This window comes from Camellia sinensis, chromosome 14 (assembly GCF_055761805.1).
Source record: "Camellia sinensis isolate YWXY chromosome 14, ASM5576180v1, whole genome shotgun sequence".
NCBI lineage: Eukaryota > Viridiplantae > Streptophyta > Magnoliopsida > Ericales > Theaceae > Camellia > Camellia sinensis.
In genome coordinates, this window is record NC_138974.1 from 130,709,481 (window position 1) to 130,846,873 (window position 137,393).

A 137,393-nucleotide genomic window follows, 5' to 3' on the forward strand; every position below is an offset into this window, starting at 1 on the left:
TGACCAACTCTCTCATTTCTTCAATACATCCCTCAAGTCCACCATCATCCATTATACCATCCTCCATTTCAACACTAACAAATATGAAGGGAAAAAAATTAAACAAAACAAGAATTTGAGCAAAAAAGTTATAAATTAATTTCAAATGTTAAGTAATTAAACAATTCAACGAAATCAAATAAATCAATTAATAATGTAAATTAATTAAAGGATAGTGAAGAGGAATAAAAAGATGTGTAATTTGTATAGTAGCATCGGAAATCCAGTACAATAGCATTGGAAATTTATTGTGTCCATAATATACAATTGCAAAATAATATTAGGATTAGTATATTATATAATATAGGGAACCCTTTGGCAGGCACACTTAAAATGTGAACCATATGCCCTCTTATTATATAATTTTTTGGTATATGTTTCGTATTTCTGTCACAAATCTTATGCCATTTTTTTTTTTGGTTATGATAATTTATGATTAAAAAATTAAATTTGTATTTTGTAGTAAGGTTATACATTTTTTTTATTGAAACTTTTTTTAGACCATAAAATTCATAACATTGCTACAAAAACACATAACATTGTTATAAAAATGTGTAATATTACCACAAAAATACGTAACATTGCTACCAAAAAAAATATTTATGAATTATAAATTATCGTAACTCATAAAAAAAATTATATAATATTTATACAAAAATACATAACATGTATACAAAAATTACATAATAAATAGTTTTTCTTATAATATACAATTGTGTTTCTCAATCCATTCACAGAAAACAAACCAAACCATTATACTTGTTGAACCCACTAATACACTATACAAAATAAAATACGAAACATATATACATACATACATATATATATATATATGGAGGGAGAGATATACATACCAGTTTGTTGAACAATAATTGTCCGTAAATCCGAGAGAAGGACGGTCAAGCAAAGACAAAGAACACCATTCAATCCGTTTGAGAGAAGACAAAAATGTATAAATAAAAAATAATAAAAAAATAGCTAGTTTTTTTTACTCCATGTAAAGCAGGGACCTTTTGCTTGAGGGGTAGGGAAGATGGCGACAGGTAGATAGATTATTTTGTTATAATAAAATAAGAATTAATGTAACTCTTATAAACAAAAAAACAAAAAAGAAAAATGGTACCGTTTCATAGCATGGCAGGCACGGCAGCAAGGAATGATGGACTGTAGTGACCCCTTGTTTGCTGCCGTGCCTGCCATTCTATGAAACGGTACCATTTTTCTTTTTTCTTTTTTGGTTCAAAATTTAGTAGCAATTTAAAAGCTTGCATTTATGACTACGAGAATGAGCATGAATTAATTGAAGCTTAGAATTCTTTGATTGATAAATACAACTTGCAAGAGAATGAGTGGATGAAAAGAACTTGGAGAAAAAAATAGCAATTGGCGCACATGTATATGAAGTGGCTATTTACTGGAGGAATGCGAAGCACACAACTTAGTGAAAGTCTAAATGGAACATTAAGGGGATATTTGAAAAGGTGATCATAACATTGTTCAATTCTTTATTCACTTCAATCGGATTGTTGTAGATAAACGGTATAAGGAAGTTTCTGCAATATATGATTCTAGACAAAAGTTGCCTAGAATGTGGTATAAAGATCGAGTTTCTAACAAGAACAAAAAAATGTGTCTAGTTTCTAACGAGAGCATGTATCCCATCTCAAAAATCTTAGTTATTTGGTACGTGACGCGATAACAATATCCTTACCTTCCTAATGTTGACCTTCATAATGAAGCATATACTTTTGATAATTTATATGTGGATGGGGCCATTTTATGTTCCTATAGTGAGGAGAAATTTGATGGAGGTGAAGGTTCCAACGATGATTTTTAAAGGCCAACAAATGGACATGGATGATTAACCCCTTCACCAAAAGTGATCAATGACCATTTTTTGTATAGACATGATATAATTTGGATGGCTTCTTTATGGATGATGCAATGTGGATGTAAATTTGATTTTGGTAATCCATGTATGTGTAGGTTATTGATGTGTATGGTTGTAAATTTGATTATGGATGCCAATCTATTCAGCACAAAATGCATCCATATTGCAAGAGTACAGAGCAATTGATTGCACAACTGATTGTGTACCATTGCCAACCAAGTTTAAACAATACAAATTTGCTCCAATTGATTGTGAGATTGTAACATATCTAGTGCCAAATAGATTCACTATGAATCGATTGTAAACAATATTCAAGCAAATTATACAAGGAAGCCGAACTTTGGAATTTTTTTTTTTTTTTGGGTCATGGCCATGGGCTCGAATTGGATTGGCCAATCGATTGGTATTTCCACTTTCTTGCAAGAATTGATTGACTAATGAGTCCCCAATCAATTTTCAAATTGATTGGAAAATGCACTACCTTGATAGAAATCAATTGGCCAATCCATCGGCCATAATCCAAATAAAAACTAAAAGCCAAAATCTTAAGTGTTTAGTCAGTCCATGGGCTTACAAATTAGAAATGATTATAATAACAAGGTCTGAAGTTAACAAGCTGTATCATTCACAATCTCCTCATAAATTACTATTCAATAAATGAAACATCAAGCACAATATATCATATTTCAAACATCAAGCAACTTACCTTCATTGACAATTTTCAAAAATTTGGTAGGAAAAAAAGGCAATTTACTACAATATTCCAAACAATAAACAACCTGCTGTGGTCATATTTACCAAAACACCAACCATAAAATTTTTTGTACACACGAAACATATCATACTAAACTCCCGAAAGTAAGAAAAAAGTGTTCATAAACAAATTGGGACAACCACAAAACCCATTAACATATTCAACTATAAAAACAATGAAAAGGCCAAGGTCAAGGCTCCTTAAAAAATTCATCTCCGTCTTCAACATCTTCTGTTCCCGACTCTTCTTTATCTCCCTCATCATCATCATCTTCATGTCTTCCCAACTCTTCTTCGTGTTCCTCATCCTTACCTTGTCCTCCATCCTCATGAGGAGTATCTACATTTTTTTTTGTCAATTCATTCAATGTCACTTACACAGATTTTAGTTCCTCGTGCATCTAGACCTACCTTTTGTCCATACAAGCTTAGGTGTTTTTCCAACCGCTTCACCACATCAAGGACCCTACCAATCCGAATGGCTATACCTGCTAAAGAGGACAAAATAAAAGTCTGGGTTAGTGCAAATTCAAAATTGAATGCATGTTGATTTTTTTTTTTTAAAAAAAAAAAATTGCGACGGTGGGTTTTCTGCAATTGGTATTTGTAATCTTCGCTACTGTAGGTTCAATGTAAATTCATAGTCATCCAGAGATGGTACAAATTTGAACAGTGGTAAACACAACCACCCCACACCCTACAACATCAAAGAATAAAACAAGCAAACCCTCACAAATCTTAGACGGTGCCCAAACCTCTGCCACTCTCACAGTACCTGAAAGCTAGTTTTTTCTAGCTTCAAAGCCAAATAGGAAGTTTTGACTAATCAATCTATAATTTTTTTTTAAATAAGGGAAAGAAAGAAATTTAAACATAAATAATTAATAAGACAACACCTCCACCTTCCAAAATAAAAGAAGACTTCACCTAATCCAAATCAATGCTACAAAGAAGCCTCAATTACCACAAAGAAGACTCATGGATTTGCACATCACAATCAAGAGTTTACAGCAAATAACAACCACCAGTTGCTCAAATATCAAACGACATATCCAACAAAAATATATGACAAAGATGTTATGCATTTTCTCCTTACAAATTGGATGTGCTACACATTTACATATTTTCTCATTTTTGACATCTACTCTCAACTTTTTTACTAACTGTTAGGCAAGGCTATATCCTTTATATATTGTAGAAGCAATGGGTGATGCTTACGTATATGAATATTGGAAGGTCTAGATCCCATTGTCACGTAAAATAAAATAAGAAGCAAGATGCAATTAAGAGGAACAAAGAACAATTTTAACATTCCATTGATCAATCCAATTAAAGGGAAAAAAACATAGACTAGTTTCAATAGTTAAACAATTAATTAAACCAAAGAATTATTACATTTCATTAAAGCCCTTGTGAACAGGCTAACTGAGAAGTTACTCAGGTCAGTCCAACAACCTATTGTTCTTAATCAAATCTTCTATAATGCAATGCTATATTCTTGATAACGAAAAATGATAAAGCAAGATGCTTCACAATGTTCTAGAACTTGGAACCCCTTTTACAACATTTTCTAAAGTAAGACCAAACCTTTCAGTTCAAGCATATAAAAATAAAAATAAAAACAAACAAACAAACTAAGAGGATGGTAGCCTTGCAAAATATGGAGTTCAAACCACTAACGTGTTAGTTCAAGCAATGACAATGCAACCACAAGGACCAAATCCAAACAGTTTTTTTGGAGAGTAGCATTTTTCAATTTTACTATGATTGACACCAATATGAACATTATCATGTCCTCCCTGTATCACAATAATCAATGACAATGCAACCAATGCAGCTTCCTACAAATGACAACTAACAACTACGGACATTTACAAATTTTATATGAATGAAACTACATATAAAATTGTTACCAGTTTAGCAAAAACCCTACAAGTAAAATTATGGTTCCTAGATACTACATTAATTAATTAATGTTAACCCTATCGACAAAAATAGTATAAAATTCTTACCAATTTTGGCAAAAACCCTATAGTGCTTGACCAAAAACTAATTCGTAGTTTCACTAACCCTTGTTCAAAATTCTGATAATCCAGAGAACTAGAGTGCGTAACCAAAAACTTCTCTTTTTTTTTTTTGGCATGTTAAGTGTGCAATTGCACAATATTTAATTGTTTTCGCTTTAATCCATTAAGCACCCTCATAAACCAATCTTGGCACCATCTAACATAATACAAAGGGAATAGCAAAACCTATAAGAAGACTCAAAGGGAGGGAAGAACTCCAAAAAAATTGCCATGTTTTCCTGCTAAGTCTACCATTTTTAAAACACGTACCACAAGTGCACAAGTCTATTTCCAAAAATACATCTCTTTATGCTTTCATAAAATTAAGATAATCAAGTACTCTAAAACCTCCAACATTCTACCTTCTGCTAAATTTGAATTTTGATGCAAAAGGCGAGTCCCAACCTTAACTGAAAGTTGTGATCTAAATGAATCAATTCCCAAAACCTTGACTTTGAAATAGACACGAATCTATCATTCAAGAACCACTACTTCCTTAGAAAATTTATTTGTAATAGACATCCCTTGTTCACGCCTCTTCATTTTATTGGAAACCCATCAAACCCATTTCATAAAAATCCATCTATATAGTTGGACAAAGAAATTCATAGAATCATTTAATAGAAAGAGACCCATTTCATTTCAGAGAAATCCATTTCAAAACCATTTGACAAGAGTCATCATGCCTATTATTCGAAGAGTGCTCCAAGTGAAAGGCCATGCTAGTACCTTTAATAAAAAAAAAAAGGCCACTATACACAAATGCACTACAAAACAAAAAGACAAAACACATCTTCACATACATGTGCCTATCTGCGAATTCTTCAAATTTGGTTTTCGCATGAGTCACATAATTGGTGTTTTGTTTTGGTTTAAAACTGGCAAGTGGCTGCTAATTTAAGGTTATGTTCATAGTATATGTCACAATTCAAGAATGCTACTTAGAATCTCACTTTCGTTTTATAAGAACCGTCTAAGTACGCAATGCAGGTTTCTTTCATAATGTTGATCATCAAAATCTACTTACTATTTGTTGCTTATATTTTCTTGAGAATATGTTGCACTCAAATCAAACATTGCAGAAGCAGCTCAAAAAAAAAATTATTTAGAGTCACAATTTCCATATATTAATTATCCAAAATAGATCCCTAAGCCAACTCCACTTTTTTCAACCCACCAATAGTTATTGGCCTCCTTCAAGCCTATCGAGCACTTCAAATGCTTTATTCGATTTTTTGTCATGAAGCCCATATTTCAAGTTCTTTCATTGGAAACCCATTGAAACAACAAGGGCCAACTTTCCTACGATAAAAATGAACTTTGTTGGCTAGTCAAGATTTCCACTCTTTTAACACCAATCAATTGGTATATAACCCACCCCATGACTAATACAACAAAATATAACTACATTATTATCTTTTAAGAAAGTCACATTTAACACATTACAAAACAAATTTGAAATCAAGAAAAAAAATCACAAACCTCAATCGACATAATTATTATAGAAAAAAACCTCATGGTGAATGTTTTTATCTTTACCTTAGTTCATATCCTCATGGCTTCAATTTTTGTCCATTTGTTCGTGTGTGCACATGTGTGCATTGAAGTTCAATATCTTCTCAAGAGAAGAAAAAAAATGTAGCTATTTCATTGTGCATAAAAAATTAGAAGAAAAGGAAAAATTAAGCTGTAGTTTATATACTTCTTGTTCAAAAAGATTGAAGCAAAAATATGGTTCCGAAATACAACAAATGTATACATGCCAAAATATGAACATATTCACAAATTATTTCATTACAAGAAAGCAATCAAAACTTCTTTATCGCTCTAAAAGTTGACTCGAAATTGATAGGCAGAGGAAACCAAATAATCTCATCAATGAAAATTACAAATAAAGAGCTATTAATAAGTGGTGTTGATTTTCCTAACTATAATTGTATATTTGGAGCATCCATGTGACAATTGTGGAAAAGGGAGAAAAAAAAAAGTCCAAGAAAGAAAGGAGCAAAGGATATCATTATTACAAAATATAATTTCTAGACAAATCTAAATCTCACTGGTTTTAAATAGAAATTATGGAGAACTTCATGTTTTCCTTGAGTAGTTAAGTAGACATTAACAGGTTTAATTAATAATAGTCCAATAGTAGAGTGAGTAGCCACATAAACATCTTCTCTAATATCAGAAAATTGCTTAATTCCCAAGTAAATAGTTAAATATATATATATATATATATATATGTTGTGTTAGATTGCAGAGAAAATATGAGAAAAACACAGAAGTTCAAGTTTAGAATATGAAAAATTTAACAAAAAAACAAAAAAATAAAAATAAATAAAATCTGCACAAGTAAGCATATTGCAACTCAGCAAACGAAAGTATGGAAACTTGGATCACTTCTTTTCTTCGTATTAGGTTTTCCAAGCAGCCAAAATGAAGGGTTAGTGAAAATTATAATAAATAGGTGATATGGGCTTCATCCCGACAAACAATGAACTTTAAAGGAGCAAAAATCAGCAACTAAAGTTCACATAATGCAATGAGAGAAAGCATATGAGCGAAAGAATATGCAGATTTATATATTAACACAAGCATAACCGGAATAAGGCCTCACAAAATGGACCAAAATATATACTAGATTTTAGAAAATACAGAGAGAGAGAGAGAGAGAGAGAGAGAGAGAGAGAGAGAGAGAGAGAGCGGTGACCTAGGGCTTCGACAGGCAAAGTCCAAGGGATTTTGCACCAAGAACGAATGCAGCAAAATCCTCCAGCCACAGATGTAATCACCTTCGCATTCCATCGTGGATTCAACAAAACAATTGAAAATATAAGAATGTCTTGTTTATTTAAATGAAATCAAATCAGATCATCAAAATATATTCAGATAGACAGAAAGATATAAGAAATTAGAACGCACCAAGAACACCAGCAAATCAGAGACTCTCTTCGATCATACGAATCTGAGCGGACTGATGTTCTTGAAACTGAAAGCTACGAGCCTGCTATTAATGGCTGCGGTGGTTCCTGAGCAGCTCCTTCGCCACTGGAGTGAGAGCAACAGAGGGAAAGCCAACGGAGGGAGAGCAACTGAGTGAGAAACAAAAGAGTGAGGCTAAGAGTAAAGGGGAGAGCTAAAGGTTAACCGGTTAACCCGGTTGCCTATTTTCCACCATTATTAAGATCAAATTTAAGTAATCTAATGGTTTAGAATTAAGGTGCATATTGCACACCCAAACACTACCCAAAAATCATTCACGACACTTGTGATTTGTGAAATGAATGCAAAAATCATTAATTACACAAACTAAAGACAAATTTAGAATCAAAATTGTTGCCCTAAAAAGGAGCCAAATTAAAAGAAATTGAAAGTCATCCAGTAGCTATCAACTGTTGCCAATATCGATACTAGAAACAAAAACGAAAAATTAAAATTAAAATAAAGTCTTACTTCAAAGAGAAAAAATATTAATGTTCGGTATTTTGAAATCACGTTCAGTGTCTTGATTAGTCAAGTATCACCACTCGCCACCATGCACATAGTTCAACTATCCTATTTTTCACATGGTTTCCTCATAGTTTGACTACTTGTTCTAAAATACTTCACAAAAAATTAGCACAAATGTTTTCCTTTAATAACTGAACAATATTTAAAAAAATAAGCACACATATAAGAAAAATGGGACAACAAAAGAATCAGCAATTTCAATAAGGATTTTTATTTTTTAAAAAATAAGATAGCAACAGACCCAAAAAAAAAGAACTGCAATTTATAGTATTTGTAAATATAAAAAGACAATTAGAGATTAATTTTGGTTTTGACAATATGGGATTCCAACACTTTGCAAAAAGTTTTTCATTATGCACATTTTTCTTTAGTTCAAATATTCCACATATTTATTTTTCATATAAGCAACTTCCAATCTACACAACGTACAACAATAACGACTTGAGTGACATTTTTTTTTTTGATAAATAAACAAACTTTACTAAGAAAGCATCAAGACGATGCAACTAATACATAAGGGAAACCAACACCCCACACTGGGCGCAAAACTAACTAATCAAATCTTCCACAAAATCAACAAAAGTCAAAACATCATGATCCACCAAACCCTTTACCCCACTATACAAAACCAAAAGTAACCTACTTTCTAACCAAAGAGCCGAATGACTCAAATCTTGAAAAACCCGCCTATTGCACTCCAACCAGATCAACCAAAACAAACAATGAGAAGCAAGTACCCAAGCCTTCCGACGCCTCTTGCCCATCCTAGCCCCACCCCAACTTTGTAGAACACCCAACATAGACCCCGGCTACACCCAAACCAAACCAAATAAAGCAACAATCAAATTCCAAAGCCGAAACACAACCAAGCAATGGATAAACAAATGATCAACGGTTTCCGCATCCCTGCAACACATAAAACACCAATTAACCAACACATGTCGTCGCTGAATTAAGTTATCAATATTCAAAATGTGACCCAAAACAGCTATCTAAACAAAGAAAGCAACCTTGGACGGTGATCCCACCGCCCAAATGTTCTTCCAAGGGAACACCCTAACTCCTCCGCCTTCAAGCATCCCATAAAATGACGACACTGAAAAAATCCCTTTAGCCCTCGGACCCTCCCATAATAAAGTATCCTCTCCATCCCCTCCAAACTGCAACTCATACAAAAAACCCAACAAACCCACCAATTGGTCCAACTCTCAATCTTGCACATTACGACGTAGATGAAGATTCCACGTGTATGATTGCCCTCGCTGCACCCGAACCAAAGCAACCAACTCCTCCACATTAGCGGCAATAACAAAAATCAGTGGAAACATAGCCGCCAAAGACAACTCGCCACCAAGGTTGTTAAAATCAGGATCCTACGTTGGATCGTTGGAGGTGTTTATAGGATCGGATCGTAGAATCGGATCGAGGATCGTAAGATCCTACCGAAAAAGACAAATTACATAATAATTTAATTTAAATAAATATTTCTTATAAAGTATACACAAAATGAACCTATATTTTATTAAAAAGAAGTAAAGATATTGTGAAAAATATAATACTCCATGTAAAATGTACATATAATATTATGCAATAGAAAACTCGATGGTAAAAGTTATGTATTTTATCAAAAAAGAAGGTGAAGAAGAAGAAGAATTCTATAACAAAATACTTTACAATGTACAATAATGCATAAAAAGTGAAGAAAAAATATTTAACAAAATTGGATATGAAAATAGATTAAGAACTCAAAAGAGTAGCTTAGTCGAATGATAAGGTTTGTCGTTAACATCCCTGGTGGAGCGGATTCGAGTCACAAAAATAATTTCTCCAGAAATTAGGATAAAGTTACAATCATCTTACCCTTATTAGACTCCACTAAAGCTAAGTTTGTTTTTCCGACTATTTAATTTTTTTAAATTACTGCAATATTTGAATGTTTGTTTCCTAATTTGTTTTTCTTAGTCTATTTGATTCAATACTACTTAATTTTTATTATTTATTTTGACAACATAAATTGATATTTAGACAACAAATATAAAATTTACAACAAAATATGTCATACAATACAAATCAAGGCTTGTGAATTGGATCGGATAGGATCGGATTCGGATCGGGATTCCACGATCCTATAAGATCCCACTACCAGGATCAAAAGATCCTACCTATAAGGAGTTTTTTACACGATCCGGATCGATTGCACTCAAATGGATCGTAAGATCCGGATCGGGATTCTGATAACCATGCTCGCCACACCACCTATCTTCCCAGAATCGAACCCGATCCCCTACCGCCACTTTAAATCGAACCCTATCCCAAAAGGTCTTCCTACCCAACCAAATCCCCTTCCACAAACTACAACCATGTGATTGACTGACCCGATTTGAACACCACCCCCCTCTAACCATCCCATACTGGATAGGACACTATTGATCAAAGTGAGCCGCCCACCTTTGGACAAGTACTGACGCTTCCATTTTTAACCTATAAGAATAATAGATTGAACAAAGAGGGGGAGAATCACCACTAAACAACCAAGGATTTCAAGCCATACCTCTTCAATGAGAACTCTTTCAAACAAATAAGCTACTGGAGAAGAGAGAGATCTTCAAGAAGCCTTCGAAAGCAAGAGACGAGAGTGAGAGATGATAAAGAGCAAGAGCATGGATTGCGAAATCAGAGAAAGAGAGTAACCATAAATTAGTAGCAAGGGTGAGAAAATTTTAGGGTTATTATAGTCAAACCTCTTCAATCCTTTTTTTGGGTGAATACCTCTTCAAATCATTGCATAGCCTGCGACTTCGATCTTCATTCGTGGAATGACTGGAAAAGAGAGGGGAGTCCTGTTTCGCCAAACCAGAGAGAGAGAAACGTGACTGATGAAGTAGAGAGAATGGCTGGGAAAGTTTCAACTGGTTTCGCAGGTAAATGGTATAAACTATATAAAATATTGAAGGGTTTAGATTAATTCTATCAAATCCAATAGCTGAAAATTAACTTGCATATGGAATGCAAGTTTCAAGCCTTGCACAATACAACAACTCCCCTCTTGCAAACTCTTTGTCAAAGCCAGTAGAGACAAACTCATTTTATGTGTAAATAACAATGAGAGACATCCTTGCTTTGTATATTTTACGAACTTAAAATATCTCAACCTCAAAGACAATACAAGACAAAAATTTAGTAACATGGAAGGCTTTTACATTTTTTTTTCATGCGACCCTGCAATTGAACTCTTCAACCATAACCATAGGAAAGATCCATTAATTATCGTGGATCAGAGTCATTCATTCACTAGTTCAAAAAAAAAAAAAATCATTCATTCACAATTTAATTTGGTAAATTACAATAAACCTCACAAATTTGGCATAATTACACTAGATTCCCTTCTAGTAAGACTAAAGCCTCTAGAAGTAATGCATATATATATTGATCTTCTACAAAAAGTTATATTATACAATCTTGAAATGGAATTGGAATTGGAATTGTCTAAGGACAGATCAAAAAAATTCAATTTGAGTAATAGTTCATAAAATATGTTTTTTAACTTTCAATTTCAATTAGGCTGCTTGTTTCCAAGGTAATTCTTTTAGTGAATAAACATAATTACCTAAGTCAACTTTCCTCATTGAATCTTAGGAGCTCTTTTTTTTCTGTTTTTTTCTTCTTCCTATTAATAGTCATTTGACTTGGCAAAAGGCAAGATTACTTTGGCAATAAGAGAGAAGTCTCGAATCAGAAACCCACCTAACCTTGTACTTACCCGCCTTGCCAGTATGTGTGCACACGTGCAAGGTAGAATAACCATAGAACACTTGAACAAAAACAAAACCATAATAGACTATCTGTTTGCAAAATCATAAAAATAAGCATCAACCAAAACATTGGAAACATAACGATGAAGTTGAGGTTTGAATTTCTAGAAAATAAACTTGAAACACAAAATTTAGGAACGGTTCCAAAAAAAGACAAAGATGGTGAAATTAGAAAAATCAATGCTAGTTTAAGAAAAAAAACATATCATTCTTGAAGTACATCAAAATATTCTATTAATTGCCGAAAATTTCCAAACGCTACAAGTTGATAAAAACACAAAACCACAAACACTTGCCATAAAATTCCACCAATAATTAGCACTTAAATAAAAAATCAAAACCAAAATCTCTCTATCTCATATGATCATCTATTTTATATAGAGTCAATGTTCTATATGTAATTATGTGGCCACTCCGTTCCTTGGGATGACACTTTGGAAAATTTAAAATCTACTCAAAATAGTAAAGGGTGCTGACTATTGTTATTCCCAATTTGGGTAGTGGTGTTTATGATGGGTTCAACAAGAGAAAGCAACAAAAATAATGGGGATGGTGTGTGTTTGTTTATGTTAGGGGTATTGTGACATTCTTATCTCTAGCATCAACATGGAGACATGGGGCAATGAAAAACTTAAAGCACCCACACAAATAATAAGGCAAAAATAAGCCTAGAAAGCCATCCGCTAAAAAATAAATAAATTAAATTTAGCTCGCATGGAACACTTTCATATGGCAAGCCATAATCAACAAGCTTCAATTGATATTGGAAGGTCTAGATCCCATTGTCACATAAAAGAAAATAAAGGAGGAAGAAAGAACAATTTTAACATGCCATTGATCAATCCAATTCAAGGAATTTAAGGAAAAAAGCATAGACCAGTTTCAACAGTTAAACAATTAATTAAACCAAAGAATTATTACATTTCATTAAAGCCCTTCTAAACAAGCTAATGGAGAAGTTACTTGAGTCAGTCCAACAGCCTATCGTTCTTAATCAAATCTTCTATAATGCTATGCTATATTCTTTATAACAAAAAATGATAAAGCAAGATGCCTTGCAATGTTGTAGAACCTGGAATCCCTCTTACAACATTTTTCTTCAATGGAGCAACACCAAACGTTTCAGTTCAAGCATATAAACAAAAAACAAACAAACAAAGAGGATGGTAGCCTTACAAAATATGGAGATCAAACCACACTGGTGTTAGTTCAAGCCATGACAATGCAGCCACAAGGACCAAATCCAAACAAATATTTTCAATTTTACTATGATTATCATGTCCTTCTGTATCACGGTAATTAATGACAATGCAACCAATGCAGCTTCTTACAAATGGCAACTAACAATTAAGGATATTACAAATTGCATATGAATGAAACTACTTATATTTCAAAACCCAAATTAAAAATGTAATGCCTAATAACCAGACACACTTGAAAATAGAGTGTAATTGCCACCCATGTGTTTCACATTTCAAAACAGTGTATAATTAGTGGCAACGCTAGAATTTTTTTATTTTATTTTTTTTCCAATGGGTATAAACTAGATCAAAGAACACACTTCATTCAAATAACACACATGCAAGACTACACTTTAAACCACATTATGACCACACCTTCAATCACATCATCAAGAAGTGTAAAATTTTCATTAAGTCTACATAGACAAAATTTAATAACATAAAATCATATAAAAATATGCACATCAAGACAATAAAGTATACCTGCGATATCCTCATTCACTTGATATCCTTAGTATTTTCACAAAAGTAATTTTTTTGTAATTTAATTCTAAATATATATTTTTTGATATGTTAATTCTAGTTATGTGATTTAATTTTATAGAATTTTACAGCATGTTTGGGACTCACAACGTGGTATAAAAGTCCCAAGCATGGCATAAAACCCAATAAATTCACACCTCAATAGAGTATGACTGACAATAATAGTACACTTTAGAGCATCTCCAATCCTTAACTATCATCATTTGCAAACAGAAAAAAGTATCACACCTAGTAATGCCCTATTATCAACTAAAAGAAAACAAATAAATTAGAACATTTGCCACTATCCTACTATCAATTAAAAGCAAATAAATAAATTAGTACACCCGCCAGTGCCATGCTATCAATTAAAAGCAAACAAATATCATTTTCCACATATGCTTTCACATTAACAAACCACATAAACAATACAAGAGATGAAACTTTTAAAACATTTGTTTGAACTATCAATAGCCATTACGTAAAGACTTAGACTAACGTACCAAAACCAACCCTTCCAGCAATTAAAATAAATAAATAAAAAGAGCCAATAGTTAGGGAGAATATTATATGCAACCCTTAAGGGGTAGCATATTGAAACGGATTCTTGTTTCTCATGGATTTTTCAAAACGTGAATGGATACAACTCTTGAGTCTAGCCATTAGTCTGGAAACTTACGTCGAAGTGGGGCACATAAGCTCTAAGTCTCAACCAATTTTTGTATGGATTATTATGTACAAGTCAAAACATTTAGTACCAAATAAGCAATCTTGACAAAGCTTACATTCTTTATCATTTTACTTGTTGGTTCAACCATTTAATAATTTATAGAAATACATAACACAAATATTCTCTTTTATTCTTTGTTTTTAAAAGTTTGATACATATTCCTTCATGATTCTCCCACTCCATACATATCATGTAATTATCAGGCCAAAACATTGGGAGTAGATCATCACCACCTTGCATAGTTTGGACTTGTATCTTTCAACAATAGTTAAGAGAGAGATGGTGCAGAGTAGAGATGGGGTGGGACTGGAGGAGTTTGGTGGGGTTCTGATGACTTGAGTTTGGGTTGATTAGGGTGTTAGGTTGGGTGGGGTTGGAAGGGGCTTGTGTAGAAGAGGTAGACGAGAGTAGCATGAGGAAGTGATGGAAATGGATGGGGAGGGGTTTCAAGTGGTGGAGGAGGGACAGGACAGGTGGGTGAGGGCTTGGTTGTGGCAGGCAAGGTGTTGGGGTTGGTCAAGGAGGGAGGAAATTGGTTGTATGGGACTCAGTGACCAGATTTCCAAAGCAAAAGGAAGGAAAAAGGAAGAAGAGAAGGATATTTTGGTAAATCAAATAGGCGATTGCCACCTCTTTATATTTACTTTTCACCTTCTCATTTTAGTTGTAATTATATTTTGGTAAATCAAATAGGCGATTGCCACCTCTTTATATTTACTTTTCACCTTCTCATTTTAGTTGTAATTATAAAAAAAATTCTTATTGATTTATTAATTGCAACCCTAACGTCCTTGGGATGTAGGTCCCCAAATTGAAATTACTAAATTACACTATCCTGATGATATTCGTCCCTCCTCTTAGGCATATGTATATAAACAATCCAACTAAAACCAATCATCTAAGATACTTGTCCCAAAAAATATAGCATTTATAAGATAAATTTTACAAGTATATAATATACATATATAAAGGAAATGCTACTATGCACATCTCTTGTCATAAGAACGTTACTCGAAAAACAAAGTACACTTCGTTAGGTCAAAATTAAGCAAGTGTAAAAAGCTGCATGTTTAGACAGAAAATCAAAAGTGACAAAATAGTGAAAAAAAACGTTCTCTGTTTTTTGCAAGAAACATTTATGTATTTTTGCAAGAAATTGAAAAGCAACTTACCATGTTGCTATGGATTGTACACAAAATTTAACAATCTTACATTTTCCAACATTATCATGATAAATTTATCATGCAAACAAACAAGGGAAGAAAAATTCAAAAATTTCCCTTTCTCACACTACCTACCCACTACTCAATTCTAAAGTTTCGCACTAATCTTTCATGGTTGCTAGGAAAGCCTCCATGCTTAGAGGGAAGATAATAATTCATGGATTCTCTTAGCACCAATATACTTTGGAAAAAGGATGCAGAAATTCATTTTATTAAGCATAAGCCTCACGTCGACTACTTTTTAGCTAAAATTTAAAATCATATACTTCAATTCTTTTTAGCTTTTCAAAGTTGTTTTGTTGGTTAGAGTCACTTTCTCGTTATCTTGTCAACTGCTCATGCTTAAAGAAGGATACAAATGAAGTTCAAGCACTATTTGATTAGCATTTTTGGAAGTATTTCTATTGTATGTGAACTACATTGGCTTTTCAATACACATATATATATATTTAAAAACCAATCAAACAAAAGATTTAATTCAGATGGCTATTTAATTCAACTAGAACAATAAGAACTACACATTACCAAAAACACTTGGAATAACTATTTGCCCTAACTTACAAATTGGGAGGTTCCAACCACAAGTTATAGCTGCTTCATGTGAATATCACTAAATATATTTTGGGATAAATCTTCGAAGAACATGTTAAATCAATCACAAGTTTTCAACAACATCTAAATGCAATGAAAATATAGTTCCAAAATACTTTTGTTTAAATTGCTAACAAACTAGGCATTTTTACAAACATCTTAAATGCAATCAAAATTCAAATAACATAATTTAGCCCTATAATTTTAATGCCAAAATAAGATGAAATATTTTGCAGCAAATCAAGAACAAGTCATGGAAGCAACAACATGGTTACAAAATACTACATTAATTAATGTAAAAATGGATTATTTCATTACAAATGTCAACCGAGATATATAAATAGCAAAATAGAATAACATCCTTACAAAGCCTTGCTTCATTCGTACAAATTTTGAATCAGTGTGAGCCCGGACAGACTGGAATACAAATTCAGAGAGAGAAAACAGAGCAAAAAATGGGGAAGAAGAGGGAGGGTTTCTGAAATAATCAGAGGGAGGCGTACCTTGTTGGTTGCACTTCAAAAAAACAAATCCTTTGTTTTCTTAGAAACCAAACAGAGGCTCACTGGGTTAGATTAGGGTTTTAAACAGAACAACCACTTCGACCATTCAGCCGAGCCAGAGAGAGAGAGAGGAATGAGTGCAGTAGAGAGAGGATAGCAGAGAGAGAGGGGGCGACTCAGAGAGACACGAAAGTGAAAGTATAGAGAGAATACACTCTGGTAGAAGAGAGAATAGAGATGGGTCAACCGGTTGCTCCGGTGTCTAATTTTTCAAAATTAAAGAATTCAATGGTCAGGAGCTACTTGCACACTGTGCCAGGACCCTTTCAATGTTTTACAAGTAGCTTTTATTTTGTTTTTGTATTTTTCAAATTTGTTAAATAAATAATTATTACGTACCCAATATTAAAAAAAGTTTGTTAAATAATTATTACGTACCCAATATTAAGAGAAGAAGATATATAGTCACATGATTCAATTTCTGCTTTAGAAAAAAAATCATATCATATAAAATAATAAAAATTTAAAGGAACAATATTTACAAAACAAAAAATGAAAATAAATTATAAGAGACGGTAAAAAGTAAATATCACTACTTAAATTAAAACATAAATTTTTTCTGTCAGAATATAATATTATTTTGTGAAAAATTAAACAAATCATATTAGTCACTGCGTAATTCTTATGAAAAAAAAGTTAAAAGGATCTATAAAATTAATTTAAAAAGTGACAAAAAAAAATTAGAATATACCATATAAATTAAATTTTAGTTTTCTCTGTTACACCTAGAATATTTATTTCTTGATCAATTTATTATGTTTTTGGGCCCTAACATTTTAAATGGTTGTTTTCGTTTTTTGATTTTTTGTTTATTACACTGATTCATATAATAAATATTATATGTATATATGAGATAATTATTATTGTTATTTTGTATCTATAACCATATATAAAAAGCGTGAAAACCTTATGGTGAATCTAACGCTTCATATGACTTCAGCCTCCGTTTGGGAAGGGAGTTGGCTTTTTGGCTTTTTTGGCTATATGAGCCTGGGGCTCAAAAGCTTGGTTTGGGAAGGACTTTTTGACTTTTTGACTTTTTGGTGAGGTGTCATCCTGTTAAATTACCAAACTACCCTTTTTGGCTTTTTTTTTTATTTTTTATTTTGGGTTTGGATTTCCCATATTTTGCTTTATTTATTTCTTCATTTTAATTTGGGGTTTGGATGTGGCGTTTTTTGCTTAATTGTTTTTTTTAATTTTTTTAATTTTGGGTTTCGATTTGCCGTATTTTGCTTTTCTTAATTTTTTTTTTTTGGGTTTGGATTTGGTGTATTTTTCGAACCATTTTTTTTTTATTTTGGAAGTGGATTTGGCGTTTTTTGCTTTCATTGTTTTTTTTTTTGTTTTAATTTTTCTATTTTGGGTTTCGATTTGGCGTATTTTGCTAAATTTTTTTTATTTTTTTAAATTTATGTTTTTGTCTTTGTTTTTTTCTTTTTACATGAATTAGTTCTTTTCCTTTATTTTTATTGGTATAGAAGCACTTGTTTTTGTTATTTATGTGTTTCATTTTTTTGTAAATTGCATGGCGAATGATGATTTATGTTTTCATGTTATTTTTTTTAAATGTTTTTGAATGAGGCGTATTTTTTTCATTTTTTTTTTAAAAATTTACGATTTTGTCATTTTCTTATTCACTCACATTTTTTATTTTACATTTTAAAAAAATGGATTAAGCATTTCCGATCTTGTGTATTTTGGTTTTTCAGAGTGCGGCACGTCACCAACTGGAAGGGGGTATATCCCCGTGTACACACATACATATTATACATGATAATATATTTCAATACAGTCTGTTCCACGTGTGTCATTAGTAATGTTACAACCCTACGGAAATTAGGTCGACTATTATATATTTCCTAACATCCCGTTATTACGCATGTAACATAATTTGTCGCGTATGTGAAGGCGCACCAATGCCATATGTGGGTCCTCATCCCCAACCATTAAACCATCCTCGTCATGTTCAACTTCTGGTATGACATTTACTATTGTCATAGCCTCTTCCTCGTCACAGATTGGGTGAACAGTTGTTGGGTTACCTGTGTTGCGCCGTATATAATTATGTAATGCCATTGACGCACCTACTAACTGAACTTGCACATTTGCAAAGTCATACCGAGGCATGTCTCGAATAAAACCCCATCGATTTTTCCAGGCACCGAAGGTGCGTTCCACCACACTGCGTAAGGACGAGTGCACTTTGTTAAATAACTCTCTTGGCGTGTTTGCCGTCCTATTCCGTGCAATACGTCGAAATTCTTGTTGGTGGTAACGGTGGCCTTTGAATGGTGCTAAGTACCCCGTCCGGTTTGGATAACCAGAATCGACAAGATAATATTTGCCTGCAGACATGACAACAATGTATGACACCTAAAATTTGTACAGAGAACCCCCTAAATCCACAAACATCGGCATGTGTTACCTTCGTCAGGATGTGGGAATGGGACATTGTCATTAGTTAGTATCTCGTTGAATATGCGACTATCATGCATACTTCCTTCCCATCCGCACGAAATGAATATGAAACACATGTCAAAATCGACTGCGGCCATGATATTTTGCGTGTGACAGTATTTCCTACCGAAATATGTTGCTGCATCTGGCCCCGTAACCCATGCACTTACATGTGTTCCGTCTATTGCGCCAATGCAGTCCTGTAAACAACCCAATTCTTTTGTTGCTTAAAAAAATATAGCGTGTTTTGTTTTTTCCATATGTCACGTCCAGTTAGTAATAAAAACAAAATAACAGACACTCTTCATGTATATGTGAAGAATGTATTTCGGTAGTACCTTGAACGGTAGGTATTTCCGTCTAGACCGCACATATGGATGTATACGATGCTGATTGTATGTGGGCCGGCAATGAACAACAGTGAACTGCTTCATGGAAGTTAATACGTTATGCATGTGCCGAGACACAGTCTCCCCCGAATGTTGGAACCGTTCTTGGATTTCCCGATTTTGCTTCCCTTTCAACACATGGATAAACATTGCAACGCTTTCTTCAACAGCTAAACCATGCGGACGTTGTGGGACTTGTAACCCAAAATCATTTACTAATGTTTCACACAGGGCGACAAAAACTTCCTTCGGCATGGACACGTTTTCCTCAAATCGGCCCATATGGCCAGCATATAGTTCGGATATCCATGCATTCCCGGTCAGTATAGAAGTGCGACATGGCGTTTTAGCCATGTGTTTTTGGTACCACTCTGTCGTATACTGGCATGCTTGTAGAAATGTGCAGTTGTGTTCTTGTTGCACCTGGACTGCCATTTGATTAAGCATTTCCATTATTCCGTCGTTGTCACTTCCATCCCAGGGATTCATTACGTCTTCGTTGATGCGAAACCTACAAGAGTGGCACTGTTTCAATCAGTTCGCTTCCCCTTCATCGAGTCAATTAATTTCAAAATTTGCAATACTAAAAATTCAATATGTTCACAACCCAATTTACAGACTGCCATCACAAATGTATTTTTTAACGCATGATGATATGAAAAATCGGAAAATTGTGAACCTGCTAAACTTTTGTGATACAGGGCGACCATGGTGGTGACAACCACAAAAGTTGAACAGAAGATATGAAACTAACATCGTACTTTGGAAAATATAAACATGCACAAAGCTAGCAAGGAAATCCGTTCTACCCAATTCTACAAAATATCCATACAGAAACTTTGAACCGAAGCATCCCATTCATGTCTCACAAAGCGTGCACACACAACCATCCTATTTCATAACAGCATCCCAGTCATGTCCCATTCATATCCATACCTAAAAGTTTTGGAAACCATACGTTGCAAGAAAAAACATAAACGAAGGAAACATAAAAAAAAATGCACACACAACCATCCTATTTTAATACAGTGCCAACAAAAAACATAAGTAAAAGTTTATAGAATGCAAGAGAAGGAAAGGCATATTCAACACTCGTAACAGCGCTACATCACATCCGGCGAGGCCCGAACAGATTTGCAAAAGGCGCCGACGTAGTGCATTGGAGCTGCTTCTGGGTAAGCCACCCTATGATAGAGTCATCATCAAGCTGGCACATCATCACCTCCCGTAAATCGGCGTTATCCATAAGTGATGTGGCGAAGTGGAATAAGGGCGTACCAACCAGCGATGTAACACCTGTCAGGCGATGCATGCACTCTGAAATAGTAAAAAGCGATTCGTTGCCTGTGACGTGCCTCACTGTAACCTGCTGATTCTTTGTACGCACCACATCTGTCAGAGTGTTCATGCTTTCCGCAATAACTGACGCTCCACTTGTTGCCTTCTTGGACTTTGAAACACTGCTTGATGGCGTCTTTCTCTTTTTCCCCTTTTCGATCGGAACATGCTCCAGTGAAGAATCTGAATCCACGTCCTGTACTCCAGCGGGTATCGGATCAGCAAATGGCTGGGCCCCCAAACTGTGCACTGAATTAGATGAGTCCTCAACAACTTCAGGAAGTTCCTCGCCCGGGGTCCAATGGTGCTTCCCAGTAGCTGATGCCCCCATGAAGACGGTCTCCATCAAGTCACGATGTTCCAAGGTTTTTTTCCTAAACTTGGCACACACCTTGTTTATCTGTTCAAATAGAGATATATGAAAGAGAATGATGTTACATTTCATATAATTAATAAAAATTTAACTACAAAACTTAAAAATGTACTGGTAAATGACACATATGAAATATAAGAGTACATGTACTTACCGATTCCATTTTGTCCCACCACTCCTCAGGTTCCTGAAACATACCGGTGTCACAGTCAAACCCTATCCCTGACACTCCTTTGCTTAAATCCATCAACTTTGTCCACGCTTGCCACTCTTTTTTCAAACGCATGTACTTATTCTTCAACTGTTTGAGTGCATGTTTTCTTCCTGTTTTTCTCTCAAATTTTCTTGCCAAGGACTTGTACCCTGCTTGGCTGAGGACTACGAATGGGCGATTGCCTTTAGTTATCTCATTCGCAATCAATTGCAGGAAAACTCGGGTTGAGGCACTGTCCCATGTGGCCTTGTGGCTTAAATGATTGTGTGTATCTTCAAGACTGCTTGACTTGTCAGTGACAACGCCTTTGCTTTTGGATTGGGTACACGAAGAAGTACGTAGGGAAGCCATTACTAATGTTCGGTTACAAAAGATTACCATCACACATACGGTTGTTATATACAAACTCATAAGCCATTACACATTAATAACACAGAAACAGAGAGATAGGATGCTAAATAACGCAGCAGTTAACCATTGCACATTAATTTTATACTACCACAGGTTCCATAGAAGTTAGTATTGCACATAGTTATGATAGTCATTAATACGTCTACCGTTTCGAAACTACCAACATAGTAACGTGTTCGTACATACTATTGTACATACTACCAATAAACAACCAACATAGTAACGTGTTTGTACATACTGAAACATTTTTTAACGTTGCTTACATACGGAACAACAAAACGACAACGACAATGCATAGCACATACACGATGGTCTTAAGGACAAGGAAGGATTGTTGAATGTCTATGACATCAGCCCGCAACTGCATGACAAATTCATCCCTGGGTGACGCATAGTCTTGGTTTTCTCGCCTGGGTTCATCGCACCAACCAATCCAACTGACACAGGGCTGATGAGTGCAAATTATGGAACTATTAGTTTCATGGGTTGTTAACGAAGGACAGTTATGACCTAAAAGAATGGGTCACTCACCAAAGGGCGGGGGCATGCAAAGTAGGGACGCCCTGGATTTTTGGTGGACCTGGAAATCTTAACAACACAAGGTCCATGTCCACAGGCACACATTCGTGGCCATGTACTGGAAGTTGCAGTAGATGTAAACGAAGCCATGCTACGATTTACAAACAATAGCGTAATTTTTTTTAAATGTACATGAATGAACAACGAAACGTACAAATCTGAACAAAATAAAACTTTTTGATTCCGATCATGGACACTTAATTATGATAAGGGTATTGTGCATCTCCAATCAGTAGTACATTGGTAGGAGTAGTTACCGACGTACATATGTTATTGTAATTATGCACATTATTATTACTAGAGTTGTAAAATATGTAATTGTAATTATTTTCAGTTGGTTGCCTCAAGTGTTTGACTATACTAAAAAAATATGTATAACATGCAAGATTGTACTTATTTTTAACATTGGAGATCAAAGTATACCACAATTGACATGCACATGGAAAAAGGGCATACTTGTTTGGTAAAAATATTTCGTACCCGGAACTCGTGATTTCATTTTTCCAATTATTACAATTTATGAACTCGTGATTTCATTTTTCCAATTATTACAATTTATGAACTGGTGATTTCATTTGTCCAATTATTACAAGTTATGAACTTGTGATTTCATTATTATTACAATTTATGAATGGGTATATTAATTTTTTTTTAATTTTAGTTAACAAATTAGATTTTTTTAATTTTTTAACAAATTAGATTTAATTTTTTGTTAACAAATCATATTAAATTTTTTTAATTTATTTAAATAGTGAGTTCAATATCTTTGATATAATTAGATTGACCTCCCATTAAGTAAGATTAAAATGATCAAAACTAATACAAAAATGGTGGGATAAATACTAATAGATAAATAAAAATATTTTTTCTAGCAAAATAATATGACACTATCATTTTTTCCAGTCATACAATTAATAAAAAAAAAAGGGCTAATTGATATAACAGCATAATTATGTAAAAAATACAGTAATACTATAAACCCAGACTTAACTATGCAGAAATTATCCAGAATTATCATCTAATAGTTCAGATTTATTCTATACATAGATATCACATTATACAAATTCAATCTCAATCACATAATCACCCTTCTGGGTGATTTCGGGATAAGTTTGGTCCGTAGATGTATTCTAAAAAATATAAGACCAATTATGTTAAAAGTGTGAAGAGGTTCAGTGTTGGGATTGGATTTCAGTCATGGTAGGCCATGTTGTTTTACAATGTGGTGGTCTGAATGGATCAAGAGTAGTAAAGAGGAAAACATATTAATAGCAAAATGAAATTAATTTGATAACCAATATAATTAATTTGATAATGGTCCGTTCAATAGCTATTTGTGGGCTATATGGAGAACTGTCTTTCAGAAGGAAGAAATGCCCTTAGAGCAGACTTTAGGATTGGCAGATGAGCTTCAAAGACAACAGATTAATAGCAAAATGAAATTAATTTGATAACCAATATAATTTAAAAAATGTAAATTAGAATGTGAGTCTTTATTCATGAAGAACAGAATCTGAAAATTCAAAAATGTAATTTGAAATAACCAATATTTCATTAAATAAATATTCTAAATTACAATGTCAGTCTATTCATGAAGAACAGAATCTGGAAAAAAAACTAATTTACGTACAGAAAAATGTTAATTAATAAAGAACAAATATTTATTTATACGAAATTTTTTTTGTTACTATTTATTTATCTGAAAATTCAAAAATGTAATTTTAAATAACCAATATAAGTAAATAAATATTCTAAATTACAATGTCAGTCTATTCATGAAGAACAGAATCTGGAAAAAAACTAATTTTCTTACAGAAAAATGTTAATTAATAAAGAACAAATATTTATTTATAGGAATTTTTTTTGTTACTATTTATTCATTAAATTTTGTTGTTAATATACAGAAAAATGTATAGTAATTTTAATTTTTTTGAGTTCGTTAATTAATTTTTGTACTTATCAGAAAAATATGAAATTGTAAGTATTTATTTACTTGGTGAAAATATAAACCAAATTTTATAATATGTATGAATGAAGAATAGATTTTGGGGAGAAAAAACGTAGAAAAAAATAAAATCAGTTCAGACAATCAATACAATGACATACCATCAATTGGAAGAGTTACCAGTTAATCAACATACCATCAGACCATCAGACCATAAAAAATTTTCTACAACGACATACGATCAATACAGGCCAAAATACACTGCGATCTGAAGTGGGGGAAGGAAAAACGTAGAAAAAAATAAAATCATTCCATTCATGAAGCATTGGGCATTAAGATCTACGAAATCAGTTCTGGTTTGGAAGAGTTACCAGTTAATCGGTGGTGTATCGAACAGGGTTCGGTCTTCTTCTCCGCCGCTAGAAGCCTATTCCGGTGCCGATCGGTCTAGCGAAGCCATATTTTGATGTCGTCGCCGGTGGTTGGGAGAGATCGCCTAGGTCGCTCCTTCCGTGCCCTAGATCCGTTGGCTTGTGTTGTGTGTACGTGTGGTGCTGCATATTCCCGAAATGAACAAAGGAAAGAGATGGAGGGTATTTTGGTGAATTTACCCGTATAAGAGTTCCTCTCCAACCCTAGTGTACCGTGTTTTGTCGCATGTGGCTAAATGAGCCTGTGTTGTCGTATGTGGCTCATATAGCCGATGAGCCCTTCCCAAACAGCTCATCAGTATCCTTAAAACTCTCTCTCAAATAACGTGGTTCACCTACCGCCTACAGCCATTGATGCAAATTTAAAGCCATATGGGCTTGCAATCTATCAGCCACGTGGTCTCACGAAAGACAACTGGCAGCATCGATGGTGTGCTACGTAAACGACTCATTCTTATCAGTCGAAGAATAAATATAGAGAACTGCATTTCCACCGCCATCCACTATACTCAAGGCCATCCACCATGTAGCAAACAAAATAATTGGTATGCTCGTCTTCTCTCTCTCGGTGTATTTTCCTGTCTTATGTCTTCTTGCAATACATGTTGGCGATGTTTATGCTCATTGTTTGTCTTCAACTGAGATGTTCATATCTGATTGGTATGTTTTTCGTGTTTGTTAATGTGTGGAGAACTTATGCGTACCAATTGTTTGATAATATGCCTCACTAAAATAACTCATAAATTCTCTTCATGGCAAAGCCTCTTCCTATGCATACTACCCGTTTGATAATATGCCTATGAAAATAGAAATAGAAAATATGCAATTTTTGTTCCCTTCCTGCAAACTATATATATATATTTCTTGTAGTTTTTGTTTTATTTTTCATTATCATTTATTGTTTTTGTAGGTTTATTTGTTTGCTGTTGTTGTTTTTTGGAGGCCTGCAGCTTATCAGTAAGGGGAGGTAAGAATATGATTGATTTTTTCAATATTATTTGCTCTTTTTGTTTTTGTTTTTTTTTTCTTTCTGCAATTGTTGTGGTATTTTGTTCCCTGCAAAAAAGTTCACATTGAGTTTTTCTTTTGATATTCTTTTTCTTCCAGGTTTTGTTTGTATTAATCCTTATGAATTTTAGTCTTTCATTATAGTACACAATTATCTCCATGTACCAATACCGATAGGAATTTATGTCATACAAGCTACATATAATTATTAGTTAGGGAGCATCGTCTGTTTTGACTTCCACACTACATACAAATTAGGAATATGAACATTGAAATGAGAATTTTGGTTGGCAGTTGAAAAGGTGCGATAACATATATTTATTAAAAACATTACTTGCAAGCTCAGGAGACCATTTCCTCTTTTGAAATTGTGTTTCTTTATTAGTATGAATAATGGATTATAATTCCACAAAAAAACTACCCCAATAATATAACACTATAAACTACACTTAGAAATTAATAAATATTTTGTGATCCCAACCCTATTTACCTTGGCCACCAAAGAAAGTTACTTTGGTTAAAACCTCTAAAGAGACATCTCATGGTTGTACCACCTGTTTCCACACCAATATAAAAGGCCATTATGAACTTTATTTGAATTGAATTTCTGCTTGTCTTCTAAGTCCTTAGGAATGTGTTTGCAGCAGAGCTTGAAGCAACCGTCAATGGACAATGCATGTCCATAACTAATATATTATTCTCTCGAATTTTTTAGAGCGCTGGCAACTTTTGCTCAAGTCAAATGCCATAACTTTTTCTGGATTTTTTCCCTTTAGCTGTAGATGTTCAAATTAAAGAAGTAACATATTTAGTCTAATGAAGAGCTCAAGAATCTCTCTCTATAGAGCATGTTAATTGATGAAATAGTTTGTTAATCTCTCTCTATAGAGCTCAAGAATGGAGGAAATAGTTTGTTAATTGATGCTTCTAAGGGTGATGATGCATTGAAGGCTTCAAAACACACAAAAAGGTCTGAGAACCAGAATGGAAATCAGCCGATTAGATCGAGACAACCAACAATTAATGGCCATAGGGTCAGGGATGCGGATGCCACAATTCCTGCCAGAAGAGATTCCTCCTGTCAGGCTGCCACTAATATTGTAAATGAGGCAAAGGATCTTTAACACTCGGCTGATCGCCTTAAGGTCGCTAGATTTTTTTCCCTCTTCAATTGTGGAATTGGTTGATTCATCTTCCTAACTCTTGGCCCTACTTGGGTATCTTTTGCAGAATTCTGGATTAAGTGCTGAAAGTACAGGTCTTCACTTCCAGGCAGCCCTTAAGTTTCTTCATGGAGCCTCTTTATTGGAATCTAGCAATGGCGAGAGTGCCAAGCAAGGCGAGATGATTCGGTCAATGCAAATGTGTAGTAGCACAGCAAAACTCTGTGAGTGAGTAATACTCAAAGCTCTATCAGCAACCTTTTTCTCGTTGGGATGTATGCTTTTTTTGTGATTTGTTTAAAGTGGTTTGTAGAATTGTCTCAGTGACTATCTGTCCAAGAAGCATATGTCCGTACTTGTGTGTTTGGAAATCTAGATATTTGAACTTGTGTTGAGGTTTTGTTTCTCCCTTTCCTATATCTTAAAGTGCGATTCTATATATTTCAACTAAGGTCAAAATGCATATTTCAACTAAGGTCAAAATGCTCAAAATGCCACTCCACCTGAACAGGCATTCCCTAAGCCTCATTCTGGGTTTCACAACTGTTTTCTATATTTTCTTCTCTAAGTATTTTATAGTTCCAACTTCCATTATACCCTCTCTTATAACCATGTGCATATATTGCTCAACCAATTCGGGGAAAGGAATTTTTCCTATATATTCGACGTGGTAATGGATCATTTCCCACTATTTGTAATGCATCACTCTTTACAGAACTGTATTTGAAACGAAGGGTGGAAAGTAACTTTTACTTGTATTTTTGATGGATGATTTCTTCTTTGTGCAATGTGAAAAGCTTATGCAATTTTCCTCTCGTTTGTCTTCTTGCTATTCATTCTTAAATTGATAGGTTTTGTGCTCATGAATATGAGAAATCCAAGGACGTTGCTGCTGCTGCTCTGGCCTACAAATGCATGGAGGTGGCATATGTGAGAGTAATTTATTACTCGCATACCAATGCAAGCAGACATCGGCATGACTTGCAGACAGCTTTGCAAATAGTTCCTCCTGGTAATTAGAATAAATTTTGATCAAAAAATCTATTCAATATGTCAGTATTTGGGCAGAGAAATATGGCATTGGATGAAACTTTTTTTTTTAATTCTTTATTCATCTCACATGAAAGTTTCACTACTTTTTGTTTGTCCAAATTCATCTCCTAAGAATTGGAACCCATGCCCTGTAGTTCATTTTTTTTTCCCCACCTATCATAATTGAACAAGAAGCTACTCTAAAATGTGGTAAGTGTAATTCATCATTTAGAATCTGACTTCTGTCCCTGCAATCATTTCTTAAATTTAAAAAGCATATAATATTTTTCACTTCAATTTCAAATTTGAAATCTAGAAATGGAATTCTCTACATGAATTTGGTGATGATATGACATTGCACTCTTTACAGGAGGAAAGGCCGATGAATACGTACTATAATTTCATTTGAAATCATAACTTCCATAAGAGAAACTGAAGTAACTGGAAATATCAGAGCAGGAAATTTATTGCGCTGGACAAAAATCTTTTGTGGTATCTTCTTTGTAGTACAAACATGTAGGTTATCGATCAACTGTAGATTCTCCTATTCACATTTTTCTTTCCTTCTGTTCCCTGCTTAGAATACTGAAGGTAACAATATCCAAATATCAAATATTTCCTCATGTACATTGTAATTTTATCCCAATTGTGGCCTCATTTTTCTTTTTATTTATTTGCTTATTTTTTTTGTGAAAGTTAGCGATTTTTATTTTTGTCATTCTATCATATATTAAAGATGGTGATTTGCTGGTGGTAGATGAGATGCTAGGCTTCCACCAGTTCTTTTAGTTGATGACCTGCTTCCCATTGTTGCTTTTATTAGGTGAATCTCCCTCTTCCTCTGCCTCCGACGTTGATAACTTAAACAACCCAACAACATTAGACAAGGTTCCCTTAACCAAGGGTGTTAGCCCTCCTCAAGTTGCTGCAAACCATGTTGTTGCTGCACGAAACCGCCCCAGTTTGGTGCGGCTGCTCAACTTTGTAAGTATACGTAGAAATTCAGTTTAACATATATATATATGCTTTTAGCTTCTTAAAAGGTGAATATCTGTTTAATATATCTATAATATAATATAAGAGACTCTTTCATTTACGTAAACGTGCCATGGCTTGCTTTTTGTTGTTTTTGCCCATTTTGACCCTTTGTTTTCATCAAATGCCAACCTTACTTAGGATTTCAATGGAATTTTAATAATATGTTTCATGTGCTTTTTTTAATTAGGCCTGATTTTTTCCAATTGTTTTTTTCTTTATTAGTTTACTGAAATTATCTTCTATTTGTTTTATGGAATAATAACGGTTGCTACATGCGATATATGTGCAAATCAAATAAGTAAAAATAAAATAAAATAAAATATTTATTATATATTGTGTATCAGTCAAGTGACAAATGTCTTTTTTAGCAAATTTAAGATTTAAGGGACTCCTCCCATTTATCTTTTTTTTTTTATTAGAAAAGGGGATTTTATTTTTTAGGGTCCCTAGTATTAAGATTTTATGGCATAAAGGACATTCAATATTTTCATAATATCTAAGGTCCTTCAACATCAGTCTAGAGAAATTTCAATCCCAAAGAAATTCTCTAGACTTCCCCGAGAAATTCTGGATCTCCCAAAGAATTTCTCTGGATTCAAACCAGAGAAAATTGAAATTCCTTTGAGTTCAAACTAGAGAAAATTTCTTTGTCATGTTGATCTTCTTTGGCCATCATATACTTGCATGTCCAAAGAAAATAATAAACTACAAATAAAAATCTAGAGAAAATTACAAACTTATAAGCATGTTAAACACAGAAAAAAATCACAGAAAGTTGCTAACTATTCCTCAAAAACACAGAGAAAATCATATTTGAACACAATTCCAATTAATTTCCCAATCCATACATCTAATCCAAAGAAAATTAAAAATCACAAATAAAAATTTAAACCACAAAGAAATTTGAATCACAGATAAAGTTATAGCTTTCACACACAAAGAGAACAAGAGAGAGAATATATTATTAAAGAGAGATGATAGAAATTTCAACTATCCAAAGAGAAATTTCAACTTCACAAAAAATTTCAACTACAGAGAAATTTGAACCACAGATAAATTTATAACTTTCACACACAGAGAACAAGAGAGAGAATAGATTATTAAAGACAAAGGAGAGAAATGTGGTTTAAAAGACTCTTCAATTTGTTTTTCACTTTTGAGTTAGCAAATTGTTTTACTTTGATTTTGGACTTCGGCTTGATCTACTCAAATTGAATCGGTGCCTCTTTGGATTTCGTCGTGATCTCGCCGGAAAAGTGTACGGTTCATCAGATTTTCAGATTTCGATCGTCTCGAGCATTCACAGAGTTTGAAATTCAAAGCAAAGAGTTGGTGCCTCCTTGGATTTCGTCGTGATCTCACTAAGAAAGTGCACTATTGATTAGATTCTTAGATTTCAATCGTCTCCGACATTCATAGGGCTTGAAATTTGAAGCAAAGATGGTGAATTCTATGGTCGAACGAGCCACTAGTGATATGCTCATCGATCCAGATTGGGCCATGAACATCGAGATGAGAGAGAAAGAGAGAGAGAGGGAGAGAGAGATGGAAATGGGAGAGAGAGTTGGCTGGGTTAGCCGTGAGGGCCCTTAGCTAATAAGAAAATATATATTGCATCTCTTCTACTACTCAAAGTTTGGTAGGGATCTTTCACTAATTTTCCCTTTAAAAAATGAGGGACACTTGGTATGAGGAGAATCAACCACAGGCTTGGACACCAAATTTAACCTTCACTTAATAATAGTATAGAAGATAGATAGAAAATTGACACTTGGTGTTTAATAACTTAATTCAATACTTAAAACTGAATGCATTAAGTGAAAATGAATTAAATCTGTTTGATAATCACAATGGGTATCATGTAAGAAATAGCTGTTAAAATATAGACTAAAAGTTAACAAAAATTTAAGTGATATGATATTTACTTAATTCTAATTGAATTTATAAATGCATTAAGTGAAAATAAATTAAATCCGTTAGATAATCACAATGGGCAGCACTTAAAAGTTTAAATAGCTCTTAAAATATGGACTAAAGTTAACAAAAATTTAAATGGTATGATATCTACTTAATTCTGATTGAATTTATAAATAATTGTGTACAGGCATACATGGTTAAAACATCACTGCCGCCGCCATCATTGCCACCACTTCTACCACCGCCACTGTCACTACCATCACCACTCTTACTGTCACTGCCACCACAACAACCTCCACCATTGTTATTATTGTATAAGTACTATCAGCATTTCACTACTACCACCACACCACCATCACAGTCACCATTGCATTACCATCATCTGTCAACCACTATTACAATTACCCTTCACCTCCACAACTATTGTCACCATTATTATAACCACCACCATCACTACACCATTGTCGCCATCTTTTTTACATCCACTACATTATCCATCCACCATCACTAGAACCACTATGTCTTTACCTTCATCACCATTGATATTAGGGGTGTCCGCGGTTCGGTTTGGGACGGTTTGCGGTTCGGTTTGGACCTGTCTGCATCTATGCGGTTTGGGAAAAAGTCAACCCGCAACCGCCTGCAATGCTGTTTGCGGTTTGTGCGGATAGGGTTCGCGGATGTGCGGGCGGTTGCGGGCGGTTTGCGGATTGAACTTTTTTTCAAAAATTATTTTTAAACCCTTTTTTTCCTCCCATTTTGTTTTACTATTACTTAGCTTCTTCAAAACCAAGAAGACATGTAAAAAATTCCATGAAACATTATCTGCATATGGTGGCAAATATCACCAACAAAAAAAAAAAAACAAACAAACTAGAGAACAAGCAAGCATGCTCAGAGTTCAAGACAAATTTCTGAAATGGTTCAAGGATTTGATATCCAGATTAGCAGTAACAACCATGTTTAAATTACAACTAAGAGAATTAACACAATAGCACACTAACGAATGATTCCTAGAGAATACTATTTTGTTGTTCAATTACAAGGACCAGTGCAGTTAAAGCTGAGAATACCCACAAGGCACTAAGAGCCTGTGTCACCAAAGTGCTCATCCAATCCAATTGATTCAATACACAGATTCAAAATTCAAAAATCAAAAATCAAAAATCAATGCAGATTCAATTCACAGATTAAATCAAATCCAATACACAGATTCAATACACAGATTCAAAAATCAAAAATCAATGCAGATTCAATTCACAGAATAAATCAAATCCAATACACAGATTCAATTCAAAGATCAAAAATTAAATCAAAAAATTCAATGCAGATTCAAAAATTAAATCCAATTTCAATTTCAATACACAGACAGATTTAAATCAAAAAATCTGTTGCTACAAAAAATAGATTGGTTCAATACACAGACACATACATTAAACAAAAAAATAGATCTTATATGTTGTAATACACAAAAAAAATCTGTTGCTTACAAAAAAACACATACAAAAAATCTGTTTCAATACACAGACACATACATTAAACAGATCTGTTGCTTACAAAAAAAAAATTAACAGATCTGATATGTTGCAAAATAAATCAAAGATCGGGTGAGAGAGAGAGAGAGAGAGAGAGAGAGAGAGAGGCTTACTTGTGAGTCGATCGGGGCGAGAGAGAGACAGACAGAGATAAGACTGATTTGATGAGATGAGAGAGTGAGGGAGACAGATTAGATCAGAGAGATAGGGTTCAAGATCTGATGGGATTAGATCATATCTGATATATATATATATATATATAAAACAAAAAAAAATCAACCATCGGGCCGAGAGAGAGAGAGACAGAGATTGAGAGAGAGAGAGAGAGTTCACTTGTGAGTAGATCGGCGGTGCAATGATCGGTGCGATGAGATGAACAACGAGAGAGTGAGAGAGTGATCGGTGCAGAGATGAACAACGAGAAACTGAGAGAGAGAGAGCAGACTGAGAGAGTGAGGGAGGGAGACGATTAGATTAGGGTTTTTTTTGTTTTGTTTGGTTTGGTGTATAGATGAGGTAAGTAAGTGAGATGATGATGGACATTGGACGGTTAGATTTGAAAGAAGAAAAAAAAATTAATTAATTAATTAATTAATTTAATGCGGGCGGGTTGGGCGGGTGCGATTCAAACCCGCAACCCGCCCGCAACTCGAAATTTATATAAAATCCAAACCACACCCTACCCTAATGTGTTTGCGAAACCGCCCACAAGCGTGCGGTTCGGTTCGGGTAGGGCGATTTGGGCGGGTCGGATCACCCCATGCCTAGCCCTAATTGATATTGTCGTCATTGTTGTTGCAATACAACTTAAAAATAATAAATTTTAAATTTAATCTTGTATATATTAAACAATATGTTTTAGTTCGACACTTAATTTTTTAATGAAACAACTTTTTAATTTAAAAAATTTAGCATTAAATTTTTATTACTTAATTTTCAGTATTTAGCTTTTAGTTTTCAGTTTTTAATTTTATCACACCACCTTACAATTTAAGAATTACAATTTACCTCACAATGACAAGTTATGTGTCAATTTTTATATTGTTAAAAATTCAACCATGTTAGAGTTTAAAAAAAATTATTTGACAACTACAAGAAGAAATTTAAAAAATAAAATGTTACATTCACATTAATTACCATATTATCATTAACACAATAGTAATTCACCAATAATAAAAAAAATAATCACATTTTTATTCAATCATAATCAAACATAATAAAAAAGTGTACACTTATTTCATCTAATTCTTTATTTTATCTATTTAGCACATGATATAACTTGTATTATATAATACCATTTCATTTGTTTTGACGAAAAATGTTTTCTGAAAAAAAAAATCCGAAAAACATTTCCTATAGAATTTTTTTTTCATAAAATGTTTTTCATAGAAAATATTTTTTTTTTATGTTTGGTCACGTTTTGTGAAATTAATGCACTAATGGTTGCATTAGTGGTGTAGGGTGGAGGTGTTGGGGGTGGTGCTAGAGGCGGTGGTGGTAATGGTGGTAATGAGGTAGAGATGGTAGTGGTAGTGGCTGTGGTGGTGGCAGCAACAGTGGTGCTGTGGTTGTGGCTGTGGTGGTGGCAGCAACAGTGGTGCTGTGGTTGTGGCTGTGGTGGTGGTGGTGGAGGTGATGGTAGTGGTTGTAATGTAGTGGTACTAAAACTTTAGTTCAGAAAATGTTTTCTGCCTTTTAAAAGTAGAACACATTTTCCGCCCAAATAGACTTGTTTTCCCATAGAAAATATTTTCCATTGACTTCTGTTTTCTGTTATACCAAACGGCAGAAAATGCGAAAAACATTTTCTGGAAAATGTTTTTCCACCCAAACAAACGGATCATTATAATTCAAAATTCCTATCATATATTTAATCTTTTATTTCATTTAGTTCTGTGAGAGAAATTTATTTATTTTTATTTTTTTGAGAATAATTTGAAATAATATTTGGTTCACTGAAAAAAGATTGAATGGAATGGAATGGTCATTCTTATTTTTCTATGAAATAATAATTATTTTATAATGGTAAATGATAATTTTATTTACAATGGATCTTCATAATTTTTTAGTTTACCAATTATGAGAATGAATATTTTGAAGAAATTATCATTTTATTCTACTGAACCAATGAAAACATTAGTAAATGACCCGAAATACATTGTATGGTTTTCAAACAGTAAAATTATTTTTTAGCTTTTGTTTTTCATGATTTTTGTATTTATTGTTTTTTTTTAATACACTTAATCCAGATGCAGCTAAATTTTTATTTTTTTTAAATGTGAAGAAATTTGAAGGGAAAAAAAAGGCTTACTAAAAATAAAAAGAAAAGAAAAGAAAAAATAAGCACATTTTCATATTTTTTGTTTTTTAGTGAAAATTTTCATATTTCTCATAAATATTAAAATTTTAATATTTATATTAGGGTAAATTATAATTTAACCCCCTGTGGTTTATTCCAAAAACACGGAACCTCCTTATAGTTTCATTTGTAACACTTAAACCCCTAGACTTTATACCATGTTATAATTTTTGACGGGACGTAACAGAAGTGCACACCGCCTGGTAAAAAAAAAAAAAGGAGAGAGAGAGAGAGAGATTGCAACCAGAGAGATTTCGGTTGCGTTTGGTAGAGTTTTGTAAATATGATTTGAGAGTATGACTTGTATTTTGAATTTATGAGTTGTGGAATTATGATTTGAGTGTAGAAAATTTGTTTGGTTATGGTTTTTGAATAGAGTGTTGAATTGAGTTTTGAATTGTATGTAGAATTGAATTTTGAAAGTTTGATGTGACATGTGAAATAAGAAAATTTGTTTGGTGATGAGTTTTCAAAATAGTTTTCAAAACTTAATTCAACCTATAATGATAATCAAACACACAACTCGATATCCGTATTTTTTATCAACAGTCATAACCAAACTATTTTTAAATACTCAAATGAAAAAATAATTTTTTTTAATTAATTGTTTTTAAGTAATTTTTTTGAATAAATTTTTTTTCAAATAACTTCTATGTCAATTATTTTATGTTAATTAATTTTTCTGACAATTCATTTTTTAGGCCTGTATAAACATTAAAAATATTTTTAAAATATTTAGAAAATTAAAATATTAAAAATATTTAGAAAATTAAAATATTAAAAATATTTAGAAAATTAAAATATTAAAAATATTTTGAAAAATAAAATATTAAAAATATTCCGAAAATTAAAATATTAAGAATATTAAAAATATTCCGAAAATCAAAATATTTACAATTAAAATATCAAAATATTAAAGTTAAAATATTAAAATATTTTTATGAAAATTAAAATATTAAAAATATTCCTATAAAATAAAATAAAATATTTAAAATAAAAATTAAGTTGTTTTTGAGTTTTGAAAAGAGTTTTGAGTTGTGTGTTTGGTTATGAGTTTTGAAAAGTAATGATTATAGTTTGAAATGAGTTTTGAGAAATGAGTGTAGAATTATAATTTAAAAGTTGCAACCAAATACCACACTCAAATTAGTGGAACTATATTTTGAAATCTAAACCAAACAGAGCCTTCATTTTCTCTACAATCACTCTCAGGAATAGAGTTGGTCATATTACATCTTAACATATTCTGACCTCTGTCCTCTCCCCTCATGTGCTTGAGCTCTGTCCTCTCTTTCATGGCCAAATCAATCTTTATCTTTATCTTTATCTTTATCTTTCTCTTTCTCTTGCTCTTTCTCTTTCCTCTCAACAATGGCTTCGTCTACAATGGCTTCAAGGGTTTTACCAACAACAACAACATAAGCCTAAACGGTGTTGTAGAGATCCACAACAATGGTCTCTTCCAACTCACCAACGACACGGTTCGATTGATCGGCCATGTCTTTTACCCAACTCCGATCCAATTCAAGAACTCCACAGCTGCCAAAGCTCTCTCTTTCTCTATAGCCTTTGCTTTCGCAATCGTTCCAGAGTACAAAAAGCTCGGCGGCCATGACTTTCGCAAATGAATCAATCTGTTGCCATTAGAGTCTTTGGGGATAGAGCAATCACCCCTGCATTTGTATCTGAAAAAGAAATAAAAAGGACACAATTTCAATTCAACGTGACTATATGAACCACCATTTGATTAGAGATTTTGAAGGGTTAGCTTGGTTATTTTACCTGGCATTCCGAGGAGATTTCTCTTCTTCTTTTCTTTTTCTGGTGGTGGGTTTGGAAGAACTATTTGATTCCCTGATGAAGAGACACTAGCTTCGCCGGAAGCTATGGAATCATGGGCTGGTTTTTCTTGGTGGATTTTGTTGGGTTTTTGGTTTTGGCCATTGGAGGGAAAGGTAGAGTGTTTGTCTCTCTCTCTCTTTCTCTCTCTCTCTCTCTCTCTGTGTGTGTGTGGTTGCAATCTCTCTCTCTCTTTCTTGTTTTTTCTTCTTTTTTTTTTTAATTTTATTTTTTATCAAGTGGTCGTTTTGTGCACTTCTGTTACGTCCGTCAAAAATTACAACATGATATAAAGTCTAGGGGTTTAACTGTTACAAATGAAACTACAAGGGGTTTTGTGTTTTTGGGATAAACCATAAGAGGTTAAATTATAATATGCCCTTTATATTAGGAATGTCAAAATAAATAATTTTTTAATTAAAATATAAAAAATTAAAAATAAATGAAGACACGAAAATTGTTGTGAAGTTTTCTCAAACCTATTATTATTTGAAGACATTTGTTATTCTCCAACTTTTAGAATTATGAACTTTTTATCTTCTTTTTTTTTCTTTGCCATTTCTATCAACAAATTTAAAATCTAAATGTAGAAATTAAAATTAAATCTTCAAAAATATGCCCCTCCCTTCCTCAGTCATTGGGCATATTAATTCCATGTTTTTCATTCAAAAGGAATAGTCTCATAAAATTATGAAGTCATTAATAGGTGTCCATCAATGGCCGTAAGGGGTTCGAAGACAACAATGTGATGTTGAATCACCAAAAAGTCCAAGCAACTCATAGTTCTTTGTTTTTAATCTTTCCTCAACCCACTTACAAAATATATTTTTTGGATCGATAACCTGCCATAATGACTGACTAATTTGAGAGATCAATCCCACTATCAGAGAGTCCACTCTCTTGCTTATGTGTCATCTCTTTATTGACTAGCTATAAAGTTAGGGTTTATATGGGTCAATCGTAAATAATTTTGTCTCTTTCTTACAATGCTATCTTTATAGTTTGCATTTATTGAGAGAAAATTATACTACTAAGTCTTCAATTTGGAGATTTAAAAGGTTGAATTTGGATATTTTAAAAGTTTGAAATGAGTAGGAATTCCAATGATGTGTTAAAAATACCAAGGAAAATGGAATGGACTACTTGAAATTGACAAGTTGAGAGTTAGCAAAACTCCTACAGCAATTCAAAGAGAATATCCAAAGCTTTCACGAAGAATGTGCATTAAGGATGTGGTTGTATTAGGTGGGGATAATATAGCGACCCCGGTCTTCTCCCATTTGATTATTGTATCCGGACTTAGGCTCCGTAGATTCTGTCATTGTATAACGGTTGTTGTTGTCCCTTATTTCTCATTTGGAATTATAGGATGTGTTGGTCAGGTTTGTTTCAGGTTGGTTGGGTTTAGAAATCAAGTGTTGCTGTCCAGTATTTTGAATCTTCGCTCGAGCGAGGAGTTTGTCGCTCGAGCGAGCTGTTGTTTTTGGTTCTTCGCTCGAGCCGGGGTTTGGTAGCTCGAGCGAGAGTTTGTTTCTGGTTTGGACCTGTAGCTTTGCATTCTTGGCTCGAGCGAGCTTTTATTCGCTCGAGCGAGTTAGTTCGTTCTTCGCTCGAGCAATTGTTCCTTCGCTCGAGCGTGTGTCTGGTTACAGACCTGAGGGTTTGAGTTCTTCGCTCGATCGAGCTTTCTTTCGCTCGAGCGAGCTTTTGGCTTGTTGTCTCGAGCAAGGCTTCCTTGGCTCGAGCGTAGTTTCTCTGTGTCTGGTCGCTCGAGCGACCAAGTCTTCGCTCGAGCGAGCCTGTCCAGTTTATATACGCAACAGCGGATTTTGATCAGTCTTTTTCACATTCTTTTTTATTCCAAACCCTAGGTCCGACTTCTCTCTCTCCCTATTCACCTTCTCTCTTAGATTTGATCCACTTAGAGTGTGTTTCTACCCTAGATCCTTCATTAGAAAGATAGAGGACGGCTTGGGCTTCATTCTAATCTGAACATTTGGTGATTTGGAGCACATTGGAATTTGGGCATTTATCTCTATCTTCTCCATTCGGGTTATTTTCTTTGAGGTAGGGATTTCCTACTCCATTTTATAGGTTTTGTTCTAAGTTTTGGTATTTTGATATGTTGGGAATACTTGGGTAAATTTTGGGAAAAACCCTAGTTGTATTATTGAATTAATTTGTATAAGTAATTCATGGAATTGGGAAAAGAGGGTTAAATTCATGGAATTGGGGAATTTATTGATTAAATGGCATAATTGGGTAATTGGTATCATTTGTCTATTGAATTGTTGACATGGTTATTTTCAGTTTAGAAATAACTGTTTTGGGCTATCGGTGGAGGATAGTCGTGATTGTTGTAGACATTGCATGTGGATTAGGAATAACTGAAACTAATCACATTGGTTAAGTCATTAATTTTGACTAGTGCATTGATACAGAAAATACGTGTATTGATTGAGCATTGCATTTGCATATATTGTTTTGTGTGGGAGGAGATAGGGGATGTACTCCACGGTTTAGGGGAAGATAGGGGATAGACCTCTAAACCGGATTTTGTTTGGGAGGAGATAGGGGATGGACTCCATTAGCATCACTTTTATGTGTGCTTATTTATATAGAAGTGTTTTATTGATACAGCACTAAAATGTGTATCAATCTGGAAGTATGAAGTGTTTGATATGAGCTTGAGTCTCATTTGTTGTTGATAATGGAAGGATGTGAATATGATATATGTGATTCACTGTTGTAAGTTTGGCCAGGTTCTGAGCCATATGAATAAAATTGGAAAGTAAAACGTATCTTTGGCAATAGTGTCATGAGACTGTAAAATGAAGCAATTGATTATTTTGGTTGACCATCTGTTGAATGCTATTGCTTTATTCATTGCTTATATGTGGTTTAGTATATCTCTACTGGGCTGTGGCTCACCCTTTATGGGAACATCATTTTCAGGTTCAGGCGATAAACTACCTCCAAGGACTTAGCTTGGGAGGGTTTGGCATCTAGATTGAAGAAGACTATCTTTAGTTAATAGTTGATATTTATTTGTACATGTAAACATTCAAGCCTAGGGCTTTTCTTGTATTGAGATTAGAACTCATATTTTTGAATCCAAGTGTTGGCTTGGAAAGATGTAAGCCTGTAGGGCATTTTATTCGATGTTACATGTAATGCTTTATTTAGTAATACTCTGATGAATGAATTAATTAATTGTCTTCTTTAAATAATGCATGTTTATGATATATATAATTTGTTAATTTTGAGGGCGTTACAGATAATGTCACAACTTGTGAATTTTATCAAATATTTGAGTTACGAATTTGATTCTACATTGATGTAAAATTTTGTAGAAATCCCTATAATTAGGGAGATAATTGTAGAAATTTTCCACCATAAGGTGGTGGAAGGATCTAGATAGCTTTCATACTACTATATTATTGATATTTATACATATCTGGACTATCAATTAAAGCCTTGAACGTCTGTAAATATGAGAGGCAATCATTTGGTTATGATGGAAGAATCTAGAAAGTTTCCACACCATTGGATTGTTGACATATGTATAGAATATTTGAAGGTCTATAATATGTGAGGCATCATTTAGCCAAACTAATAAAGCAATTGTAAACTTGAGAATTCTATTAAATTTTTTTTCTTTTGTGTATTACTTACTTCCAACTCCAACTCTACTTTCTTGTGAACTTACTACTTTCAATTCAAACTATTTCTCTACTTTCAACTCAAATTCTATACTATCTTGAAAGTTATCAGGGGCGAGTACCACATACACACAAACCATGGCCTTCCTACCTAATATATATATATATATATATATATTATTTTTGCTTTTAGCTTCTTAAAAGGTGGCTATCTACAGCTACAGGATGTAAATTTTGCAATGGAAGCCTCGAGGAAATCTCAAATTGCTTTTGTAGCTGCGAATACAAAAATGGAAGAGGCTCAGCATAGAGAAGGTACAACTTCTATTAAAAGGGCTCAGTACAGAGAAGATATAATTTCTGTTAAAAGGGCTCTTGATTTCAGCTTCCAAGATGTGGATGGATTATTACGTTTGGTACGGTTGGCAATGGAAGCAATTAGTCGTTAACTCGTAGTTGAGATTATGTCAAACCAAGGAATAGTTTTGTTTCTTTGGTTTTTTTCCTCCAGTTTTCAATCATTAAGGAAGAAAAGGAAAGAGGATGACCTGGATCTTTCTGCTGCATTACGTAATATCTGTTAAGAAACAGGTGTTAGCAGTTCAGTGCCTTTGTACATCTGTATCATACCAATCAAATTTGTAGAATTCACACCGCCTTAGTGAGTTTTCTTATTTATCTTTTTCAAATGGTTAATGAAATTCATAATTACCTATGTTGGACTCTTGGCCGGTTGTACTAAGTTATGTACTCATTTTGTTTCTCTCTTTGATTCGGTGGCAGTGGCTATCTATAGAAATACACAAATTGTGCCAGTGCTTCATATCATCACATTGTTGCTGATCTAACAGGTGAAGTTGCTCTTTAGCTAATTCTTTACTAGTAGCTACTAGTATGAAGTTTTTGCCTATTTGTTTACTGATTTTTTTTCTCATTTTTAATGAAAGTGTCGCATCTTATCAAAATAAAGTATATTTCCCTAATTGAATTGTATTAAAATTTCCATATCGATGGACTTTTTAGGATGAAAACCTGTTCTTTTTTATTTTTGTTTTGTGGTCCTTTCATTTGCAAACAAGAAGTTGGAACCTTCGAAGGCAAAATTTCTTGTTCTCATTGTTTTGATTTCCCATCCAACTTTAGACCCCATTAGGAATTTCACTCGTTGTTTTGATTTCCCATCCAACCTTAGGCCTCATTAGGAATTTCATCCCCATAACATAAAGGACTCTATTTTCAAATACCCCTTCTTTTCTCTCCTCTCTCCTGTTTCTCTTCTATGTCTAAAGTTGTAAATGCTCTAAACTGGATGCTTATCGCCAAATTCAAGCTCAATGCATTATACCCAAAATAAACAAACCAAATACATCCCACCTATAACATGCATAGGCTCCAAATGCCTGATTTGACAGAACTTGTAACAATTTTGGAATTAGTTTGGGAAAAGTGGTATATCGGGAATATTTTTATATATAATGTTATTTTGGCCTATAGCTCATTCTCTAATACTGCTTTGCTTTACGGTGTTTAAATAGGATCTTTGGTTACAGGTAAACAAGTGGAACTACTGTTGTGGTATCAGCATCAACTTATGAAGTGCTCCATTTTCACACCCCCAATCTCTTCTGTTGTATTCTTTCTTTTCTTTTAGTAGATTTTATACAATAAATAAACAGAGACTTGATCACTGTCTCATTATATGTACGAACATGCCATTTGTTTCATTCTACATAACAAAAGTTTCGACTCAAACTTACTACATGCGGGTATTAGAACGGTAGTTTATAATTGATGTGAAGTTGTTACTTAAATGTGGTTTTGGATTGACTTTTTTTGTTTTTGTTTTTTGATCTTTTTTTCTCCTTCATTTTTAGTGATTTTTTTTAAAAAAAATTCACATTTTTACTCAATGAACTAGGATTTTTTTTATTCTTTTTTGAGTAAATTATAAATATATCTCTTGAGATTTGATTAAAATACGAATTATTCCTATAGTTTTGAAAATTATATTCTACCTCTTGAGATTTTTAATTTCACAACAAATCGCCTTTTTTATTAATAAATTATCAAGTCAATTAACAGTTTTTAATAATGATAAAAATATGTTTCAATTAATAATTTAGGTTATTTTATTATTGTACATGAGAGCAATTATGAATTTTGTAATTTTTCAAATCACAGGAAATAATTTATATTTTAAGCAAATCTCAAGGTGTGTATTTGTAATTTATCATTTTTTTTTTGTATTTAGTGAATTTTTTATTATTTTTATATAAAAATGTACTTTTTAGATCCTTTATACTAGGCGGATTGAGAAAGTTCTTAAAAAAAAAAAAAAAAATTACTAACAAATTTTGGGGACAAAAAAATAGCTAAAGTCCTTCAAAAAAAATATGTAACTTTCTTAGTTGGATCCCAAATCATGACGTGAACCTTCAGCTTTGGTGGAGCTAACATGAGAGACTGGTGCCCATCCTTGAATCAAAGAATCAAGATCCGAACAATAGATTTTGGGTTCTCTTCAACAATTTAACAATCCAAGTGTGGAAAGGAAATGAGTGTGATCAACCTTGTCAAATTCTTGAGTTCAAACCAAACCAAACCAAGCCTTTAGTCCCATCAAATGGGGTCGGCTACATGAATCTTTCTGCTCCACGCGGCCCTATCAAAGGCCATTTCATTAGTCAAATTAAATAGATTCATATCTTTATTTAAAATGCTAGTCAACGTTAATCTAGGCCTACCCCGTCTCCTAATACTTCCATCTACCGTTACAGCATCGCATCTCTTCACTACTGTCTCTGTTGGTCTCTGTTGCATATGACCAAACCATCTCAAACGATTCTCTCTCAACTTATCTTCTATCAGTACTACTCCTACCCATTCCCAAATACACTCATTCCTAATCCTGTCTTGTCTAGTCTTACCACACATCCACCTTAGCATCCTCATCTCAGCCACACTCATCTTATCTACATGTTGTTTCTTGGTTGCCCAACACTCCGTCCCATACAACATAGCTGGTCTAATAGTCGTTCTATAAAACTTACCTTTTAGTCTAGTAGGTATTCGTTTATCGCACAATACCCCAGACGCACTTCTCCACTTACACCATCCCGCCTTAATCCTATGGGCCACATCTGCATTAATCTCTCCCGCTGTTGTGATAATCGACCCTAAATAACAAAAATGTTCACTCTTAGGCAATTTTTTGTTCTCAATCTTCACTTCTCCTCTACTTTCATTGTTACTGTTACTAAATTTACACTCCATGTATTTTGTCTTAGTTCTGCTTATTCGGAATCCTTTAGATTCAAGAGCTTTTTTCCAAATCTCTAACTTTGTGTTAACTCCTTCTCTAGTCTCATCCACTAGCACAATATCGTCTGCAAAAAGCATGCACCATGGCACATCATCCTGAATATTTATCGTCAACTCGTCCGTAACTAAAGCAAAAAGATAAGGACTTAAGGTAAATCCTTGGTATAACCCTACAGTGATAGGAAATTCATTTGTCTCTCCAGCTGGCGATCTAATAGTGGTCACCACCCCTTCATACATGTCTCTAATCAGGTCAATGTAACCTTTTGTCACCCCTTTCTTCTCTAACACCCACCATATTATATCCCGGGACACTCTGTCATATGCTTTCTCAAGGTTGATAAACACCATATAAATGTCTCTTTTTTTTTCTTTATACTTTTCTATTACTCTCCTCAAAAGATAGATCGCTTCCATTGTTAACCTACCAGGCATAAACCCAAATTAATTCTCTGACACCTCTGTTATATCTCGCAATCGGCGTTCCATCACCCTCTCCCACACTTTCATTATATGACACATTAGCTTGATTCCTCTATAGTTGTTACAATTCTGGACATCACCTTTATTCTTATAGATTGGCACTAAAATACTCTTCCTCCACTCATTTAGCATGTTCTTAGTCAACAAAATTTTGCTAAACAACCTAGTCAACAAACCAACTCCCTTTTTACCCAAACACTTCCAAGCTTCAATAGGGATATCATCGGGTCCTAAAGCCTTATTTGATTTCATCTTCTTAAGTGCAATTTCCACTTCCAAGTTCCTAATCCTGCGATAAAACCTATAGTCTTGGTTTATCGTATTACGGGCTATTTCTTCCCTTATTGTCGTACCTCCATATTCCTCATTTAATAGTTTTTCAAAATAATTCTTCCATCTTTCCTGAATCTCATCATCCTTCACCAACACCTTAAAATCTTCACTCTTGATGCACTTTACTTGATTAAAATCTCTTGTTTTTCTCTCTCGTATCTTAGCAAGTTTGTATACCCTCTTCTCTCCCTCCTTACTATCTAGTCTAGTGTATAGGTCATCATATACTTTCAACTTGGTCTCTCTCACTACTTTCTTGACCTCCTTATTAGCCAAATCTATAGCTCTTAAGGTTTTCCTCAGTTCTATCCTTCTGCCACTTTTTAAAGCACTCTTTTTTTGCCTTAACTACCGCTTGAACCTCTTCCCTCCACCACCAAGTTTCCCTAGAGCTAGGTCCCATTCCTTTCGACTCTACAAGGACTTCCATTGAGATTCTCCTCATACAATTGGCCATCGAGTTCCACATAGTGTTAGCATCACCTTTTAAATCCCAAGTACCTTCCTTATCCATTTGATTCTTAAATATTTCTAGTTTATCCCTATAGCGATCCCGGTTTTCCCTGTTGTTGCTTAACTATAATCCGGACTTGGTTCCGTAGATTTGTTGTTGTCCTATTCTCATTGCAGGCCTTTACTCTTTGTATTTGAGTCTTGGGTTGTGTTGGGCAGGTTTGAAACAGGTTGGTTGAACTTAGAAACCTAGAGTTGATGCCCAGAATTAGTCTTCACGCTCGAGCGGGGATTTTGACGCTCGAGCGGGCCCTTCGTTGTTGCTTCTCCGCTCGAGCTGGCGTTTTGACGCTCGAGCGTAGATTCCCATCTCCCAGTATTTTCCTCTGCAGGTCTTCGTGCGCTCGAGCGGGAGTTTTGTCGCTCGAGCGTGAACCTTTGATTTTGTTCGTTCGCTCGGGCGGGGAGTTTGACGCTCGAGCGGGGACCTAGTCTGCAAAACTTCTGGAAGTGTGCAATCTACGCCCGAGCGGCTCTTTCCGCGCTCGAGCGTGAGTCTGTGTCTGACGCTCGAGCGGGAGTTTCCACGCTCGAGCGGGGAGTCGATTATATCAGTCCGTGAAATCACTTTTTGAATCACTTTTTCACACCCGTTTCTCTCTCTTACTTTTCCAAAAAGCCATTTGAGAGCTCCTCTCTCTAAAACCATAACTTCTCTCTAAGTATTGATCTAGCTAGGGTATTTTCCTCACCTTTGGTCTTTACAAAAGTTGGGTTGATCGTCGAGGGCTTTCCTTTGATCCGAAAATTTTAAGTTTTGGAGCACGTTGAGTTCCGTCATCTTCTTCCCTTGAGCCCCAAATTTGAGGTAGGGATTCCTACTCACTATTATGGTCTTCGACATAGATTATTGGTAGTTTTGATAAAGTGTTGAGGTTGGTTGATTTTGAGACTTAGGGTTTCACAATGGTATAAACAAGGGTTTGTTATTTTGATTCTTAAACATGTATTTTGGGTCTAAAAATGATGATTTGAGTGTTGGTTGTTGATATTTGAACCTATGGTTAATATTGAGAGTTGGGGGAGAAAGCCCTAATTTGTGTATTGATTAATTGATATAATAAAATTTGGGAAAGTTATGGATTTGTGAAATTGAAGTGAATATAATGAAATTGGCTCATTATTAGATGAACTAGTGGAGTTGGATTTATTCATCGCTTATTTGTGAAAATGTTGATAATTTTATGTGTTGGAGCTTTTATTATCTGTTTAGAAATAATTGTTTGGGCTACCGGTGGAGAGTAGTTTCAATTGTTATAGACAATGCATGAGGATTAGGCAAACTAAAACTAATCGAATGGACATGTCATAGAGTGTGACTGTTGAATGAATACATTAACTTTATGTATTGATTGATTATGTATACTATCAATGTGTATATATATGTTGTTTTGTGTGAACGGTTTATTGGAAGAAAGGGGTTGGACCTCTAAACCAAACGGTTTATTGGAAGAAAGGGGCTGGACCTCTAAACCAAACGGTTTATTGGAAGAAATGGGCTGGACCTCTAAACCAAACGGTTTATTGGAAGAAAGGGGCTGGACCTCTAAATCGGAAATTGATACAGCTCATATGCTTATCTATTGAAGTGTTGATACAGCTCATATGCTTATCTATTGAAGTGTTGATACAGCTCATATGCTTATCTGTTGAATTGTTGATATAGCTCATACGCTTATCTGTTGATTTGTTGGTATTGCTCATATGCATATCTAATGGGAAATGGGAAATATTTGATATGAGTTACTGTCTCATCTAGGTTGTTGGCTAGGTTCTGAGCCGTAGTTGAATTGTGAATTGGGTAAGAAATGGAAAATGAAATGAAACATGAATGCAGTGGCCTTGTAACGAAAGTGGAGTGTGAATTGATTGGTGTGAGTTAAACGTTTACCAATTGCTAAAGTCTTAGTTATTGCTCATACTGTGTTTAGCATATCTCTACTGGGCATTGGCTCACCCTATATGGGACACCATTTTCAGGTACAGGTAGCATGCCACCTCCAAGGCCATAGCTTGGATGGAGATGAGAGTTGAAGACTCTTTTTGATTCTTTTGTTTGTATTAAACATGTGTACCAAGCCTAGGGCTTCCTGGTATAGAGTTAGTACTTTCTTTTGTAATCAAGTGTTGACTTGGAAAGCTGTAAGCCCTTAGGGCATTTACTTTTGTTGTTAACATCTAATACTGTTGTAAGAACTACTCTGATGAATGGAAATGTGTTGATTTCTCTTATATCATTGCATGTCTAGAGTGTTGGGTTTTGTGTATTATTTTGAGGGCGTTACAATCCCCCTTTTAGGTCCCACCATCTCGTCCTACGACGCCCACCATCCTTCTTAGCTTGGTATTGCCCTCTAAAACATAAATCTAGTACCAAAATCCTATGTTGAGAGACAAGACTCTCTCTAGGAATCACCTTACAATCATTGCATTTTAGGCGGTCCACTTTTCTCACTAAGAAGTAATCTATTTGACTCTTAACTAATCCACTCTTAAAGGTTATCAAATGCTCCTCCCTCTTCTTATACATAGTATTGGCCACCACCAGGTCAGAAGCCAACACAAAATCTAAGATACTCTCTCCAGCCTCATTTTTGTCACCAAAATCGTATCCACCATACACCCTTTCATAACCTAGTTTATCTATGCCCACATGGCCATTAAAATCTCCACTTATAACCAAGTTCTCTCCTACGGGTATCTCCTGTAAGATCTCATCCATTTGCTCCCAAAAATCTCTCTTAGTCTGATCATCTAACCCTACTTGAGAGGCGTATGCGCTAATAATGTTCACTATATTCCCTCCAATAACTAGTTTAATTAGCATAATCCTATCTCCTTTCCTAGTGACCGCCACCACACTTTCCACAAGACCCTTGGCAATTATGATTCCTACCTCATTCCTGCGTCTATCCTTACCACTATAATATAGTTTAAAATCAGTATCCTCAATTTCCTAGCTTTCTCTCACGTCCACTTAGTTTCTTGTATGCAAGCTATACTAACTCTCCTCCTAATCATAACATCTACCAATTCCATCGTCTTACCAGTTAAGGTTCCTATGTTCTAAGTGGCAACCCTAAACCTATAGTCTTGGACTAGCTTCCTTACCCGCGCTCGTCCAGAAAAGCGCGGAAACCTTTGCCCATTTTTCACCGCACCCAGGCGTCGATGCGACACCCCTTACTCACTTTTCAAAACACCCGGAGGCAGGCGCAACGCGTCACTTGAGGGGAACGACCTAGCATTTAAACGATTCAAAGTATGATTCATTTTCATAAGGGATCCGAGTGGCTTTTTTACGTGTTGGCTGTCGGCTACCTAACACACAACCCTCCTCCTTAACCCGGGCTTGGGACCGGCAGAGTTGTTAACAACCCCGGCGGAGTTTTCTTGAGTTCAGAAAATAGAAAAAAAATTTCTTTCCTCTAAAAGTTTTCTTCTATTTTTGAAGAACAGACATCCCATTGCTTCTTGTTTTTATTGAGGGCTTCATTTAACATTCTCACCCAAAACATATAAATATGCCCAAACTTCCAAAATTTCTTCATTCTTGTTTTATTTATCGCTTTTTGAAATTTTACTATAACTACTTCAAGTGTAAAAAGCAATAGAGTTGGGCTGAGCCAGAGACTCCGTCTTTTTGCAGGTGGCCAGACTATAATCAAAGATGCAACACAACCACCATGTCTTTTCTATCCTTTTATTGGGAGCAAATTCACAACCCCCATATCTTGAAGCGTTCATTTACCCTTCTACTACCCCCAAAACAAAGTTGTCATATATCAACTGCACAAAACTCACTATATAAAGGTTGATGTCAAACAAAAAATGATGAAAAAAAAAATGTATACTCATTTTTCAAGTCTATAACCAAAGGAGGCAACTAACTAATGGGAATCATGGCAGTTTGTGATGCACATTCACTCTCTGCTCTTACACTTCGCCAGCACTTCAAATTTGTGCCAAGTGTCAGCTCAATGGGTTACGTCAAGCCAAGTACCAGAACAAGTTTGGGTTTTCCTTGTCTCTTTCCAAGTAGTCGCAGGTGATCAGATCTTCAATCCGCTTCTTGATTGCCTTGAAGTCGGGCTGCACAAGCACATCAATTAAGCACTTATGAGACACTATTGTCAGCATTACATTATTTGACCTCAGGCAAAGTTCACCAAAACAAGCCCTTCCCCAACTTTTACCCACCAAAACAAACAAACAATTTGTTCTACAGAGTCTCCTTATTTCATACTCAATTAATTGCTCAACCAACATTAAGATTCAATATGTACATGACTTGGCGGCAGTCAAGGTCAAAAATCCTTTTTTTATGTGTAATTGCTTTGCTATCAGCATCTCATTCTTCCCTCTTTATTTACAGATGAGAACCAAAAAGTATCCAAATATTAAAACGGATACTTGATACATACTTATCCCCAAAAAAATATTTACTTGATGCCCAAAACTTTTCTCTATCCCGCCCATAAAAGTTAAGGAACATCAATGTTTTCATTTTGTGTGGAAAAATGTTTTTAAAATTTCATAAAATCAATTTAAAAGGTTATCATAAAAAGGGGTGTTTTCATAAAAAAATTGGAAACAATGTCAAATATGTTTTACATATAAGTAGCCATTTTATTCTGTTTTAAGAACATAAAGCAGAAAATGAAAATGATACCAAATGCTAACTTTTTGGTTGTATTTCACATATTTGAGGAATGGCATACCTTGAACATATGGCTTAACTGCTCAACACATTCCATCACTAATTGTTGATGACCCAAAACTTTGTGACTCTTCATTATGGGCACAATTGAGGCGTCAATAGCATAACGTCTGTCCTTGTCAACATCTTCAACTACTTTCTTCCGTTCATCCACTGGTGGGAGAGGAATCTGATTGAAATAAATAAAAAGTTTGAATCATCTCAAAAGCTCAGAGAGAGAGAGAGAGGCAACAAGAAATAGCAAGGAGAGAAGATGCATATCTCATTCTGTTAGTAAACTTGGAGTTGAACTCAAAATAGTCATATTGAATAGACAGTTTTAGTGTTTGGTTCCTTATTAAGAATTTTGTACTTTGCGCACGACAGAGACTGGAGCAATCTAACTAAATCATCATCAGCTAAATTTAATTGGGTCTTGATTTCTGAATAACTCTATCTATTTCCTCCGAGGTTTGGGACTCCTTGATGGCACGGCGCTTATCGGCTGAACCAGACCAAATGGAGTTGACTTAACGACTTTATATCCGGCCTTGACTCGTAGGGCATCGTCTTCCACCTTACAGTGCCCAGAAAACAGGGCATCGTCTTGATTTCTGAATAACTCTTCAACTTTCTTCATCAGTGCCCAGACTGTTTTGGGAGGCTGTCTGGTCAACGAACTGCGGAGTGGACTATCAGGGTGTAATCCTATCTTAAAGGCAGTAATGGCCATAGAATCATTGCAGGCATCATCCACCAAGTTGAAATACTCCCAATAGCGCGCCGAATACTCATGGAGAGTCTCTTTTGGCTTAATTTGCATTGTCCAGAGAGAGTCGGCTTGCTTTGGCTGAACTTCATTGGTGATGAATCTTGCTCTAAAAGATTTTTGGAGCTAATGAAAGCTTCTTATTGATGCCGGCTCCAGTTTATAGTACCATCTGACGGCCAATGATCCCAGGCTACTTGGAAACATTCGACACATGAGAGCTTTAGCATCAGCATGCAACGTCATCACTTGTTTATAATGACGAATGTGGTCAGTGGGATCTAATTTTCCGTCATGTAGGGTGAACGTCGGTGCTTTGAACTTTTTAGGCAGCACAGCCCTTGCAATGCGTCGTACAAAAAGGCTGTGCTTGTCTTCTTCATCCGAATCATCACTTCCTTTCCCTCGCCTGTGCCGCACATATGGACTTCCTTCAGATGAGCTGGATACATCAACTTGCCCCTTCTTTCTGGGTTCCTGGGATGATGGGTCAGAATCACTGCCATTATCTTGTTTCCGAAGTCGATGTCATCGATCATCCTTCTTCTTTTCTAAGGATCGACCCCGGTCATGGCGTGCGGCCTGTTAGGATTTGGCTAACTCCAGGGCCAATTCCTTACGCAAGTGCTTGTTCTCAGCAATCATATCTTCTAGACACTGTTCGTTTCGTCTTGCTTGATCCATGATCGTCTACACAGTCTCCTGCACAGAAATTGAGGGTGAGGTTTTAGCTATTGAGTCGAAGTTCAAGGCCGCAGTGATATTCTCCGGTCCAAGCATGTTTCTTAGAGTAATGTCATCTCTTGGAGTAACATCATCAACAACTATCGAAGGATCATCTGTCACACCTGCCATGGACACACTTGAGTATTCCTACAGACGGCGCCAATTGTGGTGAAGTGGTTTGGAAATACTCTCTGATCTAGGCAAACGCTTTTTGATCCTCTGGTTGCTACCTAAAAGAAATGAACACTCCGGTCGGGGGTGCCGGAATTAGCACGCCGACGAGGAAGTCAGTATTCTCTCAAGTTTACTTCTATTTCAAGTTATCCAGTTCTCTTTCACATACCTTCCTTCTGGCTGATGTTCCTGCTTTTATAATACTCTTGTAGGGCCCACCTTCTGATTTATGGAAACCCTACCCTTACAGCTGGACCCTCATTTCCGCCGTGTGATCTACAACATACTCAGCTATAAATGTAAGCTTACTCGGCTGGTGCGAGCCACTGTTAGTCGGCCCGTAAGAGCCGACTTGCAAATGGCTCCAAATTGTAGGTTTTTATGACACCACATATATCGAGTTCGATTTTGATGTGTCATAATAAGTTTTTACTGATATTACAGAGTTATTTTTTCCTCTGCGCTAAATCTTGAAAATCAATAATATAAATTGAATAGCTCTGCTTTGTGTGGTGATTTCATAGATGAACCAAGAGGAAAAGGATTGTTTGAAGTGCAAAGGACTGGTATGAACGATTTTTTGATGCGGAGTTGAGTGTACCATGAATCATTGACAAATCTATGGATTGGGGGTAGTTTTTAGAGAAGAAGAAAGAGAGCATTATTCAAGAACAATTGAATTAAAGTGTGAAGAAGCTAAGCTCGCATGCTGTATCAAACAACCATAGAAATTAAAGTCTGGAGATGGAGAAAATTGAAAATTTCAGAAAATTAAAATTTTTTATTTTTCGTATTTTTTTATTTTCACTGATTTTTTTTAATATTTTAAGCTTTTTTTTTTTAATTTTTAGATAAACTTGACATAAATACACTTAAAAAGTACAATATTTGGGAAATTTTTTTTAGAAAATTCACTAAATATTAAAAATACAAAAAAAAAAATGAGAATTCAGTATATTTTTTGTATTCTTGTGTATTTATTAATTTTTTAAAATATTTTTTACAAATATTTTTATTTTTTAGGTACATCTAAGTGAGGTGTATCTAAAAAAATATTTAAAAAAAATGTTTAAAATTTTAAAAATATTCACTAAGAACAAAAAATTTATAAAAAATAAAAAACTCAATTTCTAAAAAATTGAATTCAAAAAATTCCAAACCAAACACAGGTATTATTTTTTTGTTTTTAATAAGAATTGATCCCTTGATCTTAATTAGTTGTCGAAAAATGCTTGGGGCTCTCTTTTTTTTGAAGACCCCCACGATCCCTTTTGAATCTTAACCATTGATGTATATGTGGGGCCCACTCATGTATGTGCGGGGCGTACACCATCAATGGTTGAGATCCAAAGGGACTGTCGGAGTTTTCAAAAAAAGGGGGTCTCAATCATTGTTGTTAATTGTCTGTGATAAAAATTAATTTTCTCACCTCCCAATTAAATATTTATAAACATGAATAATTAAGCTAACTCAATTAATTGTTCTCAATTTGAGGATTGTGCCTTAACCAAATGATTACTTTTCTTTTTACTTTTACTATCCAAATGTAAAATATTTATTTTGTCGAAAAAAGAAAAAAAAATTGCTTATATTTAGTTAACAATTTTTTTATCATCTATTTTAACTATTTATTTTATTATACACTTACCAAATTGATTAACAATAAATTGATAGTGTAAGAACGAACATACATCAAATTGATAATTGATGAAAAAAATACACAAAATCATGAACATTTATCTTTAGAATAAATAGTGAAATTAATCCTTTTATTAAATTATAAGATGCCAAATGCAATTTGATTTTTTTTTTTTTTTTTGAAGTGAAACTTTGTTTTAGATGGGAAAAAATCATAAATTGTAAAGTGTAATTTTAAACGAAGTATTTTCAGATTGAAATGCAATTTTAATTTTTCAGATTGAAATGCAATTTTAAAGAGTTTTTTCTTTTATCTAAATAATACCCTAAACACAAAAATTAATAATTCTAATTCGATATTTATGTGAATACTTACATCACCTTTGATGGATTGTTTCAAAAAATAGTTTTGATTATTGTTCTCATTCGTTATTTGATTTTGTTCAAACTTTCTTCTATTTGTAAGTAACAACACAAAAAAGAAACAATGGTGTTGATAATGGTAAGTTTTGGTAAGGTGAATTGAAATTTTAGAGTGAGAAAGAAAAAGATAAAATAATTGAAATTTGGGGAAGAAGATAAGAGACTTGAATCTAAATAATACATATAAGTAATTAGGGTGTCCCATGAAAAAAAAGATATTTTATTTTAGGATTTAATATGTGTTTTCCTTATTAATAAATTTAAATTAGCCTATAATATGAATTAAAATTTCAAAAATTTAATTAGGTGTACTCAATTATTTTTTAAGTGCAAATAGAATCACCAAAAAAAATGGTTGTCATTTTCATAATTAGGAAAAGTAATAATGCATTTAGGGAGTTGGGCCATAAAAAAAATGTAAAAAGTTTATAAAAAAAAAAGAAAGTGGCTGTTATTGTGGGAGACAGGCCCCCAAGAAGGAGAAGCCACCAGATATTGTTGGCCCATGGAAAGGAAAATGTAAATCAGATGTTGGGCCCAAGTGTTAAAAAAAACACACACACACACACACATACACAAAAAGTGGTTGTCATATTGAGAACGGCCCAGCAACGACCGGCCCGTAATCCATCCACTGACAAGAGCGGGAGGTAAACCTGTTTCCAGCAATTCTTCCACCTATAAACCTGTTTCCAACAATTCTTCCACCTGTAATCTGTTTCCAGCAATTCTTCAAGGCCCAACTCCTTACTTGGAATGGGCGGGCCAGCAAATAACCCCATCAAGGACAGCCCGCTGGACCAAACCAACTTCCAACCACATTAATACCCTCACTTGAGTCATAGGCTCGCGTTACCAAGCCCGACAATATTAACCTCTTTGGTGGCTCTTTAAATGGAACAAAACTATGTTCTAATATCTCGATGTGGGAATAGAACAAGTTAAGAGAGCATTCCTATATCAACTGCTCTCCAATCTCTCTTTCAATTTCATCTCTGTCCAACAACCTCTGTACGAGAAATATTTTAAACAAGTGAATTATTTTAATTTTTCATATTTCGTGCATTAAGTTTTGATTCATTGCTCCAGATCAAAATATATACTGAAACAATATGATCAAGTTGCTATATGTATGTTCAACGCCTCGAATTAATGTTAACATTATATATATATATATGCAGCTAGTGTGCTGATTTAGATTTCCCATCGCCAACAAGTCATGCCAAAGCTTAGCTTTAAACCTTATTAGCCAACACTTTCTCACATCCATCCTAATATTAATTTTGTGGGAGCGAAAATTTTGTATAGAATTATATATAATTTTCGACTCGAGTGTTCGGATGTCTCCTGTTAAAGAAGTGTCTTCTTGAACTCTTTGCTAGACATTCTACTCGGGTGCACTGTTGGGATACTCTGTTAGGCCACTCTAGAGGAGATAATCACGGAGCACCTCAATAGTTTATTTCAATAGTTTATCACCTATAGATATCGGGCACTATCCCAACACTTCCTTCCAAAGGGTCAAGTACACACCCTCAAATACAGTAATTCAATTAATATCATTATATTCTTACAGAAAATCCTAACTCGAGTATCAAAGTGTCTATTCTGACAAAACACTAATGGTATCTTTTATTGAATATCTATGGAGTGTCATTTGTCTCTTCGTTGATCTTATTATCAACAATGTGGATGATTAAGTTCCCAAATTTTTGTCATCAAATATTTACGCTTATTGGATCATCGAAAATCAAGATATAGTAATGTGAGGACATGATTAATGGTGAAATTTGTGAACAAAATATCTCATACCCTTAAATCATTACATGTTTCTATTCATTGGAAATGATGTATGGGAAATAATTAGACATAGATTTCAAAATATAAAAAGCTCATTCAAAACATAATTTATGTTATTTTTTAAATTATGAATCATATATTAGATGTTTTGATTTGAAATGAAATAACTAATATGCAATAAATTTGTTTTGATTTTGTTCAAACTTTTTTCTATTTGCAAGTAATAACCCAAAAAGAAACAATGGTGTATCTAAAGAATTGGAATTTTAGAGTGAGAAAGAAAAAGATAAAATAATTGAAATTTGAGGAAGAAGATAAGAGACTTGTATCTAAAGAATACATATAAGTAATTAGGGTGTGCCATGAAAAAAAAAGATATTTTATTTTAGGATTTAATATGTGTTTTCCTTATTAGTAAATTTAAATTAGCATATAATATGAATTAAAATTTCAAAAATTTAATTAGGTGTATTCAATTATTTTTTAAGTGCAAATAGAATCACCAAAAAAAATGGTTGTCATTTTCAAAATTAGGAAAAGTAATTATGCATTTAGGGAGTTAGGCCATAAAAAAATGTAAAAATTTTATAAAAAAAAAAAGTGGTTGTTATTGAGGGAGACAGGCCACCAAGAAGGGGAAGCCACCAGATATTATTGGCCCAAGGAAAGGAAAATGTAAATTAGATGTTGGGCCCAAGTGTTTAAAAAAACAAAAACAAAAACAAAAACAAAAAAACACACACACAAAAAGTAGTTGTCATATTTAGAACCGCCCATCGGATATGGACCTGAGGAGCACCGACCGGCCCATAATCCATCCACTGACAAGAGCGGGAGGTAAACCTGTTTCCAGTAATTCTTCCACCTGTAAACCTGTTTCCAGCAATTCTTCAAGGCCTAACTCCTTGCTTGGAATGGGCGGGCCAGCAAATAACCCCATCAGGGACAGCCCGCTGGACCAGACCAACTTCCAACCACATTAATACCCTCACTTGAGTCATAGGCTCGCATTACCAAGCCCAGCAATATTAACTTCTTTGGTGGCTCTTTAAATGGAACAAAACTATGTTCTAATATCTCGATGTGGGAATAGAACAAGTTAAGAGAGCATTTCTATGTCAACTGCTCTCCAATCTCTCTTTCAATTTCATCTTTGTCCAACAACCTCTGTACGAGAACTATTTTAAACAAGTGAACTATTTTAAGCAAGTGAACTATTCTAACAAAACAATAATAATGTCTTTTGTTGAATATTCACGAAACACCGTTCATCTCTTCCTTAATTTTATATTTCAGCTATGCTTAAGATTATGTTTTCAAATTTGTGTCTTAAAAAATTTATATTTATTGGATCATTGAAAATCAAAATAATAGTAATTTGAGAAACATGATATAATGGTGAAATTCGGGGGAAAAAAATATTTGTTAAAGATTTATATTTATGCGATGATGTACGGAAATTTGGGAAGTTAGGCCGCAGGAGGAGGAAAAAAATACAAAAAAATTGACTGTTATATTGAGAACAGGCCATCAGACATTAGCGGACTTGAGGCACTGGCCTGTAATCCTTCCACCGACAAGAGCGGGAGGTATTCGCTGCTCTGTGAAACCAACCTGGCGCTGTGCCCTCCACTCTAGGAAACGAGAGCCTCAAGCCTTCGCTTAAGGCCCACGGTTCAACTCCTTTACTTGGAATGGGCAGACTAGTAAGTAACCCCATCAAAACCAGCCTGTTGAGCCAAACTAACTTTCAGCCACAATAATGCCCTCACTTGAGTCACAGGCTCACGTTACCAAGCCCAGCGATAAGAACCTGTTTGGTGATCGTTTAAATCGAGCATTGTTAAGTTCTTACCCTTCGATGTGGGACTGAATGCAATTCCAGTGCTACTCACAATGACAACAAACAAACAACTTTCCAATCTTTGTTCGACCTCATGATAATAAAAAAAACCATAGTGGTTATTAATGAACGTTGATTTTTTATTTATTGAATTAGATCAATACATATAAATGAAGTAGAGAACTTGTATAATTTTCGGATCAACTGGTGATTGTTTGAACTATCTTCCTGCCCATTTTCAAACCTTTGATATTACAAAATTGTTGCTGCCTTCTTCAAGTCCTACCCTCAGTTTTAAACCTTTGATATCCAACAGTTTGTCACATCCTTCATTAGTTCTTACATTATTGCATTAGTTTCTCACATCAATTGTTTCTCAAAAGTATTCAAAACATTTTTCAAAAAGTATTTATACCCATATCCTCCGAGTGCCTCATGGAAAACATGCTTGATAGTACATCCAGTTAGCTCTTCCAAAAATGAACTTGGTGTCTTCGGCCAACGCTCTGAATGGGCGTTTTTGTTTGGCTTGGCTCAATAGCCTTACTTCAATATCTAATTTTTTGTCCAAGACCTTTTCCAAATATTATAGCGAAGCCTCGGTATATTTTACGAATCTCTGATTCCAAGCTAGTTGCATTCTCAATCTTGCTCAAATTGTCATTAATGGACATTCCCTTTTCATCCATGAAGAATCTTCCATATCCAGACAAGGGGTCACTGCAGTCCATCATTCCCTGCTCCCTATGCGGTTCTTATCTCTCTGTCGTGCCTACCGTGCTATGACAAGGCACCGTTTTTCTATTTTATTTATTTCTTTTGTTTTGATGAGGGTTACATTAATTCCTATAGGGTGAAGGGGTGTCAATTAGGAATTAAGTGCTATGCTAAAGAGATATGGGATGATGTAGAGTTTGTAACCCATTTTGCCTTTTCTTGTAAGGTTTATACTAGCAAAAAATCTGTGCTACGCACGGAGTGAAAATTTTGTATTTTTTAAATACAAAATATAATAAAATAAAATAATTCATCGGGCAAATCAATTTATCAAACTAAATTGTATTGTTTTAAAAAAATTAATTTTGAAATTAAAATCAAACAAACCATACATGTTTTGACTGTTTCAAAACAAATCAATTTATCAAACCAAAAGTAAAAAAATGTAACTTCAAAAAAAAAAAAAACGAAAGTAGTTGTATAAAAATAAATAATAAATAAAAACCAACTTAAGGCCCAAAATATTCAATTCACATTCAACATCTGTATAAAAAAAATAAAAAATAAAAAATAAATTATGAGGCTTCGAAACTTCAAAATCTCCTTCCAAATATCCCAAAACCTACCTCAACCATTCTAAATCATCCTAACAAAATTCTAAACACCTTTAATTTCAATTCTCAAAACCAAAACTAAAAATGGATCCCCATGTCAATTTTGTGAGGCGGTTCAGAATAAATAGAAAAATCAAAAGAACTCTCATTTCTAAAGAAGGGTTCAGTCTCCATTGAATTGTGCCCTGCTAGATTAAGTGATATTCCCTAAAAAAAAGAAAAGAAAATGCATTATGGATTAAATTACATTACAAACTTATATATATTATTTACTTTAGAACTTTGTAGACTAAGCGATGCTTGGAAAGAGAAAGGTTGTGATTGTGGATACCTGGCGAGTATGAATTAGTATCATGTGTGAGAAGATTATACCTATAATTTATCAATTGTGGCCAATAGAGACTCCCAACATCCTACTCCATAAAAACATTGTGAAAAGTAAATACACTAGCACAACATAGTGGAAAAAATAAACAAATAATATAAAACAAGAGCTAACCTGTGGTGGCTTAAAGATGAATTTTGAACATTTGTGGTATTGCTTGATTGACCAATAGTCTAAATAAGTTGTAAAATTTATCAATACATTACACAATTTATAAAAATACATAAATAAATAACATCAAGCAATAGCTAATCAGTGAATGTCTTTGTACGAGCACGAAATAATTCTTCTCGTATGATCCTGTTGATCAAGTTTGCACTCCTCCAAACGTCGTCGCTTTACTTCCTGAAAACACAACTGTGAGCTTGTAACGCCCTCAAAATAATAACAATAAACCCATCAGATAAGACATGCATTTACATATAAACTAACCACATTCTTTTATTCATTAGAGTTCCATTACATAAGTATTACATGTTAACATCAAAACAAAATGCCCTACGGGCTTACAGCTTTCCAAGATAACACTTGGTTACAACAAAAGAGTACTAACTCGTTTACACATTAAGCCCTTGGCTTGAAGTTACATGTAATACATCAAAAGTTAAGCGACAAAAGTATGTCCGCCTCTAGCCTCCCAGCTATGTCCTTGGAGGTGGCATGCTACCTGCACCTGAAAATGATATTCCCATATAGGGTGAGCCACAGCCCAGTAGAAATACACTAAACCAACCATGAACAATGACTAAAAGATTAGCAATTGATAGATGGCTAACATGGATACATTCACATAAATCACACATTTATGTCATACAACTTATGAGTCTAAGTTACCTTTCATTTTCCCTTTTTCAACAGATAAGCATGCTAGCTCTATCATTATTTCCACAGATATGTATAAAAACTATATCCTACATTCAGATATGCATATAAGCTATATCCACATTCTCAATAGATATGTTTAACAACAATATCCCACATTCACAGATAAGCATATAAGCTGTATCCACACTTTACCAAGATAAGCATATAAGCTCTATCTTCACTTCTCTAGACAAGCATATGAGCTGTATCTACGGAGTTCATCCCCTATCTTCTCCCAACACTATCCGGTTTAGAGGTACATCCCCTATCTTCCCCTAAACCGCGGAGTACATCCCCTATCTCCTCCTCTACACATAACGTATATAAACACATTGGTTCTATATACAATCACCCAATACATACAGTTAATGTATTCTATCAACCGTTAAGTTCCATGACATATTTCATTGATTAGTTTCAGTTTGCCTAATCATCATGCATTGTCTACAACAATCACGACTATCCTCCACCGATAGCCCAAAGCAGTTATTTCTAAACAGAAAATAAATGCACAATGGATATTCATTCAACATTTCATTTCCTCATTTTTCACCATTAATTATCCCAATTAATCAAGCAATGTAATTAGGCCATTTTCCATAATTACCATTTTAACCCTTAGGTCCCATTTTCATCAATGATTCAACATTTATTCCATTTTTTTTTATGCCAAACATGCATCTAGGTTTATTATGAATAAAACCCCAACTTTTTGTAAAATTACACAAAAGCCCCCAAACTTTCACCAAATTACCAAACCAAGCTCAACATCTCAAAATACCAAAATTTAAAGACAAAATCCATAGAGAGGAGTAGGATATCCCTACCTCGAGGTTTAAGCCACAAAGGAGATGAAGACTCGAAGATCAACTTGCTCCAAATCCAAACTTTTTCAGATTAAAACAAAGCTCTCAACGCCCTCTATCTTTTTAACAAAGGCTCTAGGCTAGATTCACACTCTAGGGAGATCAAATCTTAGAGAGAATGTAAGCTTAGAGAGAGAGGGTCTCGGATTTAGGGTTTGATAAAAAGAAAAGGTGCAAAAGTGATGTTCAAAAACGCTACTGTCCGCTGATATAAAACACGCTCGCTCGAGCGAAGACTTGGTCGCTCGAGCGACCAGACACAGAAAACTCTCGCTCGAGCCAAGAAGTTCTCGATCGAGCGAAGAAAAACCCAGACCGCTCGAGCGAAGGAAGCTCGCTCGAGCCAAGAAAGGCAACTCTCAGGTCCAGAACCAGACGCAACACTCGCTCGAGCGAAGCCACCCTGGCTCGACCCACCAGACACAACTCAACTCTCGCTCGAGCGACAAACTCCTCGCTCGAGCGAAGGACCAAAAATCTGGGCAGCAACACTAGGCTCCCAAACACAACCAACCTGTAACAAACCTGCCCAACACATCCTATAACTCAATATACCAGTAAAGAGGATGCAAACAAGATAATAAACAACTACCAACATCCACAGACACATGTCCGGATCACTGTACAACAAGGGTAAACCCGGGATCGCTATAGAGCTAGCCGGCGGGTGTGTGCCGGAAACCCCTCCGATGTCTAAGTCAGCAACTAGACAATAGACAATAAGCTCTGTGTATTCTAGAGTAAGAATTGGGATACCTGTCCATAGGTCTGGTCATAAGCTTTTATAGACTTTACTTTGGCACAATCCTAGTAGGATTCCAACTCTCCCTATGAGAGTCCTCCTGGGAATCAGACACCCTACTCACTATCAACCAAGTGAGATGGTTTTGCACAATCCTAGTAGGACTTTACTCTCCTTAGCAGAGTCCTCCTGGGAGTCATACTCGTACTCACTACCAAGTAAGTGAGATGGTTTGCACAATCCTAGTAGGACTCTAACTCTCCTTAGCAGAGTCCTACTAGGAGTCTCATCACTGCAAGCCAAGTGAGATGGCTGAACCCTTTTACCTCGGTTATACATTCCTGACCGAACTGCCTTATCTCGGTCCCCTGCCTTTCGGACCGTGTGATCGAAAGCCGATCTATCGAATGCCACCTTGTCGAGCTATACACAGCCGGTACTCGCCATTGATGTTACCTCGGTTTACTACAGAACTTTCTTTACTTCGGCTGTCATCTTTTACCTCGGCTCTATGCTCAACTAAGTAATGGAATAGAAGCATCGACCGAGCTATACCTAGATCGGCCATTTGTCTTACCAAACACCTCGGCCAACCCTTGGGCCTAGTATTTAGGTAGCTCAGTCAACGCCCTTGCCCAGTTTGGTACTCAGATAAAAAGGGACCGAGCTACCCGTCGTCCATACTCCGGCCCTTATCTCGGCCCATTACGCGGCCCAGCTCCCAAAGAAGACTCTTCCTAGCTCGGCCCAATTTGTTTACAAATTACCCTCTCAATCTTGAAGATGAATTTTGAACACTTGTAGTGTTGCTTGATTGACCAATAGTCTAAAGAAGTTCAAAAAGTTATCAATAGTTTACACAATTTTTAAAAATAAATGCATGTCATTTCAAATTTCAAAAGTACGTAAGTAATACCTTACTAAGGCAGGTTGTGAAATAACTTTTGTCTTCTTATTCATCATCTCATACCAAGGTTTCAATCTACCCCTTCCCTTGTATCCAGCATCTTTCTTCTTTATTCCTTTAACTTGTGTAAAGTTGGGATCATCACATTTAATTCTTTGGTACCAAAATTTCCAACTTCCTTCATCATATTATTCACTTTTACACGCAATTCCTTAATCCCTTCATCAACCAATTGATAGGCGGGTTTGTGCACAAATGATTGAGTGCTAGTTTCACCGTTCTTGGACAAAAATCTCTATAACATGCTAATATTAACAACTTCAGATCATTGTCATCCACTATAACATTTTCCTCTTCAACTTCACAATCTTTTGCATCCAATCTCTATCGGCCTAATATATACCTTTCAGGAATTTCCATAAAGTTCATTCTATCATGTGCTTTGATTGTATGACTACATAAAATTCCAAAGTTCTTAAATTTCTTACAAGTACAATGTATTTCTCAACAGCTTTTTTCTCCTCTTAGCCCAGTAACTTCCACCCTACCCTCCACTGTTGAGATTTTTGTCATCTTTTAATAAGTCTTTGTTTGTTATAGTTTAGGAGTCAGTTGTGGTGTTTTACCTATTCAATAGGAGTATCCCAGTTATGTAGGAGTCTTAGTAGTGGATGTTAGTCATGGAGTAATCTGTTCCTTTTTCTTCTGATGATTTTGTTACTACTTGATCTATTTAAGCTGTATTCAGTCAGGTTGAATAAATTGACAGCTTCAATTCATAATATTTTCTTATCTCTGTTGCTTCCAGTAAAGGTAATTTTTAACATTTGGTATCAGAGCCCCCATTGGGCCTGCTCAGAAATTATTGCAGCAGCAAGGTTCCATGGCTTCTGACAACACCAATTATGTGCAACCTGCCATTCCCCGCTTTGATGGTCATTATGACCATTGAAGCATGTTGATGGAAAAATTTCTAAGATCCAAGGAATACTGGAGTCTCGTGGAAACTGGTTTTGTCGAACTAGCAAGTGGAGTTGTCATGACAGAAGCACAGAGAAAGACGCTAGAAGACCAAAGACTAAAGGACCTCAAGACAAAGAATTATTTGTTCCAGGCGATTGATCCGGCCATTTTGGAAACCATTCTCCAAAAGGACACCTCTAAACAAATTTGGGATTCCTTGAAGAAAAAATATCAAGGTACAGCAAGGGTGAAACGAGCGTAGCTTCAAGCTCTTCGCAAAGAGTTTGAGATTCTTCATATGAAAGAGGGAGAGTTAGTCAATGATTATTTTGCACGCACGCTAACAGTAGCCAACAAGATGCGTATTCATGGTGAAAGATTGGATGATGCTACAATCATTGAGAAAATCCTTCGATCAATGACCCCAAAATTCGATTATGTTGTCTGCTCCATTAAGGAATCGAAAGACATTGATATTCTTTCAATTGATGAGATGCAAAGTTCATTGTAGGTGCATAAACAGAGAATGACCAGCCACCTTCCAGAGGAATGTGCTTTGCAGGTTACGACCCATGGTGAATCATCTACATGGCGGGATCAGGAAGAGGTCGAGGTTGGGGTCGAGAAAGAGGCAAAGAACGTGGTCGTGATAATCAATCTTCTTACCATGGACGTGGCCGTGATAATCATTTTTCATCCAATCAAGGGTTGCAGTTTGACAAGTCCAATGTTGAATGCTACCCTCAGTCACAAGCTTGGTCATTATCAGTATGAATGCACTGAAAAGGAGGAGAAGACAAACTTTGCTGAGACAGAAGAAGAAATGCTCTTGATGGCATACATTGACAAGAAGAGGTCTCCATCAGATACGTGGTATTTGGACTCTGGCTGCAGTAATCACATGTGTGGTAATAAGTCTCTATTTTCATATTTGGATGAAACTTTCAGAGAAACTGTGAAACTTGGAAACAATTCTAACATTTTTGTCATGGGGAAAGGGACTATCAAAATTCAAACAGGAAATAACGCTATACAGACAATTTCTAGTGTTTTTTTATATTCCAGACTTAACGAGTAACCTCATTAGCCTGGGCCAGTTACAAGAGAAGGGATTGACAATAAACATTCAAGGTGGATGCTGCCAAATTCAACATCCAGAGAAGGGCCTAATCGCACAAGTTCACATGACAACAAATCGGATGTATTTTATATTCCAGACTTAAAGAGTAACCTCATTAGCCTGGGCCAGTTACAAGAGAAGGGATTTACAATAAACATTCAAGGTGGATGCTGCCAAATCCAACATCTAGAGAAGGGCCTAATCGTACAAGTTCACATGACAACAAATCGGATGTTTCCATTACACACTCAGAACAAGGTTCTGACCTGTCTCTCTATAAAAATGAATGATTCAACATGGTTGTGGCATTTCCGCTATGGACACCTGAATTTCAATGGCTTGAAGACTCTATAGCAGAAAAATATGGTGATGGGCCTTCCTCAAATTCAATATTCTTCATCAGTTTGTGAAGAATGTGTTATTAGCAAACACCATCATGATTCATTTCCAAAAATGAATTCTTGGAGAGCAAAGAAGGCATTGGAACTAGTTCATTCCGATCTTTGTGGTCCCATAAATCCAACATCTAATGGAGGTAAACGATACTTCATTACGTTCATTGATGATTATAGTCGGAAAACGTAGGTTTATTTGTTACAGGAGAAATCTAAAGCTTTCACGGCATTTAAAAATTATAAAGTGCTTGTTGAGAAAGAAGTTGGCAGCCCGATAAAAGTTCTTCGCACTGATCGTGGCGGAGAATATAACTCACAAGACTTTGTATACTTTTGTGAGATGCATGGCATTAAAAGACAACTCACAACAGCCTACACACCTCAGCAAAACGGTGTGTGCGAGAGAAAAAATCGCACAATTTTAAATATGGTACATAGCCTTTTGCAGAGGAGTGGAGTTTTAAAAAATTTCTGGCCCGAAGTGGTGAATTGGTGCATTCACATATTGAACAGAAGTCCCACCCTTGCTGTTCAAAATATGACACCTGAAGAAGCATGGAATGGACGAAGACCAGCAGTTGACCATTTTCGAATCTTTGGATGTATTGCATATGCCCACATCCCCGATGAGAAGAGGAGAAAACTAGATGACAAAGCAGAAAAATGCATTTTTCTTGGTGTTAGTGATCAGTCCAAAGCTTACAAATTGTACAATTCTATCACCAAGAAAATTGTAACCACTCGTGACGTTGTTTTTGATGAAGAAAACACTTGGTCATGGGGTGATAATGGCACTGGACATCAAATTTCAGCAAATTTTGATAATGAAGATGAAGAGAGAAGGCAGCAACGTGAGGCAATGAGCAACACTCACCAGAGTCTGAGTCGACAGTATCTCAAAATCCACTAGTAGTTGACATTGTTGAATCATCAAGTGTACAGCCAGATATAGTGACCAGTACACGTCCTCAACGCATTACGACAAGACCAGCATGGATGGCAGATTATGAAGTAAGTGCAATTGACCAATCTGATGATCCACTCACACATTTTGCTCTATTTTCAGATTGTGATCCTAGAGCCTTTAACGATGCTGTTAAAGAATTAAAATGGCAGAAGGCCATGGATGATGAAATTGCAGCCATTGAAAGGAACAATACTTGGGAATTGACAGATATTCCTAAAGGGCAAAAAACAATTGGAGTCAAGTGGGTTTGCAAAACAAAGTTGAAGGAGAATGGTGAGGTTGATAAATATAAAGCGCGCTTAGTAGCTAAAGGCTATAAGCAAGAATTTGGCATCGATTACAAAGAAGTTTTTGCTCCTGTTGCAAGACATGATACAATCCGATTGGTGATCGCATTGGCAACACAAAACTCATGGCCTATCCTCCAGTTGGACGTAAAATCAGCCTTTTTACATGGAGACTTGCAAGAAGAGGTATTTATTGATCAACCTCCTGGTTATGTGAAGCTTGGAAATGAGCATAAGGTATATAAATTAAAAAAGGCTCTATATGGACTAAAACAAGCTCCCAGAGCTTGGTATAGTCGTATAGAAGCTTATTTTTTAAAGGAAGGTTTTCAAATATGTCCATATGAGCATACACTTTTTACAAAAATTGGAGATGGAGGAAGACTTGTTATTGTATGCTTATATGTAGATGATTTGATCTACACTGGAAATGAAAAGGTCATGTTGGAACAACTTAAACAGTCTATGATGATGGAATTTGATATGTCTGATCTTGGAATGATGTATTACTTTCTGGGCATAGAAGTGGTCCAATCTCCCGTTGGCATTTTTATGTCACAAAAGAAATATGTACGAGATATTTTAGACAGATTTCAGATGAAGAATTGTAATTCTGTTAGCACTCCAACTGAAATAGGATTGAAGCTCTTCAAAGATCCTGAAGGAAGAAAGGTTAACAGCACGCTTTACAAGCAAATTGTGGGAAGTTTATTGTATTTAACTACAACCAGGCCAGATATAATGCATGCTGTAAGTCTCATTAGCAGGTACATGGAATGCCCAAGAGAGATGCATCTTCTAGCTGCCAAAAAGATTTTTAGGTACTTGCAAGGTACCGTTGATCTTGGGTTGTTCTACAAGAAGGGAGAAAATCACATCTATATGGCTACACGGACAGTGATTATGCAGGAGATTATGATGATAGAAGAAGCACATCTGGGTATGTTTTTATGATGGGTTTAGGGGCCATTTCTTGGTCATCAAAAAAGTAGCCAATTGTTACTTTATCAACTACTGAGGCCGAGTTTGTAGCTGCAACATCATGTGCATGTCAAAGTGTCTGGTTGAGGAAAATTCTTAAAGAACTTCATTTCAAGCAACAAGGACCAACTCCAATTTATTATGATAACAGTTCAGCAATTAAACTCTCTAAAAATCTTGTTTTACATGGAAGAAGCAAGCACATAGATGTCAAGTGTCACTTCTTGAGGACCTCACGAAGGATGGAATGATTGATCTCATTTACTGCAAGAGTGAAGACCAAGTAGCTGACATACTAACTAAACCCCTGAAATTAGTTATGTTTTTGAAGCTGAGGAAGCCACTTGGCGTCTGCACATTAGAAGATTCAATTTGAGGAACAGCTGCAACGAATCACCATTAAACTGAATGTTAGAAAACTTTCAGTTTAAGGGAGGGTGTTGAGATTTTTGTCATCTTTTAATTAGTCTTTGTTTGTTATAGTTTAGGAGTCAGTTGTGGTGTTTTACCTATTCAATAGGAGTATCCCAGTTATGTAGGAGTCTTAGTAGTGGCTGTTAGTCATGGAGTAATCTGTTCCTTTTTATTCTGATGATTTTCTTACTACTTGTTCTATTTAAGCTGTAATCAGTCAGGTTGAATAAATTGGCAGCTTCAGTTCATAATATTTTCTTATCTCTGTTGCTTCCAATAAAGGTAATTTTTAACATCCACAATATACTCTTCATCATTACCATATAAGCCAATCACGCACTTAACTTATCTTTCTAACTCATGGAATTGCTTCACTTGACAACAAAGGGATGCATCCAACTCATAATGAAATAAGTCAAAGATAGAGGGTGTATAAATTCACAACTTGGATTAAAACGGGAGATTTTTTCAATTTGATTCTAGGCAACTTTTGTCTAGAATCATATATTGCAGAAACTTCCTCGTAACGCTTATCTACATAAAATGGAAGTCTACAAGAGGTGGGGTTGGTCTGACGATGACATTCACTTGGCTTTCAAAAAGTTCCCCAAATATCTGTGTATCCGAGAAGAAAATTATGAGTGTGATGGATTTTCTTGTGAATGAGATTGGTGTCCAGCCTACAAATATTGCTAGATATCCTAACTTTCTTTGTTACAGTTAAGAGAAGAGGATCATTCCCAGATGTTCTGTCATCAGAGTTCTGTGGTTGAATGGCTTGATAGATAAAGATAGAAATTTAAAAACTCTGCTTTCAATCAGTGAGAAGAGCTTCTTGGATGCCTTCATTACCAAATATCATGATCAAGTTCCTCAACTGTTGAGTGTTTATAAAAAGAAAATTGACGTTCTAGAATTAGGCAGTGGAAACAAGAGTACTCCTCACGTTAAAAACTCTGTTTTTTCGGATTATTACATTCATTGGACTTGTGTCAATATGCTTTCTGCAGGGAATAGTTATGACTTGTGGGATCATTTTGTTTCTCTTCGCAATGTAGGAGTTGTTGAGGTCATGAATGTGTGCACTCAAAGGTGATAAAAAAATGGAGGTAAAACCTTAATTTGTTTCACGTAAGTAGTCAGCCCAAGTGCTGTAACATGGTTCATTCTGTTCACCATGTTTCTAGAATATCTACCTTCCTTGCCTCCCCTACATGGGAACACCAACAAAATCTAGAAACTGTTTGAGAGACTAGATGGTGATCTTGTTTCACTGAATTACCAAGAAACCAAAGATAATTTGTATTATTTTTTTTATCGTTATAGACATTTTTAGTGATTTGTACTTCTGAAGTTGGCTTGCCCTAACTTCTTTTATTGCTTTGTAATTCTAGGAATTTTTATCATATCTGACCTCAAACCAATTAGTGGTCTTGATATAATTCTTTACTTTTTTTTTTTTTTTTTCCTTCTCCTTTTCAAGATTTGGTGTTGGTGGTTGGTGGGTTGGGCATTGCATTGATTGGAAAATGTAATTTCTAGGAAGATTTTCACAGTAAGTTTTTTTTTCCAAGTCAAATGATATCAATATTATGTTTATTGAATGCCTATTGCTGGTTATACCCAAATATAGAAAATGCTTTTGCCATAAATTGACTGTGCTTGTGTAGTTTGCTTTCTATGCTGACTTTCAGTTCCCTGCTCTTTTGTAACTGAGCTTGGAAAACTAATTCCTTCTGTTGTCTTAGTTTCCTTGAGAATTGCTTCAGTAATTCAAAACTCAAAAGTTATTTATGCTAGAAAGCAAACTTTTTTTGTATGTTGGAGCTCAATCTTTGCAGTCCAGAATTAATCATGACAATCATTAAGCATTGTCACTTTTAGACCATGTTTATATCTTGGGTTTAATTAAGAAAGGAAAACACAATCCATATAAAATTGTGTTGCATATTTCGCAAGCAACTATTTATAAATATATATATATATATTTCTCAAGTAACTAAGCAAAAAGGTATTATTTTTTCAAATAATATTTATTAAAAAAAAACACTTGATAAATAATTTAACTTCTGCTTTATTTTTAGAAAAAGAAAGTGAACAAAATCTTTCATCCACATTAATTAGTGGAGAATTTTGTTTACCAATGTACCTGCCCCTATGATGAACAAAATTGCCATGGAACAAATGTTAAGAGTAAAATTGTGACCCCATTTAGCCAAACCAAAAAAAATCATTACTCATAAATTCTGATTAATTAGTGATTTATTGTCACTTGATTACCCTCATAATCGATAACTATTTCGAAAGCATAGATTCAAAATAAGCAAGGAAGTGAAAATAAATGATGAAGGGCAATATTTTGAGTTTTAATTTTATAATATTGAAAAAAATTAAATGGTATATATTATACACATGGATATAATTAGTAAATATAAACAAAACATAGCGGGTTAAACGGGCAAAAAAATTAAACCCATCCTCACTCTTTCACTGGAGCGGGAAAAAATAATGCGGGTCAGGGCAGGACAAAATGGTGCGGGCTAGGACGGGGATGCGGGTCGGGGCAAAATTGCCTCTCCCACCCCACCCAGATACTGAAGGAGACAGAGAGAGAGAGAGAGAGAGAGAGAGAGAGAGAGAGAGAGAGTGTGTGCGCGTGCGAGGAAGAGTTATATGAATGCTACACAGAGAGAGAGAGGCTCTGAATCGATCAAGAAAATCTTGGTGAAGCTGGTGAGTTCATAATCTCTACCCTGGGAATATTTTCTCTATCACTTTGAATGCAATGTTTGCTTTCTTTTGTCAACAAAGCCGACTCAGACATTGTGGTTCTGTTGGAATTTCAGCCACAACTCTTCTGGGTTTTCTTCCAAAACTACAGATAACAATACCCATCAAATTCTTCTCATCAAAGAAAACATCAACACCACCAACAACCAAGAATGAAATCGAGTGTTTTACAGTGTCTCACCTCGTAAACTCATGTGGATTATCCCCAGAAATCGCCAACTCTATATCCCACAAGGTTCATTTTCGGACCTCCGATGGACCAGACTCTGTTCTATCTTTCTTCAGAGATCGTGGGTTTTCTGATTTCCAAATTTCCAAACTAGTTCATAAGTCCCCATCGTTGCTCTTATCAAACCCCAACAAAACCCTTTTGCCCAAACTCGAATTTTTCCAATCTTTAGGGCTTTCAAGAACTGAAGTTGCTGACCTTGTTGCTTCGGCCCCATTTCTGTTACGCTATAGCTTGAAAAACCGCCTCATCCCAGCTCTTGATTTCCTCAAAAGAGTTGTTCTTCTTGACAAACGGGGTGTCTTTGCTTTGATGCTCCGGCCTCGGTTTTTCTGGATTCATGTGGATAAAAATGCTATCCCCAATGTGGCATTGTTGAGAGAACTTGGTGTGCCTCAATCCTGTATCTCTTTATTGGTAAGTGGGAATCCTTCTGTGGTGGCTGGAAACAAAGACAAGTTTAATCTGTGTGCAAGAAAGGCGATTGAAATGGGATTTGATCCTTCGAAAGTGACATTTGTGGATGCAATTTGTGTGTTTTTTGGCATGAGTACATCAGCTTGAGAACGTAAACTGAAAGTCTATAAGAGATGGGGTTTGTCTGACGATGACATTCACTTGGCATTTAGCTTGGGAACGTAAATTGAAAGTCAATGAGTCAAATCTTACTTGCTTAAAGGCAAGAGCTTTTGGAGGGTAAAAATGCCTAGTGCTCCATCTTGGGTTTGAAGGAAAATTCTTTCCCTTAGACCTATCATTTACCCTCTGATTCAGCACTGTGTTGGGGAAGGGGAGAAGATTTTCTTGTGGTTTGATAACTGGCATCCCCTTGGATCTCTATGGGCTAAGTTTGGGGACCGTATTATTTTTTACTCTACCCTTGGCATGGAGTCTAAGGTCAAAGATATTGTGGGTGTTTGGGAAGTGATTTTTTTTTTTTGGGTTTTTTGGCTATTTTAGTAGACTATTTTAGTTTTTGTGTTTGGGAAGTTGGCTTAAATTTTTGGGTTGATTGTTGTATTAAAAAATGTGTTTGAAATGATGTTTAAGATTGAAATGACAGATTTGCCCCTAACCTTATTTTTTCCAAAATTGAGCTATAGGGGTAAAATGGTCATTTACCTATCTGCAGCCTACACTGTTGGTGACAGTGTAGGCTGACAGCCGCTGCTCTTCATTTTTTTTTTTTTTTTTTTTTTTTTGAATTAGGAGAGACAATTTGAGGCTTTTAGGTTTTTTTTTTATAATTTGAGGCTAAAATAGCCTATCTCAAAGGTTCCCAAACACCCCTATTGTTGATAATACTAGTTGGAGATGGCCTGTTGCTTCTTCTTGGGAATTAAGGGAATTGATTGAGAGCACTCCTTCTACCCTCCATCCCAATAATGGCCCAGATTCTGTCAGATGGCTTCCCTCCTCTGATGGGAAATTTTCTGTCACTTCAACTTGGAATTATTTGAGAAAGTTTGGGGATAGAATGTCCTTGGCTGCCATTCTTTGGGGCCCCCTTAATATCCCTAAGGCTATTTTTGTAACTTGGATGGCAATCCTTGGCAGATTGAATACTAGGGATAGACTAAGATTGTTTGGCATTTCTCAATCTGTTGAATATGTGTTTTGTAAGGACTTCTGTGAAAATCACAATCATCTGTTTTTTTATTACCCTTTCTCTTCTAGAATCTGGACATGTATTCAATCTAAGTTGAATGTCTCTTGGCCTGTTAGTCAATGGCCTGGTATTACTCAGCGTGTGGCACAATCTGCTCAAGGTAAATCTATTAGAGCTGTTATTGTTAAACTGGCTTTTACTTGTACTGTGTATCAATTGTGGATTGCTAGAAATAATAGAATTTTCAAAAAAGAGATGATTCTTGAGGTGGTTGTTATTAAATGCATTGTGGATATGATTTTTTGTATGATGTCTATGACTAACCTATGTTACATGGACTCGGGTGCGGGTGTCGGGTGTGGATACGTATACATATCTAAGGGTCGGATACTTCAAAATTAAAAATTGAGGATACGTGGATACGGATCCAAATTTGGATACGGGTACGGGGATACGTTGAATAGTTATTTTTTAAATATATTTATTATATGAAGATGAGTTTAAAAAGTTAAGGAATTTTGTTTAAAAAATAATAAATAAAATATAAATAATAAATAAAAAATAAAAAATATTTTAAACATAAAATAAATTACATCATATATGATAAAATAAATTATTTTTATTTTAGACATAAAAATTATAATATTTTAAATTATAAATTATAATTTTAGACAAAAAAATTATAATTTTTTTCTTTTTTTATCCACCTAAAAAAAATTATAATATTTATAATATATTATAATATATAATATTTTTTTGAGTGAATATCATATAATATGAACACTATTATATATTATTATATTAATATCATTTATACTAAATAGAAACCAGAGAAAGAGAACGGAAGGAAAGGAAGAGAAGACAGTCAAAGAAGAAAAGAGAGAGAGAGAGAGAGAGGAGAAGAGAAGAGAAGAAGATAGAAGAGACAGAGAGAGTTCGCGACCAGGGTTCGCGACTAGGGTTCGCACTTCAGATCTCCTTTGATTCGGTCTAGTTCGCGACTAGGGTTCGCACTTCAATCTTGCTTCGCAATTCGACTTGATTTGCAAAGGTGAGTTTCAACCCTCCCTCTCTCTCTCTCTCTCTCTCTCTCTCTCTCTCTCTCTCTCAACAACCCTTCTTTCTCCTCTCATGGTAGCCGTATCCGAGAAAACCATGCCGAATTTGACACATATCTCACACCTGCACCCATGTCGTGTCGTGTCGTGTCGTGTCGTGTCAACACGGGTACTCTGCCCTAAACCAGCGAGTCCATGTAACACAGTGACTAACTGTACAAGGCATTCTAGTGACAAACGGTTCCTGAATTCTTGGAGGCTTCCCCACACTATTCTGAAGACCACACAACCATTGAGTGATGGGAGTTCAGTACGTATGGGTTGAGTGCATGAGAGCATAAATTTGAGGGATTATCTAATTTTTGCTATATTTTGCAAGAAATAGAGCTGCTATATGCCTTCATTGAGAGTGTGCTATTACTTTAACTGAGGGTTGAGTGTCTGTGAGCAATATACACTTCCTTACCATCATCCATGGCCGCATTGAGTGCTAACAATTATATTTTCCTATTGTTTTGTTTCTTTGCAGGTTGCATGGAAAGGATAATCTGAGTGTTGTGAGATCCTATATAGTGGGCCGAGTGTAGTGAGAATATATATTGTGTGTTTGTGCAATTATATAGCAGCTGTTGTGTATTACCTGCTGTTGTATATCTGGCACTTCTAGAACTCATGTATCTATCTATCTTGGGCAGGGTCTGCTAAATTCTTGAAGCTGGTAGCAAGGAGGGATGGCTGCTTTAGGCGTCTCGAGTGTGAAGAAAGCTTTTATTTTAATTGTATATATCTATTGAATCCATTATACTATGGTACTGTTGTTTGGGTGGATGTCTTGAAGATCTTTTGTTGGCCTACCCTTACGGGTTGTGTAAGGGATGGCTCTTTTTCGTCTCTTTTTTTGTATCAGATTTGTGAGCTTATGGAATGTGTTCATGGTCCACATACTATTTGTATAGGGAGCCTGAACATATACAAGGAATCACAATCTGTTTTGGAGCTTAAGTTTAGTCTTCCTTCCTGTGTTATAATTCTAAGTTATTTAATTGTTTCGTATATCTTTATTTATCCAGTGAATAGCTTTGGATTTTCCAAGTTTTATATATATCTTAGTTTTGTTCGTTGAAGCTGTTTTTGTATCAACTTGTTCTCTGTTTGGCACGCCTCTTTAGGCTGTTTTTAGGTTGGTTGTTCCTACTTGTATAGTTGGGGTTAGGGCTTGGGGCATGCCCCTTGTATTTGTGTTTATATTCTGTTTTTATTTATGACTTATTCACCCAAAAAAAGAAATGTAGTGCAAGGGTCCCAAGGATGAATGATTTCTTTTTCTTTTTTATTTATTTAAAATAAGTCATAATAATAGTCAAAGAAGCATAAAATGGATGATCAAAAAAGTTTCCTTTAGGGAAGATCAAAGATGAGTTTGGTTTCCAAGAGAATATTTTGAAAAACAAGTTATCTTTTGTTGTTTGGACACATGTTTGTTTGGTTTTTGTGAAACTATCTTCAAAATTAAAAATATATATAGTTTAACGAAAATAAATATGAATTTTTTTTTTTGCATTTTAAAAATTATTTATGTCATCTCAAATAATAAAATTATATAAAATAATTAAAACAAAGTTTTTTTTACCAAATTAATTTTTAAATTTTAAAAAATATTTCTAAAAATAAGAAAATCAAACCAAACAAAGTCTACATTTTTTTCATAATTAGGAAAAGTAATAATGCATTTAGGGAGTTGGGCCATAAAAAAAAATGTAAAAAGTTAAATTTAAAAAAAATGGCTCTTATTGAGGGAGACAGGCCACCATATATTATTGGGCCCACCAAGAAGAGGAAGCCACAAGATATTATTGGGCCCAAGAAAGGGAAAATGTAAATCAAATATTGGGCCCGAGTGTAAGAAAAACAAAAAGTGGATGATTCTATTTCCACCCAAAAAAATCATTAAGTACGTTTAATTATCAATACATCCTATTAAATTATTTAAGGTTATATTTTATTCTCAATACATCCTATGTTTTTCCTAAATTATCCTTCTAGATGCAGCCAAATAATAAACAAATCAAAAATTTCAAATTACACCACTTTACAAAAAACTTTTCAAAAATTCTAAAATAGATTTCTCACAATTATTTATTCACATACAGATTTCTCAATATCAATTAAACCATCGCTAAATTTTTTTTTTTATGAGAATATATAAAACAATTATTTTATTGATTTGTAAAAATGATTTTTCTGGAAAGGGTCAGCAATTATTGTGTTCACCATGCCAAGTGCCCATTGGAGAAGATCATTGATGGGTTGTCCAGTTCGCTCTTTTTTTTTTTTTTTTTTAACGTTGCCCAGTTCTCTCTCTCGTCTCTCCTTATATATTTCAGTACAGTATCTATATATAGTTTCTTATAATTTTTGTTTATCTTAGCCTCTAATTCTTATTTTAATTTTTCCAATTCAAATGCAATTTTAAAGAGTTGTTTCTTTTATCTAAATAATACCCTAAACACAAAAATTAATAATTGTAATTCGATATTTATGTGACTACTTACATCACCTTTGATGGATTGTTTCAAAAAATAGTTTTGATTATTGTTCTCATTCGTTATTTGATTTTGTTCAAACTTTCTTCTATTTGTAAGTAACAACACAAAAAGAAACAATGGTGTTGATAATGGTAAGCTTTGGTAAGGTGAATTGAAATTTTAGAGTGAGAAAGAAAAAGATAAAATAATTGAAATTTGGGGAAGAAGATAAGAGACTTGAATCTAAATAATACATATAAGTAATTAGGGTGTGCCATTAAAAAAATATATTTTTTATTTTAGGATTTAATATGTGTTTTCCTTATTAATAAATTTAAATTAGAATATAATATGAATTAAAATTTCAAAAATTTAATTAGGTGTACTCAATTATTTTTTAAGTGCAAATAGAATCACCAAAAAAAATGGTTGTCGTTTTCATAATTAGGAAAAGTAATAGTGCATTTAGGGAGTTGGGCCATAAAAAAAATGTAAAAAGTTTATAAAAAAAAGAAAAAAGTGGCTGTTATTGTAGGAGACAGGCCACCAAGAAGGGGCAGCCACCAGATATTATTGGCCCAAAGAAAATGTAAATCAGATGTTGGGCCCAACTGTTAAAAAAAAAAAACACAAAAGTGGTTGTCATATTGAGAACGGCCCAGCAGACATGGACCTGAGGAGCACTGGCCGGCCCGTAATCCATCCATCGACAAGAGCGAGAGGTAAACCTGTTTCCAACAATTCTTCCACCCGTAACCTGCTTCCAGCAATTCTTCAAGGCCCAAACCTGTTTCCACCTGCAACCTGCTTCCAGCAATTCTTCAAGGCCCAACGGCCAACTCCTTACTTGGAATGGGCGGGCCAGCAAATAACCCATCAGGACAGCCTGCAGGACCAAACGAACTTCCAACCACATTAATACCCTCACTTGAGTCATAGGCTCGCGTTACCAAGCCCGGCGATATTAACCTCTTTGGTGGCTCTTTAAATAGAACAAAACTATGTTCTAATATCTCGATGTGGGAATAAAACAAGTTAAGAGAGCATTCCTATGTCAACTGCTCTCCAATCTCTCTTTCAACTTACTCTAGTGCACGTGCAGTCCCTAAAGCAATCTTGACACGTGTGTTCCAGATCAATGGCTTGCTAAATTCATCTGAGAGATGGAGGAAGTCATAAAGAGAACCATTTTTATGGAACTCATATACCAGCAGGTGTTGTCCATGCTCTGAACAATAACCAACAAGCTCTGTTATATTTGGATGCCGCAACCGGGATACGTCTGAAAGTATATCCATAAAATCTTCAGACAAGTGATTTGGAAGAGCAGATGAATTTATTTTCTTTACAGCAAGAACCTATAATATCATCAAAAGACATAAAAGGTGAAATCATTAAACAAATGATTTGACCACTGGGTGAAAAATGAGGAAAGCTCAAAAAAATCCAAAAAAATGGTTCATTCAAATTGTTTTTGTTCAGATACCCATCGGGAACTGTGGACAATAAAGAAATAAGGGAAGGGGCATTGTATACTATTATGGAAGCCACTCTGGTGAATTTATTTTTCTTTTTTTCTACTCTTGGTTTTCAAAATTAACAATTCAAGTAGTACCAGCAAAGCATGTGCATGTTTGAGATAGATGTTTCTTAATGAATGATGATCCCTGCAACTAAACACTCTTCCCTACTTCAAATTTGCCATGTTGCAGGAACATAATTATCTGTCATAAATAAATATACTATTCACCAACAGATTAAGAAACTGTAAGCATTAAGCTCAAGAGACTACCTTTCTGTCATCAAACTGAGCCCGATAAACACATCCAATGGACCCCTCGCCGACAAGAGTTTCAACACTAAAATTGTCTGTAGCCATCTGCAGGTCTGCTATTGAATATGATATAGCATTTACTGGAGGCGTATGGACTTTCTTGGGAACAATGGCAACAATGGGTTTCCTTGAGAAATCATCTTCATCAAATGATTTGTGACGATCAATAGGTGGAGGTCTTAGGTTTACTGAGGCTGAAATTTCAAATGTTTTTGTGATGACTGTGGATGGAGTTTGAATCACTGCAAAAATGATGCCATAGAGTTAAAATTAAATACAGTGCTCAAGTAGTTTCAAACAAATGGAAATACAAGTAACATTGTGTTTTAATAAGACCTACAGAAATTTAGCCCCTTTTCAGAGTTTCAGCTTAGCTTATGTACATGGTATAAAGAAAATTATAAGGCTCAAGCCACTCAACAGTGGACATTCATAAGAAAAAAACTAATATCTTAGTCAAAGTTTCATCACTAAACATTTCTTTTAAGATAGCTGGGTGAACCTGAGTTCAAAGGAAGGTTTTGATTAATCTAAATTGAAATACATCAAGGGAAGTAGACCATGGAGGCCTGCATCTACTGCGTACTACTGAATCATGGATTTGTGATCCTTGACTCTACAGATTACAGCCAGAATCTGGATACAATATATGGAGAAAAAAAAATCCCCTTTCTATTAAGTATCACGACTAAGGAAATGTATTTTCAAAAGCCACAACTTAGCAGAAAAACAAATAATGTAAATAATCCCTATTTGTGTTTCAGGGGTCAGCCACATGAACCCTGTTTAACAATGATATCAAAGAAGTTGCAAACACCAAGAAACCCACAATAGGACAGTAATGATCTTTAACGTGGATATGAAGAGACATCACGAAAAGCTTTCTTCTGTTCATCTATCACAGACAGATGGAAAGGACCCCAAAAATAGCAGTGCAAGGGGAAGCTCAAAATATATTCCAATTTCCAACAGCCAAGAAGTCTCAACTATTTTGGGTACCACCTAAATAAGCTGCTTATTGGCTTATTTACTACAAGTTATCAGATCCGTTCTCTACTTTTTTGCACGTATTTTCGTAAAAAGCCAATAAGCCACTAAATAAGTCATACCCAAACCACCCTTAGTTTGGAGTTCTAAACTCTTCAACCAAAGTCACAAACGTCATAGTGTAGTTCATAACTATTGAGTTGAAGTCAAAAACGTCATAGTGATGTTCTTCATGGATGCAGCTTGTACAAAAATCCTAATTTTTCTACTACTTATTTTCAAGTGGAAATATGTCTTCAAATAAAAATTCAATTTTTTTTCTTTGATAAATAATAATTGATTAAAGAAACAACATCAGAGGGGTTGCCACCCTTATACAAATAAGAACTCAAATGAACAAGTCAAAGCACACAATTATAGGTTCAACACAATCAATCTTGTCTTTCTTAACCTAAATAACTCCTATCAAAACAGCTAATTACTTCCTATGTCTTTTTAGTTCAACCAAATTATTTGCGAGTACAGGAGGTTTGTGAGCAAAAATGTTACATTTAAGTTGAAGGCTTTACCATAGAACAGACCTCAATGGGGAAATAAGTAACTTAACATCCTGTAACTATAATGATGTTAGGACAAGACTCATTCCATCAGCCAAATATAATTACATTATCACACCTGCCTGTCCAAGTTCATGTAAATTTCATGGTTCTTTGTGGCACATGACATTCAAATTTCTTCCAGAAAGGTTTGTCAAACAAATTAAAATCCCATGAAGCTTGTCACAACCAAAATAAACAAGAGATAGGAGACAAGCTAAAGTAACATTTGATTATATGAAGAATTGGTACCTTGCCTCATGAGAAGCAAGAGAGGCAAAAGGCTGATTATCAAGTTTCTCTACATCAGTGGATGACCTTCTGGACCTTCTCTTCACAATAAAGAATGCTACCAATCCCCCAAAAACTAAAAGGGATATCACTATTCCAGCTACACCTCCACCCCCTATACCTGATTTTGAGCTGCCACCACCACTACCGCCCCCATTAGATGGGTTGTTATTGCCACCAGAATTGTGGTTTCGGTTGGCACTAGGCACTGGAGGTGTGCTAGGTGGAGGTGGGGGTGCAAGCCCTGAGCTCCATGAGTTACCATCCTTTCTGTTAAGAGCATCATGAATCTCATACTTAAATGAAAGAATTTCCTTCCATAGAAACTTTTAAATAATTAATACAGTGCGAAATGCTTACTGGAGATTTATATTCTTCAACTGGGAAGGAATCCAACCAAGCAATTGCATATATGTTCTAATATTTGCAAGCTTATCATCAGATTTATATGCTTACTGGAGATTTATATGCTTACTATGTTCTAATATTTGCAAGCTTATCTGCGCACATATTGCCTTCTCTAAGGATGTGGCTGATGGTGCAATTGCATCTGTGCATAAAAAATTTTGTATCTTCAAGCAAGCCTCTGTATGGAAAGTGAGAAGAGGTGCCACCAGCAGACTTGTAATTTCACTAAGGGGGTTCATCTAGAACAACTAGATTGTCTTAGTGGTTCACTCCTAAGTTAGCTAACCCATCTGCATTTTTGTTTCCTTCTCTTAGAATATGGATGATGGAGCAGTTGCACCTATGCAGTAGAAATTTAATATCCTCTAGTAAAGCTCTTTGGTGGAAGTTGGCAGGGGCATCTCCATTGGCCAGAAGCACCACTTGCTCTGAGTTTGTCTCAATGAGGGTGTATTTCATACCCTTCTCCAAGATGATTTTCATACCCTTTTCCAAGACCTTTTCCAACTATTATAGTGAAGCCTTGGTATATTCTACGAATCTCTGATTTCAAGTTTGTTGCACCCTCAATCTTGCCCAAATTGTCATTAATCCATATCCTCTTTTCATCCATGAAGAGTCCTCCAAACCCAGCTTTGGTCTTGAGTTGCTAAAGAGTTAGTTGCCTTTAGTGCATCCATTGGTATTCAACTTGTACTTACTTTATTTGCATAGAAAAAATTCCATTAATTAATTTGGGTTCTATATGATCAGTGGATAAAGGAATTTAAAGGCTTCATAGATTTTTTTAAGTATAATAGACTATATAGTTATACTTATTTTCTTCGTTGATCTTATTATCAACAATGTCTAGGATTTTGTTCTCAAATTTTTCTTAAAATATTTACATTTATTGGATAATTAAAATTCAAGATATAGTAATTTGAGGACATAATTAATGGTGAAATTTGAGAATATAATATCTCATACCCTTAAATTGTTACATATTTATGTTCATGCGCAATGATGATGTATGGAAAATAGTTAGACATAAATTTTGTATAAAAAAACTCATTCAAAATATGATGAGATATTTTTTAAATTATAAATCACAAAACACCTCAATAGTTTATTTGTTCATCACCTATAGATATGGGGCACCACCCAACACTTTCCAATGGGTCAAATACAATAATTGGATAACTATTATTATATTCTCAAAGAGAATACTGACTTGAGTATCAATGTGTCTATTCTAACAAAACACTAATAATGTCTTTTGTTGAATATTCACGAAACATCGTTCATCTCTTCCTTAATTTTATATTATCAGCTATGCTTAAAATTATGTTTTCAAATTTATGTCTTAAAAAATTTATATTTATTGGATCATGGAAAATCAAAATAATAGTAATTTGAGAAACATGATATAATGGTGAAATTCGGGGGAAAAAAATATTTGTTAAAGATTTCTATTTATGCGATGATGTATGGAAATTTGGGAAGTTGGGCCGCAGGAGGAGGAAAAAAATACAAAAAAAGTGACTGTTATATTGAGAACGGCCCATCAGACATTAGCGGACCTGAGAAGCACCGGCCTGTAATCCTTCCACCGACAAGAGCGGGAGGGATTCGCTGCTCTGTGAAACCAGCCTGGCGCTGTGCCCTCCACTCCAGGAAATGAGAGCCTCAAGCCTTCGCTTATGGCCCACGGTTCAACTCCTTACTTGGAATAGGCAGACCAATAAGCAACCCCATTAGAACCAGCCTGTTGAGCTGGACTAACTTTCAGCCATAATAATGCCCTCACTTAAGTCACAGGTTCACGTTACCAAGCCCAACGAAAAGAACTTGTTTGGTGATCGTTTAAATTGAGCATTTTTAAGTTCTTATTCTTCGATGTGGGACTGAATGCAATTCCAGTGCTGCTCACAATGACAACAAACAAACAACTTTCCAATCTTTGTTCGACCTCATGATAATAAAAAAAACCATAGTGGTTATTAATGAACGTTGATTTTTTATTTATTGAATCAGATCAATACATATAAATGAAGTAGAGAACTTGTATAATTTCCAGATCAACTGGTGATTGTTTTAACTATCTTCTTACCCATTTTCAATCCTTTGATATTACAAAATTGTTGTTGCCTTCTTCAAGTCCTGAACTCAGTTTAAACCTTTGATATCCAACAGTTTGTCACATCCTTCATGAGTTCTTACGTTATTGCATTAGTTTCTCACATCAATTGTTTCTCAAAAGTATTCAAAACATTTTTCAAAAAGTATTTATACCCATATCCTCCGAGTGCCTCATGGAAAACATGCTTGATAGTACATCCAGTTAGTTCTTCCAAAAATGAACTTGGAGTCTTTGGCCAATGCTCTGAATGGGCGTTTTTGTTTGGCTTGGCTCAATAGCCTTACTTCAATATCTAATTTTTTGTCTAAGACCTTTTCCAAATATTATAGCGAAGCCTCGGTATATTTTACGAATCTCTAATTCCAAGCTACTTGCATTCTCAGTCTTGCTCAAATTGTATTCTCAATCTGGAAGTGGGTGGTAACATGTAAAGGGCCAACTATCACAGTCACTAAAAGCATTTGGAATAATTTAGCCCCTCCCAAAGTACAGTTGCTGAGCTGGTTGGCTTGGAAAGGTAGGATTAAGTCCTCTGAGTTTTTACAAAGGATTGGAGTATTGAATTCTAATGTTAGTGCAATGTGTGTGTTTTGTAAATCTGAGGTGGAGTCTTTAAACCATGTCCTTCTTCACTGTCCTAAGATCTGGAGAATATGGGCCAGTATTGTGAGTTGGTGGAACCTGAGTTGGGCTATTCCTGGTTCAATGAAGGCAGTACTTCACTGCTGGTCAAGTCTAAAAATGAAGAAAAAGGTAAAGGAGATCTAGAAGATGATACCATTGGCAGTAATGTGGTCAGTGTGGAAACTCAGGAATGAGTGCATATTTAATGAAGCACAACCAACTTTAAATGATTTGGCTAACCTGGTAAAAATTAGAGTTGCTATGTGGGCTGTTTTCTCCTTGAAAGAGTTTAATTACTCGGTGCACGATGTGTTACATAACCTGAAGCAGGTCTGCAACTGTGTGTAGAAATTGGGACATAAGGATGCTGAATTGCTGTTAAGAATGCTGGCGCTGGTGGTTTTTCTACTGTTCTGTTTTGATACAAGGAAATTGAATTGCTGATCTGGTGCTGTTGTTGGTCTGCTATGCTAGTTATTTTTTGCTGAATCAGATGCTCTAGTGCTGGTGTTGATACCTGCTATGCTGGTGGTTTTTTTCTGTTCTGTTTAGGTGAAGTTTTTGTATCAGATATGGAAGTTTATGGTGTTGTGTGATGCTTTGCTAAAATATGATGATGTTGTTGTTGTTTTGTGGTAAATGATTGTGTCTAAGGTCAGGTTTTTGTTTTATAAGGTTGATGGCTGGGTGAGACTTGGGATGAGATGATGTTTTGGGCAGAAAGAACTTAGGTGTACTGATGCATAAGGCTGCCTACATGAAGTTTCATTTGGCTTTGGTTAGGCAGTAGAGAGTCTAAGCTGCTAGGAGTTGGCAGATGGGTATTATCCCACAAGCAGCCTATATAATCCAGATCAGTATGCAACAATCCTAATTCCTCATTACTATCATCAATTAAGGTCATTGCATAAAGATGGAGGATATAAGATTGTCACCAAGGTGCGGAGCTAGTATGGTGCTGGTCTGCTATGCTCTGCTGCCTGGGGGTTTTTGCTACAGGTCTTATTTCGTTAAACTTAGGCCTCATTTTGTTTTGCTGCTGTGATGGTCTCCTTTCTGGGGGTTTTGCTTCTTGATGCTAGACTGCTATGCTTAGGTGCCTACCTGTTGTTTGTCCTAGATGAATGGCTGAATGTCTGTGTTGGATGGATGAATGGCTGTATGGCTTGATGTTGGTCCGCTCTGCTTAGATGTCTACCTGTTACTGTTGCTGATTGTTGTTGTTATGTTGTTGTGATTGGGTGGCTGGGTTGTATGCTGGACTACTGGTCTGCTGTTTGTTGTTGTTGTGTTGGTTGGTCTCTCACCAAGTCTGGGCGTACTAGCGAAGGATAGGATGATATAGCGACCCCGATCTTTTCCCATTTGATTTTTGTATCCGGACTTAGGTTCCGTAGATTCCGTCATTGTATAATTGTTGTTGTCATTCATTATTTTCTTATTTTGAGTCTTGGGTTGTGTTGGGAAGATTTGGAGCAGGTTGGTTGAGCTTAGGAACCAAGTCTAGTTGCCCAGATTTTGGCTTGTCCGCTCGAGCGGGGGTTTGGACGTTCGAGCGGAGAATACACCCATCCAGTATGTCCTGTGTAGTGTTGGCCGCTCGAGCGGGGGATTGGACGCTCGAGCGGGAAGTCGTGAGTGACGCTCGAGCGGGGAGTTGGGAGCTCGAGCGGGGACCTGTCTGCAAAAACTTCTGGGAGAGTGCATTCGCCGCTCGAGCGGGAGTTTGGCCGCTCGAGCGGGAGTCTGTGAGTGGCGCTCGAGCGGGGGTTTCCACGCTCGAGTGGGGCGACTGGTATAAAAATCCGAGATCCGACTTTCAGGATCATTTTTCATCTCCTTTTTAATTTTAAAACCCTAGAACCGTCTTCTCCCTCTCCCTACACACCTTCTCTCTTAGGTTTGATCTACTTAGAGTGTATTTCTACCCTAAGCCCTTTGTTAAAAAGATAGAGTGGGTCGAGGGCTTTCGTTTAATCTGAACAATCTTGGGTTTGGAGCACTTTGGTTTTCGTCATCTTCTCTATTCAAGTTCTTTGCTTCAAGGTAGGGATTTCCTACTCCATCCTATAAGTTTTGTCCTAAGTTTTGGCATTTTGATATGTTGGGAGTACTTTGGTAATTTTGGGAAAAACCCTAGTTGTATTAATAAATTAATTTGTATAATTAATTTAAGGAAATTGGGAAAATTGGTTAAATGCATGAAATTGAGGAATTCATTGATTAAATGGTGTAGTTGGATAATTAAAATCACTCGCCTATTGAATTGTTGATATATTTATTTCCAGTCTAGAAATAACTGTTTTGGGCTATCGGTGGAGGATAGTCGTGTTTGTTGTAGACATTGCATGTGGATTAGGAATAACTGAAACTAATCACATTGGTTAAGTCATTAATTTTGACTATTGCATTAATACAGAAAATACGTGTATTGATTGAGCATTGCATTTGCATTTATATTGTTTTGTGTGGGAGGAGATAGGGGATGTACTCCACGGTTTAGGGGAAGATAGGGGATGGACCTCTAAACCGGATTTTGTTTGGGAGGAGATAGGAGATGGACTCCATTAGCACCATTTTTATGTGTGCTTATTAAATTGAAGTGTTTTTACATGATTATTGATACAGCACTAAAATGTGTATCAAATGGGAAGTATAAAGTGTTTTGATATGAGCATGAGTCTCATTTGTTTTGTTGATACTGGAAGTAATGTGAATATGATATATAATTCACTGTTGTAAGTTTGGCCAGGTTCTGAGCCATGTTGATAATAATGGAAAGTGAAATGTGTCTTAGACATTAGTGTCATGAGACTGTTTAATGATAAAATTGATTATCTTGGTTAACCATCTATTGAATGCTACAGCCTTATTCAATGCTTATATTTGGTTTAGTATTCTTCTACTGGGCTGTGGCTCACCCTTTATGGGAACATCATTTTCAGGTTCAGGTGATAAGCTACCTCCACGGACTTAGCCTGGAAGGATTTGATGTTTGGGATTTTGAAGACTTGTCTTTAGTTATATGTTTTATTTTGTTATTTTTGAGATTTCATGTAAACATTCAAGCCTAGGGCTTAACTTGTAAATGAGTTAGTACTCATCCTTTTTGTGTCCAAGTGTTAGCTTGGAAAGATGTAAGCCCTTAGGGCATTTATTTTGATGTTGCAGGATGTTACATGTGATGTCTTTCAATAAGAATACTCTGATGAATAACTCAAATGATTCGTTTTCTTTTATAAATACATGTTAATGTTATGGTTATTATGGGTTTATTTTGAGGGCGTTACAACTTGGTATCAGAGCGTACCGGGTTCGAATACTTTGGGTACGTGGGAAGTGATTAGTATCACAATGGGTTCGTCTCGCTTGATAGAGACTTAGATGTACTGTTATGTGCTTATATGATAGCATGTTCATGTGATTATGTGGGTATGGAATGTAGTTTCTAGGATGTTGATTGGACCCTTGAGTTTCTAGTAGTCTTGTTGGAAAGGCACTTGATCACTGCTGCTTCCAACCGGAACTATAGTAACGCATTGGGACTATCATTATCCGGGAATGAAATTTGTAGGTGCTTATGTGATTATGTGCTTACGTGGAATGTATTATTGTTGTCCATTGCATTAGGACGCGAGTGTTTAGCTTCGGCACATTTAATAATGTGCTAATGTCTCTGTTTCCTTTATTAGGATGTCAGGACGAGGACGAGGACGCAGTAGGCGTGGTAGGCCGGGTGGGCAGGAGGTGCCTGTGCCAGAGGAGATTCCGGCAGTTCAGGAGGGAATTGGCCAGGCTAATGTGGCCGAGCCAGTAGGCCAGCAGGCTATGGGCGCTTTAGCTCGAGAGATAGCAGGAGCATTCAGGGAGTCAGTAGGCATTCTTAGGGCTGAGAATCAAGCCCAGGTTGTTGTTGCGGATGCTGGACCTTCCTTTCTGAAGAGGGAGTTCTTCCGGTCTAATCCGGATGAATTTGTGGGTGATCCTAAAGAGCCGCTTAAGGCAGATGAATGGCTCGAACAGACAACGAAGACGTTTGAGATGCTTGGCATCGAAGACGAGGGGTTGAAGGTGACCTTGGCATCATTCCAGTTGAAGGGGGATGCGGGTCAGTGGTGGAAGTTCACTAAGGGACGTATAGGAGGTACATGGGAGGCTTTTGTGAATGCTTTCCAGGAGAAGTTCTTATCTCCAGCAGTTAGGGAGAAGCTGAGAGACCAGTTCTGCCAGCTTAAGCAGTCGAGTTCTTCAGTGGCCGAGTTTGAGGCTGCATTTACTAGTTTGTCTAGGTTTGCACCTGAATTGGTGGCGTCTGAGGAACGTCGTTGTATTGAGTTTGAGAGGAAGTTGAGGCGTGGCCTCAAGCTGAGAGTTGGGGGAACTATGATTCGGGATTATGGGCGTTTGGTTGATGCTGCAGCCCACATGGAAATCATGATGCAGGAGGAGGAGGAAGGACAGAAGGGCTCCAAGAGGAGTCAGGATGGTCAGAGTGATGGTAGGAGACAGAAGGGTTTTAATCCCCAACAGTCTCAGAGTAGCTTTTCTAGATCGACTTTTCCTGTGCCGAGTGCTAGTTCGGGGAAAGGCAGTCAAGGAGACATTACCTGCTTCAAGTGTGGCCAGCTGGGCCACAAGTCTCCAGTTTGTCCTCAGAGGGGAGGAGTGCAGAGAGCAGCATCATCTGCGGCTCGATCTCAGAGCCAGAGTCAGGGTAGAGGTCAGCCACTCTCGTGTTATCAGTGTGGTCAGCCAGGGCATATGAAGAGGTATTGCCCACAGTTGGGTGGCACACCTGGTGCATCTGGTTTGAGGCCGATTCAGGGTCAGCAGCCAGCTCAGTCGGGTCAGGCCTCGAGGGCCAATCAGGGGGCTTCATCGTCTCAGTTGGTGCAGCAATCTTATGCTCCTAGGGGTGAGCAGGTTGATCAGAGGTCATCTGGGCGCGTGTATGCTGTTACCGCGCAGGATCTTGTACCGGCTCCATCTGTTGTGAGAGGTACTTTCTTGTTTTGCAACTCGGTTGCTAATGTTTTGATTGATACGGGTGCATCTCATTCCTTTGTGTCTGCTGCATTTGCATCTGTTTTGGAGTTGGAGTTAGCACAGTTAGCATCTCCTATTTGTGTAGTGTCGCCTCTTGGGGGTGAATTGATTTTGAAACACGGTGTTAGGGGTTGTGATATAGAGGTTGATTACCATAGAATCCCATTTTCTTTTGTAGTTATGCCTATGAGAGGTTTCGATGTTATTTTGGGTATGGACTGGTTATCGTCATACCAGGCAGTTATTGATTGCTACCGCCAGAGAGTCACTTGTTGTACCGTGAATGGTGAGTGTTTTCATTTTCTGGGGGACCGTGTTGGTAGTGTTTTGCCACCGGGGTATGTTCCGCGAGGACGGAGTGAGCTTAGTGGTCTACTTGCTAACCTTTCGATTGGTGAGGACGGTGAGACTCAGATTGTGTTGCCAAGGGTGGTGTGTGAGTACTCGGACGTTTTTCCCGAGGATCTTGTTGGTTTGCCACCGCATCGAGAGATTGAATTCTCTATTGACTTGGTGCCCGGCACGGCGCCGATTTCTATGGCACCTTATCGTTTTGCCCCAGCTGAGTTAGTTGAGTTGAAGATCCAACTCCAGGAGTTGCTAGATAAAGGCTTTATACGTCCTAGTGTTTCGCCTTGGGGAGCACCGGCCCTCTTTGTTAAAAAGAAAGGTGGTGCTTTGAGACTTTGTATAGATTACCGGAAATTGAATCGGGCTACGGTTAAGAATAAGTACCCTATGCCCCGTATAGATGATCTGTTCGATCAGTTGAAAGGTTCCCGTTGTTTCTCGAAGATAGACTTGAGATCAGGTTATCATCAGTTGAGAGTCAGGGAGGAGGATATTCCAAAGACGGCATTCCGTACGCGGTATGGCCACTATGAGTTTTTGGTGATGCCATTTGGGCTCACCAATGCACCGGCAGTATTTATGGATTTGATGAACCGGATATTCCGGGAATTTCTAGATCGTTTTGTAGTCGTATTCGTGGACGACATCCTTATCTATTCACCTTCAGAGGAAGAGCACGAGGAACACTTGAGGGTGGTGCTTGATTTACTTAGAGCCCATCAGCTTTATGCTAAGTTTGGGAAGTGTGAGTTCTGGCTAGAGGAGGTGAAGTTCTTAGGCCATGTAGTTTCTAGGGAAGGGGTGTCTGTTGATACATCCAAGACAGAGGCAGTGCAAGATTGGGTACAGCCTAAGAGTGTGTTTGAGATCCGCAGTTTTCTCGGATTAGCTGGGTATTATCGCCGGTTTGTAAGAGATTTCTCCATATTAGCTTTGCCTTTGACTAGATTGACTCAGAAGGGAGTCAAATTTGTTTGGAGTGAGACTTGTGAAAAGTCGTTCCAGGAGTTGAAAGTTAGACTGACCACTGCTCCAATCTTGATTATTCCGGAGAGAGGGTTGGGTTATGCAGTCTATTGTGACGCCTCACGAGAGGGTCTTGGTTGTGTGTTGATGCAAGAAGGGAAAGTGGTTGCCTATGGCTCACGTCAGTTAAAAGTTCACGAGAAGAATTACCCTACGCATGATTTAGAGTTAGCAGCTTTGATATTTGCCTTGAAGATTTGGAGACATTATCTTTACGGTGAGAGGTTCGAGGTATTCTCGGATCATAAGAGTCTGAAATATCTGTTCACACAGAAAGACTTGAACTTGAGGCAGAGGAGGTGGATGGAATTTATTGAGGATTATGACTTTGAATTGCATTATCATCCGGGAAAGGCCAATGTTGTGGCCGACGCCCTTAGCAGGAAACCTGTTGGCGACATAGCTAGTATAGCCATCCGAGAGTGGGAGATGTTAGGTGCACTTGGAGAGTTTGATTTGCTTCTGGGCAAATCCGTTGAGGCTGCGGCCTTGTTTTCTGTTGTTGCGCAACCTACACTTGTGACTCGAGTGTTAGAGGCTCAGAGGGGCGACCTTGAGGTAGAATCCCTCCGTGAGAAGATTTCTGGTGGGAAGGTTGAGAAAGGTTTGACGGTGTATCCCGACCTGAGTGTGAGATACCGAGACCGTCTGTTTGTGCCGGAGTCTCATCGAGAGGAGGTACTCCGAGAGTTTCATCATTCACGCCTTGCGGTGCATCCGGGAGGTACTAAGATGTATCGGGATTTGGGTCGCCAGTTTTGGTGGCGGGGTATGAAGAGAGATGTGGCAGCTTTCGTGTCTAAGTGCCTTACTTGTCAGCAAGTGAAGGCCGAACATCAGAGGCCAGCGGGTTTGTTGCAACCCTTGCCTATTGCCGAGTGGAAGTGGGAGCATGTCACTATGGACTTCGTTGTAGGTCTTCCGAGGACTCAGCGGGGCAGTGATGCTATTTGGGTGGTTATAGACCGGTTGACTAAGTCGGCGCACTTCATTCCTATGCGCGTTAGAGATTCAGTAGATCATCTTGCCGACTTGTATATTCGGGACATAGTGAGGTTGCACGGGGTTCCAGTGACGATCGTCTCCGATAAGGACCCTCGTTTTACTGCCAGATTATGGCAGAGCTTGCAGAGCGCCTTAGGTACTAAGTTGACCTTTAGCACAGCTTATCATCCTCAGACTGATGGGCAGTCCGAGCGTACTATTCAGATCCTTGAAGATATGCTTCGGGGTTGTGTTCTTGACTTTAGCGGGTCATGGGAGAGGCACTTGCCATTAGCGGAGTTTGCCTACAACAACAGTTTCCAGTCTAGTATCGGTATGGCACCGTTTGAGGCCTTATACGGCCGACCTTGTAGATCTCCTGTGTGTTAGGCCGAGGTGGGTGATGCACCTCTGTTGGGTCCAGAGTTGGTGAGGGAAACGACGGAGAAAGTTGAGCTTATCCGTAAGAGGCTTGTTACAGCACAGAGTCGTCAGAAATCGTATGCCGACCGTAGGAGGAGACCTTTGGTGTTTGAGGTGGGTGATCATGTCTTTCTGAAGATATCACCTAGACGGGGTTCGATGAGGTTTGGGAAGAGTGGGAAGTTGTCCCCTCGGTTCATTGGTCCGTTTGAGATCCTTGAGAGGATTGGCGAGGCTGCTTATCGTTTAGCTTTGCCACCGCAGTTGTCCGGAGTACATGACGTGTTTCATGTGAGTATGCTTCGAAAGTATGAGCCGGATCCATCACATGTGCTGGATTGGACCGATTTAGTGGTTGATGAAGATGTTTCGTATGAAGAGAGACCGGTTCGGGTCTTGGATAGGCGGGATCAAGTTTTGCGAGGCAAGACCATCCCTTTGGTAAAAGTTTTGTAACGCCCTCAAAATAATAACATTAATCCCATCAAATAAGGCATGCATTTACATATAAACTAACCACATTCCTTTATTCCTTAGAGTTTCATTACATAAGTATTACATGTTAACATCATAACAAAATGCCCTACAGGCTTACAGCTTTCCAAGTTAACACTTGGTTACAACAAAAGAGTACTAACTCGTTTACACATTAAGCCCTAGGCTTGAAGTTACATGTAATACATCAAAAGTTAAGCGACAAAAGTATGTCCGCCACTAGCCTCCCAGCTATGTCCTTGGAGGTGGCATGCTTCCTGCACCTGAAAATGATATTCCCATATAGGGTGAGCCATAGCCCAGTAGAAATACACTAAACCAACCATGGACAATGACTAAAATATTAGCATTTGATAGATGGTCAACACTGATACATGCACATAAATTACACCTTTATGTCATACAACTTATGAGTCTAAGTTACCTTTCATTTTCCCTTTTTCAACAGATAAGCATGCTAGCTCTATCATCATTTCCACAGATATGTATAAAAACTATATCTCACATTCAGATAAGCATAGAAGCTATATCCACATTCTCAACAGATATGTATAACAACAATATCCCACATTCACAGATAAGCATATAAGCTGTATCCACACTTCACAAAGATAAGCATATGAGCTCTATCTTCACTTCTCTAGACAAGCATATGAGCTGTGTCTACGGAGTTCATCCCCTATCTCCTCCCAATTCCTATCCGGTTTAGAGGTACATCCCCTATCTTCCCCTAAACCGCGGAGTACATCCCCTATCTCCTCCTCTACACATAACGTATATAAACACATTGGTTCTATATACAATCACACAATACATACAATTAATGTATTCTATCAACAGTCAAATTCCATGACACATTTCATTGATTAGTTTTAGTTTACCTAATCATCATGCATTGTCTACAACAATCACGACTATCCTCCACCGATAGCCCAAAGCAGTTATTTCTAAATAGAAAATAAATGCACAAATGGATATTCAATCAACATTTCATTTCCTCATTTCTCCCAATTAATTATCCCAATTAATTAAACAATATAATTAGGCCATTATCCATAATTACCATTTCAACCCTTAGGTCCCATTTTCATCAATGATTCAACAATCATTCCATTTTTCTATGCCAAACATGCAATCTAGGTTTATTATGAATAAAACCCCAACTTTTGTAAAATTACACAAAAGCCCCAAACTTTCACAAAATTACCAAACCAAGCCCAACATCTCAAAATACCAAAATTTAAAGACAAAACCCATGGAGAGGAGTAGGATATCCCTACCTTGAAATTTTAGCCCAAAAGGAGATGAAGACTCCAAGATCAACTTGCTCCAAATCCAAACTTTTTCAGATTAAATCGAAGCTCTCAACGCCCTCTAACTTTTTAACAAAGGCCCTAGGCTAGATTCACACCCTAGGGAGATCAAATCTTAGAGAGAGTGCAAGTTTAGAGAGAGAGGCTCGGATTAAGGGTTTTGGATCAAAAAGAAAGTGAAAAAGTGATGTTTTAGACGCTGTTGTCCGCTGATATAAAACACGCTCACTCGAGCGAAGACTTGGTCGCTCGAGCGACTAGACACAGAAGACTCTCGCTCGAGCCAAGAAGTTCTCGATCGAGCGAAGAAAAATCCAGACCGCTCGAGCGAAGGAAGCTCGCTCGAGCCAAGAAAAACAGCTCTCAGGTCCAGAACCAGACGCAACACCACTCTCGCTCGAGCGACAAACTCCTCGCTCGAGCGAAGGACCAAAAATCTGGGCAGCAACACTAGGCTCCCAAACACAACCAACCTGTAACAAACCTGCCCAACACATCCCATAACTCAATATACAAAGTACAAAGGATGCAAACACGATAATAAACAACAACCAACATCCACGGACACATGTCCGGATCACTGTACAACAAGGGTAAACCCGGGATCGCTATAAGTTTTGTGGAAACATCATGGAGTGGAGGAAGCCACTTGGGAGCGTGAATTGGAAGTCCGCGAAAAATATCCGGACATGTTTATAGATTTGTAATCTTGTATTTAGATTTTGTAATATTGTTGAACTTAAGAGCTTTATAAATGTCTTAAGTTGTAAAATACTGGGTATGTTTTGGTCAATGGTTATATTTTGGAATTGAATTCGATATGGGAATTGCTAACATTGGAAGGAATAATGCACAATAATAATGCAGGTTGAAATATATGTTGTTTTATATATATTGTGAGATACCCCTTGATAAAGAGATGAAGTGACCAGTATTGGGTCAAGATGTTTATTGTTGTTATACAATATCTTTGAGAATTGAGAAAAACTTGTTTTTATTTACAAACTAATGCTTAATTTCGGGGACGAAATTCTTTTAAGGGGGGGAGGTTATAGCGACCCCGGTCTTTTCCCATTTGATTTTTGTATCCGGACTTAGGTTTCGTAGATTCCGTCATTGTATAATTGTTGTTGTCATTCATTATTTTCTTATTTTGAGTCTTGGGTTGTGTTGGGAAGATTTGGAGCAGGTTGGTTGAGCTTAGGAACCAAGTCTAGTTGCCCAGATTTTGGCTTGTCCGCTCGAGCGGGGGTTTGGACGCTCGAGCGGAGAATACACCCATCCAGTATGTCCTGTGTAGTGTTGGCCGCTCGAGCGGGGGATTGGACGCTCGAGCGGGAAGTCGTGAGTGACGCTCGAGCGGGGAGTTGGGAGCTCGAGCGGGGACCTGTCTGCAAAAACTTCTGGGAGAGTGCATTCGCCGCTCGAGCGGGAGTTTGGCCACTCGAGCGGGAGTCTGTGAGTGGCGCTCGAGCGGGGGTTTCCACGCTCGAGCGGGGCGACTGGTATAAAAATCCGAGATCCGACTTTCAGGATCATTTTTCATCTCCTTTTTAATTTTAAAACCCTAGAACCGTCTTCTCCCTCTCCCTACACACCTTCTCTCTTAGGTTTGATCTACTTAGAGTGTATTTCTACCCTAAGCCCTTTGTTAAAAAGATAGACTGGGTCGAGGGCTTCCGTTTAATCTGAACAATCTTGGGTTTGGAGCACTTTGGTTTTCGTCATCTTCTCTATTCGAGTTCTTTGCTTCAAGGTAGGGATTTCCTACTCCATCCTATAAGTTTTGTCCTAAGTTTTGGCATTTTGATATGTTGGGAGTACTTTGGTAATTTTGGAAAAAACCCTAGTTGTATTAATAAATTAATTTGTATAATTAATTTAAGGAAATTGGGAAAATTGGTTAAATGCATGAAATTGAGGAATTCATTGATTAAATGGTGTAGTTGGATAATTAAAATCACTCGCCTATTGAATTGTTGATATATTTATTTCCAGTCTAGAAATAACTGTTTTGGGCTATCGGTGGAGGATAGTCGTGTTTGTTGTAGACATTGCATGTGGATTAGGAATAACTGAAACTAATCACATTGGTTAAGTCATTAATTTTGACTATTGCATTAATACAGAAAATACGTGTATTGATTGAGCATGGCATTTGCATTTATATTGTTTTGTGTGGGAGGAGATAGGGGATGTACTCCACGGTTTAGGGGAAAATAGGGGATGGACCTCTAAACCGGATTTTGTTTGGGAGGAGATAGGGGATAGACTCCATTAGCACCATTTTTATGTGTGCTTATTAAATTGAAGTGTTTTTACATGATTATTGATACAGCACTAAAATGTGTATCAAATGGGAAGTATGAAGTGTTTTGATATGAGCATGAGTCTCATTTGTTTTGTTGATATTGGAAGTAATGTGAATATGATATATAATTCACTGTTGTAAGTTTGGCCAGGTTCTGAGCCATGTTGATAATAATGGAAAGTGAAATGTGTCTTAGACATTAGTGTCATGAGACTGTTTAATGATAAAATTGATTATCTTGGTTAACCATCTATTGAATGCTACAGCCTTATTCAATGCTTATATTTGGTTTAGTATTCTTCTACTGGGCTGTGGCTCACCCTTTATGGGAACATCATTTTCAGGTTCAGGTGATAAGCTACCTCCACGGACTTAGCCTGGAAGGATTTGATGTTTGGGATTTTGAAGACTTGTCTTTAGTTATATGTTTTATTTTGTTATTTTTGAGATTTCATGTAAACATTCAAGCCTAGGGCTTAACTTGTAAATGAGTTAGTACTCATCCTTTTTGTGTCCAAGTGTTAGCTTGGGAAGATGTAAGCCCTTAGGGCATTTATTTTGATGTTGCAGGATGTTACATGTGATGTCTTTCAATAAGAATACTCTGATGAATAACTCAAATGATTCGTTTTCTTTTATAAATACATGTTAATGTTATGGTTATTATGGGTTTATTTTGAGGGCGTTACAATGAACTTTTTGGTGCCAACTTTGTTGGAATGATTTAGCTCATTGTGATGTTTTTGCATTTCCCTTTTCTTTATTGATGTAATTTTCTTTGTACTTTGTACTAGTTTATTCCATCAATAAAGTTTCTTTCTTCTGCCGATCAAAAAAAAAAATCTTGCTCAAATTGTCATTAATGGACATTCCCTTTTCATCCATGAAGAATCTTCCATATCCGGACAAGGGGTCACTGCAGTCCATCATTCCTTGCTCCCCGTGCAGTTCTTATCTCTCTATCGTGTCTGCCGTGCTATGACACGGCACCATTTTTCTAATTTTTTTTTTTTTATGAGGGTTACTGTGACAACCCTTACCACTGATTACTAATAGCCCTACTGATTACTGCTAAACTGAGACTGAATATGATAAGTAATTGAATCGACTGAAATACTGAACTGACTGATTGAATGTACTAGTTTAAAAGCATTTCTATCTGTTTGACTGTTAGATTATCTATCCATGTTTTATGCTTTAAACTGCAAATTAAAGGCCTTGTCGGCGGCCGAATCCAAAATTGATCGATGTTTTATGATCATTAGAATTTATGTGATTTTATGGTATATTTATTTGAAATGTGATTTGGCATGGTTAAATTAGATCAAATATTGATAAATTGCACCAGTTGGCTTAATTACCAACATGCCACTTAGTGGACCACTTAGACAACACATATTTGAGCTTTATTATACATTCAACAAAACATTTCATCAGCCTATTTCCTTGTTATTGCCGACTAGAGAGAGAGAGATAGGGAGTTGGAGTGAGTTCATCTTGTATTGCTTGGAAATTGAGAAGATTGGAAGAGTTTGTGATCAATTGAGCTTCTAGACTTGTATTTGAGAACTTAGGTAAGGAGTTCATCCTTTTAATTGTGAATTTAAGTTAGTCCTTGCATGTTTCATGCTAATTTGAAGAGTTGAACCTAGAATTGGTTTAAATTGTTGCATTAGAGCTTGTATCATGCATGCATGTGTGCATTGTTGAGTTTGGAGGTTTGATTCCATAGAAATCGTGCATGCATGTTCATGTTTATGTTAAAGTTCATGATTTCATCTTGTTTTTGAAAGAATTGGCTCAATAGAGCATGAATTTGAGGCTTGAAAGTTATTTAAAGTTATGCATGTCCATTTGAAGTCATGCTCATGAAATTGGTTTGAAATTAGGTTTAATTCCCTCACCTTTAGGCCTTGATTTTACAAATTGAGCTTTGAATCATGTCATACTATGTATTTACAAGTGTTTTCTAGGAAATGGGCCCAAAGGAATCGAATTTGTTACATGTGATGTTGAATTTGAGCTTGAGGTTCAAATCTAGGAATTCCAGATTTTGAACTCACGCTCGAGTGGGGTGACTGGCGCTCGAGCGTGAAAATCGTGCCCCCAGCATTTTGTTGTGTTTTGCAGTCCGCTCGAACGGGGTAATTTACGCTCGAGCGGGACATTATGTCTTACGCTCGAGCGGGTGTCGAGCGCCCAATCGAGCGTGAATTTCACCTATCCAGCACTTTTGACTGTTTTGCAGTACGCTCGAGCGGGTAAGTCTACGCTCGAGCGGAAACCTTTGTCTGCATGTCCGCTCGAGCGACGTAACCTACGCTCGAGCGGGACCTTTGTTTTCTGAAAATGTTTTTAAAGTGCATCTTTGCATCCTCATTTCATCCTAGGCATTCCTAGGCCTAGTTTAAGGTATCTTAATGAGGATATAGATGTAGAACCACACCAAGGCAAATTAGGGATTAAGTTACTCTTTTCCCAACTGTATAGCTTAGTGTGTGTTCACTCTGTAACTATGTAGGGTTGGCATCTGAGGACGCGCTCTAGCTTAACTGTAGCCCAGAACTCTGTGAGTAACAACTGTGTAAAGATATGTTCAAATAGGAATATCTTCTGAATGGTTAAACTGTACTGTTTCTGAATTGATACTGTTAACTGAATGAATGTATGTCCTCTATTCTGAACTGTATTGTGGCATCCTTAGCAACTACTGTTACTGTTACAGAGATCTCTGTCGGTTCCCATGTTTGGAACCATTACTGATGGCCATTATTGACTGTTCAGTCTTTCAAGACCTACTGTTTACTGTACTGTTCTGCTATTGGATGTACCACATATGACTGTTATGACTGATATACTGAATCAATTAATTGTTTTCAATACTGAAAGGACATTCATTCTTAACCTCTTTACGCATTATGTTATTCACTGGGCTTTAGCTCACTGCTCATATATATATGTAGGTGTACGGGCACCAGACCGTTGCTAGAAGCGTCAGGGTAAACTCCAGTTTTGTCAAGCCAACCTATGTGCCTCACTACGAGGTTCCGAGTCCGTTCAAGCTAGGCTATGGGGTGTTTTAGTTTCCCCATTTCTGTTCTGTTTTTGTATTGACTGTATACACTGTTACTGCACTGTTTTAATGGGGATTAAGTCCCTGTCCTGAACGATTGTAAATGTTGTACATACTGTTTTGCACTGATTGTATATATGTATGATAAGTCTTTTGCATACAGACTGTCACAGCTCATTGGACATTGTTTATTTACTGTTTTGGCTTCCGTCAGCCCCTGTACTCTATTTTACTGTTCTACTGTTAAGCAAGCCTTCGGTAATCACAGATTACTGGCCGGTTACGGTGCTAAACCCATAGGGGCGGGTTTGGGTCGTGACAGTTACATTAATTCCTGTAGGGTGAAGGGGTGTCAATTAGGTATTAAGTGTTATGCTAAAGAGATATGGGATGATGTAGAGTTTGTAACCCATTTTGCCTTTTATTGTGAGGTTTATACTAGCAAAAGATTTGTGTTATGCACGGCGTGAAAATTTTGTATTTTTTAAGTACAAAATATGATAAAATAAAATAATTCATCGGACAAATCAATTTATCAAACTAAATTGTATTGTTTTAAAACAATTAATTTTAAAATTAAAATCAAACAAACCATACATGTTTTGACTGTTTGAAAACTCACTTAAATGCATCAAAAGTGAAATTGAAAGGGAAAAAAAATTGTAATTGAACAAATCAATTTATCAAACCAAAAGTAAAAAAATGTAATTTCAAAAAAAAAAAACAAAAGTAGTTGTATAAAAATAAATAATAAATAAAAACCAACTTAAGGCCAAAATATATTCAATTCACATCCAACATCTATATAAAAAAAATAAATAAATAAATAAATTATGAGGCATCAAAACTTCAAAATCTCCTACCAAATATCCCAAAACCTGTCTCAACCATTCTAAATCATCCAAACAAAATTGTAAAAACCTTTAATTTCAATTCTCAAAACAAAAACTAAAAAGTGGATTCCCATGTCAATTTTGTGAGGCGGTTCAGAATAAGTAGAAAAATCAAAGGAACTCTCATTTCTAAAGAAGGGTTCGGTCTCCATTGGATTGTGCCCGCTAGATTAAGTGATATTCCCTAAAAAAATAAAAAATAAAATGCATTAGAATAAATTTTATGGACTAAATTACATTACAAACTTATATATATTACTTACTTTAGAACTTTGTGGACTATGTGCTGCTTGGAAAGACAAAGGTTGTGATTGTGGATACTTGGCGAGTATGAATTAGTGTCATGTATGAGAAGATTATACCCATAATTTATCAATTGTGGCCATTAGAGACTCCCAACATCCTACTCCATAAAACATTGTGAAAAGTAAATACACTAGCACAACATAGTGGAAAAAATAAACAAATAACATAAAACAAGAGCTAACCTGTGGTTGGCTTAAAGATGAATTTTGAACATTTGTGGTATTGCTTGATTGACCAATAGTCTAAATAAGTTGTAAAATTTATCAATACATTACACAATTTATAAAAATACATAAATAAATAAATAACATCAAACAATAGCTAACCAATGATTGTCTTGAAGATGAATTTTGAACATTTGTAGTGTTTCTTGATTGACTAATAGTCTAAAGAGGTTGTAGAATGTATCAATATATTACACAATTTATAAAAAAAAAATAATAATAAATAAATAACATAAAACAATAGCTAACGTGTGGTTGGCTTAAAGATGAATTTTGAACATTTGTAGTGTTGCTTGGTTGACCAATAGTCTAAAGAAGTTCAAAAAGTTATCAATAGTTTACACAATTTATAAAAATAAATGCATGTCATTTCAAATTTCAAAAGTACGTAAGTAATACCTTACTAAGGCAGGTTGTGAAATAACTTTTGTCTTCTTATTCATCATCTCATGCCAAGGTTTTAATCTACCCCTCCCCTTGTATCCAACATCTTTCTTCTTTATGCCTTTAACTTGTGTAAAGTTGGGGTCATTCACATTTAATTCTTTGGTATCAAAATTTCCAACTCCCTTTATCATATTATTCACTTTTACACGCAATTCCTTAATCCCTTCATCAACCAATTGATAGGCAAGTTTGTGCACAAATGATTGAGTTGCTAGTTTCACCATTCTCGGACAAAGATCTCTGTAACGTGCAAATATTAACAACTTCGGATCATCGTCATCCACTATAACATTTTCATCTTCAACTTCGCAATCTTTTGCATCCAATCTCTATCGACCTAATATATACCTTTCGGGAATTTCCATAAAGTTCATTCTATCATGTGCTTTGATTGCATGACTACATAAAATTCCAAAGTTCTCAAATTTCTTACAAGAACAACGTATTTCTTGACAGCTTTTTTCTCCTCTTAGCCCGGTAACTTCCATCCTACCCACCACAATATACTCTTCATCATTACCATACAAGCCAATCACGCACTTAACTTCTCTTTCTAACTCATGGAATTGCTTCACTTGACAACAAAGGGATGTATCCAACTCATAATGAAATAAGTCAAATTCTAGGCAACTTTTGTCGAGAATCATTTATTGCAAAAAATTCCTCACACCGCTTATCTACAACAATCTGATTGAAGTAAGTAAAGAATTGAACAATGTTATGATCACCTTTTCAAATATCCCCTTAATGTTCCATTCAGACTTTCACTAAGTTGTGTGCTTTGCATTCCTCCAGTAAATATCCACTTCATATACATGTGCGCCCACTGCTCTCTTTTTCTCCAAGTTCTTTTCATCCACTCATTCTCTTGCAAGTTGTATTTATCAATCAAAGAATTCCAAGCTTCAATTAATTCATGCTCATTCTCATAGCCATAAATGCAAGCTTTTAAATCGCTACTAAATTTTGAACCACTCTTGAACAAGTAACCTAAATGCTTAAAGCATTTTGCATTAGGTGAAAAGTGCATAACCCATGAAAAACCCCAGGCATGATTTGTGAAATTGCCTTAGCCATTGCTTGATCTTGGTTTGTGAAAAAACTATTAGGCTTTTTTCCTAACATTGCATCCGAAAAAGTTTCAAATAACCATTCAAATGACTTTGCAGTTTCATCATACAATAATGTTGCACCAAAATCATTGTCATTCTAAAGTGGTTAAAGCCAAAAAAATAAAGCAAGTGGACGGTACTCCTTATTTGTTCAAAAAGCTTGTTCAAAAAGTTGTGTCAAATGACACAGTATCACTGAAAAGCCCATAATCTGTTGTCATCTGATGATCAGCCTAAGAAATATTAGTAATCATCTCATTTACATCCAACTGATTGGCATCGTAAAAATATAGATTTTCTGCCACTTGCTGCTAGAAATATCTTAACAGACTCCCTGCTTCACCGTACTGCAAGTTTCGCTGTCTTTTTGCACGTAAGTACATTTTCTGATCCTCCCGCATGAACACTACAAATTCCTTCCCTCCTACTATAACACTAATAAGATCATGTAATGCCTTAAGAGATATTCCAATATCATCAGCTGTATCAATATTCATACCTTGAGCATCACATACCTTTCTCTAGGATGAAATCAAATGAATACATTGAGGAAGATGCAAAAGATGATTGTGGTTGTTATCAAACTTTGACACAATCCACTTCGACAAGTCCTGCTTAAAAGATATATGCATGAATGCATTACAATTTGTTCTTGTCTCACTTCGAGGATTTTTTATCATCGTGTACCGTTTTTCTTTTTCCCTCTCTCCCTTCTTATAGCAAACAAACTTTCTACTAGTCATAGCACCATCTTTCTTGCTTTTGTTACAATAATCTTTTCTAATACCAAACCCCACAATTCTTCTGTATTCATTATAAAACTCATATGCAGTTTCTTCTGATGGAAACTCCATATCAAGATACGGTGATTTATCCTTGACCAACTCTCTCATTTCTTCAATACATCCCTCAAGTCCACCATCATCCATTATACCATCCTCCATTTCAACACTAACAAATATGAAAGGAAAAAAATTAAACAAAACAAGAATTTGAGCAAAAAAGTTATAAATTAATTTCAAATGTTAAGTAATTAAACAATTCAACAAAATCAAATAAATCAATTAATAATGTAAATTAATTAAAGGATAGTGAAGAGGAATAAAAAGATGTGTAATTCGTACAGTAGCATCGGAAATCCAGTACAATAGCATTGGAAATTTATTGTGTCTATAATATACAATTGCAAAATAATATTAGGATTAGTATATTATATAATATAGGGAACCCTTTGGCAGACACACTTAAAATGTGAACCATATGCCCTCTTATTATATAATTTTTTGGTATATATTTCGTATTTTTGTCACAAATCTTATGTCATTTTTTTTTTTTGGTTATGATAATTTATGATTAAAAAATTAAATTCGTATTTTGTAGTAAGGTTATACATTTTTTTATTGAAACTTTTTTTAGACCATAAAATGCATAACATTGCTACAAAAACACATAACATTTTATACAAAAATTACATAATAAATAATTTTTCTTATAATATACAATTGTGTTTCTCAATCCATTCACAGAAAACAAACCAAACCATTATACTTGTTGAACCCACTAATACACTATACAAAATAAAATACGAAACATATATACATACATACATACATATATATATAGAGGGAGAGATATACATACCAGTTTGTTGAACAATAATGGTCCGTAAATCCGAGAGAAGGACGGTGAAGCAAAGACAGAGAACACCATTCAATCCATTTGAGAGAAGACAAAAATGTATAAATAAAAAATAATAAAAAAATAGCTAGCTTTTTTTACTCCATGTAAAGCAGGGACCTTTTGCTCGAGGGGTAGGGAAGATGGCGACAGGTAGATAGATTGTTTTGTTATAATAAAATAAGAATTAATGTAACTCTTATAAAAATAAAAAACCAAAAAACAAAAAAGAAAAATGGTACCGTTTCATAGCATGGCAGGCACAGCAGCAGGGAATGATGGACCGTAGTGACCCCTTGTTTGCTGCCATGCCTGCCATTCTATGAAACGGTACCATTTTTCTTTTTTCTTTTTTGGTTCAAAATTTAGTAGCAATTTAAAAGCTTGCATTATGACTACGAGAATGAGCATGAATTAATTGAAGCTTAGAATTCTTTGATTGATAAATACAGCTTGCAAGAGAATGAGTGGATGAAAAGAACTTGGAGAAAAAAATAGCAATGGGCGCACATGTACATGAAGTGGGTATTTACTGGAGGAATGCGAAGCACACAACTTAGTGAAAGTTTGAATGGAACGTTAAGGGGATATTTGAAAAGGTGATCATAACATTGTTCAATTCTTTATTCACTTCAATCGGATTGTTGTAGATAAACAGTATAAGGAAGTTTCTGCAATATATGATTCTAGACAAAAGTTGCCTAGAATGTGCTATAAAGATTGAGTTTCTAACAAGAACAAAAAAATGTGTCTAGTTTCTAATGAGAGCATGTATCCCATCTCAAAAATCTTAGATATTTGGTCCGTGACGCGATAACAATATCCTTACCTTCCTAATGTTGACCTTCATAATGAAGCATATACTTTTGATGATTTATATGTGGATGGGGCCATTTTATGTTCCTATAGTGAGGAGAAATTTGATGGAGGTGAGGGTTCCAACGATGATTTAAAGGCCAACAAATGGACATGGATGATTAACCCCTTCACCAAAAGTGATCAGTGACCATTTTTTGTATAAACATGATGTAATTTGGATGGCTTCTTTTATGGCTGATGTAATGTGGATGTAAATTTGATTTTGGTAATCCATGTATGTGTAGTTTATTGATGTGTATGGTTGTAAATTTGATTATGGATGCCAATCTATTCAGCACAGAATGCATCCATATTGCAAGAGTATAGAGCAATTGATTGCACAATTGATTGTGTACCATTGCCAGCCAAGTTTAAACAATACAAATTTGCTCCAATTGATTATGAGATTGTAACATACCTAGTGCCAAATAGATTCACTATGAATCGATTGTAAACAATATTCAAGCAAATTATACGAGGAAGCCAAACTTCGGCATTTTTTTTTTTTTTGGTTATGGCCATGGGCTCGAAAATGGATTGGCCAATCGATTGGTATTTCCACTTTCTTGCAAGAATTGATTGACTAATGAGTCCCCAATCAATTTTCAAATTGATTGGAAAATGCACTACCTTGATAAAAATCAATTGGCCAATCCATCGGCCATAATCCAAATAAAAACTAAAAGCCAAAATCTTGAGTGTTTAGTCAGTCCATGGGCTTACAAATTAGAAATGATTATAATAACAAGGTCTGAAGTCAACAAACTGTATCATTCACAATCTCCTCATAAATTACTATTCAATAAATTAAACATCAAGCACAATACATCATATTTCAAACATCAAACAACTTATCTTCATTGACAATTTTCAAAAATTTAGTAGGAAAAAAAAGGCAATTTACTACAATATTTCAAACAATAAACAACCTGGTGTTGTCATATTTTACCAAAACACCAACCATAAAATTTTTTGTATACACGAAACATATCATACTAAACTCCTGAAAGTAAGAAAAAAATGTTCATAAACAAATTGGGACAACCACAAAACCCGTCAACATATTCAACTATAAAAACAATGAAAAGGCCAAGGTCAAGGCTCCTTAAAAAATTCATCTCCGTCTTCAACATCTTCCGTTCCCAACTCTTCTTCATCTCCCTCATCATCATCATCTTCATGTCTTCCCAACTCTTCTTCGTGTTCCTCATCCTTACCTTGTCCTCCATCCTCATGAGGAGTATCTATATTTTTTTTGGTCAATTCATTCTATGTCACTTACACAGATTTTAGTTCCTCGTGCATCTAGACCTACCTTTTGTCCATACAAGCTTAGGTGTTTTCCAACCGCTTCACCACATCAAGGACCCTACCAATCCGAATGGCTATACCTGCTAAGGAGGACAAAATAAAAGTCTGGGTTAGTGAAAATTCAAAATTGAATACATGTTGATTTTTTTTTTAAAAAAAAAAAAAATTGTGACGGTGGGTTTTTTGCAATTGGTATTTGTAATCTTCGCTACTGTAGGTTCAGTGTAGATTCATAGTCATCCAGAGATGGTACAAATTTGAACAGTGGTAAACACAACCACCCCACACCCTACTACATCAAAGAATAAAAATTTGAACAGTGATAAACACAACCACCCCACACCCTACTAAATCAAAGAATAAAACAAGCAGACCCTCAGAAATCTTAGACGGTGCCCAAACCTCTGCCACTCTCACAGTACCTGAAAGCTAGTTTTTTCTAGCTTCAAAGCCAAACAGGAAGTTTTGACTAATCAATCTATAATTTTCTTTTAAATAAGGGAAAGAAAGAAATTTAAACATAAATAATTAATAAGACAACACCTCCTCCTTCAAAATAAAAGAAGACTTCACCTAATCCAAATCAATGCCACAAAGAAGCCTCAATTACCACAAAGAAGACTCATGGATTTGCACATCACAATCAAGAGTTTACAGCAAATAACAACCACCAGTTGCTCAAATATAAAACGACATATCCAACAAAAATATAGGACAAAGATGTTATGCATTTTCTCCTTACAAATTGGATGTGCTACACATTTACATATTTTCTCATTTTTGACATCTACTCTCAACTTTTTTACTAACTGTTAGGCAAGGCTATATCCTTTATATATTGTAGAAGCAATGGGTGATGCTTACGTATATGAATATTGGAAGGTCTAGATCTATAGCGATCCCGGGTTTACCCTTGTTGTACAGTGATCCGGACATGTGTCCGTGGATGTTGGTGGTTGTTTATTATTTTGTTTACATCCTTTTTACTTCGTAATTGAGTTATAGGATGTGTTGGGCAGGTTTGTTACAGGTTGGTTGAGTTTAGAAACCAAAACTAGTTGCCCAGGTTTTGGCCTGTACGCTCGAGCGGGGGTTTTGGCGCTCGAGCGGAGATTACACCCATTCAGTATTTTCCTGTGCAGCGTTGTACGCTCGAGCGTGGTATTGGCCGCTCGAGCGGGGTTGTCTGAGTGCCGCTCGAGCGTAGAGTTGGAAGCTCGAGCGGAGGCCTGGTTCTGTATAAATGCTGGGAGAGTGCATCCGGCGCTCGAGCGGAAGTTTGGACGCTCGAGCGGGAGTCTGTGAGTGACGCTCGAGCGAGGTGTTTTACGCTCGAGCGGGAGACTGGGTTTAAGTCCCGAAATTGTGACTTTTCAAATCACTTTTTCACTTTCTCTTCTCTCTCTTACTTTTCCAAAATCACCATTGTTGAGCCTCTCACTCTAGACTCTACCTTCTCTCTAGGTTTTGATCTAGTAAGAGTGGTTTGCTCATCTTTGGCCTTTACAAAAAAGTTGTTGATCGTCGAGGGTTTCATTTTAATCTGAAAATCTCGGGTTTTGGAGCACGTTGGGTTTTGTCGTCTTCTCCTTTGGGACTCCGAATTTGAGGTAGGGATATCCTACTCCTCTCTATGGATTTTGTCTTTAAATTTTGGTATTTTGAGATGTTGGGCTTGGTTTGGTAATTTTGTGAAAGTTTGGGGCTTTTGTGTAATTTTACAAAAATTGGGGTTTTATTCATAATAAACCTGAATGCATGTTTGGCATAGAGAAATTGAATGAATGTTAAATCATTGATGAAAATGGGACCTAAGGGTTGAAATGGTAATTATGGAAAATGGCCTAATTACATTGTTTAATTAATTGGGATAATTAATTGTGAGAAATGAGGAAATGAAATGTTGATTGAATATCCATTGTGCATTTATTTCCTGTTTAGAAATAACTGCTTTGGGCTATCGGTGGAGGATAGTCGTACTTGTTGTAGACAATGCATGATGATTAGGTAAACTGAAACTAATCAATGAAATGTGTCATGGAACTTGACGGTTGATAGAATACATTAACAGTATGTATTGGGTGATTGTATATGGAACCATTGTGTTTGTATACGTTATGTGTAGAGGAGGAGATAGGGGATGTACTCCGCAGTTTAGGGGAAGATAGGGGATGTACCTCTAAACCGGATAAGTATTGGGAGAAGATAGGGGATGAACTCCGTAGACACAGCTCATATGCTTGTCTAGAGAAGTGAAGATAGAGCTCATATGCTTATCTTTGTGAAGTGTGGATACAGCTTATATGCTTATCTGTGAATGTGGGATATTGTTGTTATACATATCTGTTGAGAATGTGGATATAGCTTTTATGCTTATCTGAATGTGAGATATAGTTTTTATACATATCTGTGGAAATGATGATAGAGCTAGCATGCTTATCTGTTGAAAAAGGGAAAATGAAAGGTAACTTAGACTCATAAGTTGTATGACATAAATATGTGATTTATGTGGATGTATCAGTGGTTGACCATCTATCAATTGCTAATATTTTAGTCATTGTCCATGGTTGGTTTAGTGTATTTCTACTGGGCTGTGGCTCACCCTATATAGGAATATCATTTTCAGGTGCAGGAAGCATGCCACCTCCAAGGACATAGCTGGGAGGCTAGTGGCGGACATACTTTTGTCGCTTAACTTTTGATGTATTACATGTAACTTCAAGCCTAGGGCTTAATGTGTAAACGAGTTAGTACTCTTTTGTTGTAACCAAGTGTTAACTTGGAAAGCTGTAAGCCTGTAGGGCATTTTGTTATGATGTTAACATGTAATACTTATGTAATGAAACTCTAATGAATAAAAGAATATGGTTAGATTATATGTAAATGCATGTCTTATCTGATGGGTTTATTGTTGTTATTTGGAGGGCGTTACAAGATCCCATTGTCACGTAAAATAAAATAAGAAGCAAAATGCAATTAAGAGGAAGAAAGAACAATTTTAACATTCCATTGATCAATCCAATTAAAGGGAAAAAAACATAGACTAGTTTCAATAGTTAAACAATTAATTAAACCAAAGAATTATTACATTTCATTAAAGCCCTTCTGAACAGGCTAACTGAGAAGTTACTCAGGTCAGTCCAACAACCTATTGTTCTTAATCAAATCTTCTATAATGCAATGCTATATTCTTGATAACGAAAAATGATAAAGCAAGATGCTTCACAATGTTCTAGACTTGGAACACCTTTTACAACATTTTCTGAAGTAAGACCAAACCTTTCAGTTCAAGCATATAAAAATAAAAATAAAAACAAAAACAAACAAACAAACTAAGAGGATGGTAGCCTTGCAAAATATGGAGTTCAAACCACTAACATGTTAGTTCAAGGAATGACAATGCAACCACAAGGACCAAATCCAAACAGTTTTTTGGAGAGTAGCATTTTTCAATTTTACTATGATTGGCACCTATATGAACATTATCATGTCCTCCCTGTATCACAATAATCAATGACAATGCAACCAATGCAGCTTCCTACAAATGGCAACTAACAACTAAGGACATTTACAAATTTTATATGAATGAAACTACATATAAAATTGTTACCAGTTTAGCAAAAACCCTACAAGTAAAATTATGGTTCCTAGATATTACATTAATTAATTAATGTTAACCCTATCGAAAAAATAGTATAAAATTTTTACCAATTTTGGCAAAAACCCTATAGTGCTTGACCAAAAACTAATTCGTAGTTTCACTAACCCTTGTTCAAAATTTTGATAATCCAGAGAACTAGAGTGCCTAACCAAAAACTTCTCTTTTTTTTTTTTTTGGCGTGTTAAGTGTGCAATTGCACAATATTTAATTGTTTTCGCTTTAATCCATTAAGCACCCTCATAAACCAATCTAGGCACTATCTAACATAATACAAAGGGAATAGCAAAACCTATAAGAAGACTCAAAGGGAGGGAAGAACTCCGAAAAAATTGCCATGTTTTCCTGCTAAGTCTACCATTTTTAAAACACGTACCACAAGTGCACAAGTCTATTTCCAAAAATACATCTCTTTATGCTTTCATAAAATTAGTAAGATAATCAAATACTCTAAAACCTCCAACATTCTACCTTCTGCTAAATTTGAATTTTCATGCAAAAAGCGAGTCCCAACCTTAACTGAAAGTTGTGATCTAAATGAATCAATTCCCAAAACCTTGACTCTGAAATAGAGATGAATCTATCGTTCAAGAACCACTACTTCCTTAGAAAATTTATTTGTAATAGACATCCCTTGTTCACACCTCTTCATTTTATTGGAAACCCATCAAACCCATTTCATAAAAACCCATCTATATAGTTGGACAAAGAAATTCATAGAATCATTTAATAGAAAGAGACCCATTTCATTTCATAGAAATCCATTTCAAAACCATTTGACAAGAGTCATCATGCCTATTATTCGAAGAGTGCTCCAGGAGAAAGGCCATGCTAGTACCTTTAATAAAAAAAAGGGCCACTATACACATGCACTACAAAACAAAAAGACAAAACACATCTTCACATACATGTGCCTATCTGCGAATTCTTCAAATTTGGTTTTCGCATGAGTCACATAATTGGTGTTTTGTTTTGGTTTAAAACTGGCAAGTGGCTGCTAATTTAAGGTTATGTTCATAGTATATGTCACAATTCAAGAATGTTACTTAGAATCTCACTTTTGTTTTATAAGAACCATCTAAGTACGCAGTGCAGGTTTCTTTCATAATGTTGATCATCAAAATCTACTTACTATTTGTTGCTTATGTTTTCTTGAGAATCTGTTGCACTCAAATCAAACATTGCAAAAGCAGCTCAAAAAAAAATTTATTTAGAGCCACAATTTCCATATATTAATTATCCAAAATAGATCCCTAAGCCAACTCCACTTTTTTCAACCCACCAATAGTTATTGGCCTCCTTCAAGCCTATCGAGCACTTCAAATGCTTTATTCAATTTTTTGTCATGAAGCCCATATTTCAAGTTCTTTCATTGGAAACCCATTGAAACAACAAGGGTCAACTTTCCTACGATAAAAATCAACTTTGTTGGCTAGTCAAGATTTCCACTCTTTTAACACCAATCAATTGGTATATAACCCACCCCATGACTAATACAACAAAATATAACTACATTATTATCTTTTAAGAAAGTCACATTAACACATTACAAAACAAATTTGAAATCAAGAAAAAAAATCACAAACCTCAATCGACATAATTATTATAGAAAAAAAGCTTATGGTGAAAGTTTTTATCTTTACCTTAGTTCATATCCTCATGGCTTCAATTTTTGTCCATTTGTTTGTGTGCGCACACGTGTGCATTGAAGTTCACTATCTTCTCAAGAGAAGAAAAAAAATGTAGCTATTTCATTATGCATAAAAAATTAGAAGAAAAGGAAAAATTAAGCTGTAGTTTATATATTTCTTGTTCAAAAAGATTGAAGCAAAAATATGGTTCCGAAATACAACAAATGTATACATGCCAATATATGAACATATTCACAAATTATTTCATTACAAGAAAGCAATCAAAACTTCTTTATCGCTCTAAAAGTTGACTCGAAATTGATAGGCAGAGGAAACCAAATAATCTCATTAATGAAAATTACAAATAAAGAGCTATTAATAAGTGGTGTTGATTTTCCTAACTATAATTGTATATTTGGAGCATCCAAGTGACAATTGTGGAAAAGGGGGGAAAAAAAAAGTCCAAGAAAGAAAGGAGCAAAGGATATCATTATTACAAAATATAATTTCTAGACAAATCTAAATCTCACTGGTTTTAAATAGAAATTATGGAGAACTTCATGTTTTCCTTGAGTAGTTAAGTAGACATTAACAGGTTTAATTAAAAATAGTCCAATAGTAGAGTGAGTAGCCTCATAAACATCTTCTCTAACATCAGAAAATTGCTTAATTCCCAAGTAAATAGTTAAATATATATATATATATATATATGTTGTGTTAGATTGCAGAGAAAATATGAAAAAAGCACAAAAATTCAAGTTTAGAATATGAAAAATTTAACAAAAAAACAAAAAAATAAAATAAAATAAAATCTGCACAAGTAAGCATATTGCAACTCAGCAAACAAAAGTGTGGAAATTTGGATCTATTCTTTTCTTCGTATTAGGTTTTCCAAGCAGCCAAAATGAAGGGTTAGTGAAAATTATAATAAATAGGTGATACGGGCTTCACCCCCACAAACAATGAACTTTAAAGGAGCAAAAATCAACAACTAAAGTTCACATAATGCAATGAGAGAAAGAATATGAGCAAAAGAATATGCAGATTTATATATTAACACAAGCATAACCGGAATAAGGCCTCACAAAATGGACCAAAATATATACTAGATTTTAGGAAATACACAGAGAGAGAGAGAGTGAGAGAGAGGTGACCTAGGGCTTCGACAGGCAAAGTCCAAGGGATTTTGCACCAAGAACGAATACAGCAAAATCCTCCAGCCACAGATGTAATCACCTTCGCATTCCATCGTGGATTCAACAAAACAATTGAAAATATAAGAATGTCTTGTTTATTTAAATGAAATCAAATCAAATCATCAAAATATATTCAGATAGACAGAAAGATATAAGAAATTACAACGCACCAAGAACACCAGCAAATCAGAGACTCTCTTCGATTATACGAATCTGAGCAGACCGATGTTCTTGAAACTGAAAGCTACAAGCCTGCTATTAATGGCTGCGGTGGTCCCTGAGCAGCTCCTTCGCCACTGGAGTGAGAGCAGCAGAGGGAAAGCCAACGGAGGGAGAGCAACCGAGTGAGAAACAAAAGAGTGAGGCCAAGAGTAAAGGGGAGAGATAAAGGTTAACCGGTTAACCCAGTTGCCTATTTTCCACCATGATTAAGATCAAATTTAAGTAATCTAATGGTTTAGAATTAAGGTCCATATGGTGTGCAAACCCAAACACTACCAAAAAATCATTCACGGCACTTGTGATTTGTGAAATGAATGCAAAAGTCATTAATTACATAAACTAAAGACAAATTTAGAATCAAAATTGTTGTCCTAAAAAGGAGCCAAATTAAATGAATTTGAAAGTCATCCAGTAGCCATCAACTGTTGCCAATATCGATACCTGAAACAAAAACGAAAAATTAAAATTAAAATAAAGTCTTACTTCAAAGAGAAAAAATATTAATGTTCGGTATTTTGAAATCACGTTCAGTATCTTGATAGTCAAGTATCACCACTCGCCACCATGCACATAGTTCAACTATCCTGTTTTTCACATGGTTTCCTCATAGTTTGACTACTTGTTCTAAAATACTTCACAAAAAATTAGCACAAATGTTTTCCTTTAATAACTGAACAATATTTAAAAAAATAAGCACACATATAAGAAAAATGGGACAACAAAAGCAGCAGCAATTTCAAGGAGGATTTTTATTTTTTAAAAAAATAAGATAGCAACAGACCCAAAAAAAAAAAAAAAAAAAAAAAAAAAAAACTGCAATTTATAGTATTTGTAAATATAAAAAGACAATTAGAGATTAATTTTGGTATTGACAATATGGGATTCCAACACTTTGCAAAAAGTTTTTCATTATGCACATTTTTCTTTTAGTTCAAATATTCCACATATTTATTTTTCATATAAGCAACTTCCAATCTACACAGCGTACAACAATAACGACTTGAGTGACATTTTTTTTTTTTTTTGATAAATAAACAAACTTTACTAAGAAAGCATCAAGACGATGCAACTAATACATAAGGGAAACCAACACCCCACCCTAGGCGCAAAACTAACTAATCAAATCTTCTACAAAATCAACAAAAGTCAAAACATCATGATCCATCAAACCCTTTACCCAACTATACAAAACCAAAAGTAACCTACTTTCTAACCAAAGAGCCGAATGACTCAAATCTTGAAAAACCCGCCTATTGCACTCCAACCAGATCAACCAAAACAAACAATGAGAAGCAAGTACCCAAGCCTTCCGACGCCTCTTGCCCATCCTAGCCCCACCCCAACTTTGTAGAACACCCAACACAGACCCCGGTTGCACCCAAACCAAACCAAATAAAGCAACAATCAAATTCCAAAGCTGAAACACAACCAAGCAATGGATAAACAAATGATCAACGGTTTCTGCATCCCTGCAACACATAAAACACGAATTAACCAACAAATGCCATCGCTGAATTAAGTTATCAACAATCAAAATGTGACCCAAAACAGCTGTCTAAACAAAGAAAGCAACCTTGGACGGTGATCCCACTGCCCAAATGTTCTTCCAAGGGAACACCCTAACTCCTCCGCCTTCAAGCATCCCATAAAACGATGACACCGAAAAAATCCCTTTAGCCCTCGGACCCTCCCATAATAAAGTATCCTCCCCATCCCCTCCAAACTGTAACTCATACAAAAAACCCAACAAACCCACCAATTGGTCCAACTCCCAATCTTGCACATTATGACGTAGATGAAGATTCCACGTGTATGATTGCCCTTGCTGCACCCGAACCAAAGCAATCAACTCCTCCACATTAGCGGCAATAGCAAAAATCAGTGGAAACATAGCCGCCAAAGACAACTCGCCACACCACCTATCTTCCCAGAATCGAACCCGATCCCCCACCGCCACTTTAAATCGAACCCTATCCCAAAAGGTCTTCCTACCCAACCAAATCCCCTTCCACAAACTACAACCATGTGATTGACTGACCCGATTTGAACACCACCCCCCTCTAACCATCCCATACTGGATAGGACACTATTGATCAAAGTGAGCCGCCCACCTTTGGACAAGTACTGACGCTTCCATTTTTAACCTATAAGAATAATAGATTGAACAAAGAGGGGGAGAATCACCACTAAACAACCAAGGATTTCAAGCCATACCTCTTCAGTGAGAACTCTTTCAAACAAATAAGCTACTGGAGAAGAGAGAGATCTTCAAGAAGCCTTCAAAAGCAAGAGACGAGAGTGAGAGATGATAAAGAGCAAGAGCACGGATTGTGAAATCAGAGAAAGAGATGGAGAAACCATAAATTAGTAGCAAGGGTGAGAAAATTTTATGGTTATTACAGTCATACCTCTTCAATCCTTATTTTGGGTGAATACCTCTTCAAATCATTGCATAGCCTGCGACTTCGATCTCCATTCGTGGAACGACTAGAAAAGAGAGAGAGGGGAGTCTTGTTTCGCCAAACCAGAGAGAGAGAGAAACGTGACTGATGAAGTAGAGAGAATGGCTAGGAAAGTTTCAACTGGTTTAGCAGGTAAATGGTATAAACTATATAAAATATTGAAGGGTTTAGATTAATCCAATCAAATCCAATGGCTGAAAATTAACTTGCATATGGTATGCAAGTTTCAAGCCTTGCACAATACAACAACTCCCCACTTCCAAACTCTTTGTCAAAGCCAGTAGAGACAAACTCATTTTATGTGTAAATAACAATGAGAGACATCCTTGCTTTGTATATTTTACGAACTTAAAATATCTCAACCTTAAAGACAATACAAGACAAAAATTTAGTAACATTGAAGGCTTTTACATTTTTTTTTTCATGTGACCCTGCAATTGAACTCTTCAACCATAACCATAGGAAAGATCCATTAATTATCGTGGATCAGAGTAATTCATTCACTAGTTCAACAAAAAAAAAAAGTCATTCATTCACAATTTAATTTGGTAAATTACGATAAACCTCACAAATTTGGCATAATTACACTAGATTCCCTTCTAGTAAGACTAAAGCCTCTAGAAGTAATGCATATATATATATATTGATCTTCGACAAAAAGTTATATTATACAATCTTGAAATGGAATTGGAATTGTCAAAGGACAGATCAAAAAAATTCAATTTGAGTAATAGTTCATAAAATATGTTTTTTAACTTTCAATTTCAATTAGGCTGCTTGTTTCCAAGGTAATTCTTTTAGTGAATAAACATAATTGCCTGAGTCAACTTTCCTCATTGAATCTTAGGAGCTCTTTTTTTTCTTTTCTTTTTTTTTTCTTCTTCCCATTAATAGTCATTTGACTTGGCAAAAGGCAAGATTACTTTGGCAATAAGAGAGAAGTCTCGAATCAGAAACCCACCTAACCTTGTACTTACCCGCCTTGCCAATATGTGTGCACACGTGCAAGGTAGAATAACCATAGAACACTTGAACAAAAACAAAACCATAATAGACTATCCGTTTGCAAAATCATAAAAATACGCATCAACCAAAAACATTGGAAACATAACGATGAAGTTAAGGTTTGAATTTCTAGAAAATAAACTTGAAACACAAAATTTAGGAACGGTTCCAAAAAAAGACAAAGATGGTGAAATTAGAAAAATCAGTGCTAGTTTAAGAAAAAAACATATCATTCTTGAAGTACATCAAAATATTCTATCAATCGCCGAAAATTTACAAATGCTACAAGTTGATAAAAACACAAAACCACAAACACTTGCCATAAAATTCCACCAATAATTAGCACTTAAATAAAAAATCAAAACCAAAATCTCTCTATCTCATATGATCATCTACTTTATATAGAGTCAATGTTCTATATGTAATTATGTGCCCACTCCGTTCCTTGGGATGACACTTTGGAAAATTTAAAATCTACTCAAAATAGTAAAGGGTGCTGACTATTGTTATTCCCAATTTGGGTAGTGGTGTTTATGATAGGTTCAACAAGAGAAAGCAACAAAAATAATGGGGATTGTGTGTGTTTGTTTATGTTAAGGGTACTGCAACATTCTTATCTCTAGCATCAACATGGAGACATGGGACAATGGAAAACTTAAAGCACCCACGCAAATATTAAGGCAAAAATAAGCTTAGAAAGCCATCCGCTAAAAAATAAATAAATTAAATTTAGCTCGCATGGAACACTTTCATATGGCAAGCCATAATCAACAAGCTTCAATTGCTATTGGAAGGTCTAGATCCCATTGTCACGTAAAATAAAATAAAGGAGGAAGAAAGAACAATTTTAACATTCCATTGATCAATCCAATTTAAGGAACTTAAGGAAAAAAGCATAGACCAGTTTCAACAGTTAAACAATTAATTAAACCAAAGAATTATTACATTTCATTAAAGCCCTTTTGAACAAGCTAATGGAGAAGTTACTTGAGTCAGTCCAACAACCTATCGCTCTTAATCAAATCTTCTATAATGCTATGCCAGATTCTTTATAACAAAAAATGATAAAGCAAGATGCCTTGCAATGTTGTAGAACCTGGAATCTCTCTTACAACATTTTTCTTCAATGGAGCAAGACCAAACGTTTCAGTTCAAGCATATAAACAAAAAGCAAATAAACAAAGAGGATGGTAGCCTTACAAAATATGGAGTTCAAACCACACTGGTGTTAGTTCAAGCCATGACAATGCAGCCACAAGGACCAAATCCAAACAAATATTTTCAATTTTACTATGATTATCATGTCCTTCTGTATCACGGTAATCAATGACAATGCAACCAATGCAGCTTCTTACAAATGGCAACTAACAATTAAGGATATTACAAATTGAATATGAATGAAACTACTTATATTTCAAAACCCAAATTAAAAATGTAATGCCTAATAACCAGACACACTTGAAAATAGAGTGTAATTGCCACCCATGTGTTTCAAATTTCAAAACAGTGTATAATTAGTGGCAACGCTAGAATTTTCTTATTTTATTTTATTTTTTTTTCAATGGGTATAAACTAGATCAAAGAACACACTTCATTCAAATAACTAAAAAACACACATGCAACACTACACTTTAAACCACATTATGACCACACCTTCAATCACATCATCAAGAAGTGTAAAATTTTCATTAAGTCTACATAGACAAAATTTAATAACATAAAATTATATAAAAATATGCATATCAAGACAATAAAGTATACTTGCGATATCCTCATTCACTTGATATCCTTATTATTTTCACAAAAGTAATTTTTTTGTAATTTAATTCTAAATATATATTTTTTGATATGTTAATTCTAGTTATGTGAGATTTAATTTTATAGAATTTTACACCATGTTTGGGACTCACAACATGGTATAAAAGTCCCAAGCATGGCATAAAACCTAATAAATTCACACCTCAATAGAGTATGACTGACAATAATAGTACACTTTAAAGCATCTCCAATCCTTAACTATTATCATTTGCAAATAGAAAAAAGTATCACACCTGGTAATACCCTATTATCAACTTAAAGAAAACAAATAAATTAGAACATCTGCCAGTAACCTACTATCAATTAAAAGCAAATAAATAAATTAGCACACCCGCCAGTGCCATGCTATCAATTAAAAGCAAACAAATATCATTTTGCACATATGCTTTCACATTAACAAACCACATAAACAATACAAGAGATGAAACTTTTAATACATTTGTTTGAACTATCAATAGCCATTACGTAAAGACTTAGACTAACATACCAAAACCAACCCTTCCAGCAATTAAAATAAATAAATAAAAAGAGCCAATAGTTAGGGAGAATATTATATGCAACCCTTAAGAGGTAGCATATTGAAACGGATTCTTTTTTCTCATGGATTTTTCAAAACATGAATGGATACAACTCTTGAATCTAGCCATTAGTCTGGAAACTTACGTCGAAGTGGGGCACATAAGCTCTAAGTCTCAACCAATTTTTGTATGGATTATTATGTACAAGTCAAAACATTTAGATACCAAATAATCAATCTTGACAAAGCTTACATTCTTTATCATTTTACTTGTTGGTTCAACCATTTAATAATTTATAGAAATACATAACACAAATATTCTCTATTTTATTCTTTGTATTTAAAAGTTTGATACATATTCCATCATGATTCTCCCACTCCATACATATCATGTAATTATCAGGCCAAAACATTGGGAGTAGATCATCACCACCTTGCATAGTTTGGACTTGTATCTTTCAACAATAGTTACGAGAGAGATGGTGCAGAGTAGAGATGGGGTGGGACTGGAGGAGTTTGGTGGGGTTCCGATGGCTTGGGTTTGGGTTGATTAGGGTGTTAGGTTGGGTGGGGTTGGAAGGGGCTTGTGTAGAAGAGATAGACGAAAGTAGCGTGAGGAAGTGATGGAAATGGATGGGGAGGGGTTTCAAGTGGTGGAAGAGGGACAGGACAGGTGGGTGAGGGGTTGGTGGTGGCAGGCAAGGTGTTGGGGTTGGTCAAGGAGGGAGGAAATTGGTTGTATGGGACTCAGTGACCAGATTTCCAAAGCAAAGGGAAGGAAAAAGGAAGAAGAGAAGGATATTTTGGTAAGTCAAATAGGCGATTGCCACCTCTTTATATTTACTTTTCACCTTCTCATTTTAGTTGTAATTATAAAAAAATTTCTTATTGATTTATTAATTGCAGCCCTAATGTCCTTGGGATGTAGGTCCCCAAATTGAAATTACTAAATTACACTATCCTGATGATATTCGTCCCTCCTCTTAGGCATATGTATATAAACAATCCAACTAAAACCAATCATCTAAGATACTTGTCCCAAAAAATATAGCATTTATAAGATAAATTTTACAAGTATATAATATACATATATAAAGGAAATGCTACTACGCACATCTCTTATCATAAGAACGTTACTCGAAAAACAAAGTACAGTTCGTTAGGTCAAAATTAACCAAGTGTAAAAAGCTGCATGTTTAGATAGGAAATCAAAAGTGACAAAATAGTGAAAAAAAACATTCTTTGTTTTTTGCAAGAAACATTTATGTATATTTTGCGAGAAATTGAAAAGCAACTTACCATGTTGCTATGGATTGTACACAAAATTTAACAATCTTACATTTTCCAACATTATCATGATAAATTTATCATGCAAACAAACAAGGGAAGAAAAATTCAAAATTTTCCCTTTCTCACACTACCTACCCACTACTCAATTCTAAAGTTTCGCACTAATCTTTCATGGTTGCTAGGAAAGCCTCCATGTTTAGAGGGAAGATAATTGTCATGACCCGAACCTGCCCCCATGGGTTAAGGACATAACCGGTCAGTAATCTTGAGATTACCTACGGCCTCAAACCAAACCAGACGTATTTTAACAGAGTTAACGAGGGCCAAACGGAAGCAATTTAAAACTTTGTCCATAGAGCCGTGCTTATATGCACATCATAACATTCCATACATACATATGTTAATAACTCACAACAGAAAGTATAGTAACATAAAGTTCTATACAGACAGGATCATTCAAATCTAAGTCAGCCAAAACAAAACTATATATAGATGTACACCAAAGTCCTCGCCAACATGACAAAATAACATAAAATGGCAGAAGGGCGAAGACGTGTCTCGTGCGTGAGACGCAAGGGCTGACTCTTCAAAACCTTAGTTGTTCCATACAGACTTCACTGGGGCTGGGTTTGGACTCCTCTTGGCTCACCTACAAACACATGAATGAACGTGAGCGGTAACCCAGTGAATAATATCAAATAAGGAATATACATTGGAACAATATACATCAAACGGCCTTGGGCCCAATTTATATTTCTAACTAATACATACATGCATAGATATATGTAAGTTAAGTAACTGCGGTTCCAAACACATCATACGGCCTCGGGCCCAATCCATTCGTATCATTCATGTCAAACTGTTATTCATGACAAACTATCATTCGTGTCAAACTGTTATTCGTGTCGAACTATCGTTCGTGTCAAACTGGCCTCTGGCCCATTTATTTATGTCAAACTGGCCTCTGGCCCATTCATTCATGTCAAACTGGCCTCTGGCCCATTCATTCATGTCAAAATGGCCTCTGGCCCATTCATCAATGTCAAAACGGCCTTCGCCCCATTCATTCATGTCAAAACGGCCTTCGCCCCATCCATTCCTGTCAAAACGGCCTTCGGCCCATTCATTCATATCAAAACGACCTTCGGCCCATCCATTCATTCTTGTCAAAACGGCCTCTGGCCCATTCATTCATTCTTCTCAAAAAGGCCTCTGGCTAGGGATGGCAATTTGAAACCGGTCCGATGGGGACCCGACCCCCCGATCTCAAATTGTGCAGGTTTTCCCCGAAGAATACTCCCGATGGGACGGGAATGGTATTTAAAAATCAATCCCCGAACAGATTCGAGCCGGGGACGGGGATAAGTGTCCCAGCCCCGTCCCCGTCCCCGTTTCCCGGCCCAGTTTGTCCCCAAAAAGAAATTACTAATTTACCCCTAGATATATATATACACACCCATAGTAACCAAACCAAACCTCCACTCCAGTTCTGTGTCACGTCTCTCTCTCTTCCCTCTACTCTCTCTCTCTCACTCTCGCCCGTCGATCATCACTGTCCGCGACGCCGGAGGAGTCCTCCGTCGTCCATCGCCACTGTCGCGATGCAGTCACAGCCACAGCCACCCATCACGACGCCGATGATGCTCTAAGATCGTCCATCGCTACCGATCGTCCCCCTCCATGAACTCCACCAGATCTGTGTTGATGATGCACAGTCCAACTATTAGACATGGGAGTAAAATATTTCTGTGTTGATGATGCACAGTCCAGATCTGTGTTAATGATGCACAGACTAAGTATTTCTTCCATAAATATATGCACATTAAATTTATAAAAATAAATAAATAAATAAATATATGCACTTTAAACTAATCTCCACCATTTAAGTTCTTGGCAAGTAAAAGGCACATCTGACACCAAAACAGGTCTGCAGTGTTGGCATATACTCTAAAATCTAAACTCTATGTGCTTTGGAAAACAATTTTCTTCACCAATTGTTTCTCTCTGCAGATGTATACATATATGTGTAGTACTATTTCTCACCATTTAGTTTTCTCTCTTTAGATCTATATGCATACAGAATGACCTCTCTCTCTCTCTGGGATTTCACTTGCCTATTTCTGCCATCAATTTTGGCCGGGGAATTTTCGGGGTCGGGGAAACCCGATCCCCAATCGGGGGCGGGGGTGGGGAGAGTGATAGGTTCCCCGTTGGGGATCGGGGCCGGGGACGGGGCCATGTTCACCATCAGGGATCGGGGACGGGGCGTGTGATCCCCGGCCCCGCCCCGTTGCCACTCCTACCTCTGGCCCAATCATTTAGTATAATAACCATTGTCCATCAATCGAATCAATGAACTTATAAAACTTACATAGAAGTAAGCAATTTGGACAACAACATATTTCAGATATCTTTGTTAAGATATTACTCACAGTGATCGGCTGATTGATTTGCCTTGGAGCTTGACCCTACACATCACATAACACATATGGGTCACAACCGATTCAATCCGTTCTTAATTCACATATTCCTCTTTAGGCTTAATTCTTATTCTTCTAACTCATTTACAATGCTCAAAGTATGCCTAAGAGTACTTAGAAGTGAAAGGGAGCGAAAAACGGAACACAAAATGCATTTTCAAAATTTCAGGAAATAGGGTCCCCACTAGCGGACCCATGAGGTCTGTAAAAGTGCTGGATGCAACAAATTCACACTCGAGTGTGAACTCGGGCGCTCGAGCGGAAAGTCTGTCTACATAGCTCCCCGCTCGAGCGTCAACTTCCCCCGCTCGAGCGGGAACCATGTCTGCAAAAATATGTTGGGAGCACGAATTTCACGCTCGAGCGGCGGTTCCCCCGCTCGAGAGGACATCAAACTTTCTGGAAATTCCAGAACTGTTCTTGGAGTTCAATTTTGATGTTCAAAGGTCTCAACTCATGATTTCAGTCCCAAAAACATATAAACACATTATATTTCAAGGGTACACAAACAATATGAAGCTAATCACTCAAAATCATGGTTCAATTCTCCAAAATCAATCAATATTCTTGTATAATCATGGCTTATGCTTTCAAACCCGATATGAGCTTCATATCTTCGATAATCAAACATGCATGTAAGTTTTGGCTTCCAATTCGAGTTCAAATGGTACAAATAAGGCTTATGATCATGGAACTTATAGAAACCATGCATGCATGTGAGATTTGATGCCCAATTTCTCTTGTTCAACATGGCTCTTGCATGAATATGTAACACTATAGCAATCATGCACATGCATGCTCATATAAACTCCCAATTCAATAAATTCAACTCAAATTATGCCCTTGATCACAAACAAACCTTGAACTTACAAAATCACAAATTCAAACTTATGAATTCAAGATCAAATGCTTACCTAGAGGCTCAATTTTTCCAATCAACAACAAATTCTTGAGTATAGCTTCAAAGCTATCAAGTTCCCTAGCCAAAACTCTTCCTTGAGCTCCTTTTCTCACTAACTTCGGCTCCCTTCTCTCTCTAGAGCATAGTTTCGGATGATAAGCTCAAAAGGAGCAAAGTGAGGGTGTAAAATGGCCCTTTAAAGGCTCCCTCTCAATTACATTATTTTATTATAAAATAATTGAGTACTAATTCATTAAATTAATCCAATTAATCTGATCCAAATCAATTTTCAATCAAATTTCACCGTAGGCTCTAAAAATTACGCTAATTACAATGGCACAACCAATTTCGGTTTCTGTGGCCCATAAGGCCTTCAATTTAATTTCCGAAGCAGATAATCAAACAGATATTCCTACAGTGAACAGATAGAAATTCAAAACCACATATATTCACATAATTGGCACACAAAACCATATCAGACACATAATCAAATTCATAATAAGGACCCATTAGCATAATACGGAACAGGGTTATCACAATAATAATTCATGGATTCTCTTAGCACCAATATACTTTGGAAAAAGGATGCAAAAATTCATTTTATTAAGCATAAGCTTCACATCGACTACTTTTTATCTAAAATTTAAAATCATATACTTCAATTCTTTTTGGCTTTTCAAAGTTGTTTTGTTGGTTAGAGTCACTTTCTCGTTATCTTGTCAACTGCTCATGCTTAAAAAAGGATACAAATGAAGTTCAAGCACTATTTGATTAGCATTTTTGGAAGTATTTCTATTGTATGTGAACTACATTGGCTTTTCAATACACATATATATATATATATATATTTAAAAACCAATCAAACAAAAGATTTAATTGAGATGGCTATTTAATTCAACTAGAACAATAAGAACTACACATTACCAAAAACACTTGGAATAACTATTTTCCCTATCTTACAAATTGGGAGGTTCCAACCACAAGTTATAGCTGCTTCATGTGAATATCACTAAATATATTTTGGGATAAATCTTCGAAGAACATGTTAAATCAATCACAAGTTTTCTACAACATCTAAATACAATGAAAATATAGTTCCAAAATACTTTTGTTTAAATTGCTAACAAACTAGGCATTTTTACAAACATCTTAAATGCAATCAAAATTCAAATAACATAATTTAGCCCTATAATTTTAGTGCCAAAATAAGATGAAATATTTTGCAACAAATCAAGAACAAGTCATGGAAGCAACAAAATGGTTACAAAATACTATATTAATTAATGTAAAAATGGATTATTTCATTACAAATGTCAACTGAGATATATAAATAGCAAAATAGAATAACATCCTTATAAAGCCTTGCTTCATTCGTACAAATTTCGAATCAATGTGAGCCAGGACAGACTGGAATACAAATTCAGAGAGAGAAAACAGAGTAAAAAATGGGAAGAAGAGGGAGGGTTTCTGAAATAATCAGAGGGAGGCATACCTTGTTGATTGCTCTTCAAAAAAACAAATCCTTTGTTTTCTTAGAAACCAAACAGAGGCTCATTGGGTTAGATTAGGGTTTTAAACAAAACAACCAGTTCGGCCATTCAGCCGAGCTAGAGAAAGAGAGAGGAATGAGTGCAGTAGAGAGAGGGTAGCAGAGAGAAAGGGGGTGACACAAAGAGAGAGAGATGCGAAAGTGAAAGATTAAACAAACGGCCAATTTCCCTGATTATGGCATTTTGAATATTTTAGTCCGACTCTAGGGTGTGTTTTCTACTTTATTCCCAATATAGGGTGAAACGGGTTTACCAAAACCGTTTTCCTTAAAACGGCATTGGCAAAGCCGTTTTTGATGAATAAAAAAATAATAAAGTGGTTGGTCTAGTTGGGGGACTAATAAAGTCCAGACAAACGAACTACCGCCTTCAACAACACGTAAAACAGAACAGGTAGCTCAATCAAAAGCTTCCCTTAACTAGGGCTCCTCAAATAGTGATCCTCTTCTTAAAGAATTTCAATCTCCATCAGGAAAGACGAAAGAGTCGCCTTTCAATTTCTGGAAGTCTAGTCAAAATGATGACTCTAGTAAGGAATGGGGGGTTGACAAAAAACTAAACTTGGGGGCTGGACAAAGAAGCTCAAAGCCAAGTGGTTGGTCTAGTTGGGGGACTAGTAAAGTTCAGACAAACGAACTATCGCCTTTAACAACATGTAAAACAGAACATGTAGCTCAGTCAAAAGCTTCCCTTAACTGGGGCTCCTCAAATAGTGATCCTCTTCTTAAAGAATTTCAATCTTCATCAGGAAAGACGAAAGAGTTGCCTTTCAATTTCTGGAAGTCCAGTCAAAATGATGACTCTAGTAAGGAATGGGGGGTTGACAAAAAACTAAACTTGAGGGCTGGACAAAGAAGCTCAAAGCCAAGTGATTGGTCTAGTTGGGGGACTAATAAAGTCCAGACAAACGAACTATCGCCTTCAACAACACGTAAAACAGAACAGGTAGCTCAGTCAAAAGCTTCCCTTAACTGGGGCTCCTCAAATAGTGATCCTCTTCTTAAAGAATTTCAATCTCTATCAGGAAAGACGAAAGAGTCACCTTTCAATTTCTGGAAGTCCAGTCAAAATGATGACTCTGGTAAGGAATGGGGGGTTGACAAAAAACTAAACTCAGAGGCTGGACAAAAAAGCTCAAAGTCAAGTGGTTGGTCTAGTTGGGGGACTAATAAAGTTCAGACAAACAAACTATCGCCTTCAACAACACGTAAAACAGAACAAGTAACTCAGTCAAAAGCTTCCCTTAACTGGGGCTCCTCAAATAGTGATCCTCTTCTTAAAGAATTTCAATCTCCATCAGGAAAGACGAAAGAGTCGCCTTTCAATTTCTGGAAGTCCAGTCAAAATGATGACTCTGGTAAGGAATGGGGGGTTGACAAAAAACTAAACTTGGGGGCTGGACAAACAAGCTCAAAGCCAAGTGGTTGGTCTAGTTGGGGGACTAATAAAGTTCAGACAAATGAATTACTGCCTTCAACAACACGTAAAACAGAACAGGTAGCTCAGTCAAAAGCTTCCCTTAACTGGGGCTCCTCAAATAGTGATCCTCTTCTTAAAGAATTTCAATCTCCATCAGGAAAGAAGCAAGAGTCTCCTTTCAATTCTTGGTAGTCCAGTCAAAATGATGACTCTGGTAAGGAATGGGGGGTTGACAGAAAACTAAACTTGGAGGCAGGACAAACAAGCTCAAAGCCAAGTGGTTGGTCCAGTAGGGGGATTAATAAATTTCCAAAAAACTGTTTTTGGAAATTCGAAAACCAAGTAAGTTTTGGATTTAAAATTTATAAAAATTATTTTTAATATATACAAGCAAACAAAATTTTAAGTTTGACAAACTCTTTTAAAAAATGTAATTATAATATTCATTTCAAAATACAAAACCATACGGATCATCTATTTGCATAAATTTCGTTTTAACCCAATACTTTTATATTCGATTACATTTTCATTCCAACAATATTTTCATACACTAGTCTTCCAATACTATTGGGTTAAGTGGTTGTGCGTGAGATTTGCAAATTTATTACGAGTGATTTCCAGAAAAAATCAAAATAACAATTAATCTTCCTATATGGGGTTAAGTGGGAGTGCGTGGGATTTACAAATTTGTTACGATTGATCTGCGGATGGGTACGTTACGACCAATGTTCAGTTGATGTTGTAAATCTTTTCCAAAATATTACAAATTGAATATTCAAAAGTTGATTTTAAAATAATTCCAAATGACAACAAAAATTCAAATAGTCATACTTTTCAATGAAATATAAATAGTTGGTCGTAACAACGAATGATGCATAGCTAAGTGAAACACAACATTGCCTACATAAGCTTCCTTTTTTATTACAGTGACAATTCAGAAAGTCACATGGCAACAGTGAATTCACTGGTTTACCTTACAATGAGCATGCCCTTATTTTGTCCGTATATGCAGATGGATTGTCAAGTCATGTGACTTGGTGCACAGGCTTTGGTTTTCTCAATTTTTGCTCGATTTTTTGATTACAGTGACAACTCATCTCTTATTGATATATGTGAGATTCTCAATTCAGAAAGTCACATAGCAACAGTGAATTCACTGATTTACCTTACAGTGAGCATGCCCTTATTTTGTTCGTATATGCAGATGGATTGTCAAGTCATGTGACTTGGTGCACAGGCTTTGGTTTTCTCAATTTTTTGCTCGATTTTTTTATTGCAGTGATAACTCATCTCTTATTGATATATGTGGGATTCTCAATTCAGAAAGTTACATGGCAACAGTGAATTCACTGATTTACCTTACAATGAGCATGCCCTTATTTTGTCCATATATGCAGATGGATTGTCAAGTCATGTGACTTGGTGCACAGGCTTTGGTTTTCTCAATTTTTTGCTCAATTTTTTTATTACAGTGACAACTCATCTCTTATTGATATATGTGGGATTCTCAATTCAGAAAGTCACATGGCAACAGTGAATTCACTGATTTACCTTACAATGAGCATGCCCTTATTTTGTCAGTATATGCAGATGGATTGTCATGTCACGTGACTTGGTACACAGTATTTGCTTTTCTCTGTTTTTTTATTCTAGTGACAACTCATACCTTGTTCGTATATGTGGGATTGTCATGCAGAGGGATCTTTCTAAAGTCATTCATAACCAACTATATAAACGACTAAAGGTGAAGACACAACCTTACAACTCATTTTGCCCTACGAAATTATCATTCATTTGTTTTAAAAAATTAGCATAGCTACACGATTCATGGGAGGGAGTGGGAATCGCAGAGGTAGTAGGAACTTGCAAAGGGGTGACAGTTCATGACGAGGAGGGAGAAGGGGACGTGGCGATGCTGAAGACGATTCATGGGAGGAAGTGGGAATACCTATTTTAGATTATGCTTGTGATTATCGTGATAGGTTTGGGAAGCAACATTTTTTGATGCCCGAGTATTATCCAGTTCAAGGAGGTTCATGTATAGATCCATCAGATAATCAAACAGGATATGGTTTAGCAGACGCTAGACTTCTGAAGTGGCCCGCACTATTTATTGAGCGAGTGCAAATGGAAAGATTATGTCGGGAAAATCGACTGAAGGTGCCAAAAGCACGTTCTGTTGAGATCCAAAAGGAAGATCCTGATAATGTTGATCGACTATGTGAAAGACTACAACGTGAGATTTCTCAAATGCCCCGTAGGTTAGCCTGCGATATGCAGCTATACATAGTTAAGAAGGAGGCCCAAAAGAACAGAACAGAACCAAATATTGCGGCTATCAAGGGTATCATGGAGGATCCTGAAATTGTCTCTGACGCTGAGCTTTCGGATTATTCAGACTCTAAGCCACCTGTCGATTTAAGCGCGAATTAGGTGTTAATGTCTACACTTTGGAAATATTAGGTCATGCATTAATATGTAATGTCTGTGTTAGACTAAGTGTTTCCGTAATGAGTTTGTCAGATTGTCTGCCTAATATTTGTCTGTCTAACTGTTATGTTTATGTATTGTGTGTTCAATTCAGGGTGTCTAGGATGTATATATTGTGTGTTCAGTTCATGGTGTCCAGAATGTATTTTTGTGGGAGACTTATGTCTGTACTACCTATGTAACTGAAAACTGTTACATTTGCAACTTCAGTTATGTTGTTTTCATGCCTATATGAGTATTTAATAAATTAGTGACTTCGTATATTATGTATTAAGTTTTATTACAAAAATATTGACAAAATTTATTTTAGGAGAAATACACATTCTCTTAACTTGTTCATCTTCTCAATCGTGAGAACCCAATAATGTAACCATTATTCATTGAATATAACAAATAACGTTCTCATTCTTACAAAAAACTACACTACCAATTGAATAAAACAAATAACCTTTACATTCATTCATTCATTGCACAACATCAGTCTTATGAAATAAGCGAAACCAATTGAATCACAATAACATCAACTCCAACGGCTTTAGTAAAGACAAAAAAAAATTCTGAATTACACCTTCTAACCCAAAACAAAGACAAAAGAAAAAAAAATTAATGAATTACATTATCACCAAAACAATGACAACAAAAAAAAAAAATTAAAAAAAATTAAAAAATAAAAATAATTTAAATGAACAGTGAAAGCGTGGTTTCAATCCACGCTTGTTGTAGTGAACAGTGAAAGCGTGGTTTCAATCCATGCTTCTTTTAGTGAACATTGAAAGCGTGATTCACAATCACGTTTTCTTCAGAAAACAAACTTAAACAATATGCACAGTGAAAGCGTGGTTTAGAACCACGTTTTCTTCAGAAAACAAATTAAACGACATGCACAGTGAAAGCGTGGTTTGGAACCACGTTTTCTTCAGAAAAAAAATTATGTTAAAAGCGTGGTTTCTAATGGCGCTTTCAATGTTCATCAAATTTTCAGCCCCAAACAATGAAAACGTGATTTGTAATAGCGCTTTAGTCTAGTTTGGGAATTTCGTCCAAACTAGGCCTAATTTGGGAATTAATATGATAAATTAGCTTAATATGGAAAAAGCCCCTTTTATTTGTGCTGTAATTTTCTAAAGAAACCTATCTTTGAATGCATTAGAATTGCTGCTCTCTTACTCATCTTTTGATTCCCAAGTCCAACCTTCCCACATGAGAAAAAATAATTTTAAAAAAAAAAAAATTGTGAAAACGGGCTTTGTAAATACATTTTCTAAAACGACTTTTCTAAAACCGTTTTTTATTAAAAATATTTTTGGTCAAAAAATATTTATCTTGAAAATATAAATTAAAAAAAATTAATGTAAAAACGGCTTTTGTAAATACGTTTTCTAAAACGACTTTTCAAACACCATTTTTTATTAAAAATATTTTTGGTCAAAAAATATTTATGTTGAAAATATAAATTAAAAAAAAAATTAATGTAAAAACAGTTTTACCAAAACCGTTTTTAATTAATTCAGAATTAATTAAAACTGGCTTTTCTAAAGCTGTTTTCTGCGTTCAAAGTTTATTATTATTTTAATCGCAAAACACGGTTTTTGAAAAGTCGTTTTCTAGAAAACGGAATTACTAAAGCCGTTTTACCCTACTATAGGAATAAAGTTAAAAACACACCATAAAGTGGGACTAAAATTTTAAAAATAGTATAGTTAGGGAAATCAGCCTAACCAAACCATATTAGTCACCTTGTAATTCTTATGAAAAAAAGTTAAAAGAATCTATGAAAGAAGTGACAAAAGAAAATTAGAATATACCATATAAATCAAATTTTAGTTTTCTCTGTTACACCTAGAATATTTTTTTCTTGATCAATTTATTATGTTTGGTCCCTAACATTATTAAATGGTTGTTTTCTGATTTTTTATTTATTACATTGATTCATATAATAAATATTATATGTATATATAAGATTATTATTATTGTTATTTTGTATAAATAGATACTAGTGGTAACTCGTCCTATACACGGGACTTCATAATTTTTTTTTAAAAAAATCATTATGATTATCTTGAAGTAATTTAATATTTTATCTTGCAATATACATGAAATTTATAAGTTAATTTTTATATTTATAAATTTTTAAATTATTAGTTTAAAAAAAATAATATATATATATATATATATTTAGTGCAATTTTTATAATTTGTATTAAAAAAGTTAAACCTAATTAAATAAGGAATGACATACCTCTTTTTGTTATAAAAATATACAAATTTAAAAGTTATAATTAAATCAAATATATAATTTTATTATTAAATATGAAGTGAAGTGATATTTAACAATAATTAATATGATGTTTATATTATTAATCCAATAATTTAAGTTACATTTCTTTTTATTTCAATTTCATAACTAAAAATACAATATGAATATAATACACACTCGGATTTCTAATCTTTATGAATAAGAAGGTTTAAAATTACTTTCAAACTTTCATCATTTTTTTTTAATTTTTTTATCTAATTTGATTTTAAATTTGAATAAAATTTTTGATTTGATATGAATTACTTTAACTTTTTCATTAAATTTTTATCAATTTTTAAAAGAACTTTCATTCTTATCCCTTTTTTTTTCACCAATTTTAATGTAGTTCCAACCATTGATTTGAGTGTATCGTTTGTTTTGAACTTTCAAATCATAATTCTATACTCATTTCTCAAAACTCAATTCAAAACATAATCATTACTTTTCAAAACTCATAACCAAACACATAATTCAAAACTCTTTTTAAAACTCAATTTAAATCAATATTTTAATATTTTAAATATTTAAATATTTTTAAAATATTTTAATTTTGTTAAGATTTTAAATATTTTAATATTTAAATATGTTACGATTTTTTTAATTTTTTGAATATTTTTGAATATTTTAATTTCAAAATATTACAATTTTAATTTTTTAAATATTTTATAAAAATAAATTCAAACTCTATTTTATAAAAATATTTTTTAATATTTTAATTTTTTGGTTATGTATTTGGTTACGATTTGAGTGTAGAGTTGTGAAAGTAGTATGGAGTTTCGAGTTATGTGTTTGGTTATGAGTTTTAAAAACACTTTCTTAATTGAGTTTTGTTTTATGTGTTTGGTTACGATTTGAGTGTAGAGTTGTTTTTAAATTTAAAATATTAACATTTTAGATTATTTGAATATTTAAATTATTTAAATTTTTACGATTTAAATTTTTGAATATTTATTTTAATTTTTTACTTATTAAAATTTTTAAATTATTTAAATATTTATGATTTAAAGTTTTTGAATATTTATTTTAAAAAAATTATTTCATTTGTTGTATTTTCAATTAAAAAATTGATTAATGTTATTTTCTGTTAATAATAAAAATTTTTAATTGAATTTTAAAAAGAGTTTGCTTATGAGTGTTGATTAGAATTTTCAATTGTGTGAAAGTAGTCTGTTTTGTTATGAGTTATAATAATTTGAATTAAGTTTTGAAAACTCTTTCCAAAACTTATAACCAAACAAATTTTCTTATTTCACATGTCAAATCAAACTTTCAAAACTCAATTCCACATTCAATTCAAAATCTCAATTCAATACTCTATTCAAAAACCATAACCAAACAAATTTTCTACACTCAAATCATAATTCGAAAACCCACAAACTCAAAATACAACTCATACTCTCAAATCATATTTACAAAAATCTACCAAACGCAACCATAATTTTCAATGTTTCATCTTCTTAAATTTTTATCAAATTATAATTTGATAAAAAAATACATTAAGAGTTAAAGATTCTCTGAATTGAAATTATAGTGAAATAACATCTTCAAATAGTCAAAGTTTGAATATGTGGTTAGTTGAAATGTATAACTTAATTAATTATGTTCTCATATTTGTTTAAAAATTGACACTTATGACTACATCATTATAAGTTAGATTGTGGAAAAAAATTAGGGTGTCAAACATTTTCCATTTGTAAATATCCTATATATTAAAAAATGAAAAAAAAAAATTGTGTAGCGTTTTTATATGTGTTTATCCTTTTCTTTTTTTAGAAAAAAAGACATAAACAATTGATGTTTCAATTTAAAAAATTAAAAAGTAAAAAAAAAAAACATAGATTGGGTCTTTTAGAGATAAAAAAAAAAACCATTTAACTCTTCTATATACTATTAAGATGGACTATTTTAATCACGTAAAAAAATAGAAATTATATTTAAAGATTATCCCTATATATTATGCTATTATATACAACTATAGTTGTAACAAATTAATTATAATATATATGAAAAGTTATATTAAGCTTTCATTTTCAATTAATTGAATTATAATTAACAAACAAACAAATAGCAGTAATGGTCCAATGGGAAGAGGATAAAAATAAAGAACACAATGATATTTAAAAATTTTAAATTTACCTTGTTATACAAAAATCTAATATTATGGTAAAATCTTGAATTCTCAATAAATTTTCACATTTTTTTATAAAATAAAATGACAATAAAAAATTAAAAATTTGATACCTATTTCTTTACTTCAAATTTATGGTCTTCATTGAAGAAAATAAAATTCAGTCAAAATCCTTGACATGGAATGGACATAGATATTTTCATTGCAACCATAATCACCAATAATCCTTCTTTACCATGCAAACCTATAAACAAACACATAAATCTCATTAAAACCAAAACCAAAGCCAAACTAACAATAGAGAAAGAGAATCACACAGGGAAAAAATAAATAAATTTATAGAGTGGGAGAATGTTATCTCCAACAACTTAAATCTCACCTAACCCAATCCATTAGCTCCTCTCTCATTGCCCGCGAAGTTTAGGAGTTTAGATGACTAATCATATTATTCTTTAAATAAGACTTGAAAATTAATTAATTTTTCTCATTAAGTGTGTAACGCCCTCAAAATAACAACATTGAACCCATCCGTATAGAGACATGCATTGATGTATAAAAATCCACATTCATCTATTTATCAGAGTATTTCATTACAAAAGTATTACATTTTGACAACAAAGCAAATGCCCTACGGGCTTACAGCTTTCCAAGTTAACACTTGGTTACAAAAGAGGGTACTAACTCAATTACACAATAAGCCCTTGGCTTGAATTTACACGTAACACATCCAAAAGGAAATAAGACAACAAAAGTTTGTCCGTTTCTAGCCTCCCAAGCTATGTCCTTGGAGGTGGCATGCTACTTGTACCTGAAAATGATGTTCCCATATAGGGTGAGCCACAGCCCAGTAGAAATATACTAAACCAACTATGAACAATGCTTAAACGATTAGCAACTGATAGATGGTCAGTACTTACACTTCCATTTTCATCTTATTACAATTCCATGACAGTCGAGTCTATGTTACAATTCACTTTCCATTTCTTATTCAACTTTGAGTTTGAAAACAAGGCTCAGTACTCTGGCCAAAACATTTGATGGGATTATAGTTCATCACTAGAACACTTTCAAAATTCAAGGTGGATACACATTATGGTGTTGTATCAATAACACATAAACTACTTCCATACTTCGCAAACAATGATGATATACATTTTAGTGCTATATCAACTCAAACAAACTTTTCAATAGATAAGCATATGAGCTATATCACTACTACAACAGATAAGCATATGAGTTATATCAATACTTCAACAGATAAGCATATGAGCTGTATCAATACTTCAATAGATAAGCATATGAGCTGTATCAACATTCCAATAGAGAAGCATATGAGCTGTATCAACACTTCGATAGATAAGCATATGAGCTGTATCCAATACTACAATGGGTGAGCATATGAGCTGCATCCCTGGGTCCATCCCCCATCTTCCCTTAACCATTAACCGGTTTAGAGGTACATCCCCCATCTTCCCCTAAACTGTGGAGTACATCCCACATCTCCTCCCATACACAAGTAATGTATATATACACAGAATCACATATGCAATCAATCAATACATAAAATTAATGTATTCTATCAACCGTCTACACATAATGCATATAAACACATTGGTCACATGCACAATCCACAGATACATAAAGTTAATCTATTCTATCAACCGTCATACTCTATGACACATCCAATTGATTAGTTTTAGTTTGCCTAATCATCATGCATTATCTACAACAATCAACACTACCCTTCACCGGTAGCCCAAAGCAATTATTTCTAAGCAGGAAATAAATGCACTAATAGATAATATATCAACATTCTCAAATCAACTCCTCGTTTTCTTCAATTAATTATATGCATTAATTAATTAAACCAATAAGGGCAAATTGCCATGATTCACAAAACAACCCTAAGGTTCTATTTCCATCAATGTCCCAACATTAATCTCATTTCTCTATGCCTAACATACATATAGGTTTATATATCTAAAATCCCAACTTTTGTAAAATTACACAAAGGCCCAAACTTTCTCAAAGATTACCCAACAACCCCCAACATATCAAAATGCTAAAATTCACAGACAAAGCTCATAAGATGGAGTAGGTTATCCCTACCTCGAATGATGGGACGCAACGAAGGAGATGAAGAAATGGAAATGCTCCAAATCCCGAAATTTTCAGATTAAAAGGTAGCCCTGGACGATCAACACAACTTTTGTAAAGGCCCAAGGTGAGAAAACAACTCCTACTAGATCAAACTTAAGAGAGAAGTTAGGGTTTTAGTGAGAGGAACTCTCAAAATAGCTTTTTTGGAAAAGTAAGAGAGAGAAAGGATGTTGAAAAGTGAACAAAAAGGTCAGATCTCGGCTTTATATACAAGTCTCCTCGCTCGAGCGCCAAACTCCCCGCTCGAGCGTCATTCACAGATCCCCGCTCGAGCGTCCAATTCCCCGCTCAAGCGGCAGATGCACTTTCCCAGAACTTTTACAGACATGGTTCCCGCTCGAGCGTCAAACTCCCCGCTCGAGCGTCAGACACAAACTCCCGCTCGAGCGGCCAATCCTCCGCTCGAGCGTCTACCGCTGCAGACGAAATACTGGATGGGTGATTTCCCCGCTCGAGTGTCAAAAGCGCAGCTCGAGCGAAGAGGCCAAAAACTGGGCGAAGATTCTACGTTTTAAAACACAACCAACTTATTCCCAACTTGCCCAACATGACCCAAAGCTCGAACACAAAGAGTAAGGGATAGAAAGAGGATAAGACAACAGCACCCTTACGAAACCGAATTCGGATTACAGTTAAGCACCAAAAAGGAAAACCGAGATCGCTATAAAGTGATTTAAATTTTTGATATTGTCATAGTTTTTTAGATCCATATCTAAATTCTTATCTTTTTTTATTTTTGTGTGATTTCTATTCAGGTTTTTTTTTTTAAAAAAAAAAATTTAAGATGGAGTTATGAGTTTCCAATTTTTTTTAAAAAATTAATTTATCAGTGGTTTATATTTGTTTTTAATTATTATTATTTAGGTAAGTTATGATATGAGTTATATATGTGATAGACATGCGAGTTTTATTGATTTAAAGTATAATGGTAGAAGATATTTTTAAATTAGATTTATTTAAATAAACTTTAAAGGTTTTTTAAACTTAAAATTGGATACTGAGATGCAAAAGAAAAATTTTAACTAAACAAATAAAAATCAAATTTATTAATTTTATCTGTTTATATATCTGATTTTTAGTCCCTTTTTTTCAACAATGATACATCCCTCTAAATCAATGAGCTCTAATGACATGGAAAGTTAAAAAATAAATAAAAAATAAAAAAATCACAAGACACAAACATCACTATTACAGTGTGAGCCATACTCCATTAGAGCTATTAGAGCTCTAAATTTTTTTATTTTTTTTTTTGTTATGTTATAATATATAAGATATAGATAGACATCTATAATTTTTTGAAAAATATTATCCAATTTTTTGGGAATGAGAGAAGGAAGGTAAGTTTTAATATTTTTTTTTGAAATCGGCGAGAGAGATTAGAATGGAGAGATTATGAAATATTTTTGTTATTAAATAAATAAATCAATCAATAGATTTTTAAACTATTTTATAAATTAAAAAATTAATAATTTTAGAAAATCGATTAATTTGTCCTATTAAGTGATTTAAAATTTTGATAGATATACATCAAAAAAATAGATAATTATATTACTAATCATAATTCAAATTTAGATGTTGTTATATCTTTTTGAGTTCCATAGCTAAATTCTTATCTTCTTTATTTTTGTGTATAACCATAGTGTATGAGAGAAATTAAAAAGGGTGGTGTAGCAATTATAAGATAAGTCAAAAAGGTTTGTAAGAAGCAAAAGAAAGATTTCAACTGAACAAATAAAAATCAAATTTATTAATTTTATCTGTTTGTATATCTGATTTAAATTTTTTTTTTATGTTATAATATAATATATAAGATGCAGATAAATATCTACAATTTTCAGAAAAAAATATTATCTGATATATAAGATTCAAATAGATATCTACAACTTTCATGAAAAATATTATCTGATTTTTTGGAGAAGAGAGAAGGAATGCAAGTTTTCATATTTTATTTTGGAAATCGGTGAGAGAGATTATGAAATATTTTTGTTATTAAATAAATAAATCAGTCAATAGTTTTTTTAATCTAGTTTATAAATTAAAAAATTTATAATTTTAGAAAATTGATTAATTTGTCTCATTAAGTGATTTAAATTTTCGATAGATATATATATATATAAAAATTAATAATTATATTACTAAATCATAATTTAAATTTAGATGTTGTTATATCTTTTTGAGTTCTATAACTAAGTTTTTATCTTATTTATTCTTGTTTGTAACCATAATGTATGGAAGAAATTGAAAAGAGTGCTGCAGTAATTATGAGAGAAGTCAAAAAAGCTTGTGAGTTGAGAGAAGTCAATAAATGGTAAGTTTTTTTTTTTTAAATCAAAAAATTAGAAAAATAGGATTAGGATATTTAAAATATGTTTGGTTTTATTTTGAGAGAGTAGTTTTTAAAAATTGTTTTGGGGGAGAGAGTTTAGAAATTTTTTTAGTTTGTTTGGTTGTGGATTTTGAAAGTAGTTTTGGAGTTTGAGAGTTTGGAATGATTTGATATTTGTTATAATTGAGTAGATGTGTGTGTGAGAGAAAAAGTGATTGAGAATGGGAGAGGAGAGAGAAAAAGTGATTGATTGATGTGTAAGAGAGAGAAAGTGATTTTCAAAATTATTTTAGAAAAATTACAACTAAACAAATTTTTTTTCTAAAATCACTCTACAAAACCAAACCAAACATACCCTTATGGTGTGTTTGGTTGGGGCATTTAAGAAGGGATTTGAAAAAGAAAAGGGAAAAGGTGTGTGAAACTATGTGAAATATATACACATTTTACATTTCACCTACCTTTTCCCTTTCCCTTTCCAAATCCCTCCCCAAATCGCCCAACCAAACACCTCCCACAAAACTTATAGATTAGAAACTCATTTTTTTTCTTATACAATATATAGGCCTCGTTTGGGAACATGCTAATTCAGTAATTTTTTAGCTATTTGGCTAAAATATGAGCTAAAAAAACTAGTATGTTTAGGATGACTTTTTGACTTTTTACAAAAAGATGTGCAAAAAGTAGAGAGAAAAGAGAATCTTTGACTTTTTAGTATGAATTGTTGACTTTTTGATTAATTTAATAACTTTTTGACTTTTTAATTAAAATAGAGAGTTCCCAAACGAGGTCATAGATAGATAGATAAAGTAAAAGTAAGTGACAAATAATTTTGGGTTTATCATAATTTTATTTGCCATAAAAATTTAATTTAGGAAAATGTTTGTACCTCTTTGTGGAAAATGTTTGTACCTCTTTGTGAGTGATTAGAGTGAGAGTGGTATTGTGAGGATAATGTATGTACAGGGTCTTTATTACAATTATTTAATTTATCTGTGTATCCGACGGTTTTGGGATATGATTCTGCCTAGGGGTGAGCAGCAGATATACCGATCCGCCAAAACCGACCGAACCGAACCGATCCACCGCATTTTGGACGGATGCGTGATGACGAGTGGACGGTTGCGGATTGATTTTCTCCAATCCGCCAATTTGGCGGACGGATGGCGGATTTGAGATTTTATGGCCGCAACCGAACCGCCAAACCGCCAAATCGTGAGCACCCCTAGTAATTTATAAAACTTTGTATTTTCAATTTGTTTAAATATTATGTTTGTGTTTTCAATTGAAAAAGAGTTTAAATATTCTGTTGAAAAAAAGTTTTCAACTTGAATATATTTTTTGAAT

The 137,393-nt window shown here is 35.2% G+C and overlaps 4 protein-coding genes and 2 long non-coding RNA genes across 13 annotated transcripts; 3 read left to right on the forward strand and 3 right to left on the reverse strand.

Annotated features, from left to right (window-relative positions):
• Nucleotides 1–2,612: 2,612 nt before the first annotated feature.
• Nucleotides 2,613–17,179, reverse strand: LOC145806677 (uncharacterized). 2 transcript variants are annotated; one of them, XR_014350065.1, is made up of 6 exons: nt 16,879–17,179; nt 10,998–11,096; nt 10,808–10,870; nt 7,669–7,838; nt 7,457–7,538; nt 2,613–3,171 (listed from the first exon to the last, which is right to left on the reverse strand). It is a non-coding gene; the product is annotated as an uncharacterized LOC145806677 (long non-coding RNA). The 2 variants fall into 2 exon arrangements; XR_014350066.1 differs by having other exon boundaries at nt 2,692–3,174; nt 16,879–17,080.
• Nucleotides 17,180–20,895: 3,716 nt separating this feature from the next.
• LOC114286295 (L10-interacting MYB domain-containing protein-like) lies at nt 20,896–22,063 on the reverse strand. The gene is made up of 2 exons (XM_028229446.2): nt 21,653–22,063; nt 20,896–21,525 (listed from the first exon to the last, which is right to left on the reverse strand). Exons 1-2 carry the CDS (start codon nt 22,061–22,063, stop codon nt 20,896–20,898), a joined length of 1,041 nt encoding a protein of 346 aa, XP_028085247.2.
• Nucleotides 22,064–25,316: 3,253 nt separating this feature from the next.
• LOC114286331 (cysteine-tryptophan domain-containing zinc finger protein 3-like) lies at nt 25,317–42,388 on the forward strand. 7 transcript variants are annotated; one of them, XR_014350067.1, is made up of 9 exons: nt 25,317–25,623; nt 25,989–26,045; nt 26,975–27,231; nt 27,317–27,477; nt 28,101–28,261; nt 29,105–29,265; nt 40,850–41,292; nt 41,415–41,482; nt 42,167–42,388. XR_014350067.1 is itself a non-coding variant. In XM_082904206.1 (8 exons), the coding sequence occupies exons 4-8, from the start codon at nt 27,431–27,433 to the stop codon at nt 41,154–41,156; spliced, it is 480 nt and encodes a 159-aa protein (XP_082760332.1). In that variant the 5' UTR covers nt 25,317–25,623; nt 25,989–26,045; nt 26,975–27,231; nt 27,317–27,430; the 3' UTR covers nt 41,157–41,297. The 7 variants fall into 7 exon arrangements, 2 of the variants coding, with proteins under 2 accessions (XP_082760332.1, XP_082760334.1); XR_014350068.1 differs by having other exon boundaries at nt 42,182–42,388; XR_014350070.1 differs by having other exon boundaries at nt 27,317–27,473.
• Nucleotides 42,389–49,062: 6,674 nt separating this feature from the next.
• Nucleotides 49,063–50,170, reverse strand: LOC114286294 (uncharacterized). The gene is made up of 2 exons (XR_014350072.1): nt 50,003–50,170; nt 49,063–49,373 (listed from the first exon to the last, which is right to left on the reverse strand). It is a non-coding gene; the product is annotated as an uncharacterized LOC114286294 (long non-coding RNA).
• A 13,233-nt stretch (nt 50,171–63,403) lies between these two features.
• LOC145807296 (uncharacterized) lies at nt 63,404–63,922 on the forward strand. Its single transcript, XM_082905265.1, has 2 exons — nt 63,404–63,647; nt 63,759–63,922. Exons 1-2 carry the CDS (start codon nt 63,404–63,406, stop codon nt 63,920–63,922), a joined length of 408 nt encoding a protein of 135 aa, XP_082761391.1.
• A 6,117-nt stretch (nt 63,923–70,039) lies between these two features.
• LOC145806676 (uncharacterized) lies at nt 70,040–71,233 on the forward strand. The gene has a single exon (XM_082904189.1). It carries the CDS (start codon nt 70,361–70,363, stop codon nt 71,156–71,158), a length of 798 nt encoding a protein of 265 aa, XP_082760315.1. The 5' UTR covers nt 70,040–70,360; the 3' UTR covers nt 71,159–71,233.
• The last annotated feature ends 66,160 nt before the right edge of the window (nt 71,234–137,393 follow it).

Coding starts and splice junctions, on each gene's coding strand:
- LOC145807296 (XM_082905265.1), top strand. CDS start 63,404: ATGTTGATGGAAAAATTTCTAAGATCCAAGGAATACTGGAGTCTCGTG. Junction 63,648..63,758: donor CTTGAAGAAAAAATATCAAG/GTACAGCAAGGG, acceptor GCACGCTAACAG/TAGCCAACAAGATGCGTATT.
- LOC145806676 (XM_082904189.1), top strand. CDS start 70,361: ATGTTTGCTTTCTTTTGTCAACAAAGCCGACTCAGACATTGTGGTTCT.
- LOC114286295 (XM_028229446.2), bottom strand. CDS start 22,063: ATGGCTTCCCTACGTACTTCTTCGTGTACCCAATCCAAAAGCAAAGGC. Junction 21,526..21,652: donor GGTGGGACAAAATGGAATCG/GTAAGTACATGT, acceptor CTATTTGAACAG/ATAAACAAGGTGTGTGCCAA.
- LOC114286331 (XM_082904206.1), top strand. CDS start 27,431: ATGATTCGGTCAATGCAAATGTGTAGTAGCACAGCAAAACTCTGTGA. Junction 27,478..28,100: donor AGCACAGCAAAACTCTGTGA/GTGAGTAATACT, acceptor TTAAATTGATAG/GTTTTGTGCTCATGAATATG. Junction 28,262..29,104: donor TTTGCAAATAGTTCCTCCTG/GTAATTAGAATA, acceptor TGCTTTTATTAG/GTGAATCTCCCTCTTCCTCT.